This window comes from Humulus lupulus, chromosome 1 (assembly GCF_963169125.1).
Source record: "Humulus lupulus chromosome 1, drHumLupu1.1, whole genome shotgun sequence".
NCBI classification, from domain to species: Eukaryota; Viridiplantae; Streptophyta; class Magnoliopsida; order Rosales; family Cannabaceae; genus Humulus; species Humulus lupulus.
In genome coordinates this window covers 158,776,154-158,920,332 of record NC_084793.1, presented here as the reverse complement: position 1 = coordinate 158,920,332, position 144,179 = coordinate 158,776,154, and the positions used below count along the sequence as shown (strand labels likewise).

Below are 144,179 nucleotides of genomic sequence, written 5' to 3'. Positions count from 1 at the left end.
AAGGGCTGTGTTACAATAAATACTATGGCCCACACAAATTCTATGAGGCCCATTACAGAAAGTCACACACTGACTTTATGGGGAACATATCTGTGACTGTCAGGATGTGGCGCACGTTTGCCCATGTCAGGCGGCGTTGTGGGAAATGTCGATTGTCGAGTGTATGAAATTGACACCACTAATCGAGGTTCATTAAAAGATGTCAGACGATCGCCTGGTGGCCTGCAATTGCAGTGACTGACATTTAATGTCTGAGGATTGAAATCATAGACATAGGGGACGAATGAGGGAAGAGAGCTCCTCTGGACGTGGCCTCACTTGGAAAGGTCCCACCCTTGAAGACGAACCTCAGAGGGTGACCTCACTCGAAGACATTCACTGCTTATCAGCTGGTCCATTAGGTGGCTTGACCTGGAGGAGCCCTCGACCGAAAAAAGGCCTTGAGACATGACCTACCTCAGAGATGTCCATGACTCGTCCGATCTAGGCTCCCCAAAGTGGTTGCATTCTGTGTATCTCATGACTTACCTCATTACTAGCCACTACTAACTGCCATGTGTCCAGAAGTGAAAACACGAACAACAGATATGTTTTTCGTGAGTGTAACCTACTAGTTCAGGTTTCTCGACTTAACCCATGAGTGTCGTCGATTAGATATATCAAACATGGTATACATCTAAAAAATCTATCGCTAAGAGGTCTACCTTTTAAAATCCTAGCCAAAACACCTTCCAACAAGAAGGAGGAAAGCAAAGTCGTCTCGAGGCCCTCACTAGAACAAACGTTTTTCAACCAATAGTAGAGATTGTAGGTTATAGTGCCTTATAACCTTCTCCCACTTACTTTTTTAGAAATAAAAAATTTTCTATTCAAATATCTCATAATTTAATTTCTAAGTGATTATTACCAAATTTTAACAAATAAATCTAAATCACATATGCAATCCAAATTTTTAACTCTTAAAATTATAAGATTACCAAATTTAAAATAATTAATAACAACTACTAATTAATTCTAAACTATGTTGTTCCGAAATATTAAACTCAATAATAACCCTAAAACATATTAAGGTAATCTAGACAAGCTTTTACTGTGATATTACCTAATTTAGCTATTTAAATCTAATTCACATTATTTGTGTCCATTTATAGAAGGAAATGAACTATACTACTTTTCTATCCTAGGAGACATGTTAATTATAAAAATTAACATTCATACATAGCATGTCATTTTAATGATGCAATGAGTGGGCGGTTCCTATTGTATATGGCATGTGAATTAATCATATCAACATGTTGCCAATCATACAATATAATTAAACATTACTAGGATATTGATCGGGTTCTCTTTGTTAAACGAAATTACAAAAAATACACCAAGGCATTCCATGGGCTTCAAAGCTTTTTGTAATCTCCATGGATTTCGTCCTTTGTTGTGGGCCTTCCGGGATTGCACACTCAAACCCTAATCATAGGTTCTAAATGAGATGACCTAATTTCCAAAATTATGATTTTATCAAAAGTTTGTAAACTTTTGTTATTAAAGCGATAATTTCATAAATTATTAATTAATAACTAATGGAAGGTGGTTACCATTTATTTTATAATAATTTTATAAATTATTAATTAATAACTAATAGTTTCCTAAACTATTATCAAATTTTTGGGAAAAATAAATAGGTTTTTAAACTATTATTATAATTACAATTATTGGGATTATAATTACTCAAATTATATTTAATTAATAATTAATTAGTTTCTATAAACTAAATTTTGACTCCAATTAAGGTGTTCAAAAATTTCCATTTGTCTAGATGGAAATAAATTATTAATCTTTTTAGTGATTTCTTAAAACAATATTTGATTTCATTAAATCATATATTTTTTCATTAAGAAATGAAAACTAATAATCTTGTTTTACTAATTTTATAGTCAAATGTTCCCAGTAATAAAATTAAGAAAAATGAGCAATTCATTTTTAAATTTTTTTTTAATTAAGACATTAAATGTTTTGTTTCCCAAAATTATCAATTAATAATTTAATTGGTAATAAAATAATTAATTAAAAATTTTAATTAATATAGTTAAATTTTCAAAATGTGAATTTAATGAATTAATTCAAATTTTAATTTGGTAACTATCACCAACATCCCTATTTTTAAGGAGGAGAATATTCTCTTTTGTTTCTTAAACAAAAAATATTGGGTCATTCAACTAACAACTTAATACATATGATAATATCAAATATTAAAAATATATATTTAAATTAAATTAATTGATCTTATTAATTAAATAATATAAACTCCTTCACTGTTATACACGGCAACAGCTTTTTTTAAAAAAAAATTAATTGATTAATTAAATGATCAATACAATATTAATCAAATTTCATCACTTGTGATGTTTGTTGCATATTTAACAGCCACGGCATATTCCTGTGAATTTATATATATATATATATAATGATTCATGACACGTGTTTATATATTCAAAATAAACACAGATTAGACTTATGACACATAATTACAAATATAGCTCTAATACCAATTGTTAGTTTTTGATCATGTGATTGACAGTGCAGCAGAAGAATACGATAACATTTAATTGCGATGATAAAATTGTTAAATCATAAGAACGAATCATTCTAGGAACCATAACTACAATAAGATCTTTCTCATGTGATATGAATTTGAATAAAAAAAATACAAATATTTTTTTGTAGATGTAGAACACATGTAGATCAAATAACATCTTAGCTCCTAACCCACCATGTTCCATACTATGGCTCGCACAAAGAAAGTGAGACAGATGGATGTCTATGTTATTTGGTAGGATATACAATAATACATTTTTGATTCTCAACATATGATAGAATGTTCTTCTCACAATACAGAGAAAAAAAAGTTCTCTATTTGTCTCTCTTGGCAAAATATAACATGAAAATGCATCTGAAGTCTCTTTTTCTCATGATGTTATATTATATTAATATAACAATCAAAAGAAGACCTTGCCCTAATCACATTGGGCCTATGCATGGGCCACAGTCCACTTGGACTATGGTTGGCACCAACTACATAACTTTGGGTCCTATGGTATTTTATCTCTATAAAATACTATTTGTTGGACTTTTATCATATTATTTTATGCAGTATAAATTTATATCACATTATTATTAATATAATTTTATTTTCAATAATATTTTAAATATTATTTTACAAATAATATTAATTTGTGAGATAAAAAATAATACTTTATTATTTTTAATTATTTCCTTTTAATACAAAAATCTCACCTCTGTGTTATCGAGCTATTACAGAGACAGTATGGACCCTTAGTTCTAAGCTCGAATAATTTAATTAATTTCACTAACTCTTAGTTCCATTAATTTATTTATCAACTTTGAATTATTCCACTAGAAATTCATTGTTCAACTCTCAAAACTACAGTCTTATATTATTAGAAGTTATAACTATGAATGTGTCCATTGATTTAGTATTTTGCATTAGTTATGTCCCTTTGCTAGTTGTTCATAATTAGAGCTAGGTCTTAATGTTCATTAGCCTATCTAATTATATTTTTATCAATTAGTTCCATTGATCCTCTAATGAACATTATTCTATAAATTTATTTATAGAATGAAATTTTTGTTCTCTAACAGAAATTGAGCATTATATGTCAAGCCCTGAATCAACACTAAAAGAAACAACTAATCTGATTTCATTTAAGTAAGGAGCAGATTCCATATTTGTGAAGCATGTTCCCAGCCACTTGCAGTTCTATGACTCCAATATATCAGGAATTCAGTTGTTGGAATATTGAACCTTAACCGATAAGTCAAAAGTCATAAAAGCACAAATAGAAGTTCATTACTCAATTCAGGATTGAGGTCAAGTCTCAAATGACCATCGATTGATGAATGTTGAACTTCTATATATTAACGGAGATTATCAAAAGTCATTTTCTTTCATCTTGTCCCAGTCCAATGCAATCTATATTGTATACAGTACCTCTATCTTTTCGTGTTGCTACACTTAATAGTCTGGATTAACTGTTTTGTCTTATACATAAGATAGATCGTACTCATAATCTTTATCAAATAAAGCTCCCATTTTATTTAGCGATTATGGATCATTTTTATATTATTATCTTGAATTAAATTTTAATGCCATGGATAACCAAGACCGTTACACTGTGTGTCGGAAATATTGCATGACTTGCTAATCAAGTCATTTGAAAAATATGTGATCCTAAAGTCATAATCAAGTTAGGGTTAAAAGATTTTGGCCATAAACGGACAATTTTTATTAAAATAATGTTTAGTACATGGGATCCCAAAAACAGGGTTTAAAGGGAAAATTTATAAACTTCCAAAAGTCATATACAAGCAAAGGCCACTTTAATGAAAAAATACGCATTTTAGGTTTTCTGTTCGTGTACAATCCCTCGACCATGGCGAACGAGTAGCTGACAATGTACACCTCGCCCCCAGAGCTCTCCAACTCATGGTTGACCCATCTTACCCCTTCCTTTACCTGCACCACATAGCACCCGTGATCCAAGGCCCAACAAGAAAACCATAATAGCATAGCAAACATATAATCAGTAAGGATAGTCAATGAATCACAAGTCAACCATCCAGATATTCTACTAGTCATAGACATCAGATTAACAATAGAAAACATATTTATATTCAATAGTTTATCACAATCATCATACAATATTCAAGGTCAATGCACTTAGGCCGCACCCTCTGTTTAACCCACCGACTCTGGCTCACTTAGGTTGAGTCCAATATTTATCTAGCTGACCCTAGCTCACAGTGGCCAAGCCGCGTCCTGTGCGCAAATTATCAGCCCCGACTGTCATAGGTCATTTATTTCATGCTCACATGGCATTATCACATTCATACAACATATGTAATCAAACACAAGGAATCTCAATCCCAACACAACCACACAAGGGTGCAGTTTTCTACCTTTAATTCCGAACGAAGAAAATGAAATGGCTCCGAGCACGATCCTCAGCCCCGAGCCTTGCCGATAAACCTATTCATAGTGTCCAATGGGTAATTAATAACTTCCAATCCAAATAAATACTTAGGAGACAAAAACTAGCCTCCAGGACCTTAATTTCTACTAAATCGAGTAGTAGAAATTGTCCTAACCGCCTAGGTTTGAATCTCCAAGCCTTACCAATTCTAGAAATAATTCTAAGGCTAAAATCCCCAGGCAGGTCGCGACTTGCCCCCAACTCAGAGTGCAAGGTCACAAGCCAAAGGGGAGGCGGGTCGCGACTTAGTCGCTTCTAGAAATAATTCTAAGGCTAAAATCCCCCGGCGGGTCGCGACTTGCCCCCAAGTCAGAGAGCAAGGTCACAAGCTGATACGAACCACACCAACATTGTGATGAAACCCGACACCAAATATGGAACGGCCACCAAGAACATACGAGATTGGAATGGAACCGCGACCCAATGCTTAGCCAAGCACGAACCTTGGTATGAGGAAGACGCCACAAACGGGGATGGAAACCGTTTGATAAGTCAGGATGAACGCCACAAGGAATCTCCTTCATAAGTTCAAAAGTTTCTTCAAGAACTCAAGAAGAAATAAACTCACAATTTCATTCAACATAATCTGATTTTTTCCAAATGTTTTCAAGGCATTATATAGCCGATACGTATGAAAGAAGGGGATGAGTGGAAAACTGCTTTAAAAACTAAACATGGATTGTATGAGTGGTTAGTCATGCCTTTTGGACTAACTAATGCACCTAGCACTTTCATGCGCTTAATGAATCATGTATTGCGTGCTTTCATTGGAAAATTTGTGGTTGTGTATTTTGATGATATTCTTATTTATAGTAAGAATTTGCATGACCATGTTTTGCATTTGCATTCTGTTTTGGATGTTCTTAGGAAACAGAGTTTATATGCTAACCTCAGTAAGTGTACTTTCTGCACCGATAAGCTTGTTTTCCTAGGCTTTGTTGTAAGTGCTACAGGTATTCAGGTGGATGAAGAAAAGATCAAAGCCATCCAAGAGTGGCCGACCCCTACAACTATAGGTAATGTTAGAAGTTTTCATGGACTTGCTAGCTTCTACAGGAGGTTTGTGAAAAAATTTAGCACCATCGCCGCACCACTTACAGAAGTTATCAAAAAGAATGTGATATTTAAATGGGGTGAAGCTCAAGAGGAGGCATTTCAGCTACTGAAATACAAGCTTACTCATGCTCCTTTACTTGCTTTGCCTAACTTTTCTAACACTTTTGAAGTTGAATGTGATGCTTCTAGAATAGGTGTTGGCGCTGTTCTTATGCAGGATGGGAGACCGCTTGCATACTTTAGCGAAAAGCTAAGTGGGGCTGCCCTCAATTACCCCACCTATGACAAAGAATTGTATGCACTAGTGCGTGCTTTAGAAACATGGCAGCACTATTTGTGGCCAAAGGAGTTTGTGATTCGCATAGATCATGAATCCTTGAAACATTTGAAAGGCCAACACAAGCTCAACAAGAGACATGCAAGATGGGTTGAGTTCATTGAGACATTTCCTTATGTCATTTGCTATAAACAAGGTAAGGAGAATGTGGTTGCTGATGCCCTTTCTCGCAGGTATGCCCTAATCTCTACTCTTGATGCTAAATTTCTTGGGTTTGAACACATAAAGGAGTTGTATTCTGCTGACCATGATTTTGGGGAAACTTATGCTGTTTGTGAAAAGTCTGCTGACGGAAAATTTTATAGGCATGAGGGTTTCTTGTTTAGGGAGCATAGGTTGTGTGTACCTAATTGTTCTGTGAGAGATTTGCTAGTTAGAGAGTCCCACGGGGGAGGGTTGATGGTACATTTTGGAGTTGCTAAGACCCTAGCTATGTTGCAAGAGCACTTCTTTTGGCCCCACATGAAACGAGATGTTGAGCGAATTTGTGGTAGGTGTGTCACTTGTAGGCAAGCTAAATCAAGAGTTCAGCCAAATGGCCTTTACACACCCCTACCTATCCCTAGTTCACCATGGGTTGACATTTCAATGGATTTTGTGTTGGGTTTACCTAGAAGTAAGCGTGGGAGGGATTCAATCTTTGTGGTTGTAGACAGATTTTCTAAGATGGCTCATTTTATTCCTTGTCATAAAACTGATGATGCCTCTAACGTTGCAGATTTGTTCTTTAGGGAGATTGTGAGATTACATGGTATGCCTAGAACAATTGTATCAGATAGGGATGCCAAGTTCTTAAGCTATTTTTGGAAAACATTGTGGGGAAAACTTGGGACAAAACTATTATTTTCTACTACTTGTCACCCTCAAACCGATGGTCAAACAGAAGTAGTTAATAGGACCCTATCCACCTTGTTGAGGGCTATCATAAGTAAAAATATTAAGACTTGGGAAGATTGTTTGCCACATGTTGAGTTTGCTTATAATCGTTCAATGCATTCTGCTACTAAATTTTCACCATTTGAAATTGTTTATGGTTTTAATCCTCTAACTCCTTTGGATTTATCACCTTTACCTGTTTCTGAGCATTTGAATTTAGATGGCGAGAAGAAGGCAGAATTTGTGAAGAAAATCCATGAGAGGGCGCGACTCAACATAGAGAGAAGGACTGAACAATACATTAAGCAAGCTAACAAGGGTCGTCATAAGCAGGTTTTTGAGCCCGGTGATTGGGTATGGTTACACATGAGGAAAGAGCGATTCCCAACACAAAGGCGTTCAAAATTGCTACCTCGAGGAGATGGTCCATTTCAAGTACTTGAAAGGATCAATGACAATGCCTACAGACTCGATTTACCAGGTGAGTATAATGTTAGTGCTACTTTTAATGTTTCTGATTTGAGTCCTTTTGATGCAGGTGACGATTTGAGGTCAAATCCTTCTAAAGAGGGGGGGAATGATGAGGACACCAAGACCCAAGTATCAAGTCAAGTTCCAGTTGGTCCAGTGATGAGGGCACGAGCCAAGAGATTCAAGGAAGAACTTAACAGCCTAGTCCACAAAGTCCTAAAACAAGAGGAGACCGTGGTCAACATTGAAGGAGAACAAAGACTTGTCTTACTCATCAAAGTTGACTGAGTTTAGGAGCTTAATGAGTCTTTTTATTTTTAATCACGTTTTTTAGTCTTTGTTTATTTTGTGATAAGTCAAACATTTGACTTGTGTGAGTCCAATAGTCCTTTTGTCTTTAATTTTCGGTTTTCATGAGGAAGACAAAAGGCTTGTCTTTAATTTCGGTTTTCATTAGGAAGACAAAGGGGCTGTCCTTAATTTTTCGATTTCATTAGGAAGACCAAGGGTCTTGTTTTCATGTAATTTTCGTCCTTATAAGGACTGCCAAAACAATGTGAAAAAGGCAGATTATGTTGAATGAAATTGTGAGTTTATTTCTTCTTGAGTTCTTGAAGAAACTTTTGAACTTATCAAGGAGATTCCTTGTGGCGTTCATCCTGACTTGTCAAACGGATTCCATCCCCGTTTGTGGCGTCTTCCTCATACCATGGTTCGTGCTTGGCTAAGCATTGGGTCGCGGTTCCATTCCAATCTCGTATGTTCTTGGTGGCTGTTCCATATTTGGTGTCGGGTTTCATCACAATGTTGGTGTGGTTCGTATCAAGGTTAGCATAACTCTGTTTCCTAAGAACATCCAAAACAGAATGCAAATGCAAAACATGGTCATGTAAATTCTTACTATAAATAAGAATATCATCAAAATACACAACCACAAATTTTCCAATGAAAGCACGCAATACATGATTCATTAAGCCCATGAAAGTGCTAGGTGCATTAGTTAGTCCAAAAGGCATGACTAACCACTCATACAATCCATGTTTAGTTTTAAAAGCAGTTTTCCACTCATCCCCTTCTTTCATACGTATCTAATGATACCCACTTTTAAGATCAATTTTGGAAAACACACAAGAACCATGCAATTCATCTAACATGTCATCTAAACGAGGAATGGGATGTCGATATTTTACCGTTATATTGTTGATGGCTCGACAGTCAACACACATCCTCCATGTTCCATCCTTCTTGGGAACTAGAATCACTGGAACAGCACAAGGGCTCATGCTTTCTCTCACATGCCCTTTCTCCATCAATTCTTCAATTTGCCTTTGCAATTCCTTTGTTTCATCAGGATTACTTCTGTAGGCTGGTCGGTTTGGGATGGAAGCACCTGGAACAAAATCAATTTGATGTTCTATTCCTCGAACAGGTGGCAAACCATGTGGTACTTTCTCAGGAAACACATCCTCAAATTCCTGCAAAATAGACACAACAACACTTGGCAGCGAAGAATCAAGTTGGTTAGTATTTAAAAGAGCCTCCTTATACATGAGTAAAATCATGGGCTGTTTTGTACACAATGCTCTCTTAACCTCGCTTTTTTTTTGCATAAAAATTATTTTGTTTTCTCTCACTTGATTCCACACTTTTCTCTCTTTGTCTCTCTTTTTCCTCACTCTCATTCATCTTTTCACTCTCTTTTTGCTCACTCATTTTCTTTTTGTCACTCAATTTTTGCAACCTCACTTGATCTTCATACACTTGCTTTGGTGTCAAAGGCGCTAGAGTGATTGTTCGTTGACGGAATGTGAATGAATACTTGTTGGTGAAGCCGTCATGCTGCACCCGCCGATCAAATTGCCAAGGCCTTCCTAGAAGGAGGTGTCCTGCTTGCATGGGAACCACATCACACAACACCTCATCTTCATACTTGCCAATTCGAAATGAGACTAGCACCTGTTTTGTAACCCTCACTTCACCACTATCATTCAACCATTGCAATTTGTATGGACAAGGATGCCTAAGCGTTGTAAGCCCCAGCTTGGCAACCATGGAAGCACTAGCAACATTAGTACAACTACCTCCATCAATAATGACACTACATACCTTGTCTCTCACATGACAACGAGTGTGAAAGATGTGATACGAACCACGCCAACAAGTGTGACGAAACCCGACACCAAATATGGAACAGCCACCAAGAACACACGAGATTGGAATGGAACCGCGACCCAATGCTTAGCCAAGCACGAACCTTGGTATGAGGAAGACGCCACAAACGGGGATGGAATCCGTTTGATAAGTCAAGATGAACGCCACAAGGAATCTCCTTGATAAGTTCAAAAGTTTCTTCAAGAACTCAAGAAGAAATAAACTCACAATTTCATTCAACATAATCTGATTTTTTCCAAATGTTTTCAAGGCATTATATAGCCGAAAATTACATCAAGACAAGCCCCTTTGTCTTCCTAAAAACCGAAAATTAAAGACAACCTTTTGTCTTCCTAATGAAAACCAAAATTAAAGACAAGCCTTTTGTCTTCCTAATAAAAACCGAAAAATAAAGAAAAAGGACTCTTGGACTCACACAAGTCAAGTGTTTGACTTTTCACAAAAAAAACAAAGACTAAATAAAAATATAAGATGACAAAATACAATAAGACTCATCAAGCTCCTATACTGAGGCTTTTGGCTCGCGCCCTCGTCACCAGGCCAACTGGAACTAGACTTGGATCTTTAGTCTTGGTGTCCTCATCAAGATGTTCTCTCGCTGCACCTCTTCTTCCTCTTCTTTTGCTTGCAAATTCAGGACTCGCCTTGTGACTAGTGCAAGCATCTCACCAGATTCTGGCCCATACTCATTGTCAGAAGCATCTTCCAATGGTGGCATGTCAGCAAGATCATCTTCATCTTCAGAATCTATCTCTCCACTTTCTCGAATCACCATGACTCTCTTGTTTGGACACTGGCTAGCTATGTGTCCTCGCCCCTGACATTTGAAACACCTTATCTCAATAGAATGAGACTTAGTAGGAGTTGTTTTACCTTGAGGTGGTGTGGCTGTGGTGGCTGGTTTTGGTGTAGATGATGAAGTGGGTTGGTCTTCTTTCTTTGGATAGTTCGACCTCCAAGGTGTTGTATTTGGATTGTGTGGGCTCGGTCTTGACCTTGAACTTGAACTACCCTTCTTGAGCTGCCTCTCAACTTTGATTGCCATATGAACCAAATCCTCCAATTCCACATAATGGTGTAGCTCGATTGGGTCAGCAATCTCTCGGTTCAACCCATTCAAAAATCTTGCCATGGTTGCCTCCTGATCCTCTTCAACATTGGCTCTAATCATAGCCATCTCCATCTCCTTGTAATACTTATCAACACTTCTGTAGCCCTGACGAAGACCCTGCAACTTAAGGTAGAGATCTCGATAATAATGAGGTGGTACAAACCGTCGCCTCATCACCCTCTTCATGGCCTCCCATGTGTCAATAGGGCGATCTCCACTCCGCCTCCTGTTGATGCACAACTGATCCCACCAAACAATAGCATAATCAGTAAACTCAATGGCAGCAACTTTTACCTTCTTCATGTCGGAGTAGTTGTGATAATCATAAACTAGCTCCATCTTCTTCTCCCACTCAAGGTATGCTTCAGGATCACTCTTCCCCTGAAATGCTGGGATTCTCATTTTGATATTCCCCAAATAATTATCTACCTGGTTCCTATCTTCTCTATTCCCACCATACCTCCTGTGGTTACCCGTCGACATCCTATCAAACTCATCATCAGAAACTACCCCTTCTAAATCCCCTTCATTCTCATCCTCCCTTTGGTGTACCCTACCCCTCCTTGGTCTCCGTTGTGCCCCCTCTTCTACCCTATCCAACCGCTCATGTATTTGCTCACACTCCTCCCTCAACATCCTCCTCATCTCCCCCATTAAAGCTTCAATTTGTAGATTTGGAACTGTAGGTGGTGGAGCGTCATTGCCTGCATTTCTTTCTGTATTTTGTGACATGATGGAGAATCTGCAAAACAATGAGGTTAGACAATTATAGAAAGGACCTCACTGCACTCCCTCACGTGTTTCACTCAAAGAAAATGGTCACTCAAGTACACTCGTGTTTGCACTCAATGATGGCTTTTACCCTCAAATAAGCTCACACCTCTGCCTTTTTCCACTCTATTTTCTTCTTTAAGCTCTTTGAAAACTAATGAAACGGTGATATGGAGGTTCAAGCAGCCAATTCTACCAAACAAATCAAATGAAAACCGATGAAAAAGTGGCGAAAAATGGTGATTTTTGGAACACTTGTGTGGGGTTTTGGCAAAAGGGCCTCTAGACTATGGGGAACAAGAGTAGAACAAAAAATTTTAAGAAGGGTTTCCAGAATTTTTTTTTTTTTTTTAAAAGGTTCAGATCCCTTTGAATTTTTCTTCTTCTTTCTTTTCTGTCTTTTCTTTCCTCTGGATCCTCAAACGCAAGTACAAGACACAAGAAAAAAAAAATCAGACTTGGATTCAAAAACAAAACAACTTGGATTTCACAAAAGAGCAAGAGAATTTCAATGCAAATTCGGATTTTCACAATGAAAAACAAGAGGAACTCACTGTCAATTCAGATTTCACAATAAAACAATAGAAACTCGATGCCAAATCAGATTTCACAATAAGAACAATAGAAGTCAATTCCAATTTCAGATTTCACAACAAGAACAAGAGAAACCCAAGGTAAAATTCGGATTTCAAAAGCAAAGCAAGAGAAACTCAATGAAAATTCGGATTTCACAATCAGAACTAGAGAAAACCAATGCAAATTCAGATTCCACAATTAGAACAAGATAAAACTCAAAGCCCTAATTCACGTGAAGAACCCTAATTCTTGATTTCAGAAATGAAAAGAAAACAAAATAGGGGATTACAAAGGACCCTAATTCACGATTACAAAGGAATTGAAACTTTGTGTAGACTAGTTTCGGATTTCAAGGGATTTCACAAAGAAATAATGGAAACTTTGGAAATAAGGAAATGATTGAACAAGGAAACAATTGAAATAAGGAAATTAACTATAGTAGTTTCGGATTTCACAAGAAAAGAAAAAAAAAACAAGGACAAAGAACTCAAAAACACGACTAGATGATGATTTTTTTTCTAATATAGAAACACGAATTGAAAGAAAAACACAAAGTAAAGGATAGGCCAAACCGGATGATCCTAATCTCTGATACCAACTGATACGAACCACACCAACATTGTGATGAAACCCGACACCAAATATGGAACAGCCACCAAGAACATACGAGATTGGAATGGAACCGCGACCCAATGCTTAGCCAAGCACGAACCTTGGTATGAGGAAGACGCCACAAACGGGGATGGAATCCGTTTGATAAGTCAGGATGAACGCCACAAGGAATCTCCTTGATAAGTTCAAAAGTTTCTTCAAGAACTCAAGAAGAAATAAACTCACAATTTCATTCAACATAATCTGATTTTTCACATTGTTTTGGCAGTCCTTATAAGGACGAAAATTACATGAAAACAAGACCCTTGGTCTTCCTAATGAAAGCACCAAAAACAAGACCTTTCGGCTCACACAACTCTTCAGCTCACAAAACAAGACCTTTTGGCTCACACTACTCTTCAGCTCACACAAGTCAAGTGTTTGACTTTTACAAAATAAAGAAAGACCAAATAACAACAATAACGTAAATAAATTAAAATGACAAATACAATAAGACTCATGAAGCTCCTAAACTCAGTCAACTTTGATGAGTAAGACAAGTCTTTGTTCTCCTTCAATGTTGACCACGGTCTCCTCTTGTTTTAGGACTTTGTGGACTAGGCTGTTAAGTTCTTCCTTGAATCTCTTGGCTCGTGCCCTCGTCACTGGACCAACTGGAACTTGACTTGATACTTGGGTCTTGGTGTCCTCATCACAAGCCAAAGGGGAGGCGAGTCGCGACTTAGTCGCGCCCCCCTCCCCCCAAGTAAGAGAGCTATCCCAGGCCAAAATGGTCACACGCGCCACGACACCCAAGGGCTGGGTCGCGGCATGCCCCCTTCGAACCTAGAAAATCGGGGTTTTCTCCTTCTTCTTCCCAGCCAAGAACCACAAGGCTTTAACCCATAATTTTTACCTAAACAAACCTCACCAACCACAATCAAACTAGCTATGAATTCAAGACTTTAATCCACATATTTAAACCATGAAATTCCTAACAATTACTAAGGCTAGTACCCCAATTCATACATAAGAGTCACAACAATTCACACTGAAGTTTTCTACCCCAATTAATTAGTCATGTCATAACTAACCAAGCACCCAAATTCTATCTAAATCCAACCAGAACTCAAAGATGTAGGTTCAGAATTCTACCTCAATTATGACTGACTTCCTCACAAGTTTAACCTTCAAAAACCTGAGCTTAAGTCTCAGCGAACCCCATGGTTCCAGAGCTTTAATTCCCCGAAACTCCTTCAAAGATTCCAGCTTAAGACTTCAACTCCTTCAAGAGTGAGAGAGCGAATTCGTATGAGAGAGAGAAATGAGGGCGTGAGATGCTTGTATACCCCCTTTTGCCTTAGTCCAAATTTCTGAGTATATCCCTTGATAACTAAAAAGACTATTTTACCCTTCTAGGTTTACTAATCCTCTAGTGTCCCTAGAGGTGAAATGGTCATTTTCCCCCAGTTCCCACTAACTCCTCAAATGTTCCTAATGTTTACCCATTAATCTCGTCATCAAATTAATTACCAATTACTTACTCAATATCTATTAATTCCCAAGATATCCTCTAAATTCCCAAAAAATAACCCCAGGCTCCCCCCGTGCCGGGTATTAATCTCCGCTGTGACTATTTCGCCAATCCTCTCACTAGGACTGTCTCGAGCCATATGCTGCAAATATATATCCACATAATAATATGGTCTCAAAAATTTATCACACATAATTACATTTATGCCCTTAACGAGCCAAAATTACAAACATGCCCTTATAAGCTAAACAATGCTCGCATGCATATTTAATACTCATAAACATGCATGTCACATATCCATATAATCATGCATGCCACATAATCATGCATTTAATCATTTAATCACATATATACCAATTATGCCCTCCCGTCATGCTAATCAAGGCCCGTAAGCCTTATTAGTGATTTTGGGTCGTTACAACAATCCCCTCCTACTGAGAATTTTGTCCTTGAAATTTACATGAATAATTCGGGATACTGATCCCGCATCGCTGACTCAAGCTCCCAGTCGCTTCCTCGACCTTGCTATTCCTCCATAACATTTTAACTAGAGGAATCGTCTTATTCCCTAAAACCTTGTTTTCCCCGTCTAAGACCTGAACTCGTCACTCCTCATAAGATTAGTATGTTTGTAGTTCCAAGTCCTCATACTTCAACACATGAGTTGTATCTGAGATGTACTTCTAGAGCATAGAAACGTGGAATACGCATGAACTCCTGACAACGACAGTGGCAGAGCTAATCTGTAAGCCACCAGCCCAATCCTCTCCAGGATCTCGAAAAGGTTCAATGAATCTAGAGCTCAACATGCCCTTCTTCCCAAATCGTCTCATCCCTCGTAGTGGTAAGACTCGCAGAAACACGTGGTCCCCCACCTAGAACTCCACGTCCCTACGCTCAGGATCAGCGTAGCTTTTCTGTCTGCTCAGCGAAGCGAGCATTCGAGCTCGGATCGTCTCGATAGCCTCATTAGTCTTCTGAACCATATCTGGTCCCAAATACTTCCTCTCACCCATCTCATCCCAATGGATGGGGGATCTACACCTCCTCCCATATAACACATCATATGGAGCTACCCCAATCGTTGATTGGTAACTATTGTTGTACGAAAACTCAATCAACGGGAGATACTTACTCCAAGACCTCTCGAAGTCTATCACACATGCTCTGAGCATGTCCTCCAGCACTTGAATCTTCCTCTCATACTGTCCATCAGTCTGAGGATGAAAGGTCATACTAAACTTCAACTGAGTCCCATAGCCTTCTGCAATCCACCCCAAAACATGGAGGTAAAGATAGGATCTCGGTCTGATACTATAGACTTGGGAACCTCATGGAGACGTACAATCTGTAACAACCCGGATTTTCAAGACTCGATAATGCAGAAAATATAAACATTTTCATTTAACAAAATGTCTCAAAAACCCGTTTTTAAAAAAACTTTTTAAAAGTCGTATGGCCATACTTAACATTTAATACAAACATAATTTATGTGGTACAATGATCCTAGTTTATGAAAATAACACAACATTTTCCAAAAACAAAACAGCTTCCCAAAAGGTCGGCCCACATGTACATTAGCAAGGTAGACTCCAGTGCTCACTGCTCTGCCTTGCCCTTGTAAGTACCTATAACAGGAAACAATTAGGTAAGCGAAAACACTTAGTAAGTTCAACTTTAAATCAAAAGCATGCAGAGAAGACAGGTGGTCACTGACCAAGTTACTATCCACAAATAAAATAGCTCACAAAAATTTGGGTTCCGGATCCATCCGGACCCTATGCAAGCAATTTCAAGAACGCAAAAGTGTTATGGCAAACTTGTGGTCATGCCTAATAACTAATGACAAACTATTTCATATAAACAGATAAATCTTTGCACTCAGAAAAATCCCAAAGCAAGCAGATATAATATATAACAACTATTTCATATAAACAAATAAATCCCTGCACTCAGAAGATCCTAGAGCAAATAGATATAATATATCACAACTATTATTTGAGACCAATGCTTGGCAATTTCCAACAATTCGGGCGTACCACGCCCTCCAGCGTAAATGCTAATCTGTAAGAGAGAAATGACTCTCAACACTATGATCTAGGAAATTAATATCCTCATCAAGGGTAACTATCGAGTTACCTAGGGCATCGCTACTTATCCAAGAGTAAATCCCTCACAAGGGAAACCATCAAGTCACCTAGGGCATTGCTACTATTCAAGAGGGTAATCGAAGTTACACGGGTTTACAGAGACTTCAATGTTAATTAGTAGTGCTGGTGAGCAGTTGCCCCTAGGGTGTTCAACCTCAATCAAACATGGCAACCCCTAGTATCTCTAGGCACTCTCACTGAATGGCCAATATTCACGGCTACTATCCGGGAATAACTTATCAGAGCACTTTCTCGGTTCTAACCGTTCACTGATTAAGTAAGAATGAAGGCCCCTAGGTCCCATTCATTTTGTCGTCCCTAGGTTTAAACTTGCAATCCTCACCTCTTGGCCACTCGTTGCGGTAATAAATCAGACTCAATAAAATCAAGCAGTGTGATAGGGATTAGCCGTCTAGTGAAACACGAGTGGACTTGAGTGACAATTTTTGAGTCAAAACACGTGAGGGAGTGTGGTGAGGTCTTTTTTCTATAACTGTTCTAACCTTATTTTTTGCAGATTTTTAATCATGTCACAAAATACAGAAAGAAATGCAGGCAATGACACTCCACCACCTACAGTTCCAAATCTACAAATTGAAGCTTTAATGGGGGAGATGAGGAGGATGTTGAGGGAGGAGTGTGAACAAATACATGAGAGGTTGGATAGGGTAGAAGAGGGAACACAACGGAGGCCACGGAGGAATAGGGTGTACCAAAGGGAGGATGAGAATGAAGGGGATTTGGAAGGGGTAGTTTCTGATGAAGAGTTTGATAGGATGTCGGCAGGTAACCATAGGAGGTATGGTCGGGATAGAGAAGCTAGGAACCAGGTAGATAATTATTTAGGAAATATCAAGATGAGAATTCCAGCATTTCAGGGGAAGAGCAATCCTGAAGCATACCTTGAGTGGGAGAAGAAGATGGAGTTGGTTGTTGATTGTCACAACTACTCTGACATGAAGAAGGTAAAACTAGCTGCCATTGAATTTACTGATTATGCTGTTGTTTGGTGGGATCAGTTGTGCATCAACAGGAGGCGAAATGGAGATCGTGCCATTGACACTTGGGAGGCTATGAAGAGGGTGATGAGGCGACGGTTTGTACCACCTCATTATTATCGAGATCTATACCTTAAGTTGCAAAGTCTTCGTCAGGGATACAAAAGTGTTGATGAGTATTACAAAGAGATGGAGATGGCTATGATTAGAGCCAATGTTGAAGAGGATCGGGAGGCAACCATGGCAGGGTTTTTGAATGGGTTGAATCGAGAGATTGCTAATCCAATTGAGCTACACCATTATTTGGAATTGGAGGATTTGGTGCATATGGCAATCAAAGTTGAGAGGCAGCTCAAGAAGGGTAGTACAAGTTCAAGGCCAAGACCGAGCCCACACAATACAAGTACAACACCTTGGAGGACGAACTATCCAAAGAAAGAAGACCAACCTACTTCATCCTTTACACCAAAACCAGCCACAACAGCCACGATCCCTCAAGGTAAAACAGCCCCTACTTCGTCCCGTTCTAGTGAGATAAAGTGTTTCAAATGTCAGGGGCGAGGACACATAGCTAGCCAATGTCCAAACAAGAGAGTTATGGTGATTCGAGAAAGTGGCGAGCTCGATTCTGAAGATGAAGATGATCTTGCTGACATGCCACCATTGGAAGATGCTTCTATCGATGATGAAGAGTATGGGCCAGAATCTGGTGAAATGCTTGCACTAGTCACAAGACCTTAAACTTGCAAGCAAAAGAAGAGGAAGAAGAGGTGCAGCGAGAGAACATCTTTCACACTCGTTGTCATGTGAAAGACAAGGTATGCAGTGTTATTATTGATGGTGGTAGTTGCACTAATGTTGCTAGTTCTTCCATGGTTGAAAAGCTAGGGCTCCCAACACTTAAACATCCTTGTCCATACAAGTTGCAGTGGTTGAATGATAGTGGTGAAGTGAGGGTTACAAAACAGGTGCTGGTATCATTTCAAATTGGCAAGTACAAGGATGAGGTATTGTGCGATGTGGTTCCCATGCAAGCTGGACACCTCCTTCTAGGAAGGCCTTGGCTATTTGATCGGCGAGTCCAGCATGATGGCTTCACCAACAAGTACTCATTCACGTTCCATCAACGAACAATCACTCTAGCTCCATTGACGCCAAAGCAAGTATATGAAGACCAAGTGAGGTTGCAAAAATTGAGTGATAAAAAAAATTGAGTGAGCAAAAGAAGGAGAGTGAAAAGATGAATGAGAGTGAGAAAAAAGAGAGACAAAGAGAGAAAAGGGTCGAATCAAGTGAGAGAGAAAAGAAAGAGAAGAGTTCGATCAATGAGGGAAAATTAGAGAGAAAACAAAATAATTTTTATGCAAAAAAAAGTGAGGTTAAGGAGGCTCTTTTAAACACTAACCAACTTGATGCTAACAAGGGTCGTCACAAGCAGGTTTTTGACCCCGGTGATTGGGTATGGGTACACATGAGGAAAGAGCGATTCCCAGCACAAAGACGTTCCAAATTGCTACCTCGAGGAGATGGTCCATTTCAAGTGCTAGAAAGGATCGATGACAATGCCTACAGACTCGATTTACCAGGTGAGTATACTGTTAGTGCTACTTTTAATGTTTCTGATTTGAGGACAAATCCTTCTCAAGAGGGGGGGGGGGGGGGGGGGGGGATGATGAGGACACCAAGACTAAAGATCCAAGTCTAGTTCCAGTTGGTCTGGTGACGAGGGCGCGAGCCAAAAGCCTCAGTTTAGGAGCTTGATGAGTCTTATTGTATTTTGTCATCTTTTTATTTTTTTTATTTAGTCTTTGTTTATTTTGTGAAAAGTCAAACACTTGACTTGTGTGAGTCCAAGAGTCCTTTTGTCTTTAATTTTCGGTTTTCATTAGGAAGACAAAAAGGCTTCTCTTTAATTTTCGGTTTTCATTAGGAAGACAAAGGGCTTGTCTTTAATTTTCGGTTTTCTTTAGGAAGACAAAGGGCTGTCTTGATGTAATTTTTGCCTATATTAGGCCTTTGTAAACGTTTGGGAATGGCAGATTTTGATGAAATGAAAATTGAGAGGTTTTCTTCTTGAGTTCTTGAAGAGACTAATCGAACTTATCAAGGGTATTCCTTGTGGCGTTCAATCCGACTTATCAAACGGATTCCCATTCCTGTTTGTGGCATCTTCCTCATACCAAGGTTCGTGCTTGGCTAAGCATTGGGTCGCGGTTCTTCATTCCAATTTCGTGTGTTCTTGGTAGCTGCCATATTTGGTGTCGGGTTTCACCACAATCGTTGGTGTGGTTCGTATCAAACTGGAATCTGGGGAATTCCTGGGGAATACGCTGTAGGTACTGTCAGGGCACATTGTAAGTACTTTCACGTCAGACGACGCAGTGGGAGTGCAAATTGTCTAGTCGTGCACTCAACAACACTGTTGACGGATCGCCCATAAAGGTTGTCAGACGATCCTCTGGCTCTGTAAACCCGCATTTCCTGACACATTGCACCTTATCTTAGGTCCGAGAACCAGATCCTTGGACCTGGGAGATGACTGGGGGACGAGAGCTGTAATGACCCACTAATCTAGACTATTTGGACCATTAACAAAACTATACATAAATCCTACATTTTTACGAAAATACCATAATTTATTGAGTAACTTGCAAAATAAGAGTTATTTACAAATCAACAGAATACTAAGAAGGATTTTGGGATCCCATTGTTTTTAAAACAAAACATAATTTAAAATAAAAGACATTACATAATAATGCGGAAAATACATATAAAAACCATCAAAAACATAAAAGGAGACTACATCCTCGAATCGAATAACGCTCGGCCCCTTGACTCCATTCATCATCGATACACATTCTCCAAGCGTCACGAATCTTTCCGCCTCTAAACTTATTTTCCTGCACATAAACAGAAAGGAGTGAGCCTAATGCCCAGCAAGGAAAATCTAACACAAAATCATATACATAAATTCATAAGAAAACATAAAGACTTAACATAACACATATAACATGCACTTATTATAATGGCCATTATTACTTGGGGTCCCATAGACTAAACAAGCATATGCCCATGGGATTAGTGGGGTCCTACTAGCTAAGTAGGTCATATGCCCATAACCCATTTGGGGTCTTGTTAGTTATATGGGTCATATGCCCAAGCCTACAAACATACACATATACATATCATAACACTTTTAATAACATAAAACATATAGATAACATAAGCACATAACATATAGATTCTAGCCTATTTTCCTTACCAAAGTTACCGGGATTATGGACTGAGTTGGGACTTTTGGAACACTCCTAAAACCATAAGAAAGAGTGAGTCTAAGAAAGGAGATGAAATGAAAGAGATGGAAAGACTAAACCATAAAAAAAACATACTTACCGACTTATATGCTTAAGAGCTTGGATTCCCTAACCAAAATAAGAATAAGGTTAGGGGACTGAGTAGAAGGTTTTGAGAAAGGAAATAACATAAAATACAGAAAGGAACTATAGTTTTGGGTTTACCTCAAAGATTGCAAGATCAATCTAACCTCCACCGAAATACTATAGAACTCACTTCCCAAAGTGTTTGATAAGCTTATGATGTTTAAGCTTATAGTTTTTCCCTAAACCAAGTGTTTACACTCTCACACTCACTTAACACTAGCAGCTTCTGAACTTAGAGCAAATGATGAATAATGGCTGGGTACTAGGTCCTATTTATAGAGTTTGGGAATGAAAATATCTTGATTTTACTTGAATAAAAATAATGGCTTTTTAGGTGAAAATCATTTGAATAATCGTTCAGCAGAGGCTGAAGACTCGTTCAGAAGATGCTGGACTGTTGAAGGAGTTTGAATGGCTGAAGGGAAAAGAATTCAAATGTATTTGAAAACATGCTGGTGGAGGCGATATATCGCCCCCTATAGGCGATATATCGCCTGGACCTTTGTTCCCGAGGCGACCGTGCATCGATTCGTGTTTTCCGTATCTACGTGCTGCGATATATCGCCCCCTATAGCTGCGATATATCGGCTTACGCTGAATATTTAAACACGAATTTACACATTTTTAGCTGAGTTTGAATGGAGTAAACAGCCTTGACTAAGCCCTCAACGTGCTCAAAGCTGCTGACTGACCCTATACATTCAAACTTTTACCCTTATTTAATTTAATCCTCAAAAATACTTAATCCTTAATTACCATTCAAAACATGTGCTTAAAATCCTATTGGTTGATGTCTAAACCTTATAATATAATAATATAATCCTTAATATCAGACACATTAATCAAACCTTAGGTTATACTTAATATTCTTAAACTATAGGTTAAACTTAGAAAATCTATAAGTACTACTATGAGTGTCCAAATAATTCCCGGTCTAAACCAAAAATCCATAGTAACAAAGATAATGCTATAAATACTATCATACTACTATCTATCTTAGCTAAGTAAAGTTCTTGGACTCTACAAGAGCCCTCGTGTAGCGTCCTAAACTTTCTAATAAGGCTTAGAGCCTTGATTAGCGTGCCCAGAGGGCAATAATTGATTTAATTATGCTATTATGTGAATTAAATGATTATGTGATTAAAAATGCATGCGTTAGGTGAATTAAATATGCATGTGGATCCCATGTAGTTATTAGGGGAATATTTGTAAATTTAGCCCTTTGAGGGCATAAATGTGATATATGTGTGTATTGTGATTGAGACCTTGAGGGTGTGGTGATATATTTGTGATGCACGATCCGAGACGGTACTAGGGAGCGGTTTAGTTAAATGGTTACAATGGGGTCGAATACCCGGCTCAGGAGGAGCCTAGGGGTATTTTGGGAATATAGTATGTGTTCGGGAATTACGGGGTAACAGGTAGTAATTTAGCAATTATTTGGACATGTTGAGATTAAATGAGGATTTATAGGAACACTCGAGGAATTAGCGGGATGTGGCAATTGACGGAATCGCTCTTGGTGGCACTAAAGAATTAGGATAGACTTCAGGGCATTTTAGGAATTTTTGGACTTAGATAGTTGGTATTAGGCTTAGCCTACAAACTCTAGAATCACTTAGAAGGAAAAAAAAAAAAACTCTCTTTCCCTCAGGCTTCCCTCTCTCCCTCCTTTTGATACTTGGTGGCTTGATGAATTTTTGGGGACCTTAGCCTAAGAAAATTGAAGGATTGGACCTGTGGTGCTTGAGGATTAGCTCAAGTTGAACTCATCTCAGAGGTAAGCTCCTAAACTTAATCTTTCTGTTGAATTCTGCCATGGATGGGAAGCTTGCATGAGAGTTGAATTTTTGGTTTGATTTTGAGTGTTTGATGAGGTTAATGAATTGTTTTTAAAATGGTTATGATGCCTAGGCTGTATGGATAGGGAATATGGGTTTAATTATGGGTTTAGTTGATGTTTGGGGTATGAATTATTGATTTAGGCTCAGGGAAAACAAAAGAAAAATGGTGGATTTCTGGGTTTCAGAGGCCTGAGCCGCGGCCTTGTTCTTCAGGAGCCGCGGCCCGCATGTTTGAAAAGTTCAATTCCTTTGACCAAAAATTTTAGTACCTAAACCATAAGTTAATCTTAATTTGAAAAGTTTAATTCCTTTGACCAAAATTTTTAGTACCTAAACCATAAGTTAATCTTAATTACACTTTTGAGTCCAAATGACTCGCTTAACGAGTTAAGCGCCGTTTTAAATACATAGTGTAACGATCCTGGATTAGTAGGGCGTTACAACTTGGTATCAGAGCTGCCAAGGCTTTATGGTTCCTGAAGACATGCTGAATATGTACGCTTGCTGCTAGAGACAAGCTCAACTCATGATTCAGTAACTAATGAGTTGTGCATGTGTTTAACTGTCTAAATGACATATATATGCCTTATCTGCATGCTAAAATAAGAAGCATGAAATATACTGATAGGTCCTGGCCCTTGACTACTATGTGAATATGAAAAGACATGCTTATTAGCATTGTTGTTGCATGTGGAAGCTATTGAAATGCTTATTAGCATTATCATTGCATGTGTATGCTTAATTGTTTGGTTTTTGACCGTGGAATGGTTTCTAGACACCATTGTCATTGCCTGATAAGCCGAGTTGTTAATTGCATATATACTTGGGGAGTTATGCCTCTAAGGCGATCCATGCGACTAGCCGATGCTGATATCGAGGCTAGAGATGATAATCAGGGACATAACCCTTCACCCACTCCTCAGAACTGGTAGCAAATGTTTGTTGATCTGTAAGCAAGACTTCTGAGGTAGGAAGAAGAGATTAGACAGTTGAGACAATAGATTTCGCCAGGGAAGCTACCCCACCCGCGCCACAAGTTGTTGTACCAGTTCTGGGACAGCCAGAGGTTGAGAATAGATGGGAACCATTGTATGAACGGTTCATGAAATAACACCCTCCAACCTTTGAGGGAGACCCAAATCCGTTTAGGGCTGAGCAGTGGAAGAGCATGATTACCTCCATCCTCAATTTTTATGAGGGTGGCAAGTAATGATTGTTAGGATTAATGCCCTAAAAGCATGTAAAGATATTTTATTGATTTAAATAAAAGTAAAATTTGATTATATTTGAATGTTATAATTATTTTTTGAATTAATTATATAATAATATCAAGAAAATTTCGTATTCATTCATGAGAAAATGATCTTGTATTAGTACGAGAGAATTAAGATCATATATAATGAATAAAATAATTAGTAACATATTAAAGTAAGGAATCCTTAATGAACAGTTACTAGTGCGGTTTACTAAGCATACGGGATGCAAGTGATCTAGATTCAAATTACTGATGTGGATAGACATCTTAGTAGATCTATTGTACATAGTAGAGATTATATATGACAGGACCGATGAGAATTAATTATCTTTATAAACTTGTTGTTTGACATAAACATTTAATTCTTATCATAATAGATGATCATTTGTAGATCAGTCTAAATCCTGATTATTCATGAACTATTGCTTGTGTTTATTGGATCTTTTGATTCACTCGTTAAGGTAGTGTAATTAGGCTAATGAGTTTTGTTCTGGAGATTCAATATTATGAATGGTTGGGAACATGATTTACAATAATGGAATCTGTACTTTCCTAACAGATCGAATATTGGTTCCCTTAAGGGTTAATTCTGGAATTAAATAGTTATTGAGCTCAACTCTATAATTTGATTATATATTAATTATTCACTAGTGAATTAATGGTACTTAAGGATCAAGAGGTAATTTGTAAGACCCAAAATCACTAATATGGCTTAAGGGCCTTGGTTAGTGTGCCGAGAGGGCATAATTGGTTTATGTGTGAATTTATTAAATTAACGTGTGATTATATGGCTATGTGAATGTAAATGCGGCTGTATGTTATATTTGTGAGAACCACATTATTATGTGGGTAAGCCTGCAGCGTGCGACTCGAGGCGATCCTAGGGAGCTAGTTAGCGGGAAAGTCACAACGGGGCTTAATGTTTGACTTGGGGCAAGTCAAGGAGTAATTCAGGTATTAGATGATTATTTGGGTTATCGGGTTATGGAAATAAATATATAGAGATATATTTGAGGTTAGGAAGCCTTGGCGGGAATATTGGGGAATTTTACCATTTTGCCCTCGGGGACGTTTTCGGTACCCCGAGCCTCGGGATTGATTTAATTAGACTAAGTAAGCAGAAAGCAGTAGAACAAAAGACACAAACCGACCCTTGAACACCTGCTCTCTTTTGTCTCTTAAGAAGGCTATAGAAACCTAAGGTGAATCAGCTGGAATTCTGTGTTTTGAGCTGAGTTTGTGAGGGATTAGTCTAGCTCTAGCTAAGGGACACTCAATCAGGACCAAGGTAAGAAATGAATTTCATTCTTGAGCACTAGAATTCTGAGTTTTGGCTGAGTATTAAAGGTGTTTATGGTTTTGATGTTTAAGGGCTGAATTGAAGCAGAGAAGCTTGGGTTTAAGCTCAGAAGTTGTTGAGGCAGTGGTTCATCAAGAAAGGTAAGCTTCAATTCGTAATTTAGAGTCTATAATCTGAGTTTGCATGACTGGTTCTTGAGTTGCTGGGTTTCGGAAATCAAAGTGGAGTTTTGATGAGTTTTTAAGCTGGATTTCTGTTGGATTATGCTGCTAGAATCATGTTAAAAGTCTTGTGATCAATGGGTTTTGGAATTAGGATGGTTTGGAATAAGGTTAGGATATTAGGAATAGTGGTTTTTCTGGGCACGAAGGGTTGGGCCGCGGCTCTGTTCTAGAGCGATGCGGCCCTGCGAAGCAAGGAAGAGCCAAGGAGGCTCTGCAGTGGGGAAGCGCCGCGGCGCCTCAGGGCAGGGCTGCGGTGCATGTCTGTCTTCAGAGAGACTTAGCCTCTATTTCAGGGGCAGGCCACGGCTAAGTTTCAAGGGCTGCAGCCCTTGAGGGCATCTTTGATCTTTTGGAGGTTTTAAGAGCGGGAACCTAACCTAGGGTGCTCGGGATCGATTCCACCACCGTGCTTAGTAGAATTTGATGTCCCGGAAGCTAGAACTCCACCCGGAAATATTAACGTGATTATTAATGGTACTCCCTATCTTGGTTGTGACTAGGTATTAAGCTAGGGCTCGGGAGGCGAATCATGCTCGAGAGGCGTCGCTCGTAATCAGTGAACTTGGAAACTAAAGGTAAGAAAACTGCACCCGGTTGTGGAATTATAATGGGACTAAGGGTTCCCTATTTTGTATGCTTTGTAAAGGATGGTATTATGCCATGTAAATGGTAAACCAACGGCCTAAGAGTGCCGAAGTTTACACTAGCGCATAGGGCGCGGCTCGGCCACTTGTAGCTGAGGACAACTTGTTATGCACTGAGCTCGGTTTAAGCAGGTCGGAGCCAGTGGGGTAAACAGAGGGTGCATCCTAAGTGTCGACCCTGACTATTATATGATTTGTTTGTTATTATTGTTTGGTGAGTTGTTATGTTGTATAGCTGGGTAATGATTAGCTAACTCTCTGGTTGAATCTCCATGCTTTGTGAATATTGTGGTATGTTAAGTGTATGAATGTGCTTTAAGGGTTACCCAAATATTACTGTGGCTTGTTATGTAATGAGATATGTTTTTTTCCTGTGCCTTGGCTCATGGGTACTACGTGGTGCAGGTCAAGGCAAGGGCAAGCTTGATCAGCCCTGATTTGGAGACAGGGACAGGAATACCGTAAACTTCTGTTTTGCCTTTAGAAAGGCTAGTGGTTGTCTGTACACTGGAAATTTTGTAAATAGACTTTTAAACGCTATTTCTTTTGGGATCCCATATGTAAATATTTAATTAAATGGTAAGTATCTTTTGAGACCAAAACCTGTTAACCCTAGCACTCTAATGACTTTAGAATTCACGTTTTTAACTGTTTGACTTGATTAGCAAGTTCTGCACCTTTATAAACACACAGTGTAGCGGTCTTGGATATCCAGGGCATTACAACTTGGTATCAGAGCGTCCTAGGTTTAAGGGTTCCTGAAGACCGGCTGGACATGTACATTTGCTGCTAGAGACAAGCTCGATTCAAGGTTTGGTAATGTGTATATGTGCATATATGCTTGTATGTCTGGAATGAATTATGAATGTTGTTATTTATTGGATTAATAGGAAGCATGAGATACTGATAGGGCCTGGCCCTTGACTGCTGTATGCAAAATATTAAGGCATGCTTATTAGCATCGTTGTGCATGTAAATGAATATTTGGATGATTAACTGCATATTGTGTATGGGTGAATGCTTTTATCTTAGTTGTTGTATGGTAATGTTGGGGCATGCTTATCAGCAGCCGGTGCATGTGGATGAATGTCTATATTCTGAATGTTTGTGATTGGTTATGTTCCTTTGATGGATTTTGGAGAAGCTCTTACCCTGTCATCATGGTCTGATTGCAGATTGACCTGGATAGCTATGCGTCCAAGAAAATCTATACGGCTAGTCGGCACTAGGTCTGGGACCGGGGGTGATGACCAGGGCCAGATTCCTTCGTCAGTCCCTGAGAACTGGCAGCAACTTATGGCGGATATGCAAGCGCGATTACAGAGTCAAGATGAACAGATTTTCTTGTTGCGACAGCAGGCCCCATCAGGGAGTGCTGTCGCTATTGTACCACCTGCAGTGGTAACATTAGTATAGCCAGGGGAGGTTAGGAATAGGTGGGAGCCGTTATATGAGCGGTTCAGGAAGCTGCAATCCCCAATCTTTGAGGGAGGACCTGATCCATTGAAGGCCGAGCAATGGCTGACTATGATTACTACTATCCTGGATTTCATGAGGATAGAGGGACATGACAGAGTGGCCTGTGCCACGTATATGGTGAAAGAGGATGCTCGCATTTGGTGGGAAGTGGCCTCACAGACCAGGGATGTCACTGCATTGAGTTGGGAAGGATTTAAATATTTGTTTAGTCAGAAGTATTATAATGTTGCCATCAGGGCAGCAAAGGTTAATGAGTTCGTAGGATTGGTTCAGGGCAGCATGACAATTACAGAATATGCCTTGAAGTTTGACAGACTCCCGAAAGTTATTGGAGCTTTATATTATAGGTCTATGGTCCCCAGATCATCTCTGTCCTACACTGTCAAGGGTAAGGATGTGAAAATAAAGATTTGTAGAGAGAATGACTTGATTGCAAATGAATTAATTTTCCAGGGCAATGAAATAATTATGTTGTAACGTCCCGTGTTTTGAACACACATTAGTAGCCGTTTGGAGCCGGTGAAGAATTATGTGGAATATTATTTTGATAAATGATATTATATGAATTTGTGATGATTAGTGAATTGTTATAGCCGCTGTGATTATCCGGTAAATGATCTAACTTTATGCAAAGAAATATTGATCTCGGACCAAGGAGTAAACCCTAATGGGAGAAAAATCTCGGATTAAATAAAATAGGAAATACTATGACATAAAATATTAATTTTGTCTAGCAACTGGGACTTTATAGTTGAGCCAGTAAGTTTAAGAAAAATTTATTGAGGTTTGAATTCCAATCAACCAGGCTTAAGAATGAGAATTTCTTGCTCGGGCCTCTAAGGGCATTTTGGTCAATTTGATAAAATTACCAAAATTAAGTGATATCTGACAAATTTTATTTTTGGATCACATTTAATTTAATTAATTAAACTTGGAGATATTTAAAAACTATAGGGTAAATGTTTACCCAAAAACGGACTACCTGATGATGTGGCAGGATTGGTTTACACGTGGGATGCATGTGGCAGTTTCAAGTGAGTATAGTGTGTTAGACCCTCGACCAGAAGATCATTGGCTCATCAGGTGTCATAATTATGGGCGACCAACCTGATCGCATATACTCATTTATTTCCTTCAGAATTGCAATCTTGTAATTACATATTAATTGTAATTTTTATTATTATTTAGATACGCATGTATTAAGTGTAATTAAGGCCCATTGGCCCATGAAGAACTCCTTGAGCCTATAAATAAGAATCAAATGGCTCAAGAGAGGGGACTCTTTGACTTTCAAACTTTTGGCTTGAGAACGCTTGAGCTGAGAGTTTCTAAGAGAGAAAAAGAATGTTGTTATCCATCACAATTGTATTTACCTGAGAGCTAGTGAAACTCGTGAACCCTAGTTCATTGATCACTGTTCTTGGAATACTACATCAATAAGAACACTAAGTGGACATAGGTTATTACCATTTTATTGGGGCCAACCACTATAAATTGTTTGTGTCGTTTATCTTTTCGTCTGGATTTCTTCTGATTTTCATTTTATTTTATATCATTTATCTAACTCCGTGTCGTCGACCAATTCGAGGGTCAACATTTTGGTGCTTTCATTGAGAGACGAATGTAAGACTTCCAATAAGATCAAATGGCGAAAACATCCAGAATGACGGGACAAACTTCTGGTGCCGCATCAACCCAGCCTCCTCCACAAAATGTGGCTGAAGATGAGCCACAGTTGGAATTTAAAGAGGAGGAAATGGATTCCGAGACCTTGAGGACAACACTGATTGTGTTGTAGGAGGAGTTAGCCAATCTGAGGGCTAATCATGAGAATGTGGTTGAGACGATGGCATTACAACATAGGGAAATTGATCGTCAACGTTGAATGAGCGGCAGGCTGACATGGACCGCCGACAAATAGATGCCACTGCCGCCCTGGAAGCAACCATTCAGTTGGCTCGGGGACAACCTGCGCCAACTTCTCAACTGGATCAGCCACCAAGTGTACCACCACAACAAGGCCCAAACCCAAGTCATCCACCTCAACCGGCAAGCCCTCTAAGGTCGGAGCAACCTCCTGCTGCTCAACAGGATATTCCATTTCAAGATCTTGAGCAGCAACCACCTTCTCATGCTGGTCAAGGTAATCCCCAGCATCAAAGGCAAAATAGGGCCGGGTAGCCTCCTCGAAGCCCTAGACGCCAAACTACTGAGGAACTGAATCCACCGAGCAAGGGACAACGTCCTTCTGCTAACAGAAGGCATGCTGAGTCAAGCTCTGCGGTCAAGGGCCCCCCCACGACATAATAATGCCCTGGGACCCACCGACCAACACAGGCCTCCCCCTGACGCTCGAAAGGTACCAGCAAGAGGAGGAAATAGTGCGATCAGTAGGTCGCACCATAGCCGATCACATTTTAGAGATGGTCATGATTACAATGAATCTGATTCCGGCAGAGGAAACTCTGGTCGAGGGCAAGGAGAGAAAGGTGGAGAAATGAACCCCCCATCAAGAGAAAATAGGCCTGCGAGCCAGAACGCTGGGGCAACCTAGACAACCTAACGTCTTTGATCGATTGGGCGCTAGCGAGCAAAGGCGTAGAGATGATGACTTGAGGGATGTGCTCAACGATAGGCGAGAAAGGCACGATGAGTACGCTCCTCTAGCACCGGTCGCTCCAGCGAAACCAGACGCAGTACAGGCCCAGATCGATGCGCTGAATCAGGTCATCCAGCAGTTAGTGGGAGCCGAACATCCCACATCGAGTATGATCGGAGAAGAGGCACTCCATTTATACAAAGAATAGCAATGGCAGAAACCCCAAGCAAATTTAAGATGCAAGTATTGCCCAACTTCGATGGATATGGGGACCCAGTATCTCATGTGAATAAATTCGAGATACACATGGACATACAGAAGGTGTCAGATGATGCTTGCTGCAGAATCTTTCTGGCCACCTTATCCAATACTGCTCAGGAATGGTTTTTCAAATTCCCTCCTTGATGAGGACACCAAGACCCAAGTATCAAGTCAAGTTCCAGTTGGTCCAGTGACGAGGGCACGAGCCAAGAGATTCAAGGAAGAACTTAACAGCCTAGTCCACAAAGTCCTAAAACAAGAGGAGACCGTGGTCAACATTGAAGGAGAACAAAGACTTGTCTTACTCATCAAAGTTGACTGAGTTTAGGAGCTTAATGAGTCTTTTTATTTTTAGTCACGTTTTTTAGTCTTTGTTTAATTTGTGATAAGTCAAACATTTGACTTGTGTGAGTCCAATAGTCCTTTTGTCTTTAATTTTCGGTTTTCATGAGGAAGACAAAAGGCTTGTCTTTAATTTCGGTTTTCATTAGGAAGACAAAGGGGCTGTCCTTAATTTTTCGGTTTCATTAGGAAGACCAAGGGTCTTGTTTTCATGTAATTTTCGTCCTTATAAGGACTGCCAAAACAATGTGAAAAAAGCAGATTATGTTGAATGAAATTGTGAGTTTATTTCTTCTTGAGTTCTTGAAGAAACTTTTGAACTTATCAAGGAGATTCCTTGTGGCGTTCATCCTGACTTATCAAACGGATTCCATCCCCGTTTGTGGCGTCTTCCTCATACCAAGGTTCGTGCTTGGCTAAGCATTGGGTCGCGGTTCCATTCCAATCTCGTGTGTTCTTGGTGGCTGTTCCATATTTGGTGTCGGGTTTCGTCACACTTGTTGGCGTGGTTCGTATCAGTTGGTATCAGAGCTTAGGATCATCCGGTTTGGCCTATCCTTTTTTTTTTTTTCATTTGTGTTTGCTATTCTATTCGTATTTCAATTTTAGGATTTCTGAAATAAAAAAAAAAAAAAATCTATCTGTTCGTGTTCTTGATTTTCTTAGTCTTTGTTCTTGTTTTCCTTCTAAAAATCCGAAACCATTATAGTTAATCTCTTTATTCCAGATTATTTCTTTGTTCAAATCGTGTTCTTAATATTCTTGTTCCAATTGTTTGTTGTGAAATCAGAAACTATTCTAGAGCTTGTTGAAATCGTGAATTAGGGCTTTGAGTTTTTTTTTTCTCTTGTTCTAATTGTAGAATCTGAATTTTCATTGAGTTTCTAGTGCTGTTTTGTTTTGAAATCCGAATTTTGCCTTGGGTTTCTCTTGTTCTTGTTGTGAAATCCGAAATTGGTATTGATAATTCCCTTGTTTCAATTGTGTCCCTGGTTTCAATTGGTTCCTTTATTTGTTGTGGAATCCGAGACTGTTATAGTGCCACCAATTATTTTGGTTTTGATCTTATTGTTTGAATCACAGATTGGATTTTGGGAATATTGGTTTCTGTAATTGGGATTGGGTTTTCTCTTTTCTTTTTGTGAAATCTGAATCTGCATTGTTTCTCTTTTCTTTTTGAGTCTCCATTGTTTCTCTTGTGAAAACCGATTCATTTTTGCTTTCAAATTCGTTCCTTGCATCTACATTTGAGAAATCAAAGAAAAGAAGAAAGAAAGAAAAGAAAGAAGAAGAAAACCAAGAGGATCCGAATTTAAAAAAAAAAAAAAAAAAAAAGTCTGGAAACCTCTCTTAAAAATTTTTGTTCTATTCTTGTTCCTTATGGTCTAGAGGCCTTTTGGCCAAAACCCCACACAAGTGTTCAAAAAAATCCTCATTTTTTCGTCATTTTCACCAGTTTTCGTCGGTGTTCGTTTGGTTGTTTGGTTGGATTTGCTACTTGAATACTCCATATTACCGTTTCATTAGTTTTCAAAGAGCTTAAAGAAGGAAATAGAGTGGAAAAAGGCAGAGGTGTGAGCTTATTTGAGGGTAAAAGCCATCATTGAGTGCAAACAGAGTGTACTTGAGTGACCATTTTCTTTGAGTGAAACACGTGAGGGAGTGCAGAGAGGTCCTTTCTATAATTGTCTAACCTTATTGTTTTGCAGATTCTCTATCATGTCACAAAATCCAGAGAAAGATGCAAGCAATGATAATCCGCCACCTGAGGTTCCGAATCTACAAATGCAAGCATTAATCGAGGAGATGCGAAGGATGATGAGGGCGGAGTGTGAGCAGATACATGAGAGGTTGGATAGAGTAGAAGAGGGAACACAACGGAGGCCACGGAGGAATAGGATGTACCAAAGGGAGGATGAGAATGAAGGGGATTTGGAAGGGTTAGTTTCTGATGATGAGTTTGATAGGATGTCGACGGATAACCATAGGAGGTATGGTCGGGATAGAGAAGCTAGGAACCAGGTAGATAATTATTTAGGAAATATAAAGATGAGAATTCCAGCATTTCAGGGGAAGAGCGATCCTGAGGCATACCTTGAGTGGGAAAAGAAGATGGAGTTAGTTTTTGATTGTCACAACTACTCCGACATGAAGAAGGTAAAACTAGCTGCCATTGAGTTTACTGATTATGCTATTGTTTGGTGGGATCAGTTGTGCATCAACAAAAGGCGGAGTGGAGATCGTCCTATTGACACATGGGAGGCAATGAAGAGGGTGATGAGGCGACGGTTTGTACCACCTCATTATTATCGAGATCTATACCTTAAGTTGCAGGGCCTTCGTCAAGGTTCCAAGAGTGTTGATGAGTATTACAAGGAGATGGAGATGGCTATGATTAGAGCCAATGTTGAAGAGGATCGGGAGGCAACCATGGCAAGGTTTTTGAATGGGTTGAACCGAGAGATTGCTGACCCAATCGAGCTACACCATTATGTGGAATTGGAGGATTTGGTTCATATGGCAATCAAAGTGGAGAGGCAGCTCAAGAAGGGTAGTTCAAGTTCGAGGTCAAGACCGAGCCCACACAATCCAAGTACAACACCTTGGAGGTCGAACTATCCAAAGAAAGAAGACCAACCCACTTCATCATCTACACCAAAACCAGCCACCACAGCCACACCACCTCAAGGTAAAACAATTCCTACTAAGTCTCATTCTAGTGAGATAAGGTGTTTCAAATGTCAGGGGTGAGGACACATAGCTAGCCAGTGTCCAAACAAGAGAGTCATGGTGATTCGAGAAAGTGGAGAGATAGATTCTGAAGATGAAGATGATCTTGCTGACATGCCACCTTTGGAAGATGCTTCTGACAATGAGTATGGACCAGAATCTGGTGAGATGCTTGCACTAGTCACAAGGCGAGCCCTGAATTTGCAAGCAAAAGAAGAGGAAGAAGAGGTGCAGCGAGAGAACATCTTTCACACTCGTTGTCATGTGAGAGACAAGGTATGTAGTGTCATTATTGATGGAGGTAGTTGTACTAATGTTGCAAGTGCTTCCATGGTTGCCAAGCTGGGGCTTACAGCGCTTAGGCATCCTTGTCCATACAAATTGCAATGGCTGAATGATAGTGGTGAAGTGAGGGTTACAAAACAGGTGCTAGTCTCATTTCGAATTGGCAAGTATGAAGATGAGGTGTTGTGTGATGTGGTTCCCATGCAAGCTGGACACCTCCTTCTAGGAAGGCCTTGGCAATTTGATCGGCGGGTGCAGCATGACGGCTTCACCAACAAGTATTCATTCACATTCCGTCAACGAACAATCACTCTAGCGCCTTTGACACCAAAGCAAGTGTATGAAGATCAAGTGAGGTTGCAAAAATTGAGTGACAAAAAGAAAATGAGTGAGCACAAAGAGAGTGAAAAGATGAATGAGAGTAAGGCAAAAGAGAGACAAAGAGAGAAAAGTGTGGAATCAAGTGAGAGAAAACAAAATAATTTTTATGCAAAAAAAGTGAGGTTAAGAGAGCATTGTGTACAAAACAGCCCATGATTTTACTCATGTATAAGGAGGCTCTTTTAAATACTAACCAACTTGATTCTTCACTGCCAAGTGTTGTTGTGTCTATTTTGCAGGAATTTGAGGATGTGTTTCCTGAGAAAGTACCACATGGATTGCCACCTGTTCGAGGAATAGAACATCTAATTGATTTTGTTCCAGGTGCTTCCATCCCAAACCGACCAGCCTACAGAAGTAATCCTGATGAAACAAAGGAATTGCAAAGGCAAATTGAAGAATTGATGGAGAAAGGGCATGTGAGAGAAAGCATGAGCCCTTGTGCTGTTCCAGTGATTCTAGTTCCCAAGAAGGATGGAACATGGAGGATGTGTGTTGACTGTCGAGCCATCAACAATATAACGGTAAAATATCGACATCACATTCCTCGTTTAGATGACATGTTAGATGAATTGCATGGTTCTTGTGTGTTTTCCAAAATTGATCTTAAAAGTGGGTATCATCAGATACGTATGAAAGAAGGGGATGAGTGGAAAACTGCTTTTAAAACTAAACATGGATTGTATGAGTGGTTAGTCATGCCTTTTGGACTAACTAATGCACCTAGCACTTTCATGCGCTTAATGAATCATGTATTGCGTGCTTTCATTGGAAAATTTGTGGTTGTGTATTTTGATGATATTCTTATTTATAGTAAGAATTTGCATGACCATGTTTTGCATTTGCATTCTGTTTTGGATGTTCTTAGGAAACAGAGCTTATATGCTAACCTCAGTAAGTGTACTTTCTGCACCGATAAGCTTGTTTTCCTAGGCTTTGTTGTAAGTCCTACAGGTATTCAGGTGGATGAAGAAAAGATCAAAGCCATCCAAGAGTGGCCGACCCCTACAACTATAGGTAATGTTAGAAGTTTTCATGGACTTGCTAGCTTCTACAGGAGGTTTGTGAAAAATTTTAGCACCATCGCCGCACCACTTGCAGAAGTTATCAAAAAGAATGTGATATTTAAATGGGGCGAAGCTCAAGAGGAGGCATTTCAGCTACTGAAATACAAGCTTACTCATGCTCCTTTACTTGCTTTGCCTAACTTTTCTAACACTTTTGAAGTTGAATGTGATGCTTCTGGAATAGGTATTGGCGCTGTTCTTATGCAGGATGGGAGACCACTTGCATACTTTAGCGAAAAGCTAAGTGGGGCTGCCCTCAATTACCCCACCTATGACAAAGAATTGTATGCACTAGTGCGTGCTTTAGAAACATGGCAGCACTATTTGTGGCCAAAGGAGTTTGTGATTCGCACAGATCATGAATCCTTGAAACATTTGAAAGGCCAACACAAGCTCAACAAGAGACATGCAAGATGGGTTGAGTTCATTGAGACATTTCCTTATGTCATTCGCTATAAACAAGGTAAGGAGAATGTGGTTGCTGATGCCCTTTCTCGCAGGTATGCCCTAATCTCCACTCTTGATGCTAAATTACTTGGGTTTGAACACATAAAGGAGCTGTATTCTGCTGACCATGATTTTGGGGAAATTTATGGTGTTTGTGAAAAATCTGCTGAAGGAAAATTTTATAGGCATGAGGGTTTCTTGTTTAGGGAGCATAGGTTGTGTGTACCTAATTGTTCTTTGAGAGATTTGCTAGTTAGAGAGTCCCACGGGGGAGGGTTGATGGGACATTTTGGAGTTGCTAAGACCCTAGCTATGTTGCAAGAGCACTTCTTTTGGCCCCACATGAAACGAGATGTTGAGCGAATTTGTGGTAGGTGTGTCACTTGTAGGCAAGCTAAATCAAGAGTTCAGCCAAATGGCCTTTACACACCCCTACCTATCCCTAGTTCACCATGGGTTGACATTTCAATGGATTTTGTGTTGGGGTTACCTAGAAGTAAGCGTGGGAGGGATTCAATCTTTGTGGTTGTAGACAGATTCTCTAAGATGGCTCATTTTATTCCTTGTCATAAAACTGATGATGCTTCTAACGTTGCAGATTTGTTCTTTAGGGAGATTGTGAGATTACATGGTATGCCTAGAACAATTGTATCAGATAGGGATGCCAAGTTCTTAAGCTATTTTTGGAAAACATTGTGGGGAAAACTTGGGACAAAACTATTATTTTCTACTACTTGTCACCCTCAAACCGATGGTCAAACAGAAGTAGTTAATAGGACCCTATCCACCTTGTTGAGGGCTATCATAAGTAAAAATATTAAGACTTGGGAAGATTGTTTGCCACATGTTGAGTTTGCTTATAATCGTTCAATGCATTCTGCTACTAAATTTTCACCATTTGAAATTGTTTATGGTTTTAATCCTCTAACTCCTTTGGATTTATCACCTTTACCTGTTTCTGAGCATTTGAATTTAGATGGCGAGAAGAAGGCAGAATTTGTGAAGAAAATCCATGAGAGGGCGCGACTCAACATAGAGAGAAGGACTGAACAATACATTAAGCAAGCTAACAAGGGTCGTCATAAGCAGGTTTTTGAGCCCGGTGATTGGGTATGGTTACACATGAGGAAAGAGCGATTCCCAACACAAAGGCGTTCAAAATTGCTACCTCGAGGAGATGGTCCATTTCAAGTACTTGAAAGGATCAATGACAATGCCTACAGACTCGATTTACCAGGTGAGTATAATGTTAGTGCTACTTTTAATGTTTCTGATTTGAGTCCTTTTGATGCAGGTGACGATTTGAGGTCAAATCCTTCTAAAGAGGGGGGGAATGATGAGGACACCAAGACCCAAGTATCAAGTCAAGTTCCAGTTGGTCCAGTGACGAGGGCACGAGCCAAGAGATTCAAGGAAGAACTTAACAGCCTAGTCCACAAAGTCCTAAAACAAGAGGAGACCGTGGTCAACATTGAAGGAGAACAAAGACTTGTCTTACTCATCAAAGTTGACTGAGTTTAGGAGCTTAATGAGTCTTTTTATTTTTAGTCACGTTTTTTAGTCTTTGTTTAATTTGTGATAAGTCAAACATTTGACTTGTGTGAGTCCAATAGTCCTTTTGTCTTTAATTTTCGGTTTTCATGAGGAAGACAAAAAGGCTTGTCGGTTTTCATTAGGAAGACAAAGGGGCTGTCCTTAATTTTTCGGTTTCATTAGGAAGACCAAGGGTCTTGTTTTCATGTAATTTTCGTCCTTATAAGGACTGCCAAAACAATGTGAAAAAAGCAGATTATGTTGAATGAAATTGTGAGTTTATTTCTTCTTGAGTTCTTGAAGAAACTTTTGAACTTATCAAGGAGATTCCTTGTGGCGTTCATCCTGACTTATCAAACGGATTCCATCCCCGTTTGTGGCGTCTTCCTCATACCAAGGTTCGTGCTTGGCTAAGCATTGGGTCGCGGTTCCATTCCAATCTCGTGTGTTCTTGGTGGCTGTTCCATATTTGGTGTCGGGTTTCGTCACACTTGTTGGCGTGGTTCGTATCACTCCTGCTAGCATAGTGTCATGGGAGATGTTTGTGAAGGAGTTCTACGCTAGTCGAGTACATCCGACAGAAGCCAACCAACTGGTTGAGATATGCCAGAAGGACGGAGAATCTTTAAAGGAATATGTCTAACATTTTATGCAAGCCGCAGCTAGAGCTAAGATAGTTGGCGATGAGGGGAAATGATGGCTCTTACTACTGGAATGCAGCGCCATTCACCCCTCTGGAACAGTTTAAGGAAGAATGGGGTGAAGAGTACCCAAGAATTTCTAGATCCAGCAGACCGGTACATCAAGCTCGAAGAGGCGATTGTTAACGAAGGGAAGTCGCCTGTAGGAGACAATGGGCCAAAGGAAGATCCCGCCAAAGCCGCCAATGGGTTAGATAAACCCAATGGCAAAGGCAAAAACAACTAGAAAAATGGTGGAAAAAGGGCAAACAACGAGCCGACAATGTCTGAAAATAAGCGCCCTAAGAGTAACAGGTACGAGCTGAGGTTCACCAATTACACGACCCTAGTCGAAAGTAGAGTGGAGGTGTACCAGGTGACCAACACCACTGTCCCTTACAAGGGACCAGCTCCGATAAGGAAAGATATCTCCAAAAGAGATACAACCAAGTTTTGTCGTTTTCACAACGACTATGGTCATGACACCAATGAGTGCAACCAGCTTAAAGATGAAATTAATTCCTTATCAGACAAGGACACCTGAGAAGATATGTACGAGCCACTAGAGGTTCTCAGTGAAAGGCTCAAGGAGGCAATGAGCAGGCACCTGTACGCCAACGCTCGCCCCCTTTACAGCCAGCTCCTATGGCAGGTACATTGTTGACCATCTGTGGCGGCCCACACTTAGCAGGTGATAGTGGGAAGGAAAGGGAGAGATATGCCCGAACCTTATGCCACGACCAGGATATTAAAATGCGAAATGTGGAAGAGCGAACTTCCAAAAAGGCTCGAACAGAAGAAGAAGAAACGATAACCTTCTCTGAGCTTGACGCGCAACATGTCCAATTTCCCCATTCGGACCCTCTGGTCGTGGATGTCCAAATCGCCAATATGATGGTTAAGTGAGTGTTAGTGGACACAGGGAGCTCAGTAAACATTATGTACAAGTCTTCACTGGAAAGAATGAAGTTGTCAGTGAAGGATCTGGAGCCATGCAACCAAATCATTTATGGTTTTTCTGGCGAAGGGCTCGTACCAACAGGATCAATCAGGCTTTCGGTCACAGCAGGAACTGCACCTGCGAACAGGACATTACTCACTACTTTTATAGTAGTTGATTGTCCTTCTGCGTATAATGCTGTGATTGGAAGGCCTATTTTAGTCGACCTGCGAATTGTAACCTCAGTCTGGCACCTAGCCATGAAGTTTCCAACTGACGCAGGGGTAGGATGCATGTTAGGAAACCTGCGAGAAGTGAGGGAATGCTACAATTCCTCGATTACCAAGGCGAAAAGGGGTGGATCGAGGGAAGGAGCCGAGAAAGGGTTGTTATTGACCAATGAAGTACAAACCCAATTAGGTAAGCAGGTCACCAAATAGGGTGTTGCCCAAAGTGAGGATAGGGATTTAGATCCTCGCTTTGGGGATTTTGACGAAGATGTAGGAGTAGTCGAGGACCTCGAGGAGGTCAAGCTCGATGAGGCAGATCTGACCAGGGTTGTGAAAGTAAGTAAAAACTTAGAGACAACAACAAAACAAAAACTGGTGGAATTTTTGAAGAAGAACTATGAGGTCTTTGCCTGGTCGCATAAAGATATGGTTGGGATTGACCCAGCAGTTATCAGCCATGTCTTGAACATAGATAAAAGTTTCCCACCAGTACAACAGACATGGAGGCTGCTCGACAAAGATAGATCGAAAGCATTAAAAGAAGAAGTCGAGAAGCTAAAGGAGAATGAATTCATCAGGGTAGCGTTTTATCCTTCGTGGGTTTCTAATCCCGTACTGGTTCCCAAGCCAAATGGAAAATGGAGAACATGCATGGATTTCACAAACCTTAATAAAGCCTGCCCAAATGAGTGTTTCCCACTCCCAAGGATTGACCAGCTGGTCGATGCCACTTCAGATCACGGCATCCTATCATTCATGGATGCATACTCTGGGTACAATCAGATCAGTATGCACCCACCTGATGAGGATCACACTATCTTTTGGATCGATACAGGGCTTTACTATTACAAAGTAATGCCTTTCAGTTTGAAAAACGCTGGTGTGACTTACCAGTGATTAGTCAATCACATGTTCAAAGAGCTGATCAGTGTAAACATGGAAGTATATGTTGATGACATCCTGGTTAAGTCGAAGAAGGCAGAAGAACACATCGGAGACCTGCAAGAGTGCTTCAATGTCTTAAATAAGTATCAGATGAAGCTGAATCCTCTTAAGTGTTCCTTCGGAGTTGGATCAGGGAAATTCTGAGGATTTATAGTGAACTCATGAGGTATCGAAGCTAATCCTGAAAAGATCAAGGCCCTGGTCGAGATGAAGTCACCAACAAAGATAAAAGATGTTCAAAGTTTAACCAGGAGGATAGCCGCTTTAAGTAGATTTATCTCCAAATCTACGGACAAGTGTGTCCCATTTTTTAATCTACGGACAAGTGTGTCCAATAAGAAATTCGAGTGGACGGAGGTGTGCGAGCAGGCTTTCCAGGCTCTAAAATCTCATGTCACAGCCACCAATTTTATCCAAGCCGGTTGAAAAGGAAACTTTGTTCATCTATTTGGCGGTCACAGAATATGCTGCTAGTGCTGTCCTGGTAAGAGAGGAGGAACATGTGCAAAAAGCTGTGTATTATATAAGCAAAAGGCTAATAGGAGCAGAACTACGATATTTTCCCATTGAGAAATTAGCCTATTGCTTGATCTTAGCCTCCAGAAAGCTGCGACCATACTTCCAAGCTCACCCTATCGCAGTACTCACTGACCAGCCACTACGGCAAGTCCTGCAGAAATCGGAAGCAGCTGGTCGATTATTGAAATGGGCAGTTGAACTTGGACAGTTCGATATTTCTTACTTGCCACGAGCAACAGTGAAGGGACAAGCTCTAACAAACTTTGTCGTAGAGCTCACTGGGCTCTTGGACATCGAGCCGATAGAAGAGCCTGAACCCCAAAGCCAAACTCCTTCTTGGAAGTTGTTCATAGATGGCTCTTCCAACGAGCACAACGCTGGAGCAGGTGTGATTTTAGTCATGCCTGAAGGACATCGATTCCACTGCGCAATCAAATTTGACTTCACAGCATCCAATAACAAAGCGGGATACGAAGCTTTGCTCGCAGGATTAAGATTAGCCAAAGATATGAACATAAAGTCACTTGAAATCTATAGTGACTCCCAGTTAGTGGTTAATCAAATTACTGGAGAATATCAAGCCTGGGGTCTGAAGATGGTTGCTTATTTGAACAAGGCAAATGGCTTATTGGTACAATTCAAAAATTATACTCTTCAGCAAGTACCTCGTGACCAGAACTCAAACACTGATGCTTTTGCCAAGTTAGCAAGCGCAAAGGATGCTGACACCTTGAATATAGTGCCTGTTGAACGTTTATCCACACCAAGCATCCAAACAGAAGAAACCTCCCTGGTAATCCAAACAACAGACACATGGATGGCACCTTTCATTGAATACTTAGAACATGAGTATTGTCGTCGGACAGAAACAAAGCTAGAGCCCTCCAAAGGTAATCGGCTCGGTTCATCCTGGTCAACAGAGTGTTATACAGAAGAGGGTACTCAAAGCCACTCCTAAGGTGTGTTTCAAAAGAAAAGGCCAAAGAGTTAATGCGAGAAGTCCATGAAGGTTTCTGTGGGGATCATGCTGGAGGGCAGAGTTTATCCAAAAAGATCCTAAGGCAAGGATACTTCTTGCCAATGATGAATGAAGACTCTGTGGATTTTGTTTGAAAATGCGACAAGTGCCAAAGATTCTCCAAGATACCACGAGCAGCCCCTAATGAGCTAAAATAGATGCAAGGCTCGTGGCCATTCGTAGTGTGGGGGATAGATTTGATCGGGTCTTTGCCCACGGGAAAAGGCAGCGTCAAGTATGCCGTGGTTGCTGTTGACTACTTCACAAAGTGGGCCGAAGTTGAACCACTTGCAACAATAACGACCAAGAAGGTTCTGGATTTTGTGGTCAAGAACATTGTGTGTCGCTATGGGTTGCCAAGGAAGATTGTCTCAGATAATGGCACACAGTTTGACACCGATCTGTTCACAGATTTTTGTGACAGGCATGAGATTATAAAGAGTTTTTCTTCAGTAGCTCATCCACATGCAAACAGACAGGTTGAAGCTGTCAACAAGACACTGAAGGATACCTTGAAGAAAATGCTTGAAGAAGCGAAGGGGGCATGGCCAGAACAATTACCTGAAGTCTTTTGGTCGTATAGAACATCCCATCGAATAGCAACAAGCCATACTCCATTTTATTTAGCTTATGGATATGAAGCCATGTTGTGTGTTGAGTTAGATCCACCATCACACAGAAGGGTGACATACGATCAGAGTGTTAATAGTCAGTTATTGATGGAATCTCTAGATTTAATCGATGAAAGGCACGAGCAAGCTCAACTTCGAGTAACAGCTTATCAGCAAAAGGTCGCTCGGTATTTCAACTCTAAAGTGCGCAAAAAAAAGTTTAATGTGGGAGATTTTGTGTTTAGAAGAGTATTTCTTAATACCCGCGATCAAGCTGCTGGAGTGCTTGGACCTAATTGGGAAGGTCCTTACCAAATCAAAGAAGTCCTTCAACCAGGCACTTATAAACTTGCTCGCTTAAATGGAGATCTCATTCCTCGCTATTGGAATGGAGAACACTTGCACAAGTATTATCAATAAACAATTCTTTTAAAAGAATTGGCTTGTATTAATTTTACTTTTTACAAGTTTATGAACAAGGGTTAGTCAGTCATATGACTGATCGCTTATAAGTGTAAGATCAAATTTTTTATCACTCGTACAAACAAGATTGTCCATTTATTACGAGGAATAAAAGGAATTGTGTGCAGCCAGTTATTCTTTGATGAGGACACCAAGACTAAAGATCCAAGTCTAGTTCCAGTTGGTCTGGTGACGAGGGCGCGAGCCAAAAGACTCAGTTTAGGAGCTTGATGAGTCTTTTGCGTTTTGTCATCTTGTATTTTTTATTTAGTCTTTGTTTTTTTTTTGTGAAAAGTCAAACACTTGACTTGTGTGAGTCCAAGAGTCCTTTTTGTCTTTAATTTTCGGTTTTTATTAGGAAGACAAAGGGTTGTCTTTAAATTTCGGTTTTCATTAGGAAGACAAAGGGTTGTCTTTATTTTTCGGTTTCATTAGGAAGACAAAAAGGCTTGTCTTTAATATTTCGGTTTTTAGGAAGACAAAGGGGCTTGTATTGATGTAATTTTCGGCTATATAAGGCCTTGAAAACATTTGGAAAAATCAGATTATGTTGAATGAAATTGTGAGTTTATTTCTTCTTGAGTTCTTGAAGAAACTTTTGAACTTATCAAGGAGATTCCTTGTGGCATTCATCCTGACTTATCAAACGGATTCCATCCCCGTTTGTGGCGTCTTCCTCATACCAAGGTTCGTGCTTGGCTAAGCATTGGGTCGCGGTTCCATTCCAATCTCGTGTGTTCTTGGTGGCTGTTCCATATTTGGTGTCGGGTTTCATCACAGTGTTGGTGTGGTTCGTATGTATTTACTATAATTATTTGCTCATTACGTGTGTTGTTTTGGTGTAGTTTTATAAGTATTTATTACGAGCAGTAATGTTCGAACATGTCTTGGTCAAGGCAAGTGACTGAGGACCTTCAACTCCTCAATCACTTGGGGGGCATATAAGGTACTAAGTAAGCAAAGCATATCAATAGGTATATGTAAACACACGAGCAAAATAAGGGAAAGCATGCTACAATATTTAGAGTATTTTTCAAAATTTTGTTTAAATTTTGTTAAATAAAAACAAAGTGCTCTGCTAAGTTCGGTCATGCGAACATATGTTATAATAAATTGCAAATATTATAATATCAAAAGTAAATTGTTTTACACCGTGAGCAGTTGCTGCTTGGATGTAATTGCCAATTAAAAGGAAAAGTTGCCCATGCAGCAAAAAAATAAATTGTCTTGACATCACGAACTGAGGATCGTGTGTCCCAAGTTATAAATTAAAATAAAAAACAAGATAAATTATGGAGCAGCCGGAGGATCTTGTGGGATCTGCTGGTCGATAGAGGCCCCAACTTCCTCGTCTACGCCGTCGATACCCGTAGCCAAAGAGATTTCAGGGGATGCTTGAGCTTTCTTCTCCTCTTCAAGGCGAGCAATGCACCTGGATAGTTCAAACTGCTTCATATGCTCTGGTAGATAGTCGAAGTTCACCTCGCGGTTGTTTTTCCAGAATATATAAAAGCATTTAAAAGTGGCCCCCTTGAACCTCTCCAAGTCTCGGGTGTTAGTCTGCTCGAGCAATTTGACTCGCTCCTCCAGTTTTTCATTTTCTTTTATGCTAATTGCCAGCTCTTCTTGAAGCTTAGAGGCCTCCCTAAAACTAATTAATGAAGCCTCCTTATACTTCTCTCTGGACTCAGTGACTCTGGCCAGGGCATTCTTATGTTGTTTCAGCTCTTCGGCTTGCTTGTTATTCTTCTCTAGCAGTTCAACATTCTTCTCCTCGGCCGCCTTGAGCTACTCAGTGTGTTTAGCCTTGGCCATTTTGAGCTGCTCGACGTATTTAGCCCCAGCAATTTTGAGCTGCTCGCCAAGCCTCTCCTCAAACTTAGCAGCCAATGCCTCCGAGTGGCGCCAACCAGTGCTCATGGTTAGAACTCCTATGATTAGAAAAAAGATAAAGCTGTAAGTGGAAATAAAAGGACAAGGTAAACAAATAAAGCACAACAAAAATGACAACTTACGCTGAGCACTTCGTTTAGCGCGCGGCTAAAGATCTAGTCAAATTCTAGGGTGATACGAACCACACCAACGATTGTGGTGAAACCCGACACCAAATATGGCAGCCACCAAGAACACACGAAATGGGAATGAAGAACCGCGACCCAATGCTTAGCCAAGCACGAACCTTGGTATGAGGAAGACGCCACAAATGGGGATGGGAATCCGTTTGATAAGTCGGATTGAACGCCGCAAGGAATACCCTTGATAAGTTCGAATAGTCTCTTCAAGAACTCAAGAAGAAAACCTCTCAATTTTCATTTCATCAAAAATCTGCCATTCCCAAACGTTTACAAAGGCCTAATATAGGCGAAAATTACATCAAGACAGCCCTTTGTCTTCCTAAAGAAAACCGAAAAATTAAAGACAAAAGGACTCTTGGACTCACACAAGTCAAGTGTTTGACTTTTCACAAAATAAACAAAGACTAAATAAAAAATACAAAATGACAAAATACAACAAGACTCGTCAAGCTCCTAAACTGAGTCTTTTGGCTCGCGCCCTCGTCACCAGACCAACTGGAACTAGACTTGGATCTTTAGTCTTGGTGTCCTCATCATTCCCCCCCTCTTGAGAAGGATTTGTCCTCAAATCTTCACCTGCATCAAAAGGACTCAAATCAGAAACATTAAAAGTAGCACTAACAGTATACTCACCTGGTAAATCGAGTCTGTAGGCATTGTCATTGATCCTTTCTAGCACTTGAAATGGACCATCTCCTCGAGGTAGCAATTTGGAACGTCTTTGTGCTGGGAATCGCTCTTTCCTCATGTGTACCCATACCCAATCACCGGGGTCAAAAACCTGCTTGTGACGACCATTGTTAGCATCAAGTTGGTTAGTGTGACAACCCTTCTTGCCTATCGATGATGAGGAGTTTGGGGCAGAATCTGGTGAGATGCTTGCACTAGTCACACGACGAGCCTTAAATTTGCAAGCAAAAGAAGAGGAAGAAGAGGTGCAGCGGGAGAACATCTTTCACACTCGTTGTCATGTGAAGGACAAGGTATGTAGTGTGATTATTGATGGAGGTAGTTGTACTAACGTTGCTAGCTCTTCCATGGTTGAGAAGCTGGGGCTCCCAACGCTTAAACATCCTTGTCCATACAAGTTGCAGTGGTTGAATGATAGTGGTGAAGTGAGGGTTACAAAACAGGTGCTGGTATCATTTCGAATTGGCAAGTATGAGGATGAGGTATTGTGCAATGTGGTTCCCATGCAAGCTGGACACCTCCTTCTAGGAAGGCCTTGGCTATTTGATCGGCGAGTCCAGCATGATGGCTTCACCAACAAGCACTCATTCACGTTCCGTCAACGAACAATCACTCTAGCTCCATTGACGCCAAAACAAGTATATGAAGACCAAGTGAGGTTGCAAAAATTGAGTGATAAAAAAAAATTGAGTGAGCAAAAGAAGGAGAGTGAAAAGATGAATGAGAGTGAGAAAAAAGAGAGACAGAGAGAAAAGGGTCGAATCAAGTGAGAGGGAAAAGAAAGAGAAGAGTTCGATCAATGAGGGAAAATTAGAGAGAAAACAAAATAATTTTTATGCAAAAAAAAGTGAGGTTAAGGAGGCTTTTTTAAACACTAACCAACTTGATGCTAACAAAGGTCGTCACAAGCAGGTTTTTGACCCCGGTGATTGGGTATGGGTACACATGAGGAAAGAGCGATTCCCAGCACAAAGACGTTCCAAATTGCTACCTCGAGGAGATGGTCCATTTCAAGTGCTAGAAAGGATCAATGACAAAGCCTACAGACTCGATTTACCAGGAGAGTATACTGTTAGTGCTACTTTTAATGTTTCTGATTTGAGTCCTTTTGATGCAGGTGAAGATTTGAGGACAAATCCTTCTCAAGAGGGGGGGGAATGATGAGGACACCAAGACTAAAGATCCAAGTCTAGTTCTAGTTGGTCTGGTGACGAGGGCGCAAGCCAAAAGACTCAGTTTAGGAGCTTGATGAGTCTTATTGTATTTTGTCATCTTGTATTTTTTATTTAGTCTTTGTTTTTTTTGTGAAAAGTCAAACACTTGACTTGTATGAGTCCAAGAGTCCTTTTGTCTTTAATTTTCGGTTTTCATTAGGAAGACAAAGGGTTGTCTTTAAATTTCGGTTTTCATTAGGAAGACAAAGGGTTGTCTTTAATTTTCGGTTTTCATTAGGAAGACAAAGGGTTGTCTTTAATTTTCGGTTTTCTTTAGGAAGACAAAGGGCTGTCTTGATGTAATTTTTGCCTATATTAGGCCTTTGTAAACGTTTGGGAATGGCAGATTTTGATGAAATGAAAATTGAGAGGTTTTCTTCTTGAGTTCTTGAAGAGACTATTCGAACTTATCAAGGGTATTCCTTGTGGCGTTCAATCCGACTTATCAAACAGATTCCCATCCCCGTTTGTGGCGTCTTCCTCATACCAAGGTTCGTTCTTGGCTAAGCATTGGGTCGCGGTTCTTCATTCCCATTTCGTGTGTTCTTGGTGGCTGCCATATTTGGTGTCGGGTTTCACCACAATTGTTGGTGTGGTTCGTATCATATCGCCTGGGCCAATATGCCCGAGGCAATCGTGCGATGCTTTTTTTTTCTGTGCTGCGATATATCGCCCCTATAGCTGCGATATATCGGCATACGCTGAATATTTAAACACGAAATTACACATTTTTAGCTTAATTTGAATTGAGTAAACAGCCTTGACTAAGCCCTCTAACGTTTTCAAAGCTGCTGACTGACCCTAGGATATTCAAATTTTAACCTTAATAAATTTAATCCTCAAAATACTTAATCATTATTAAATATACACATGACATGTGCTATTATCTTATTGGGTCTTATCTAAACCTTATAATATAATAAATATTACCCTCAATATCAGTCATATTAATCAAACCTTAGGTTAAAATTAATATTCCGAGACTATAGGTTAAACTTAGAAAATCTACAAGTGTTACTATGAGTGTCCAAATAAATCCCGGTCTGAACCAAAAATCCACAGTCATAACAATAATACTACTATTACTATTATACTACTATCTAACTAGCTAAGTAAAGTTCTTTGGACTCTACACTTACCCCACACAAACTAAACCCTAATCATTGTTCTTCTACACTTCTAATCATTTTCTCAAAAATTTCTTTTCTCTCAAGAAAAACACTCTCTTCCATTCCCTCTCCAAAAAATCGAAACCCTAAAGCCTCTACCCCTCCATTGCTGCTATTATTTCTCTCCTTAAGCTAAGCACACTCATCCCCCATTGAAGAAGGGAGAAGCTCAAGGGAATATTGGTGTTGAGTAAGTTTCGAAACCTCCTTCACATTTTCTTCTCTTTTCCTATTCAAACCCGCAAAACCTAAGGTTTATTATGTATGCATGTGATATAATAGCCATGCATGACATTGATCTTGTGTTCTAGGGTTCAAGAGAATCTTGTACGAGTAGGATCTCAAGGATTTATCGCTTTGGTGATCAAGTAAAAGCAATGTAAGAGATCTTGGTAGTTTGCATGTTTTATCCCTCATCTAATTCTTTCTACCCTAACTCTCTCTTAAAAATCTTCATGTGGAACTTTGGGTCTCGGTTTGAGAGTGTAGAGCACAAGGAGGAGTTTGAGAAGCTAAGGAAAACACATCTCCAAGCTAGAACTATCAATGGTAGAAATTTACGTTTGTTCTTGAGTTTTGTGATTTATGTTGGTAGAGCTGGTTGTATAGGTTGTTTTAATGATTTTTGGAGTGTATTTTATGCTTTGGGTTGAGATTGTGTGATTTGATGATTTTCATGCATGCATGTGGCAAGGATTATGCTAGAAATGCTTATTGTTGTTAGGTTGTGTGAAAATGCACGCTGCCAAAATTTCGTGGTCTGGCTTCCAATGGGTCAGATCGCACTCTACTGCCTATGTTGCAAAAAATATTTGTGTAGTTGCAAAGTTCCATGTGAGTACATGATGATAGGCTTTGGAAAATCGTAAAAAAGTATTTTTAAACCTAAAATCTGCACTTTTTGGCATTTTGATGTAAATTTGGAAAATTTCTGGGTATCATGCACTGCCAGACTGTTTTGACTTTTGAACGGGTTTTTCTAATCTAAAAGCTATAAAATTTGGTAGGGAGTTAGTTTAAACATGTATAATGGTTACTGTAAAATTTTAGAGGAAAATGTGTTATGGTATAAGAGATATGATTTTTCAAAATTATCCTTAAAATCTGGAAACAAAACTTTTGGGCAGCAAGCACTGCCCAGATTGCTTTAAACATTTTGATCAGTTTTATTATTTTAAAAATTATGTAATTTTGAAAGAAACTAATATAGACATGTATAAATATCTCTGTAAAATTTAAGAAAGAATTGGTTTATGGTGTAAGAGAAATAAATTTTCAAAGCTACTTTAAAATCTAGAAATACTTTTGGGCAACAGCCACTGCCTAGATTGCTTTAAATATTTGAATGGGTTTTACCATCCCAAAAATTATGAAATTTTGAATAGAATTAGATAAGATGAGTATAAGGACTCGTGTAAAATTTTAGAGAAAACTGTATCACGATTTAAGAGAAATAATTTTTATAATTTTTCCTAAAAACTGAAAGGTAGTAATTTCGAACCTTAACTAAAAGTGATTTTTGGGAGGTTAGTTCTCCTAACCTAAAACAAGTTTTGACGTGAGACTTTCTCCTAGTTCTTGTCCTTATGACACAGAATACGGGAATGATAGTTTAAGGGTTTTGGTTAAAAAACTCAATTTAGGGCAAAAGCTTAAAAACAGGACTTTATCACTTTAAAACATATAATGACATTAATGTTTTGGAAATGAAAGGAAATAATTATTTGCAAAGATAACTAAGGATTTGGAGATTTAACCAATCCCAAATCAGCTTGAGTTAATTTAAAAGTTGATTTATACCATTTTATAAGTTAAGGGTCCAATTGCCATTCTTTTCAAAAATAGCATAAAATGAGATCCTAGGTTATGGATAAAAATGGTAAAAATGGGACTTTGAGTTTTGTAGAACCTTTAAGAGAAATGGGTTACGTTGTCTTTTATTATTTGTAAACGATCAAAAAATGGTATTTTGGTAAATGATAAAAAAGCGGTAAACTTTCGTAAGAGATCGAAAATTTGGTATTTTTCTAAAGTTAAGAGTTGTTTAAAACTCATTTTTCTAAAACCAAAATATGAGTATCCAATAAGAGAGTTCTTTAGTTAAAGAATATTAAAATGCACAACACAGAGAGTGTGTTGTGGTGAGGCCGATTTTCTCATGATACCGTAAAGACTAAAATGAAATTCAGCCTTATACACTGTAAGGTACATAAGAGGCTATAGTATAAAGTCTCTAAGAGAACTTTATTGCATGTAGCTATCGTAGAATATTAGCTATAAGAGTATGCCATAGTTTAATCCGAGTACACTGTATTAATTACAGTAACCGTGAAAGGGAAAACGAATAACAGTGTTAAAGATCCAGCTGGGGACTAAGGAACCCAAGTAAGTTCGCATTTCTCTTTCTTGGCTACAACATGAATATATTAGTGTGTGATTGTAGTAGCAGATTACACTAGTTTTGTTTGGGTCATTAAGACCAGGGTATGCTTAATGCTTACTCTTGCAATGCTTTTGCATTATGTGGCTAAATGGTAAGTAGGTTTGGGTTGGAGCCAAAAACACTAGCGTAATATAGTCCGGGTTGGAGCCTAGACATAAATGCGGGAACCGGGTTGAGGCCCGTATCCCTTGCAGATAATTTAATTGCTTAGTCATGATGTGTGTTAAATATATCTTGAATATTATGAGAATCTTATGAGTGTAGGATATTACGATATGAGTGATATATTGTATGTTCTGAGAATTTTATGAGTGCAGGTTATTGTGTTATGTGTGAACTTGGTTGTTGGAAACAACCAAAGTTATTATTTGAATATGGTTATGTATATTGTATGTTATGAGAATTTCTAAGTGCAGGCTTGTAACGCCCTGGATAGCCGAGACCGCTACACTGTGTACTTATAAAGTGTAGGACTTGCTAATCAAGTCATTTAGTTAAAAACGTGTCACCTAAACCATTAATGTGCTAGAGTTAAAAGGGTTTGGTCTCGAAAAGGTACATTTCATAAAATTAAACATTTTACACATGGGATCCCAAAAAGGAACAGCGTTAAAAAGTCAGTTTACAAAATTTCCAAAGTTTAAACAATCGTTAGCCACTCTAAGGCAAAACAAATGTTTCTGGTTCTCCTGTTCCTGTCTCACTCTCCACCGTAGCGGCTGAGCAGCTGTTCATGTACATTCTGCTCTCAGAGCTCTCCAAATCAGGGATGATCAAGCTTGCCCTTGCCTTTACCTGCACCACGTAGCACCTGTGAGCCAAGGCCCAGCAAGAAAACATATCATATTACATAACAAGCAATAATAATATTTGGATAACCCTTTAAGCATGTTCATATGCTTAACATACCACAATATTCACAAAGCATGGAGATTCAACCAAAGAGTCAGCTAATCATCACCCAACTATTCAGCATAACAATCCACGAAACAATAATAGCAAACAAATCATATAATAGTCAGGGTCGACACTTAAGGTCATACCCTCTGTTTACCCCACTGACTTCGGCCCGCTTAAACCAAGCTCAGTACATAACAAGCTGTCCTCAGCTACCAGTGGCCGAGCCGCACCCTATGCGCTAGTGTAAACTTCAGCACTCTTAGGTCGTTTGTTTACTGTTTACATGGCATAATACCATCCTTTTCAAAGCATAAAAAATAGGGAACCCTTAGTCCCATTATAATTCCACAACCGGGTGCAGTTTTCTTACATTTAATTTCCAAGTTCACTGATTACGAGTGACGCCTCTCGAGCACGATCCGTTTCCCGAGCCCTAGCTTAATACCTAGTCACAACCAAGACAGGGAGTACCATTAATAATCGCATTAATATTTCCAGATGGAGTTCTAGCTTCCGGGACATCGAATTCCACCAAACACGGTGGTGGAATCGATCCCGAGCACCCTAGGTTACGTTCCCGCTCTTAAAACCTCCAAAAGATCAAAGATGCCCTTAAGGGCTGTGGCCCACCCCTGAAATAGAGGATAAGCCTCTCTGAAGACAGACTTGCACCGCGGCCCTGCCCTGTGGCGCCGCGGCGCTTCCCCACTGCAGAGCCTCCTTGGCTCTTCCTTGCTTCGCATGGCCGCGACACTCTAAACAGAGCCACGACCCAACCCTTCGTGCCCAGAAAAACCACCATTTCTAGCCTCCTAACCTTGCTAAAAACCACCCAAAGCACCCTAATTCCAAAACCCATTGATCACAAGACTCCCAACATGGTTCCAGCAACTAAATCCAACAGAAACCTAGTTTAAAAACTCATTAAAATCCCATTTTGATTTCTGAAACCCAGTAGCTCAAGTACTCTAAAACTAGTCATGCAAACTCAGATTTTAGACTCTAAATTACGAATTGAAGCTTACCTTCTTTGATGAACCAGTTCCTTAACAATTTCTGAGCTAAAACCCAAGCTTTTCAGCTTCAATTCAGCCCTTAAACATCAAAACCATAAACACTTTTAATACTCAGCCAAAACTCAGAATTCTAGTGCTCAAGAATGAAATTCAGTTCTTACCTTGGTCCTGATTGAGTGTTCCTTAGTTAGAACTAAGCTAATCCCTCACAAACTCAGCTCAAAACACAGAATTCCAGCTGATTCTCCTTAGATTTCTATAACCTTCTTGAGAGAGAAAAGAGAAGAGAGGAGAAGAGAACGTTAAAGGTTCGGTTTGGGTTTTTGTTCTACTGGTTTCTATTTTACTTAGTCTAACCTTGATTAATTAAGTTAATCTCGAGGCTCGGGGTACCGAAAACGTCCCCGAGGGCAAAATGGTAAAATTCCCCAATATTCCCGCCTAGGCTTCCTAACCTCAAATATATCTCCATATATTTATTTCCATAACCCGATAACCCATATAATCATCTAATACCCGAATTACCCCTTGACTTGCCCCAAGTCAAACATTAAGCCCCGTTGTGACTTCCCGCTAACTAGGATCGCCTCGAGTCGCACACTGTAGACTTACCCACATAATAATGTGGTTCTCATAGATATAACATATAACCACATTTACATTCACATAGCCATATAACATGTTTATCATATAATCACATGTTAATTTAATAAATTCACACATAAACCAATTATGCCCTCCCGGCACACTAACCAAGGCCCTTAAGCCATATTAGTGATTTTGGGTCGTTACAAGGCTATTGTGTCATGTGTGAACTTGGTTGTTGGAAACAACAAAAGTTATTATTCAGATAGGGTTATCTATATTGAATGTTTTGGGAATTTTTTGAGCACATGTTATTTATGTTATGTAACAAATCGGTTGTTGAGTGCAACCAAAATGTTGATATCTGTTATATTTATTACTTGAAAAATTGTATGGTAGGGTTGGAACTTATTCCATACCCTATTGATTGGTATTATATCTACCTTAGGATGACTCGTTGCTGGGTCTTAGTATACTTGTGTGTAAGGCTATTCTTACTAAGCGTTTTCGCTTACCTAGTTGTTTCATGTTGTAGGTAAGTGCAAAAGCAAAGTGGAACAGTGAGCGCCGGAGTCTACTTGGGGATATTTACATGTGGCCTGACCTGGGGAGGTTTTTGATGGAACACCATTTTGAAATGAAAAAGTTGGGAGCTTGTTATTTCCTATATGATATTTGTTTTGCTATAACTCTGTGGAAGAGTAGTTGTAATTCTGTTTGCTAAACTAAAAGTGTGTGCACACAACCTCTTTAAAAGTTTTTTTTATATGGATTTTCGGTACAATGATTTAAAGTAAAAGTTTAGATTTTCGCATGTTTTGGTCTTTTTTGAGGGTCGTTACATATGTGATAGTTATGGGCAATTGATTAATTATGAATTAATTAATTATTTAACTATATAGTTTTTATTTTAAAAAACTATATGTTAAAATAAACATTAATCATGTTTGGATTAATATAAAGAGAGATTAATAATTGTCTTATTATAATAAGATATTTATTTACTTATTAAAATTGATATTTTAATATAAAGTTAATTTTGAATTAACTGATATTTATTTTGGGATAAATATATTGTCTTAAATATTAAATAAAAAAACAAATGAGAAAATAATGAAAAACCCTAATGTGGCTGATGAGGACACCAAGACTAAAGATCTAAGTCTAGTTCCAGTTGGTCTGGTGACGAGGGCGCGAGCCAAAAATACTCAGTTTAGGAGCTTGATGAGTCTTATTGTATTTTGTCATCTTGTATTTTTTATTTAGTCTTTGTTTATTTTTGTGAAAAGTCAAACACTTGACTTGTGTGAGTCCAAGAGTCCTTTTGTCCTTAATATTCGGTTTTCATTAGGAAGACAAAAGGCTTGTCTTTAATATTTCGGTTTTTAGGAAGACAAATGGGCTTGTATTGATGTAATTTTCGGCTATATAAGGCCTTGAAAACATTTGGAAAAAATCAGATTTGGATGAAATGAAAATTTGTGAGTTTTCTTCTTGAGTTCTTGAAGAGACTATCCGAACTTATCAAGGGTATCCCTTGTGGCGTTCAATCCGACTTATCAAACGGATTCCCATCCCCGTTTGTGGCGTCTTCCTCATACCAAGGTTCGTGCTTTGCTAAGCATAGGGTCGCGGTTTACCATTCCAAATTTCGTGTGTTCTTGGTGGCTGCCATATTTGGTGTCGGGTTTCATCACAGTGTTGGTGTGGTTCGTATCAGTTGGTATCAGAGCTTAGGATCATCCGGTTTGGCCTATCCTTTTTTTTTTCATTTGTGTTTTCTATTTAATTCGTTTTTCAATTCTGAAATCAAAAAAAAAAAAAAAAAAAAAAAAAATTATTCATCATCTAGTCGTGTTTGAGTTCTTTGTCCTTGTTTATTTTTTTTCTTGTGAAATCCGAAACTACTATAGTTAATTTCCCTATTTCAATTGTTTCCTTGTTCAATCATTCCCTTATTTCCAAAGTTTCCATTATTTTTTTTTTTTGTGAAACCCTTGAAATCCGAAACTAGTCTACACAAAGTTTCAATTCCTTTGTAATCGTGAATTAGGGTCCTTTGTAATCCCCTATTTTGTTTTCTTTTCATTTCTGAAATCATGAATTAGGGTTCTTAACGTGAATTAGGGCTTTGATATCTTGTTCTACGTGTGGAATCTGACTTTGCATTGGTTTTCTCTTGTTCTTATTGTAAAATCTGAAATTGGGTTTGAGATTTCTCTTGTTCTTATTGTGAAATCTGAATTGGGATTGAGTTTTCTCTTGTTCTTATGGTGAAATCTGAGTTGGGATTGAGTTTCTCTTATTCTTATGGTTAAATCCGAATGTGGGTTGAGTTTTCTCTTTTCTTTTTTTGTGAAATCCGAATCTGCATTGAGTCTCTATTGTTTCTCTTGTGAAATCTGATTTGTTTTGTTTTCGAATCGTCCTTGCATTTGAGAAATCAAAGAAAAAAAGAAAAGAAAGAAGAAGAAAACCAAGAGGATCCGAATTCTAAAAAAAAAAAAAAAAAAAAAAAAAAAAAAAGAGTCTGGAAACCTGTCTTAAAATTTTTTTGTTCTATTCTTGTTCCCCCATGGTCTAGAGGCCTTTTTGCCAAAACCCCACACAAGTGTTCCAAAAATCATCATTTTTCATCAGTTTTTCTATGTTCGTTTGGTTTGTTCTAGTTTGATTTGCTACTTGAATCCTCCATGATATTGTGGATTAGTTTTGAAAGAACTTAAAGAAGAATACGAGTGGAAAAAGGCAGAGGTGTGAGCCTATTAGAGGGTAAAAGCCATTGAAATTGAGTGAAACACGAGGGGATTTGAGTGAAAATATTGTTCGAGCGAAACACGTGAGGGAGTGTGGTGAGGTCTTTTCTCCATATTATTCTAACCTTATTTTGCAGATTTCCATCATGGCACAAAATCCAGAGAAAGATGCAAGCAATGATATTCCGCCACCTGAGGTTCCGAATCTACAAATGCAAGCATTAATTAGGGAGATGCGAAGGATGATGAGGGCGGAGTGTGAGCAGATACATGAGAGGTTGGATAGGGTAGAAGAGGGAACGCAATGGAGGGCACGGAGGAACAGGGTGCAACAACGGGCTGTTGAGGGTGAAAGAGAGTTTGATGGGGGCGATTTAGAGGAAGAATATGATAGGATGTCAGAAGGTAACCATAGGAGGTATGGCCGAGATAGAGAAGCTAGGAACTGGGTAGACAATAATTTGGGAAATATCAAGATGAGAATCCCCGCCTTTCAAGGCAAGAGTGATCCTGAGGCATACCTTGAGTGGGAGAAGAAAATGGAGTTGGTTTTCGATTGTCACAACTACTCTGACATGAAGAAGGTAAAACTAGCTGTCATTGAATTTACTGATTATGCTATTGTTTGGTGGGATCAGTTGTGCATCAATAGGAGGCGAAATGGAGATCGTTCCATTGACACTTGGGAGGCTATGAAGAGGGTGATGAGGCGACGGTTTGTACCATCTCATTATTATCGAGATCTATACCTTAAGTTGCAGGGTCTTCGTCAAGGTTCCAAGAGTGTTGATGAGTATTACAAGGAGATGGAGATGGCTATGATTAGAGCCAATGTGGAAGAGGACCGAGAGGCAACCATGGCAAGGTTTTTGAATGGCTTGAACCGAGAGATTGCTAATCCAATTGAGCTACACCATTATGTGGAATTGGAAGATTTGGTGCATATGGCAATCAAAGTTGAGAGGCAGCTCAAGAGGGGTAGTACAAGTGCAACACCTTGGCGGTCGAACTATCCAAAGAAGGAAGAAGACCAACCTACTTCATCCTTTACACCAAAACCAGCCACGACCCCTCAAGGTAAAACAGCCCCTACTTCGTCCCATTCTAGTGAGATAAAATGTTTCAAATGTCAGGGGCGAGGACACATAGCTAGCCAATGTCCAAACAAGCGAGTTATGGTAATTCGGGATAATGGGGAGATAGATTCCGAAGAGGAAGATGATCTTGATGACATGCCACCATTGGAGGACGCTTCTATGGGTGATGAGGAGTTTGGGGCAGAATCTGGTGAGATGCTTGCACTAGTCACACGACGAGCCTTAAATTTGCAAGCAAAAGAAGAGGAAGAAGAGGTGCAGCGGGAGAACATCTTTCACACTCGTTGTCATGTGAAAGGCAAGGTATGTAGTGTGATTATTGATGGAGGTAGTTGTACTAACGTTGCTAGTTCTTCCATGGTTGACAAGCTAGGGCTCCCAACGCTTAAACATCCTTGTCCATACAAGTTGCAGTGGTTGAATGATAGTGGTGAAGTGAGGGTTACAAAACAGGTGCTGATATCATTTCGAATTGGCAAGTATGAGGATGAGGTATTGTGCGATGTGGTTCCCATGCAAGCTGGACACCTCCTTCTAGGAAGGCCTTGGCTATTTGATCAGCGAGTCCAGCATGATGGCTTCACCAACAAGTACTCATTCACGTTCCATCAACGAACAATCACTCTAGCTCCATTGACGCCAAAGCAAGTATATGAAGACCAAGTGAGGTTGCAAAAATTGAGTGATAAAAAAAAATTGAGTGAGCAAAAGAAGGAGAGTGAAAAGATGAATGAGAGTGAGAAAAAAGAGAGACAAAGAGAGAAAAGGGTCGAATCAAGTGAGAGAGAAAAGAAAGAGAAGAGTTCGATCAATGAGGGAAAATTAGAGAGAAAACAAAATAATTTTTATGCAAAAAAAAGTGAGGTTAAGGAGGCTCTTTTAAACACTAACCAACTTGATGCTAACAAGGGTCGTCACAAGCAGGTTTTTGACCCCGGTGATTGGGTATGTGTACACATGAGGAAAGAGCGATTCCCATCACAAAGACGTTCCAAATTGCTACCTCGAGGAGATGGTCCGTTTCAAGTGCTAGAAAGGATCAATGACAATGCCTACAGACTCGATTTACCAGGTGAGTATACTGATAGTGCTACTTTTAATGTTTCTGATTTGAGTCCTTTTGATGCAGGTGAAGATTTGAGGACAAATCCTTCTCAAGAGGGGGGGAATGATGAGGACACCAAGACTAAAGATCTAAGTCTAGTTCCAATTGGTCTGGTGACGAGGGTGCAAGCCAAAAATACTCAGTTTAGGAGCTTGATGAGTCTTATTGTATTTTGTCATCTTGTATTTTTTATTTAGTCTTTGTTTATTTTTGTGAAAAGTCAAACACTTGACTTGTGTGAGTCCAAGAGTCCTTTTGTCCTTAATATTCGGTTTTCATTAGGAAGACAAAAGGCTTGTCTTTAATATTTCGGTTTTTAGGAAGACAAATGGGCTTGTATTGATGTAATTTTCGGCTATATAAGGCCTTGACAACATTTGGAAAAAATCAGATTTGGATGAAATGAAAATTTGTGAGTTTTCTTCTTGAGTTCTTGAAGAGACTATCCGAACTTATCAAGGGTATCCCTTGTGGCGTTCAATCTGACTTATCAAACGGATTCCCATCCCCGTTTGTGGCGTCTTCCTCATACCAAGGTTCGTGCTTTGCTAAGCATAGGGTCGCGGTTTACCATTCCAAATTTCGTGTGTTTTCAAGGCCTTATATAGCCGAAAATTACATCAATACAAGCCCATTTGTCTTCCTAAAAACCGAAATATTAAAGACAAGCCTTTTGTCTTCCTAATGAAAACCGAATATTAAGGACAAAAGGACTCTTGGACTCACACAAGTCAAGTGTTTGACTTTTCACAAAAATAAACAAAGACTAAATAAAAAATACAAGATGACAAAATACAATAAGACTCATCAAGCTCCTAAACTGAGTATTTTTTGGCTCGCGCCCTCGTCACCAGACCAACTGGAACTAGACTTAGATCTTTAGTCTTGGTGTCCTCATCAGTGGCTCACGCCACTCACTGTATTGCGTAGTGAGTGGCGCCACACAAGGATATTTCTTATCCCTAAGATTTGAATTTCAAATAATTTGTTTATTCAATTATATATATTTAATTATTCTTTTTAAATATGCTTTAAATTAAATAGGTTATAACTGATCAGTTTTATTTTAAATAAAATAAAGATTAATTAAATTAGTTAATTATCTTTACAAACCTAAAAAGAAGCGATACTTTTCAAGTGAGTTGTTTACCGAAATTTTGATTATCAGACTCTCTCTAAAAAAAATGATAGTTTTTCTAAACCTAAAAAACAATTTGAAACCCATCTCTCTCAATAAAACCTCTCTAGATCTCATGTGTTGAGTACATATGGAGAGTTCTAAATAAACCTTTTGAATCCTACGTGCCCACATACATTCTTGTGTGTTTGAGGATTGGTCTGGAAGATCAAGGTGTGAGCTTTTAGAATAAGGATAGGAAGATCGTTTATTTATATAAAAAGATTCGTGGACTCTTGTTAGGCTACAAGAGGTAATCTCTAATCTATTTGTGTTTGATTTAATATATCTATATATGTATGATCCTGACTAGTATTAATAATTTTTTAAAAGACCCATTCCGCGGTATAACTTTGATTTGCACTTTTAATACCAATAATGATAGTGTGGCTTGTGCCACTTACATGCTATTGGATGATGCCCAAATTTGGTGAGAGGTGGTATCCTAGACTCGAGATGTAGTTACGATGGGCTAGGAGGAGTTCAAGGAACTATTTAATGAGAAATTCTACAACGATGCAGTTATAACTGCGAAGGTGGATGAGTTTACCAGTTTGGTTTAGGGCAACATGACAGTGGCAGAATATGCCCTAAAGTTCAATAGGTTGGGCAAGTTCGCCTTTGACTTGGTGCCAACCGACCAATAATGACGGGGTGGCTTGTGCCACTTACATGTTACCGGATGATGCCCAAATTTGGTGAGAGGTGGTATCTTAGACTCGAGATGTAGTTACAATGGGCTAGGAGGAGTTCAAGGAACTATTTAATGAGAAGTTCTACAACGACGCAGTTAGAATTGTGAAGGTGGATAAGTTTACCAGTTTGGTTCAGGGTAACATGACAGTGGCAGAATATGCCCTGAAGTTCGATAGGTTGGCCAAGTTCGCCTCTGACTTGGTGCATACCGATGTGACCAGAAAGGAACACTTTGTTCGGGGGCTGAACGCCATGATAGCCTGAGACGTTAGGATTAACTATGTGCATAGAGTTACTACTTATGCTCAGGTGGTAGATAAGACCCTTACTGCTTAGGGCAAGGAGGAAAAGATTTGGAGAAAGGACGCCACCAGGCGCGATGCTCGGAGGGCGGTACCTCCATCTACTGGATATGGTAGGGGCAGAGGCCCTAGTGACTAGAAGAGATTGGTCATAGATATATCGGGTACCCCTAGTTCAGAAAAGAGGTTTCGAGGTACATAAAGTGGCCGTCAGGGTGGAAGTGAGATCTGGAGGAGTTATTTAGAGTGTGCTAGGTGCCAGAGATGCCATTTGGGAGAATGTCATGCTAAGGCATATTTTTTGTGTGTGGTGGTTGGACATCTCAAGAAGGATTGCCCGCGATCAAAGAAGGAGGAACCAAAGAGGGGTGGCAACTTGGTTCTAGCTCGAGTATTCACCTTGACGTAGTCAGAGGCTGAGGCTAGTCCCGCAGTAGTGACATAGTTAAATCCATACGCATACTCTTGTCCATAGCTGCTTGCATGGATTATGAGATATGGCAAATGGATGTTAAGACAACTTTTCTCAATGGCTATCTTGACGAAACAATTTATATGTCTCAACTAGAAGGGTTATAGTAAAAGGTCTGCAAATTGCAAGCTTCTTAGGTCCATTTATAGACTCAAACAAGCTTCAAGATCTCAGAATCCGAGATTTGATGACACAATAAAAACGTATGGTTTTGAACAAAACATTGATGAGCCTTGTGTCTACAAACAAATCAAAGATGGCATCGTGGTATTCCTAGTTCTTTATGTTGATGACATCCTATTGATTGATAATGACTTGGGAACATAGACAAAAGTAAAGAAATGGCTAGCTGAGAAATTCCAAATGAAAGATTTGGAAGATGCAAATTGGGCTTCTCTGATGAAACCATTGGTGAGAACCTGTCGATTTCTATCTTTAAGGCCTCCGCCAGAGTCGGGTCAATTTGTTGGGATCAGTGCCCTTTAAAGCATATGTTTTGAACAATGTTTTATGAAATAAATAATTGAAATGAAAATTTTCATATAATATTGTTTTATTATTATTAGAATAATATTATATGAATATCAAAAAATTCTCAAATTCGTTATTGTGACTACAATCTTGTATTGGTACGAGATGATTAAGATTGTAGGGAACGAATTTAAACATTTCGCAGTAAAAAGAAGTTATGTGGAATCTTTGGATTAAATACTTTAAGTATGGTTCAATAGTATTATGAATAAGATCTGAACTACTAATCTAGTAGGACATCTTAGTGGAGGTACTTTGTATAAAGTGGTTATACATGAACATGACTCGATATGTTATTAATACTTAATAATATTGTTTACTTTATAAGTATTAATTAAACATATCAATAAGATGATCATATACAAATTTATCTTATTCTTGAAGTTATTATGAATTCATGTTTATGTCATACGAGTTCTTTGATTCACTCGTTATGGTTTGTTAGAATGATTGGGCTGAAAACTATTGTTTTGGGAACTTATTGATGTAAATGGTTGGGGACATAATATATATATATATATATATGGAATCTATACATTTCCGAGAGGGGATGAATAATGGTTCTCTTAAGGGTTGGCTTTTGGAACTGAAAGGTTATTGAGCTCAAATTCATAAATCGTTTATAAATTAACCTTCACTAGTAAAGTTAATGGTACTTAAGGAAACAAGATATAATTATTGAGCTTAAATGAAAATTAATTCATACTTTAATTATGAACCAATAATAGAGGAATGAATTGTATGTAGTGATTAAATTGATGAACACTTTTATGATTTAAAAGTACTCAATAAATAAATGTATATAATTATAAGAGTGCAATCTCATATTTTTAGTGGAATAATATTGAGATTAATAAATTAAGGTTATCATCTTATAGAGTTTTAATTAATAATCTAAATTTATTGGAGCTTGAAATTATAGGTCCATAGGTCTCCTAGATGACTATATCAATACTATTCAAGGTAAGAGCTGAAATTGGAAAAAATCAGGAAAATTGCATATTTAGAAGAAATTTGTTCTTTAGGGTCAAATATGTAATTGTGACAAATTAATTAATTATATTTTTTAAAATTATTTTTTAATTAAAATGGAATTTTCGAAATAGCATTTAAATAATTAAGATAATTAAGTTTGAAATAATTAGCTTTATTTATTTAAATAAAGTGAAAAAGATATTTATAATAATTCAAACTGATTTGAATTTGAAATGATACTTATTCTTTAATTAATCTAATAAATAAGTTATTAGTTTTAGATATTTTTTTAATAAATAATAATTAAAAGAAAATGGTTGGAAGACATCCCTAAAATCAGGGAGTTGTTACACGCCAACTACAGGGCATGCACCGTAGTTGGTGTGTAACAGGTCCAAGAATGGGTCTTGGATAAAAGAATGGGTCTTTTATTTATTTAATTGTTTAATAATTGATTTATAATTTGAATTTTGAATTTTCGAATTTCAAAAATTTAATTAATTCTTTTATAAATTTATCAGATGGAAATAGTTTTGAAAAAAATATAAGACTTTTGACAGAAAGAAAATAGATCGTATTATTTTCTCTATCCTTGAAAACTGTCTCAAACCTAATATTCTAAGATCTCATGTGTTGAGAATATCTTGTGAATCATAAATTTTTCTCTGTCATTAATCTATGTACCCACACATGTCTTAAGGTGTAGAGATACATCTTGGAAGATCTTGGTGTGAGTATTTTGAAGAACTACTTTGGATTTGATGTTCGTTGGAGATACAAAAATATATCGAGGATTCTTGGTAGTTCTTCAACTAGTAAATCCTCATCTTTTATTTCTCTATGATTAATGTATCGCATGTTAGTGGATCTGATTATTTAAAGTTTGTTTAAATAAAAAATTTGGAAATCTCTGGGCCCAACCCCCCGTGCTTTCCGTTGCGCACATGGTAAACCAGTTACCAACAATTAGTACCAGAGCAGTCATTAATCTTTTGCATGCATTAATTATTGTGTGGGTATAATATGCATTCTTATATTATTGTAATATGTGATGAATGGATGGATATTTATTTTGGTGAATGTATGTTCTTAAGAGTTGTTAATTATATGGTGTTTTGGGTTTAGGAATTGTTCTTATTTTTCTAGATCTACCAAATTATAAGTCATATGGGGCATAGGATTTTCTGTAATTTTACTTTCTGCCTTCTCGACACTTGCACACCAGACGCACCAGGCGCCCCTGCGTGCCTACTTCCCAGACGCATCAGGTGCACCCACACGCCCCTGCCGTGTCAAGTAGCGCCCCTGCAGGTCTGGCTATCCGAGCCTTATCTCGCTTGGCTCCTGCGCCCCTACACTCTTGCTCTAGCTCCCTTGCACACCTGGCTCCCTGAGCCTTGTTGCGCCCTATGTCAAGCGCCCATGGGTCCTGGCTCCCGCTATAACGCCCTAGTTACCCCAGAATAGTTACAGTGATCGGTGAACTGGAAATTTGACTCGCTACCCGAGTCCTTTGGTTAAAAACGTGCTTCTAAGTGTTATTAACATGTTAAGGTGGAAAACCAATCAAAAGGAAATGATATATTTTGTTAAATACATAAATCTGTTCATGGGCCCATAAAAACTTTTATAAGTTATTTACAACACAAAATGGTCATTGTTGTTTCAAAATTTACAAACCTGCCGACCTAAGCAGCAAAAATAGGGTAAACCCCTAGTTCCTCTGAGAACTCCTTGGCCGTGTGGTCAAGCGGCCGCATATGTACACATCACCACCTAAGCTCTCCACTCAAGGCTGAGTGAGCTTTTCTTTTCCTTTACCTGCACCACATAGCACCCATGAGCCAAGGCCCAGCAAAAAAACACAATATAGCATGATATAATATCATTAATGATCATAATAATCATTCTGGACTTTCAGTCCAAAACAGGTAAGTGACAGTCGCAAAAGTCACCAAGATGGGAACAACGCCCTTTAGCCATGTGACGATAGGGTCACCGGGGTTTAACAGATAAGTGAACTTTTCACTAGCTTAAACAGGATAGGTGCATGGTGACTAGTCACCAACATAACCTTCCTCATGACCATAGAGTAATAACCCTGGAACATTGTTACCTAGCCATGTGACAAACGGTCACCTGGGCCTTAGGCCATGGCTCTGAGTAACTAGCTTAGACTAGTCAAGCGCTTATAAGTTTCGTCGACCTTGGGGTCAGTCCAGCATTAATGCCTTAGAGCCATTCAATGTTGATATCGATTAGATCTAATCTTTATTCGGCCCTGCGTACAGGACGCTTATGCCGTTTCTGACTCTTAGGTCAGTAATACGCGACCAGTGCCGTCCCTGACTATTCAGTGCCATACACAAGTAAAAAACATCCCCTAGCATTTAATATGCAGTCCATGTCCACATTTATCAACCAACATGCCTTAGCAACAATCATGCATGTCATATACACAGGGTGCAGTTTTCTTACCTCAGGTTCAAGCGAGAAGTATAATAAGAACGACTCCTGAGAACGATCAACCTTTTGGTTCCTTAGCGGTTACCTAATCACAACCAATTATAACCTCCATTATGAAAATCAACATTGAAAGGATCTTAACCTATACCCCACTCTCGGGACCTCGAAAGATGCCAACACGGTGAGTAGATTCGACCCTGGGCCTTAAGGATTAAAATCCCGTGCCAAAAACACTTAAAAACACTCAAAACGGGTTTCTGAAGGAACAGAGCAGCACTACAGCGTTGCTCCCTAGCGCCCCAGCGCTATTCTCAGAACCCCCAAAATGCCCAAAAGAATCCTGTGTAGCGCTATAGCGCCCTAGGGTGGGCGCTGTAGCGCTACCCCCAGATAGAAACTCCCCTAAAACTTCCTTCTTCGACTCCTTCGATTCCAACCTGCTTCCAATGCTTCCAAATCCCATTTTTGGTGCCAAATGAACCCAAAAACCATCCTAACATACCCCAAACATCACAACCATAAGAACCCTAGCCAAAACTCCCAACAATACCAAGTATTCGACCTAGAAATCACAACTGCAAATCAGAACTAAAATAGGGCAAACCAGGGAATTCAATGGCTAGAAACATACCTCAAACTCAGATTATGATGCTCTTCAAGGGTGGAACACACTCCCAAACTCCCAGGGCTTACTTCCCAAGCTTGAATCCTCAAGAATGGATCAAAAATCACAAAGAGAGCTGAAGGAAAGATAGGTACGATAAGGCTCTTGAACTTACTCTGTTCTTCCTCTTCTTTCACAGCCTAATATGGCTTATATCAATCCTAGGGGTGAAAATACCAAAATACCCCTAGGTCAATTAAAGGTTTCTAAAGGCTCCCAAGGGTAAAATTGGTATTTTCCACTTATTTAGTTAATCATAATTAACGCTCTCCAATTCCCCGCTATTCTCGATAATCTCAAACACCAATAATTTATATCTTGTTACCCTTTAATTCCCGATAACGCTCTAATCATTAAAATCACCCGAGACTCATCCCGAGCCCCGAACTTAAACCTGTTATGACTAGACCGCTAATTAATATTCCATGATCGTCTCATGCCGAATAGCTCGAACAAACCCACATTATAATGTGGTCTCAACAATATATCACCGACATGTATACAAATATACAATTATGCCCTCAACGGGCCAAATTACTAAAATATCATAATAATCAAATGTGGACCCACATGCATGCATTTAACATCATATTATAATATAATTCTCATAAACATGCATATTATCAATTAATGGCATAATTAAACAAGTATGGCCTTCCTGACCTACTAATCCCGCCATTAAATCGCATTAGGGATTCCGGGGCATTACAACTATCCCCTCCTTACACAAATTTTGTCCTCAAAATTTACCTGAATAGCTCGGGATAATGACTTTGCATATCAGACTCTAGCTCTCAGGTCGCTTCCTCGACCTTGTTGTTCCTCCACAATACCTTAACTAAAGGAATCATCTTATTCCTTAGGACCTTGTCTTTTCTATCAAGTATCTGAACTGGCTGCTCCTTAAAGGAGAGATCTGGTTCAAGCTCCAGATCTTCATAGCTCAAAATATGATTCACATCAGATACATACCTCCGAAGAGCTGAAACATGAAATACATTATGCACGGCTGACAATGCCGAAGGCAAAGCCAATCTATAAGCCACTTGACCAACCCTCTCCAGGATCTCAAATGGACCTACAAATCTAGGGCTCAGCTTGCCTTTCTTCCCAAACCTTCTCACTCCTTTCCATGGTGAGACTCTAAGGAATACATAGTCTCCCACTTGGAACTCCACGTTCCTACGCTTGGGATCTACATAGCTCTTCTGCCTACTATGAGAAGCGAGCATCCGAGCTCTAATCTTTTCAATGGCCTCACTAGTCCTCTGAACTGCCTCAGGACCCAAGTATCTCCTTTCACCTGTCTCATCCCAATGAATGGGAGACCTACACTTCCTACCATACAGCATCTCATAAGGTGCAACTCCAATGGTAGACTGATAACTGTTGTTGTAGGAGAACTCTATCAAAGGTAGATACTTACTCCAAGATCAACCAAAGTCCAGCACACATACCCGCAGCATGTCTTCCAATATCTGGATCGTCCTCTCAAATTTCCCATCTGTCTGAGGATGATAAGCAATGCTGAACTTCAATTGTGTCCCCATGGCCTTCTGCAAACTCCCCCAGAACTTGGAAGTAAAAGTAGGGTCCCGATCTGACACGATCGACCTAGGTGCTCCATGGAGGCACACGATCTCTCTCACATAAAGATCTGCATACTAGTCAACTGTACAAGTAGTCCTCACTGGCAAGAAGTGAGCTGACTTGGTGTAGTAATCCACTATCACCCAAATAGAATCATGCTGACCAACAGTCCTGGGTAAGCCCACCACGAAATCCATCGTGATGTCCTCCCACTTCCACTCCGGGATATCCAGAGGCTGCAAAACCCTGTCGGCCTCTGATGCTCAGCCTTGACCTGCTGACATGTCAAGCACTTAGCCACATACTCTACTACATCTCTCTTCATCCCTGGCCACCAATACAACGATCTCACGTCTTGATACATCTTCGTGGTGCCTATATGCAAAGAGTAAGGTGTAGTATGAGATTCATCCAGAATCTCTTGCCTCAAAGCAGTGTGTAACGGAACACATATCTGCCCCTTGTATCTCAACAACCCTAACTCAGACAATGTATAATCTTTGGATGCTCCAGCCAGAACATTCTCTCTGATCTTGATCAGTTGTGGATCACTCAGCTGACCCTCCTTAATTCTCTCCAACAGTGTAGACTGTAGCGTAATATTAGCCAACTGTCCCACCAGCAACTCTATACCAGCTCTGGTCATATCATCAGCTAACTCTCTGGCTATCAGCCTCATACCATGAATTTGTCTCGGACCCTTCCGGCTTAAAGCATCAGCTACCACGTTAGCCTTTCCAAGATGATACAAAATCTCACAATCATAATCTTTTACTAACTCTAGCCAATGGCTTTGCCTCATATTTTAGGCTCTTATGGTCTGTGTAGATCTCACACTTCTCTCCATAAAGATAATGCTTCCATATCTTTAAAGCAAAGAACACAGCCGCCAACTCTAAATCATGAGTGGGATATCTCTTTTCATACTCCTTCAACTGACGAGAAGCATAAGCAATTACTTTCTCTGACTGCATCAAAACAAAACCCAAACCCTGATGAGAAGCATCACAGTAAATCACAAACTTCTCCTGATTTGTTGGAAGGCTCAGAATCGTAGCTGTAATCAACCTCTGCTTCAGCTCCTGGAAGTTGTTCTCACACTTATCTGACCACACAAATCTCTGGCTCTTGCGTGTCAGTTCAGTCAATGCACTATCTATCTTTGAGAACCCTTCCACGAAACGCCTATAGTAACCTGCCAATCCAAGGAAACTTCTAACCTCAGAAGCATTCTCTGGCCTTGGCCAATCTTTGACCGCTTCAATCTTTGCTGGATCTACCTTAATCCCCTCCTTACTGATAATATGGCCAAGAAAGGATACCTAAGATAACTAGAACTCACATTTCTTGAACTTGGCAAACAGTCTGTGTTCCCTCAGTCTCTGTAGAACCAACCTCAGATGCTGCTCATGCTCTGACTCAGACTGAGAATATACCAGAATATCATCGATGAAGACGATCATAAACTGGTCCAGATAATCCTTGAACACTTTGTTCATCAGATCCATAAACGCAGCAGGGGCATTAGTCAATCCAAATGACATGACTAAGAACTCATAATGCCCATACCTGGTATGAAAAGCAGTCTTCTGTATGTCTACCTCCTTGACCCTCAACTGATGATAACCAGAATGAATGTCGATCTTTGAGAATACCTTTTTACCTTGCAACTGATCAAACAGATCATCTATCCTTGGCAAAGGATACTTGTTCTTAATTTTCAACTTATTCAGTTCTTTGTAATCAATACACATCCTCATAGAACCATCCTTCTTTTTTACAAACAAAACTGGCGCACCCCAAGGTGAGAAACTAGGTCTAATAAAACCCAAATCCAACAGTTCTTGCAACTACACTTTTAACTCTTTCAACTCAGCTGGGGCCATTGTGTAAGGCGCTCTAGACACTGGCTCCGTCCTTGGTGCCAGTTCTATCACGAACTCAATTTCTCTGTGTGGTGGCAACCCTGGCAAATCTTCTGGAAGCACATCCAGAAATTCACAAACAAGTCTGGTATCTTATGGTCTCACTAGCACGACCTGGGTGGTTCCCCAATTATCTCTCCTCCTTGTCTATTTGACTTCCCAGCTGGATTGAAAACTGGTTGTAAAATGCCTCACCATCAAAAGCTACAAAGGACACTCCACTCCAACTGCTTAGGGTAATTCATTCCATGAGGATTAGGAAAGGCAAGAAGGGGTTTAGCAAGATAGCATTCATTTCAAGAGATAGAGTTTCAAATGTGGAATCCTGCTTCCACCTCTCGGGAATAGATCATTCTTGATTTGAAAAGAAGGATGATGACTCATCGGAATCCTAGAGCATTCATGTAGCATGGATTTCTTCTGCGGAGAAGCTGTAGAGGATGGGCAGCGGAAAAGACCTAAGCCTAAAGAGGAAAGGGGCAGGAACGAAGCCACTCGAACGAATGTGAGAGAAGCGAAAGGAGACCCTTGAGAAATGAACAGATTTTTTTCTCTTATTCTTGTCAAAACCCGAGGAAGAAGTTTTGAATAGGGGCCGAAGTGAGTGCAGTAGACGTTTGAAAGACCATATTGATGAGGACACCAAGACTAAAGATCCAAGTCTAGTTCCAGTTGGTCTGGTGACGAGGGAGCGAGCCAAAAGACTCAGTTTAGGAGCTTGATGAGTCTTATTGTATTTTGTCATCTTGTATTTTTTTATTTAGTCTTTGTTTTTTTTGTGAAAAGTCAAACACTTGACTTGTGTGAGTCCAAGAGTCCTTTTGTCTTTAAATTTCGGTTTTCATTAGGAAGACAAAGGGTTGTCTTTAAATTTCGGTTTTCATTAGGAAGACAAAGGGTTGTCTTTAATTTTCGGTTTTCTTTAGGAAGACAAAGGGGTGTCTTGATGTAATTTTCGCCTATATTAGGCCTTTGTAAATGTTTGGGAAAATCAGATTTTGATGAAATGAAAATTGAGAGGTTTTCTTCTTGAGTTCTTGAAGAGACTATTTGAACTTATCAAGGGTATTCCTTGTGGCGTTCAATCCGACTTATCAAACGGATTCCCATCCCCGTTTGTGGCGTCTTCCTCATACCAAGGTTCGTGCTTGGCTAAGCATTGGGTCGCGGTTCTTCATTCCCATTTCTTGTGTTCTTGGTGGCTGCCATATTTGGTGTCGGGTTTCACCACAATCGTTGGTGTGGTTCATATCAGTTGGTATCAGAGCTTAAGATCATCCGGTTTGCCCTATCCTTTCCTTTGTGTTTTTCTATTCAATTCGTGTTCTTATATTAGGGTTTCTGAAAAAATTAAAAAAAAAAAATCAATTCGTGTTCCTATATTCAATTCATGTTCATCTAGTTGTTGTTTTTTTTTTCTATTCTAGAGCTTGTTAATTTCCTTGTTTCAATTGTTTCCTTGTTTCCCTTATTTGTTGTGAAATCCGAAACTATGCTAGAGCTTGTTGATTTATGAATTTCCTTGTTTCCTTGTTTCACTTTTCATTAACCAAATAAATAATCTGTTTTCTTTGTTTCAATTTCCCCTAATTTGTTTTCTTTTTGTTTCTGAATTCGTGAATTAGGGTTCTTATTGTAAAAACCAAATTTTCATTGTTTCCTTGTTCAATCATTTCCTTATTTCCAAAGTTTCCATTATTTCTTTGTGAAATCCCTTGAAATCCAAAACTAGTCTACACAAAGTTTCAATTCCTTTGTTTTTCTTTTCGATTCTTTGTTCAATTGGTGCGTTTGAATTAACGTGAATTAGGGCTTTGAGTTCTCTTGTTCTTATTGTGAAATCCGAAATTGGGATTGAGTTCTCTTGCTCTTGTTGTGAAATATCTGAATTTTGCATGAGTTACTCTTGTTCTATTGAGCAATCCGAGTTGTATTGTTTTCAAATCATTGTAGTTCCACCAATTCTGATTCTTCTTGTGATTTGTACCTGCATTTGAGGATCAAGAGGAAAGAAAAGACAGAAAAGAAAGAAGAAGAAAAAAAAATCAAGAGGATCCGATCTAAAAAAAAATAAATTTTGTTCTAATCTTGTTCCTTATGGTCTAGAGGCCTTTTGGCCAAAACCCCACACAAGTGATCCAAAAATCATCAGTTTTTCTATGTGTCGTTTGGTTTGTTCTGGTTTGATTTGCTACTTGAATCCTCCATGATATTGTGTGATTAGTTTTGAAAGAACTTAAAGAAGAATACGAGTGGAAAAAGGCAGAGGTGTGAGCTTATTTGAGGGTAAAAGCCATCAAAGTTGAGTGAAACACGAGTGGACTTGAGTGACAATTTTTGAGTGAAAACACGTGAGGAAGTGTGGTGAGGTCTTTTCTCCATATTATTCTAACCCTATTTTGCAGATTTCCATCATGGCACAAAATCCAGAGAAAAATGCAAGCAATGATATTCCGCCACCTGAGGTTCCGAATCTACAAATGCAAGCATTAATTGGGGAGATGCGAAGGATGATGAGGGCAGAGTGTGAGCAGATACATGAGAGGTTGGATAGGGTAGAAGAAGGAACGCAATGGAGGGCACGGAGGAATAGGGTGCAACAACGGGATGTTGAGGGTGAAAGAGAGTATGATGGGGGCGATTTAGAGGAAGAATATGATAGGATGTCAAAGGGTAACCATAGGAGGTATGGCCGAGATAGGGAAGCTAGGAACTGGGTAGACAATAATTTGGGAAATATCAAGATGAGAATCCCCGCCTTTCAAGGCAAGAGTGATCTTGAGGCATACCTTGAGTGGGAAAAGAAGATGGAGTTGGTTTTCGATTGTCACAACTACTCTGACATGAAGAAGGTAAAACTAGCTGTCATTGAATTTACTGATTATGCTATTGTTTGGTGGGATCAGTTGTGCATCAACAGGAGGCGAAATGGAGATCGTGCCATTGACACTTGGGAGGCTATGAAGAGGGTGATGAGGCGACGGTTTGTACCATCTCATTATTATCGAGATCTATACCTTAAGTTGCAGGGTCTTCGTCAAGGTTCCAAGAGTGTTGATGAGTATTACAAAGAGATGGAGATGGCTATGATTAGAGCCAATGTGGAAGAGGATCGGGAGGCGACAATGGCAAGGTTTTTGAATGGGTTGAACCGAGAGATTGCTAATCCGATTGAGCTACACCATTATGTGGAATTAGAATATTTGGTGCATATGGCAATCAAAGTTGAGAGGCAGCTCAAGAGGAATAGTACAAGTTCAAATCCGAGACAAATCCCACAAAATTCGAGTGCAACACCTTGGCGGTCGAACTATCCAAAGAAGGAAGAAAACCCTTTCACGTCCAAGCCTAAAACCGAGCCAAAACCAGCCACCACAACCACAGCCTCTCAAGGTAAAACAGCCCCTACTTCATCCCATTCTAGTGAGATAAAGTGTTTCAAATGTCAAGGGCGAGAAAACATAGCTAGCCAATGTCCAAACAAGAGAGTTATGGTGATTCGAGAAAATGGCGAGGTAGATTCTGAAGATGAAGATGATCTTGCTGACATGCCACCATTGGAAGATGCTTCTATAGATGATGAAGAGTATGGGCCAGAATCTGGTGAGATGCTTGCACTAGTCACACGACGAGCCTTAAATTTCCAAGCAAAAGAAGAGGAAGAAGAGGTTCAGCGAGAGAACATCTTTCACACTCGTTGTCATGTGAAAGGCAAGGTATGTAGTGTGATTATTGATGGAGGTAGTTGCACTAACGTTGCTAGTTCTTCCATGGTTGAGAAGCTGGGGCTCCCAACGCTTAAACATCCTCATCCATACAAGTTGCAGTGGTTGAATGATAGTGGTGAAGTGAGGGTTACAAAACAGGTGCTGGTATCATTTCGAATTGGCAAGTATGAGGATGAGGTATTGTGCGATGTGGTTCCAATGCAAGCTGGACACCTTCTTCTAGGAAGGCTTTGGCTATTTGATCGCCGAGTCCAGTAGGATGGCTTCACCAACAAGTACTCATTCACGTTCCGTCAACGAACAATCACTCTAGCTCCATTGACGCCAAAGCAAGTATATGAAGACCAAGTGAGGTTGCAAAAATTGAGTGAGCAAAAGAAGGAGAGTGAAAAGATGAATGAGAGTGAGAAAAAAGAGAGACAAAGAGAGAAAAGGGTCGAATCAAGTGAGAGAGAAAAGAAAGAGAAGAGTTCGATCAATGAGGGAAAATTAGAGAGAAAACAAAATAATTTTTATGCAAAAAAAAGTGAGGTTAAGGAGGCTCTTTTAAACACTAACCAACTTGATGCTAACAAGGGTCATCACAAGCAGGTTTTTTGCTACCTCGAGGAGATGGTCCATTTCAAGTGCTAGAAAGGATCAATGACAAAGCTTACAGACTCGATTTACTAGGTGAGTATACTGTTAGTGCTACATTTAATGTTTCTGATTTGAGTCCTTTTGATGCAGGTGAAGATTTGAGGACAAATCCTTCTCAAGAGGGGGGGAATGATGAGGACACCAAGACTAAAGATCCAAGTCTAATTCCAGTTGGTCTGGTGACGAGGGAGCGAGCCAAAAGACTCAGTTTAGGAGCTTGATGAGTCTTATTGTATTTTGTCATCTTGTATTTTTTTATTTAGTCTTTGTTTTTTTTTGTGAAAAGTCAAACACTTGACTTGTGTGAGTCCAAGAGTCCTTTTGTCTTTAATTTTCGGTTTTCATTAGGAAGACAAAGGGTTGTCTTTAAATTTCGGTTTTCATTAGGAAGACAAAGGGTTGTCTTTAAATTTCGGTTTTCATTAGGAAGACAAAGGGTTGTCTTTAATTTTCGGTTTTCTTTAGGAAGACAAAGGGGTGTCTTGATGTAATTTTCGCCTATATTAGGCCTTTGTAAATGTTTGGGAAAATCAGATTTTGATGAAATGAAAATTGAGAGGTTTTCTTCTTGAGTTCTTGAAGAGACTATTCGAACTTATTAAGGGGTATTCCTTGTCGCGTTCAATCCGACTTATCAAACGGATTCCCATCCCCGTTTGTGGCGTCTTCCTCATACCAAGGTTCGTGCTTGGCTAAGCATTGGGCCGCAGTTCTTCATTCCCATTTCGTGTGTTCTTGGTCGCTGCCATATTTGGTGTCGGGTTTCACCACAATCGTTGGTGTGGTTCGTATCACATATGGAACTAAAATGCATGTATAATGACTCACTTGTGTTTTGGGTCATTCGCGTCTAATAAGACATAATGAAGAAGTACCGTAGGCTTTTATGTCGGGTCGGGTTTTCATCTAGTATTAAAGTTCAAACAAACTCATCTCTTTCAAGCACAAACCACACTGGCCAAGAACCCAATGCAACCTCCTTGCAAGAGATCCCTAGCCCTCAACACAGAAATCATAGGAATGCGAGGTCCATGCACAGTACCAACAAACACAAAAGGATCCTCACCTTCATGCTCAAAGGTGACCATCTTCCTTCTACAATAAATGGTTGCCCCATACTTTGCCAACCAATCCATACCCAATACCAATCCCGAGCCCCGAACTTAAACCTATTATGACTAGACCGCTAATTAATATTCCATGATCGTCTCATGCCGAATAGCTCGAACAAACCCACATTATAATGTGGTCTCAACAATATATCACCTACATACATACAAATATACAATTATGCCCTCAACGGGCCAAATTACTAAAATATCATAATAATCAAATGTGGACCCACATGCATGCATTTAACATCATATTATAATATAATTCTCATAAACATGCATATTATTAAATAATGGCATAATTAAACAAGTATGTCCCTGATGAGGACACCAAGACCCAAGTATCAAGTCAAGTTCCAGTTGGTCCAGTGACGAGGGCACGAGCCAAGAGATTCAAGGAAGAACTTAACTGCCTAGTCCACAAAGTCCTAAAACAAGAGGAGACCGTGGTCAACATTGAAGGAGAACAAAGACTTGTCTTACTCATCAAAGTTGACTGAGTTTAGGAGCTTCATGAGTCTTATTGTATTTGTCATTTTTATTTATTTACGTTATTGTTGTTATTTGGTCTTTCTTTATTTTGTAAAAGTCAAACACTTGACTTGTGTGAGCTGAAGAGTTGTGTGAGCCGAAAGGTCTTGTTTATGGTGCTTTCATTAGGAAGACCAAGGGTCTTGTTTTCATGTAATTTTCGTCCTTATAAGGACTGCCAAAACAATGTGAAAGGGCAGATTATGTTGAATGAAATTGTGAGTTTATTTCTTCTTGAGTTCTTGAAGAAACTTTTGAACTTATCAAGGAGATTCCTTGTGGCGTTCATCCTGACTTATCAAACGGATTCCATCCCCGTTTGTGGCGTCTTCCTCATACCAAGGTTCGTGCTTGGCTAAGCATTGGGTCGCGGTTTCATTCCAATCTCGTATGTTCTTGGTGGCTGTTCCATATTTGGTGTCGGGTTTCATCACAATGTTTGTGTGGTTCGTATCAGGCCCTCCCGGCCTACTAATCCCGCCATTAAACTGCATTAGGGATTCTGGGGCATTACACCCGCGCCCCTGCGCCTTGCCTCCTGCATGCCAGTCGCATCCTTGCCACGCCTTGCCTTTGCGGCTTGGTCACTGGTGGCTCTTTGAGCCGCCCCACTAAGCCAAGCCCTAATTACAAACTCAAAATTCACTTGGCTCCTAACCCGAGCCCTAGAGTGATTATTGGTTTCCTTGAATTTGTGGGCTTGGCCCAAATTGCTAAGTGGAATTTTGAACTTCTAATTAAATTTTGAATTAAGTTGCCCAAGTTCAAATTGGACCTAAATTACCTATTGGGATTTTATTAGTTAAGTTCAATATTTTAAAAGATTGATTAAAATTATTGAAGTCATTTATAATTCAAAATGGGCTAGATAACATAAAAATAATAGAAGGCCCAAAAGATGGAGATAGAGAATCTACATGATGCCTTGATTTTATTTTTATTTATTTTGTAAATTATTGCAAGTGTTGTAATTTTTCTAGGAATACCCAAAACACTCGGCTCGCATTTATTTACTAATTTAATATTTTTATTTTATTTATTTAAATGTTTGAATGTATTAAAAGTGTTTAATAACATTGTCATGCATTATAACATGTCATTCATATTACCCACACAGTATTTCTAATTCAAGCATACATCTCATATCGAGTAGAATCATGTTTGAATTAGGAATATCCTCTTTGATTATGTGGATTAAATGAATCATATAATTAATCTAGAACAAAGTGGTAACTTGATTTTAAGTGTTAATTTCAAGACCTATTTGATAATTAGTTTTATTAGATGGGCAAATGACATTCTTAATAATTAGAGCATTTATTGACTAGATAGTTTAAGGGCCTATTTAGTAAGATGATTAAATGTTGTTTAATGATTTAAATGCTTAATGAGATTAGTAATTATTAGAATATCATTTGGTAAATTAATTTAATTAATTAAAAAGCATAGGATGTTTTGAGAAACATACATATTCTAAAATAGTGAGTGGGAGAATGGGTAATAACAATAACCCATTTGGTCTCCATTATTAGTTAACACTGATGTTTCATGGAATGGGCCTCGAGGCGCCTTTGTTTGCGTCCCCCTAAGAAAGGTTTCTGATTGTGTTATTATTCAAGGTTAACTTCTATATAGAATTAAATTGATGATGTATTTCAAGTTTGTCTGACCCTAAGGCACACTCTTGAGTTAAGTCATTAATCTAAAATAATGGGTTACACTCACAAAGCTTAACTATGCTTTCGAGCGGACTAGTTAATCTTGACCAAATTAGCGGTTGTTCATAAGTCAAAAGAGAAAATAGTTGATTTTAAGTTTTCACTTATGAATTTGAGAAGTGTCTCAAAATTAATTTAAGATTAGTCTGACCTACCATAAGGCTGGTCCATTAATTTTTATATTAATTTATCGTGGAATCAGTAATAATAGTTTTTATGTGTGTATTTAAATTTGTTGCATTCATGCATCATATTTACTATTCCAAAATTTTTTGATATTCATAATATATGCTCAATTCTTTTTGTGATATTATTTATTTATTTTTTAGCAATCATGTCTGATTATCTTTCTCGACAAATTGACTATACTCTAGAAATTGTTGATCTTGATCCCAAAAGAATTCATATTTGGCACGTCTGTATGTTGTACTTTCTAAGCGAAATTGAGATTTCTTATATTGTATGTCAACCACCGCTTGTAGAACCACCTATAGATTACACCTATAATATGCATGAAAAATATACCAATTGGTTAAAGGATAATCAGATATGGCAGTTTTTGTAATGACCCAAATTTACCAATAAGGCTTAAGGGCCTTGATTAGTGCACCGGGAGGGCATAATTGGATTATATGTGACTTAATGATTAAACGCATGATATATGATTATTTGAATAACTGTGATGCATGACTATGTGTATTAGTATGCATGTAGGCCCTGATTAGGTTAGAAGGACATAATTGTAATTCTTGCCCGTTGAGGGCATAACTGTATATATTTATGATAAATTGTCGAGACCACATTATTATGTGGATATATTTGTAATTTGTGACTCGAGACAATCCTAGAGAGAAGTTTAGCGAAAAAGTCACGGCGGGGATTTATAACTGGCTCGGGGCGAGCCTGGAGGTATTTCTGGGAATTTGGAGAGTATATTGGGGTAAAATTTGACATTGAGGAATATAATTGGTGATTAGTTAGGTGTCAGGAAGTAAGTGGTAAATAATAGAAACACGCGAGGAATTAGCGGGAATTTGGTGAAATGACCAAAATGCCCCTAGGTGGATTAAAAGGCTTAGGAAATTATGGGAGAGTATTGTGGTCATTTGGCTTAAAAAGGATAGGTATTATTAAGGTTTTATACTTGTGGAATTTATAGAAGGGGCTAGAATTCTGAAGAAAGAAAAGAAGGAAAAGGAGAAATAGGAAATCTATTTTTCTCTCTCTCGGTTTAGGCTTTTCTCCATCAGTTCTTGAGGTCTTTTGGGGCAGAAACTCCGGGAGAGTCAGAGTAGAAGCTTGAGGTTAAGGTCCTTGGTCTAGCCTAAATAATTGGCAAGGTTTTGGCAAGGGCAATCCATTTATTTGAGGTAAGGTTCAGGGTAGTTTTCAGTTTCTAGTATTGATGTTGAGCTAGTTTTTCCTAAGCAAAATTCTGTGGGAATTCTAGGGAGTTGAGGCTGAAGATTTGAGGAGGAGAAGGCTAAGTAAGAGTGGGACACAACCTAGGCTAAGCTCATCCATCAGAGGTAAGGAACTCAAGCTTAAGCTTTGGGATTTCTGTGGTTTCATTGAGTTTCTAAGTTTTGGGTCCAGCCATGGTGAATTCTATGTTTAGGGATGCATGTGATTGGGTTATGTGTATTTGGGATGCTTGGGATGAGTGGAGGATGTTGATAATCTTGTTTTTAAGTTTGGTTGAAGTTTGGAAAAGTTTTGGTAAGGTTTGGCTCGGGAAAATCGAAGGAGGAAAAAAAATGCAGGGGTGCTGTTCTGTGACTAGCGCTACATCGCTAGCCTTTGGGCGCTGTAGCGCTAGGCCAAGTGTTCTAAGGTGTTTTTGGTTCTGTTTGTAGCGTTGTAGCACCCTCCAAAGAGCACTGTAGCGCTACCCTATTTCTAGAAAAGCGTTTTTGGGTTATTTTCAAGGATTTTTGCCCGGGGGTTCGGGGTTTGATTCCACCACCCCGTTTGGTGGAATTAGAGGGCTCGGGATTGGTTCTGAGGCTAGGTTTTGGACTTGAGGTTTGGTGATGATCTTGATCTATGGTTGTGACTAGGTGTGCGCTAGGGCTCAAGAGGGATCGAACTTGAGGATCAAATCGAACAAAGCTAGCAAATCCAAAGGTAAGAAAACTGCACCCGGTTATGAGTTTGTGATGGGACTAAGTGCTCCCGTTAACTGTATAATGTCATAGATGGTATTATGCCATGGGACATGTGATATACGGCCTAAGGGTACCGTAAATTATATTTGTGCACAGGGCGCGGCTCGGCCACTGGTAGCCGAGGATAGCTTAATATTCACTGAGCTTGGTTTAAGCGGGCCGGAGTCAGTGGGATAAATAGAGGGTGCGGCCTAAGGGCGTTAACCCTAGTTATCATATGTGGGTTGGTTATTGATATGAATTGATATACTTGGTATGATGAATACTTGATTATCATGAATGCTTAAACTGATTGAGTACATGCTTATGCGGTATGAGATATCTGATTGTCTGTTGATTGATTGTGCTTTGTTATTGTGTTTTCTTGCTGGGCCTTGGCTCACGGGTGCTACGTGGTGCAGGTAAAGGCAAAGGCAAGTTGGACCAATCCTGAGAAGGAGGGCTGCGAGGCTGAATGTTCATGGTCAGCTGTTGGCCGCCACGGCCGAGGAGTGGAACAGGATGGGATGTGCTTAACTGTCTGTTTTACCTTAGTATGGCTAATCATTTTATCTAGATCTCGAATCTTTTGTAAACAGTCTTTAACTTATTACTTTTGGGATTCCATGTAAATAGAAAATGATTATTTTCAAGGAATGCAGCTTTTGAGACCAAAATCTTTTAACCCTAGTTCAACTATAGTTTCAGTAACATGTTTTGAACTAAATGACTTGATTAGAAAGTCTTGCACCTTTATAAACAGTTAGTGTAACGGTCTTGGCTATCCAGGGTGTTACAATTTTGTTTACTAAAAAGTCTGCCAAAAGAGTACAAAGACAAGTATGAATACATCAAGACATCGTATGAGTTGTGGCATATGATTCATAAAGATGTTGGATCTCCAGATATTATGGAGTTAGTGAAAAAGGACACAAAAGGTAAATTCGCTTTTACACTAATGTGATTGATGTTTAATTAACATTATGAATGTTATAATGCATGATTCTAAAATTAATTTTCTGTTCCTTGCAGAAAATGATGACTCTTCCTCCAAAAGTGTCAACTTCTAAAGAGAAGGCATTGGCATCAAAGAACAAGCGAAAGGCCCATCATTAGTTTTATTTGGAATTTTAATTTTTTTTATGAACAATTTAAAATTCAAGCTTGTGTTTTTTTAGAAATTTTAGATTTCTATTTAAAACGATAATACTAATGTCTTAGAGATTTTTAGCTTATGATTAGTAATGTGATTATTAATTGTGAACTTTATTATTTCTATGTTGCATGGACAAGGTTTCGATATTTCTTTTAATAATAATTTTATTATTATCTCAAGATTTGGTATTGAAATATGTCATGCAAAATCCAATGATGGGTTGTATAAACTTAAGGCAAGAGAGCAATCTATATACAACTCTGAAATGTTTAAAGTTGCAAACCCAATATCTATTAAACGTCTAAAAACTTATTCTGATAGTGAAACATATCTATGGCATTTGAGATTGGGGCATATTGGTTTGGGTAGAATTAATAGACTAGCAAAGGAGGGACCTTTAAGAGATGTAATTGTTCGTTCTCTTCCAGTCTATGAATCCTGTCTGGAAGGCAAGATGACCAAAAGACCTTTCTCTGCAAAGGGTTCAAGAGTCATAGAACCACTCCAACTCGTACACATTGATGTGTGTGGACCACTTAATGTGCAAGCTAGAAGAGGATTTGAATGTTTCGTCACCTTCATTGACGATTATTCTAGATATGGTTACCTATATTTGATGCAAAAGAAATCTGAAACTCTTGGAAAGTTTAAAGAATTCCAAGTTGAAGCGAAAAGCAATTAGGTAAATCACTAAAAGTTCTTCGATCTGATCGAGGAGGAGAGTACCTAGATTGTGAATTCGAGGACCACCTGTGTGAGCATGGAATTCAATCCCAACTCACTGCACCAGGAATGCCATAGCAGAATGGTGTTTCTGAAAGAAGGAATAGAACATTATTAGACATGGTTAGATCTATGATGAGTTACTCATCATTGCCACTATCATTCTGGGGCTATGCTATTCAATGTGCAATGTACATATTGAATGTCGTTCCTTCCTAGTCTATCAAAAAGACATCATTGGAATTATGGAATGGTACTAAACCTAGTTTACACCATTTTTGTATTTGGGGGTGTCCAACACACGTGATGAAAGGAAAGACTGGAAAACTGGAATCTCACACTGAACTGTGCATGTTTGTGGGATATTCCAAAGAGACTAGAGGTGGTATATTTTATAGTCCTAAAGAAAACAAAAATTTTGTATTGACAAATGCTACATTTTTTGAATATGACTATATTAACAATCACAAATCTCGCAGTAAAGTTGTACTGGATGATATAGTCTCAGATCAAGTAATAAGATCACCAAATGTTTCCAATGAACAACGAAAAGAGGAAACCACAAGTTCTTGTCAGAACAATAGAGAGCTTCTTCGTAGTGGGAGAGTTGCTAGGCAGACACTAAGAAAGATGATCCATTGATATACAGAGATGTAATGGAAGATTTTGACAAAGAAAAATGGCAAGATGCCATGAACTTGGAAATGGAATCAATGCATTCAATTTCGTCTGGACTCTTGAAGATCTTCCTGAAAATGTTAAACCTATTGGTTACAAATGGATATTCAAGAGAAAAAGAGGAGCAGATAGGAAAGTAGAAACTTTCAAAGCTAGGCTTGTAGCCAAGAGTTACACTCAGAGAGAAGGAGTAAATTATGAAGAAACTTTTCCTCCTGTAGCCATGCTTAAATCCATCTGCATACTCTTGTCCATAGTTGCTTGCATGGATTATGAGATATGGAAAATGGATGTTAAGACAACTTTTCTGAATGGCTATCTTGACGAAACCATTTATATGTCTTAACCATAAGGGTTCATAGTAAAAGGTCAAAAGCAAAAAGTTTGCAAGCTTCTTAGGTCCATTTATGGACTCAAACAAGCTTCGAGATCTTGGAATCTGAGATTTGATGACACAATCAAAACGTATGGTTTTGAACGAAACATTGATGAGCCTTGTGTCAAAAAACAAATCAAAGATGGCATTGTGGTATTCCTGGTTCTTTGCATTGATGACATCATGCTGATTGGGAATGATGTGGGAACATTGACAAAAGTAAAGAAATGGCTAGCCGAGCAATTCCAAATGAAAGATTTGGGAGATGCAAACTATGTTCTAGGCATAATGATCATTCAGGATTGTCAAAACAAAGTTTTGGCTCTGTTTCAAACTACTTATATAGATAAGGTACTGGAGAGATTCGGTATGTGAAATTCCAAGAAGGGTGATATGCCAACCCATCATGGAATTATCTTTTCTAAAGAGCAGTGTCCTAAAACACCTCAAGAAGAAGAGGATATGAGACAGTATCCCTATGCCTCTGCAGTAGGTAGTCTAATGTATGCCATGTTGTACAAGACCTGACATTTGTTATGCAGTAGGGATAGTCAGTCGTTACCAATCCAATCCTAGATTGAGTCATTGGATTGCAGTAAAGAATATTCTCAAGTATCTTCAGAAAACTAGAGAATATATGCTTGTAAATTCAGGCGGTGACCTTAACCCCACTGGATACACTGATTCTGGTTTTCAATCAGACAGAGAAAGTCAGAAATTGACTTCTGGATCAGTCTTCACACTTGGTGGAGGAGCTGTGGTCTGGCATAGTATTAAACAAACCAGTATCGCAGATTCTACCATGGAAGTCGAGTACATAGTGGCTTGTGAAGCAGCTAAGGAGACTATGTGGCTAAAGAAGTTCTATTATGATTTGGAAATTGTTCCAGTTATGAATAAGCCACTTGTCCTATACTGTGACAACAATGGAGCAGTAGCTAACTCGAAGGAACCTAGAAGTCGCAAGAGGGGAAAGCATATTGGAAGGAAATATCACTTGATCAGGGATATTGTTCACAGAGGAGATATAGCATTTATGAAGATAGCTTCGGAACATAACCTTGCCGATCCTTTTACTAAGACTTTGTCTACCATGTCTCTTAAAGATCATGTTGGCAATATGGGTTTGAGGGAGATGCCTCATTTTCTTTAGGGCAAGTGGGAGATTGGTTGGGTTAGTGTCCTTTAAAGCATATGTTTTTAACAATATTTTATGAAATAAATAATTGAAATGAATTTTTGCATATATTGTTTGTTTATTATTATTATTAGAATAATATAATATGAATATCAGAAAATTCCCAAATTCGTTATTATGACTACAATCTTGTATTGGTATGAGAGGATTAAGATTGTAGGGAACGAATTTAAACATTTCGCAGTAAAACAAAGTTATGTGGAATCTTTGGATTAAATACTGTAAGTACGGTTCACTAGTATTATGAATACATGTAATCTAGATCCAGATTACTGATGTAGTAGGACATCTTAGTGGAGGTACTTTGTATAAAGTGGTTATACATGAACATGATACGATATGATATTAATACTTAATAATAATGTTTACTTGATAAGTATTAATTAAATATATCAATAAGAATATCATATACAAATTGACCTAATCCTAAAGTTATTATGAACTCATGTTTGTGTTATATGAGTTCTTTGATTTACTCGTTATGGTTTGTCAGAATGATCAAGCTAAAACTTTTGTTTTGGGAAGTCATTGATGTAAATGGTTGGGGACATAATATACAGATATGGAATCTATACCTTTCTGAGAGGGATTGAATAATGGTTCTCTTAAAGGGTTGGCATTTGGAACTGAAAGGTTATTGAGCTCAAATTCATAAATCAGTTTATGAATTAACCTTCACTAGTAAAGTTAATGGTACTTAAGGAAACAAGATATAATTAAAGATGTTAAACGGTAATTAATTCCTACTTTAATTATGAATCATTAATAGAGGAATGAATTATATGTAGTGATTAAATCGATGGACACTTTTATGATTTAAAAGTACTCAATAAATAAATATCTATAATTACAAGAGTGCAATCTCATATTTTTAGTGGAATAATATTGAGATTGATAAATTAAGGTTATTATATTAAAGAGTTTTAATTAATAATCTAAATTTATTGGAGCTTGAAAATATAGGTTCATAGGTCCCCGAGATGGCTCTATCAACACTATTAAAGGTTAAAAGATGAAATTGGGAAATATCAAGAAAATGGCATATTTGAAAGAAATTTGTTCTTCATGGTCAAATATGTAGTTGAGACAAATTAATTAATTTATTAATTTTTGAAATTAATTAATTACATTTTCGAAAATTATTTTTTAATTAAAATGGCATTTTAAAAAATAACACTTAAATAATTAAGATAATTATTTGTTTTTATTTATTTAAATAAAGTGAAAATGATATTTATGATAATTCAAATTGGTGAATTTGAAATGATATTTATTCTTTGATTAATCTGATAAATAAGTTATCAGGTTTAGATATTTTTGAATAAATAATAATTAAAAAAATGGTTGGAACACATCCCTGAAATTAGGGATGTGTTACGCCAACTACAGTGCATGCACTATGGTTGGCGTGTAACAGAGTCCAAGAATGGGTCTTGGATATTTATTTTATTTTATTAATTGTTTTATAATTTATTTATAATTTGAATTTTGAATTTTTGAATTTTGAATTTCAAAATTTTAATTTATTATTTATAAATTTATCAGAAGGAAATAGTTTTGAAAAAAAAATATAAGACTTTTGATAGAAAGAAAATAGATCCTATTATTTTCTCTATCCCTAAAAATTTTCTCAGACCTAATATTCCAAGATCTCATCTGTTGAGAATATCTTGTGAATCAGAAAATTTTCCCTACCAATCTCTATGTGCCCACACATGTCTTGAGGTGTAGAGATACATCTTGGAAGATCTTGGTCTGAGTATTTTGAAGAACTGCTTTGGATTGGATGTTTGTTGGAGATACAAAAAGATAGCGAGGATTTTTTATAGTTCTGCAACTGGTAAATCCTCATCTTTTATTTCTCTATGATTAATGTATTGTATGTTAATAATGGATCCGATTATTTAAAGTTTGTTTAAATAAATTTTTTTGAAATCTCTGGGCCCAACACCCTGTGTTTTCTGTTGCGCACATGATAAACCAGTTACCAACACAATTTTCCTCCACTTCTATTGTATTGGGGCTACGTTAGGATCAACATTCAAGGTGTGGTATATAATGTTTGGGTCAATGCCCGTCATGTCGAAGTGCGACCACTCGAAGACATCCTAGTTCTCCTTGAGGAAACTCACCAGGGCTTCTCAAACGTCTGCCTTGAGATTTTTTTCCAACCTTAGTTTTCCTGTCAGGACTGGAAGCATCAAGCGTGACCTCCTCGGTCTCCAACATGGACTCGATAGCCCTTTCTTCCTGAACTCTGGGGTCAAACTCATTGGACTCCCTTTCCTCTCAAACAGCTTGGACCTCCCTCTCCTCGGGAGGAGGTGTAACGCCCTGGATAACCAAGATCGTTACACTGTGTGTTAATAAAGATGAAAGACTTGCTAATCAAGTCATTTAGTTGAAAATGTGTCGCTAAACCATTACTGAACTAGGGTTAAAAGATTTTGGTCATAAAAGATAAATTTTCATTTAAATAAGTGTTTGTTACACGAGATCCCAAAAACATAAACAAGGTTAAAGAACAGTTTACAAAATCCTAAAGGATATATACAACCACAAGCCACTCTGATGGAAAAATAGGCATTTTAGGTTATCTTGTCCCTGTATCACCCCTCGTTCGTGGCGGCCGTGCAGCCAACTATGTACATTCCACCCCCAGAGCTCTCCAATTCAGGGTTGGTCCAGCTTACCCTTGCCTTTACCTGCACCACGTAGCACCCGTGAGCCAAGGCCCAGCAAGAAAGCCATATCATAGAGCATAATCAATAATCAATAACCAAATAATTTGCAAATCATCAATCAGATACTCAACAGACCATATTGTTCACATAATCAGTGATATCAGACATCAAACCAATAATCAATCATCCAGGTAATAACACATGCCATACTCATCAGATTAAGAAAAAATACATATCATACAATATCCAGGGTCGACGCCCTTAGACCGCACCCTCTGTTTATCCCACTGACTCAGGCTCGCTTAGGCCGAGCTCAGTGATTATATAATTAACCTCAGCTACCAGAGGCTGAGCCTCGTCCTTGTGCGCCAATATTAATTCCAACACTCTTAGGCCATTTATTTCATACTCACATGGCATAATACCATCATACAGTATTGCATACAAGTGTAGGGAACCCTTAGTCCCAACTTATCCACATGAAAGGGTGCAATTTTCTTACCTTTGATTATGAACAGAGAAGATGAATTGATTCCGAGCACGGTCCCTAGCCTCCAGCCTTGGCGACAAACCTAGTCATAAGAGTCATTGATATCTATCAACTTCCAATTAGAAATAAAATACTTAGGTAGCAAAACTAACCTCTGGGACCTCAATTTCTACTAAACTAGGCAGTAGAAATTGTCACAAGCCCATAGATTCGAACCCCTAAGCCTTAACAACACTAAGAGCACTTCCAAGCTCAAAACCCCCAGGCGGGTCGCGACTTGGCTCAGCAAGTCGCGACTTGCCCCAAGTCAGAGAGCAAGCTCTAACACCAAAGGGGAGGCAGGTCGCGACTTGGCCAAGCAAGTCACGGCGCTCTCCTTTAGACAGAGAGCATGCAAGGCTAGAAGGGCCACAAGCGCCGCGCCGCCCCCAGGCTGGGTCGCGGCACGCCCTGCGAACCCAGGAAGAACTTGGGTTTCCTCCTCCTTTTCCCAGCCAAGAACATTCAAGCTTTGCCCAGAAATTTACCCCTCAATTCACACTAAACCAGCCACGAATTTAAACCCATAATCACCCATATTTTTATCTATAATTCTCAGCAACAAAAACAAAAACCAATACCTTAATTCAGCCACAAGAATCACAGTACTAACTACTGGAATTTCCTACTCAAACCAACAGCCAAAATTCATCATTCAATCCATACCTAAAAGCTCAAATTCAACCTAACCTACTCAGCAACAAAACCCAAAAATATCAAAGCCAGATTCTTACCTCATTTTTCCAGCTCAATTCCTTCAAGTCCCAGCTCAATTCTTCCTCAAATTCCTCCAAGTTTCCCCCAGCCTAAGCTTAGCTTCAAGCTTCAACAATGAAGAGTGAGAGAGAGAGTGTAAACGTGAGGTTGAGGGAGAGAGAGAGACCTCAATTCTGTTTTTCTTTCTTCCTTTCTTTCTTTTACATTCCACAACCTTCTTCCTTAATCTAACTTAGAAGTTTGATCATATTCTTAACTTAGAAATGACCATAATGCCCTCCCAAATAAAACTAACATAAAACTTATTCTAGGGGTAGTATGGTCATTTCTTCCTAATTCCCACTAATTCCTCAAGTGTTCCTAATATTTACCACTCAAATCCTGTCATCAAATTAATCACCAATTATGTACCCAATGTCTAATAATCTCCAATATATCCTCTAAATTCTGAAAATACCCCAGACTCCCCCGAGCCGAGTATAAATCCCTGCCGTGACTATTTTTCCAAACCGCTCACTAAGACCGTCTTGAGCCATAAGCTGTGAATATATCCACATAATAATGTGGTCTCAACAATTTATCACAAATAATCACATTTATGCCCTCAACGGGCCAAAATTACAGATATGACCCTATAATCTAAATAGGGCCTATATGCATACTAATACTCGTACTCATGCATCTCATATATCCATATAATCATATAAGCATGCTTATCACATAATCATGCATTAAACCATATAAATCACACATAAACCAATTATGCCCTCCCGGCACACTAATCAAGGCCCTTAAGCCTTATTGTAATTTTGGGTCGTTACAGGAGGCTTCTCGGGGGCCGCTACCACCTCAATCACCATCACTGGATGCTTGAGAGACACATTGTAGCACTGGCGGGCCTCCTTTTGTTCTCCGCAGACCGTGCCTATTCCCGCCTCAGTGGGGAACTTCATGCACAAGTGGCGTATTGTGGTGACAGCTCCAAACTCTACCAAAGATGGACGTCCCAAAATGGCATTATAAGCAGAGGAGTAGTCTATGACCACAAACGTGCAGTACTTGAAGGACTGGCATGGTACTCCTCCAAGTGTCACATGCAGCTTGACTTGCCCCATTAGAATGGGAACTTCCCCCGAGAACCCATAGATGGTGGAGGTGCAAGGGGACAAGTCACTAGATGTCAGCCTAATCTTCTCGAAGGCTGACTTGAACAAGATGTTCACAAAACTCCCATTATCCACTAGGATCTGAGCCACCATCTTATTCAAGAATTCGCTCTCGACCACCAGAAGATTGTGGTGGGGAAAATGCACCCTCCGAGCATCATCCTTGAAGAATGTGATGACTTGATCCTTCATTTGGGGCATTTATGTTGGCGGTTGGTCTAGTGCCAACACTTCATTGTCGTGGTTTAGGGCCTGCGCATAGTGATTTTGTGAGCCCCTTGATGTGCCCCCCAGGTGGGGTCCTCCAGAGATAGTCCCTACTCTCCCGTTCACCGGGGGAGGTCCATGAGCTATCTACTGTTGCGAGGTCACGGGCACCTGGCCAGGGGCTGAGGAACCACCTGCTGAGGAGGAAACCTACAGGCGGAGCCTGGGCTGTGCAAGCGCCAACCCTAGCATATTGGTGGAGGTGCCCAAGTTTGGTGAGACTTTCAATCTCATCTCTAAGTTGCCTGCACTCATTGGTATGGTGCCCCACATCACTGTGGAACTAGAAAAACTTAGTGGAATCTCTTTTCTCCCTATCCCTCCGCATAGGTTGCAGTTTTTGGCGGTGGACCTGCTGCTCAGTGGCCAGGAAAATATTCTCCCGAGTATCCACCAGGTCCGTGTACTCGGAGTATTGTGTAGTGTACTTCTCGCCGGGAGCCACTCCAGTTTTCTTGGGCTTCTTGCCCTTGCCCTTTCCCCCACGTTTGCTTTTGCTGGGGGTCTCGCTGGATGTCACGGACTAGGCCAGAGTTGTAGTTCCAACACTGAATGCAGGCTGAAAAGCACTGTATCAAGTAGGAGCTACTCTATAGCCTGTCGGGGTGGCACTAAAACCAGCATTTTGCATGGTGTTGAAGTCAGCTGGCTGCATAACAGGGTCGAACTGTGGAGCGCTCATAACACTCGTTTGGGCTGTAGTTTACGGCGAGTACTGGGTTCCAGGAGTCACAGCGTTTGGGAACAATGTAGCGGGGAAAGGGACTGGTCCTCTGAATTCTCCAATATGGGCATCCTCCCAGTTGATGTACTCTTGGGCTTGACGTATGAAGTCGTCGAGCCTAAGGCATCCTCTTCGTTGGAGGTCATCCCATAGTGGGGAACCTGCTCGGATGCCAGCTGGTAGGGCTATCAGATGTTGCCATCATCAACCCTCTTGGTCCTGGTTGCTTCTTCCTTACAACATTTGATGTAGGCTTTAAGGGTCTTAAGCGGTCCCTACTTTATGGTGGCCAAAGCATTGACCTCAAAATTCACCTTCCGCGCAGCTATGAATTGTCTTCAAAAGGAGGAAGAGGAGAGTTGGTGCCAGGAGTGAATGGATCCTGGTTTGTGTTTCTTAAACCATTCATTTTCTATTCGTGTCAAGGACAATGGGAAGAGGTGGCACTTGGCTTCCTCGGAGACACGGTGGGCCGATATCAATCTATTAAACTTTGAGAGATGGTCGGTGGGATCCATACCTCCAATGTATGAATCAATGTTTGGCATTTTGAAGCCTCGAGGTAGTGGGGCTTCCACAATGTGGGGAGCCTTGTGCTCCCCATCTTCATCCTCTGAGTCGAAGTCATGACCTTATCTCTGGGCCATCTTCAGCATTATCCTTTTCAAACTCTCTGATTCTACGCGGAGAGGGTCGCGATTTTGATTGGCACTCTGTGTCAGATGTTCTCTCCTCTGAGCAATAAGGTCATCTCAAAGGTCTGGTTGTTGTTGTCTCCCAGGATTGTCCTCGGGAGCTGGCCAGCCCCTACGGGTGTTCAGGTCATCTCGTATGTCAGGTTGTGCTTAGTGGCGACCACCGTCCTTGGGGTATCCTACTTTTGTTTCCCCTTCAGAGTCATCATATTTGTTATTGACCGACTGAGACACTGATTCTTTGTCCTCAATTGGTGGAGACATTTCTCCTGCTAGCCCATTGGCCAAGGTTTATGTGAGACTGGCGAGGTGCCAGCGGGACACCACCTCTAGGCCTAAGGCAATGTGTCACAACGTGCCTAGACGAAATGCCCTGGGCTCTGTAGACGCTAGTGGCCTGGCGGTGTCCTTAGGCTCCACGCCCTTGGCCATCGTTGGCTTGTTTTGGGGCCTGAATGGGGACAAAATCCCGACGAGTTCTCTTCCGCCCTTGCGCGGGATCTTCATTGACTTTTCCTTTACCACAATCCTGTGGTGTGGGCGGGGCTCCTACTCCAGCTGGGTGCGCAAGTGGCATGCCAGCTGTCAGAGCTTGCACCTTGTCAGTGGGGTGCTCGGAAGGCACACCCACTGGCCCATCAGGCAGCGCTCCAAGTAGGTGCACAGGTGGCACGCCAGTTGTTTGCCTAAGTGGTATCTCGCCATGGGGATCCACTCGCAGCCCTTGGGCTGCCAGAGTAGCCCTCATGGCGTTAACCTTCTCCTATAAGTCTACGGTATTGTTCTCCTGGGCATCAATTTATTATTGTTGGGTGGCAACTTGGTCTTTGAGAGTTACCACCTCTGGTGGTTCCTCTGCGTCCATGGGCTGAGGATAATCATCCTCATAAAACCCAGCATCTTCGTCGTCGTAGTCAAAATTTTTGTCATAATCCTCATGGGCCACCTCCGGGAACTCTGGCGGAGGTGGTCAGCTGGATTCTCCTCCCCCAACTTTGGTGGGAGGAGCAACATCGTCTGGAGCGTTTCTTCTAGTGGTCACCATTGTTGATTCTTCAAGCTCCCAATGAAAGCACCAAAATGTTAATTGTCTTTTTCGCTATCAACTTAATAAATAGAACTTTAAAGAAATGCAATAAAGAACATGAGATTTTTATGTTGTTCAAATTATAAAACAACCCTAGTCCACAAGGCTTTTTGTATTAGGATTTGTGAAGCTTTGGAGTTCAGGCAGCGTTTATGCAATGCTTTGAAAACAAAAGTTGTAAACCATTTTACAATGGTGCCCTAGACTTATTTATAGAGGCTAGGGGCAACTAACTCTCTTAATGAGGAGTTAATACAAGAATATTCCCCCATAACTGGGATTAAATGCCTAATTAAGATACACTTCTGAGATAAAGGTGGCGGTGGGCCCATACAAATCGCACGAGGCCCAATTCGTAGGTTGCAGCCCACTCTTTTATGGGGAACATGCCTGTAACGCCCTGGATAACCAAGATCGTTATACTGTGTATTTTAAAATAGTGCAAGACTTGCTAATCAAGTTATTTGAACAATAATGTGTTCCTAAAGTCAACTATCAGGTTAGGTTTAAAAGATTTTGATTATAAACAGATAATTTTTATTAAAACAGATGTTTGTTACATGGTATCCCAAAACCAGGGTATAAGTGATAATTTACAACCCTCAAAAGTTTAATACAATCAAAAGCCACTCTAATGGAAAAATACAAGTTTTAGAACTCTGTCCTCGTACTTTCCCTCGGCCGTGGCGGACGAGCAGCTAATTATGTACACCTCGCCCCCAGATGTAATGCCCCGAATGCTCCGACGTGTTTGATGGCGGGAATAGTAGGCCAGGAGGGCCATACTTGTTTAATTATGCCATTAAATGAATATATGCATGTTTATGTGAATTATATTATGATATGATGTTAAATGCATGCATGTGAGTCCACATTTTAATTACAGGGGTGTGATGGTAATTTAGCCCGTTGAGGGTATAATTGTATATTTGTACGCATGTCGGTGGTATGCTGTTGAGACCACATTATAATGTGGGTTTGTTCGAGCTATTCGGCATGAGACGATCTTGGAATATTGATTAGCGGTCTAGTCACAACAGGTTTAAGTTCGGGGCTTAGGATGAGTCTCGGGGAGATTTTAATGATTAGAGTGTTACCGGGAATTAAAGGATAACAGGATATGAATTATTGGTGTTTGAGATTATCGAGAATAGCGGGAATTGGAGAGCGTTAATTATGATTAACGAGATAGGTGGAAAATACCAATTTTTCCCTTGGGAGCCTATAGAAACCTTAAATTGACCTAGGGGTATAATGGTCATTTCACCCCTAGGATAGATATAAACCATTTTAGGCTGTGAAAGATGAGAAAAACAGAGTAGGTTCTTGAAGCTTTCCCGTATCTTCTTTCTTCAGTTTTTCTTTGGGATTTTTGAACCATTCTTGAGGATTAAAGCTTGGGAAGTAAGCCTTGGGAGTTTGGGAGTGTGTTCCTCCATTGAAGAGCATCATAAGCTGAGCTTTGGGTAAGTTTCTAACCATTGAAATCCCTGGTTTGCCCTGTTTTAGTTCTATTTTACAGTTGTGATTTCTAGGTTGAATACTTGGCTTTGTTGGGAGTTTTGGCTAGGGTTCTTATGGTTGTGATGTTTGGGGTGTGTTAGGATGGTTTTTGGGTTCATTTGGCATCAAAAATGGGATTTGGAAGTGTTGACGCGGTTCTTCGGCAACAGATAATTAAGAGAAGAAGAGAAAGAGATTAGTACTTAAAAGTAGAACCGTCGCAGATATGAAATCTTTGTGGAAAGAACTAGGTGACCCTAAACACGTTTTTAAGTGGTTCGAAGGTTAAAATCCTTCTACTCCACTAGTCAATATTATTGATCTTTTCTGGGTAATTGGTTTACAAAATATATAGTTCTTACAAGACTATTTTTTCCAACCTCTATCAACTCTCAGGGTCTCCATATTTATAGGAGAAGGCACCTGGAAATTGGTAGGGAGGTCATCCCGTGATCTTACCATTTGTCATATCAAGCCTGTGATATTCATCATTAATTCCTAAACCTGACACACAAGTGTGGTCTAATCAGTATGGAAGGAGATAATGGGCCGCACGGCCCAACCCGTCCGTGGGTGTCTGAATACGCACGTTCCTGCTGCGTGTCCGAGAAGTCAGGGGGATATCGGACACGTGATGGCAGGATTATGCACGTTTATCTTGCGTGTTGACTTCCCATAGGGTCAGAGCTTCCTGAGAAGCTCGCTACCGGAGCAATCCATAACCCGAGCTGATCCGTCAGTGGTCGCCGGATGTTGTTCCCAGCTCCTGGTGCAACAAGAGGGAGCTGGAAACAGGACCCCCTCGAGCTAGAAAGGGCCCGTCCTGAAAATAGAGCCTCTGGCCTGTGGGAGCCTCGGGCTAAATCATGTTTAGTCTGAGGCTCGTCCTGCTAAACAGCCCGTGGGAAAACCAGGGCGTACATCTGCCCCCCAAGCTCCTGCTCGTGGTCCATGACGTCAGATATGGGAGACCACAGTAGGGGATTTTAGACTTCTCCCACAACCCTTCGCATTCCATGCTTTTCGCATGTGTCTGATACGTGGAACGCCGTGGGTGGCGACGGTACACTCTACGAGAACCGCATTAAATGGCCTAGCCTACGGTCTAGCCGTCGTTTCACATTTCGAGTGGAGGGTCTCCCAAGGGCCTTTTACACGTGATCCTTCCCGTGTATAAAAAGGGGTGGTCATCCCACGCACGGGCCACCTTACCATTCAAAACCTCTCAACTTTCCTTGTTTTCTCTGACCTTCCGAAGAACAAAACCCTCATTTCCATTGCTCTCATCTTCTTCGTTCACGAAGCTTAAGCGCACGAGTTCCTTCAAAACTTCGGAGACCACTGCGCCAACGAAGCTCCTACCAGCGCAGCAATCTCACTCACCATCTAACCATATACTGTAAGTCTCCTGTCCTTGTTTATTTTTGAAAGCATGCCACTGTAGCTTAGGCAAAAATGTTACTGTAGCCACATGCAGAGGTTTTCTGGGTCGCGCGGATATGGAGGGTGACGGCCCTTCTTAGATTAGGGCACACTTGCCATGGGACATCATGATACGAACCACACCAACATTGTGATGAAACCCGACACCAAATATGGAACAGCCACCAAGAACATACGAGATTGGAATGGAACCGCGACCCAATGCTTAGCCAAGCACGAACCTTGGTATAAGGAAGACGCCACAAACGGGGATGGAATCCGTTTGATAAGTCAGGATGAACGCCACAAGGAATCTCCTTGATAAGTTCAAAAGTTTCTTCAAGAACTCAAGAAGAAATAAACTCACAATTTCATTCAACATAATCTGCCCTTTCACATTGTTTTGGCAGTCCTTATAAGGACGAAAATTACATGAAAACAAGACCCTTGGTCTTCCTAATGAAAACTGAAATTAAAGACAAGCCTTTTGTCTTCCTAATGAAAACCGAAAATTTAAGACAAAAGGACTATTGGACTCACACAAGTCAAATGTTTGACTTATCACAAAAATAAACAAAGACTAAATAAAAAACGTGATTAAAAATAAAAAGACTCATTACAGGAAGCTAAATATTGATCAAGCTCCTAAACTGGTGTCCTCATCACATCATCTTAGAATATGGTTTCCATGGTTCTTTCTTAGGAACGATTTCTGGGTAGGACCCTTAGGAATTTTGGGTGCAAAAGCGGTTTTGCCACGCCTTGCTTGTTGAAACTTTCCCCCCAAGGCGATTTTTTACCCTGAGTTCTCTGACACACGAATTCCGAGTAATCTGGGATCTGTTGGAGGCGCAGGCGCGTGTTCCTTGGAAAACGTGGCACCACTCTCCACGGGCTGGGCTTACCCCAGCTCGTGTACTTAATACTTGCTTCACTTTCCTGCTTGGGTCGCCTTTTCTAAAGTGTTTTCTTTTGTTCGATAGGCGACCAGATGGCTCCAAAGAGAAATCTGCCACAGAAGAATGTGGGAAGTTCGGCCTCCCAGCAGGATAAAGGAAAGGCGGTGGTGACAAGCTCGCCAATTCCTCACTTTGGGCCGGCGGTGGAGAAGCAAGCCGAGGTGGCTCCTGACGCGTTTTTCGAGGCGGAGAGAATCGTCTCGAAGATAACCAGCCAGGCAAAGATCACCAAAATCTTCCTTAACCACAACATTCCTCTGGGGAAGACCTCCGTGATCGCCCGACCTTCTGCGGATGGGGAGAGGAGCTGCACGCCGCTCGACGAGTCGTTCGCGGCCTGGAGCGGGGAACACTTCAAGGCAGGGGCCTTCCTCCCCCTGGATCAGTACTTTGCTGATTTTCTGAACTATGTGGGGTTGGCCCCATTTCAGCTCCCCCCCAATTCATACCGTCTGCTGGCGGGACTGAGGTATTTGTTCCAAAAGCATGAGTGGGAGGTCCCCACTCCTGCTGATATTCTATATTTCTTTTGCCTCAAAGCCAGCCCGGACCAGCAGGGGCGAGGCGACGGGTTCTATTACTTAACCCGCTTCCCTAACACAGCAGCAGTGATCGAGCTGCCGAGCCATCCAAACGACTTCAAAGACCAGTTTTTTATGTCAACTGGGTTCCGAAACTGCGATCATCACTATTTCAACCGCCCTCGTAAGTAATCCTTGATTTAGCTCGCCTTTTAACGGTTATCTTATTTTAGCTCGTCCCTTATTCCAATTCTGATTTCAACCAACCTTGCAGCCATCTACTCGAGGACCGAAAAGTCTGTGACCCTCGGGGGTCAATACGATACACTGGCGAACTTGCCCCCCAGTGAGAAAGACTACCGCGTGCTCGTGACGGACGAGACGATGGTATTCTGCAAGCTGATTTTCCCAAATCAGACTTTGAATTTGAAAAGGCCCCGGGGGCCTCCCCCAGCTCGCGACAACAGGCCGATCGTCGCGGAGGAGGTCGCAGATGACAAAGGCGAGGAAGAAGGTGAGGAAGTTCCTCTGGTGAGGAACAGGAAGAGGAGCTTGGAGGTCGCCCAGGGGATGAGCGAGGAGAGGGCCCAATCCGGAGCAGCCGCGGGTCCTTCCGGTCAAGGTAACTCTTACTTATTTAAGAACGTAGATAGGGCCACTGCAGACCCCCGGCTGGTTAGGTTCAACCCTAGGCAGCTCGTCCATCGTCACCCAAGGAATCCGGACCTGGACACGCTCCTGCTCCACTGCGTTGACCAGCTCGTGCTGGACAACCAAGAGAGTCAGCCTAAGGGTACCGTAGTAGTAGATAATACCCTAGCCTTTAGGTCGGCCATTTTTGAGGAGTACGGGACCAATTTACGCACGTGGCCTGCGCTCCAGAGGGGCATCTATGCTCCGGGGATTAGGCAGTACGTAGAAGAGTCCAGCCCCGATTCAGAACCGGACCTAGAACCTTCGCCAATTCGCGAGATAATCGTCCTAGGCTCTTCCAGCTCGGGGGGTAGGGCTCCCTTAGTATTTGCTTTCTTATTGCCTTTGGACCTTTTGTCTTTATTTCAGTATGATTGCTAATAACCGTGTTTTTTTCTCTTGGCAGAAGAGATGTCTCAGCCCGGGAATAGTCTGCGGGGCGTCGTGTTCGGTGGGAATCCCCCAGCGGGGCCGAGGTTAAAGAGGCTTCGCGAGTCCAAGAGCTCGGCCGGGGCCTCCACCAAATCCCCAGCTACGGAGAAGGAGAAAGCCCCGCCATCCCAGGTCGCGGGGGCGAACCTCCCTGTCGCCAGGACAGGACTCATGCACCCGCCACCCCAACGATCTCCACTGGCCGCCCAGGACGGGGTAATAGAGGTCGGGAATCTGGCCGCGGCAGCCCCGGACGTGCGTATCCTGGTCGACCCCCGGGCTCTGGAGAAGATGCCCGAAGCATTCCGGGGTACGGTGTATGAGTCGGCTAGCTACGCCGTCAGCCACTATTACAATATCAGAGAGAAGGAGCTCCGGGCCATCGAAACAACGAGCCCGGTCCGAGTTATAGAGTCTGCTATGGACATGACTTTAACGGTAAAGTGCCCCCTTCTTTTAAGGCTTTGACACTCACCCGCCGCCTTTTTCCTTCCAGTTTGCTAATTTATCATTCTTTTCTTGCAGGGCATGGCTGCCGCCTATAGAGGCATCGTTAGGACCAAGGCCCAGCTCGAGGGTTTGGAAGCAGATCGCCAGACCGCCCTCCAGGAGTCTCAGGAGGCGAGAGATGCTCTGGCGGCCTCTAAAGCCGAGCTAGAGAAGATCCGCTCGGAGAACCAAGAGCTTAAACGCTCCCTGGCCGCATCCGAGCTAGAGAAGCTTCGCTCCGAGAACCTAGAGCTTAAAAACTCCCTGGCCGCATCGCGGACAGATCTTGAGGTGGCGAAGGCCGAAGTCCAGGCCTCCCAAGCCGCCCTGAAAGACGAGCGGGTCGTGTCGGAGCAGTCCTTACAGGACCTGTTCTATCAATGCTGGTCCCACAATCCGGACGCGGACTTCTCCTTCATGCCGCCGGACCTCTGGGCATTCTTGTTGCCGCGGCTTCAAGCCCGCCTGAATAAGGAGGCTCCTCCATCGGAGACTGGAGAGGCCTCTGCCGCGGCGGAACAGGGCGAGACCGCGACCTCCAAAGGGCCAGCTGATGGGGCTTAGGATGCTCCTCGTTTACGTACTTTAACCACTTTTTTATTGTAATTCTCTTTTTTGGGTGGGGCGTTTCCGCCTCGAGACAATTTGCTCAACCAGTTTTATATATATATTTGTATGCATTGGGTCACAATTTATCTTTTTATTTTTATGACTTAGTTCAAGTTAACATTATCCGTGTCCCGGGCTCTCTAAAGAAGATCCGCGTTCAACAAATTTTAGTTAACTTTTAAGTTTTATGACCTGGATAAGACCAGGAACTTATTTTGAAAAAACTCAGATCGCGTCAACTTTTATCCGTATCCCGGGCTCTTTGAAGAAGAACCACGGTCAACAAATTTTAGCTAACTTCTAAGTTTTCCGACCTGGTTAAGACCAGGAACTTATTTTGAAAAAACTCAGATCGCGTCAACTTTTATCCGTATCCCGGGCTCTTTTAAAGAAGAACCACGGTCAACAAATTTTTGTTAACTTATAAGTTTTATGACCCGGTTAAGACCAGGAACTTATTTTGAAAAAACTCAGATCGCGTCAACTTTTATTCGTATCCCGGGCTCTTTTAAAGAAGAACCACGGTCAACAAATTTTTGTTAACTTCTAAGTTTTATGACCCGGTTAAGACCAGGAACTTATTTTGAAAAAACTCAGATCGCGTCAACTTTTATCCGTATCCCGGGCTCTTTTAAAGAAGAACCACGGTCAACAAATTTTTGTTAACTTCTAAGTTTTATGACCCGGTTAAGACCAGGATAGGACTTAGTTTGTGATGACTCTTATCCGTAGATAAAAATTAACACCTAAGTCGTTAAGGAGACCTGGATATATCCAGGTACCATATGCCCCCCAAGTAACTGGGAAAGGGCCTTTCGTTGTTACTTTAAAATTACACTTGCAAATAACGAGAAACATTTGATTTTTATTTATACATGGAAGGTGACCTTCTAGGTCTTACAAATGTTCATTGATAATATTTCTTTAGGTGGATTGCATTCCAAGTCCGCGGGACCACCCCTCCACCAAGTCGAGCTAATTTATAAGTTCCCTCTTTGATGACTTCGATGACCTGGTATGGTCCTTCCCAGCTTGGTCCCAAAACCCCCTCTTTGGGATCTTTCCCGGCCAGGAAAACTCTCCTCAAGACTAGATCGCCAACGCTAAAGGCACGTCTTTTGACCTTAGTGTTGAAGTAGCGAGTGATTTTCTGTTGATAATGGGCGAGCTGGAGTTGTGAATCCTCTCGCCTTTCATCCATTAAGTCTAAGGAGTGGCATAGGAGCTCGTGGTTCTTGTCTTGTTCGTAGGACCGGACCCTGTGCGACAGGACCTTCACCTCCACGGGGAGGACTGCTTCACTTCCAAAGGTTAGGGAGAAGGGAGTGTGACCCGTGGGAGTCCGATGTGAGGTCCTATAGGCCCACAGAACTTGGGGGAGCTGTTCTGGCCAGATCCCCTTTGCCTCATCTAGCCTCTTCTTGAGGCTTGCCTTCAGAGTTTTATTGACAGCTTCGACCTGGCCGTTCGCCTGGGGATAGGCCACGGACGAGAAGCTTTTCACAATTCCGTGCCTTTCGCAAAATTCGGTGAACAGGTCGCTGTCAAATTGAGTGCCATTGTCGGAGACGATCTTTTTGGGTAGGCCAAATCGACAAACGATGCTTTTAACCACGAAGTCTAGCACCTTTTTCGATGTTATTGTCGCCAACGGCTCTGCTTCGGCCCACTTGGTGAAGTAGTCAATGGCTACCACGGCGTAACGGACCCCGCCTTTTCCGGTGGGCAGGGCGCCTATTAGATCTATGCCCCAAATAGCGAAGGGCCAGGGAGATGAGATCATTTTTAGCTCGGTCGGGGGAGCTCGTGCAACCGCGGCGAACCGCTGACATTTGTCGCACTTTTTTACATATGAGATCGAGTCTTTGGACAGAGTCGGCCAGTAAAAACCCTGCCGAAGGATCTTCAAGGCCAGGCTTTGCCCCCCAGTGTGATCTCCGCAGAATCCGTCATGAACTTCTTGCAGGATGGCCTTCGCTTCACTTGGAAGAACGCACCGGAGGAGAGGTAATGAATGCCCACGTCGGTACAACACCCCCTCGACTAGCGTATATCTCGGAGCTTGATAAAGGACTCGTCGTACGTCGTTGCGCCCTTCGGGTAACTTGCCCTCGACGAGGTACTCAACAATGGGAGTCATCCAGGTCGGCCTGATGTCAATCATCCCAATATCTGCTCGATCTCCGTCTATGCTTGGTTTGTCCAAGAACTCAACTGGCACCAACCCCAGGGTTTCTGCCTCTCCCGAGGTGGCGAGCTTGGCGAGAGCATCTGCATTGGCGTTCTGCTCCCGAGGTATCTGTTCGATCGACCCTTGCCCAAACGTAGACAGTTCGGATTTTACCTTAGCCAAATAGGAGGCCATCTTGGGACCCCGCGCCTGATACTCGCCTAGGACCTGATTCACCACGAGCTAGGAGTCGCTAAAGCACTGGACAGAGCTTGCCTTTAGCTCGCTGGCTATCCTAAGTCCAGCTAACAATGCCTCGTACTCTGCCTCGTTGTTGGACGCCTTGAACCCGAACCTCAGCGCCGAATGGAATCTATGCCCCTCTGGGGATATCAGAATGATTCCGGCCCCGGAGCCGTTCTCGTTAGATGAGCCATCAACGAAGATCCTCCACGATGAACCTGAGGAGGTGAGCTGATCTGAGTCTTCCGATGGGATCTCATGGAATCCCGCGCATTCTGCCACGAAGTCGGCCAAGGCTTGACTTTTTATGGTAGTTCGGGGAGTATAGAAAATCTCGAACTGACTGAGTTCGACCGCCCACTTTAGCAAGCGTCCCGAGGCTTCAGGCTTTTGCAAAACCTGCCTTAGAGGCTGATCGGTCATGACGTGTACAGAGTGGGACTGGAAGTATGGCCTGAGTTTTCGCGAGGCCGTGACTAGGCAGAACGCCAGTTTTTCCATCAACGGGTACCTTGACTCAGCTCCGAGGAGTCTCTTGCTGATGTAATAAACCGGTTTCTGAGCCTGGTCCTCTTCTCGCACCAAAACGGCACTAGCTGCGTCCTCAGTGACGGCCATGTAGAGGAAAAGAGGTTCTCCTACCTTGGGTTTTGATAGCACAAGTGGCTCAGCTAGGTGCGTTTTTAGGTCGAGGAATGCGCCTTCGCATTCTACTGTCCATTCGAACTTCTTGTTTCCGCGGAGCAGGTTGTAGAAGGGCAGGCACTTGTCGGTCGATTTGGAAATGAACCGGTTCAGTGCTGCCACCCTTCCTGTGAGGCCTTGGACATCTTTCCGCGACCTGGGGGATGGAAGCTCGAGCAGTGACCTGATCTTGTCGGGATTTGCCTCGATTCCTCGGGTATTGACTATGAAACCCAAGAATTTCCCCGATGCAACACCGAAAGTGCATTTCTGAGGATTGAGCCTCATGCCATATTCTCGCAGTATGTTAAAACATTCTTCCAGGTCGGCAACGTGGTTGCTGGCAGTCTTTGACTTGACAAGCATATCATCGACATACACTTCCATGTTTTTCCCGTTCTGATCCGCGAACATTCTATTTACCAGCCTTTGGTAGGTAGCCCCGGCATTCTTAAGACTGAACGGCATGACCTTATAGCAATAGACATTAGTCGGGGTCATAAAGCTGGTATGATCTTGGTCTGCTGGATTCATCGCGATCTGATTGTAGCCCGAGTACGCGTCCATGAAGGACATGAGCTCGTGCCCCGCCGTGGCATCCACCAGTTGATCGATCCTCGGCAACGGAAAGCAATCCTTGGGGCAGGCTTTATTCAGGTCGGAAAAGTCGATACAGGTCCGCCACTTCCCATTGGGCTTTGGAACTAACACGGGATTGGCAACCCAAATGGGAAATCTGGCTTCGCGGATAAAGCCACATTTTTTGAGCCGGGCCACTTCTTCTTCAAGGGCTTCGGCTCGGGTTGTCCCTAAACGCCTCTGCTTTTGAGACTTTGCAGGGACGCTTTTGTCTAGGTGGAGCGTGTGCATGATTACGCTCGGACTGATCCCTATCATGTCCTCGTGCGACCATGCGAATACGTCCAGGTTCTTTTTCAGAAACGCAGTCAGTTCCGCCTTTCTTCTATCGCAGAGGTTCTTTCCGAGCTTAACCGTCCGTGACGGGTTTTGTTCATCGATGCCTACCTCCTCGAGATCTTCAATAGCTTGGAGCTCGGACCTGTCCTCGCCTACTCGGGGGTCAATGTCCTCGCTTAAGGCGAGCTTTTCGTCTTTGGAAACCCGAGGTTTTTCAATCTCAGGGGCCGCCTTGGGTCCCTGCGATTCCTCTTCATCCTGAATGGCCATCGTCACCTGCCCGGGTTTAGATTTTCCCTTCATGGAAATGCTGTAGCATTCCCTGGCAGCGAGCTGATCGCCCTTGATAGTGCAGACCCCTGTTGAAGTAGGGAACTTCATGGCGAGGTGCCGGACGGACGTGATAGCTTCGAAAGCAACGAGCGTTGGTCGGCCCAAAATTGCATTGTAGGCAGCGGAGCAGTCAATGACTACGAATTCGAGCAGTTTGGACACTGTTCGGGACTCGTCGCCTAGGGTGATCACCAGCTCAATCGTTCCTATCGCTGCTGACCCTTCTCCTGAAAAACCATATAGCATCATCGAGGTTTCCTTCAGCTCGGAGACGGTCAGACCCATTTTTTCTAAGGTGGAACGGAATAGGAGATTCACCGAGCTCCCATTGTCCACTAATACCCTCCTTACTCTCCGGTTGGCGAGCTGGACTGCTACGACCAAGGGATCGTTATGAGGGAATTGGACATGGCCCGCGTCTTCCTCTGTGAAAGTGACTGGTTGTTTCTCTAATCTTTGTTGTTTTGATTGACGCTGTTCCGGGACGAACTCCCCTCCATTGTGGGCCTTCAACTCATTTATGTACCTCTTCTGGGCGCCTCTGCTCGTGCCAGCCATGTGTGGCCCTCCAGAGATGGTGGAAATCTCTCCCTCGACCACGGGGGGAGGGACGTCCTGATCTACTCGAGGTCCAGGTTGACTGGCTGGGATCTCCAGAGCAGGTCGACCTGTCGGGACCCTGTTTCGCGAGTATTGCGCCAACGGACCTGCTCGGATGAGAGTCTCGATTTCATCTTTGAGGTGCCTGCAATCGTCGGTATTGTGCCCGACGTCGTTATGAAAACGGCAGAATTTGGAAGCGTCTCTCTTTCCCTTAGGGTGCTTTATTGGCTCCGGTCTTTTCCAGGGGACTCGCGTAGCGTTGGCCAGGAAAATATTCTCTCTGGTTTGGGTGAGCTCGGTATACGTTGTGAACACGGGCTTGAATTTATCCACGGACTTATTCTTCTTTTGACCGTGCTGGACGTTTTCACCATTCCCTTTTCTTTTGCCGCCACCGGGCTGGTTACTCTGCGTGACGTCGGGAGTCGCTACTACGATCTCTGTTCCCGTCCCAGCGGGCTTCTCGAGGACCTGGCTGGTCCCCGCGGCTGAAGCTTCAGCTTCTTCCAAGTTTATCCATTCTTGGGCTCTGTTAAGGAATTCACTAACTGAGCTGACCCCCCTCCTTTGAATATCCTTCCACTGATCTCCGCCTACTAGGATCCCGGTCCTCATAGCCATGAGTTTGGAGCTGTCGTCGGCGTCTCTGGCTCGAGCAGCGACATTTGCAAATCTGCTCAAGTAGGCTTTTAGCGTTTCTCCAGGTTGCTATCTCACGTTAGCTAGGGAGTCGGCCTGGACCCTGGCGGCCTGAGAGGCGCGGAATGCCCTCTTGAAGTCAGCCGAAAAGGTCTTCCAGGAGCTGATTGACTGCCTTTTACTTTGTTTGAACCACTGCCTGGCAGGTCCAGTTAGGGTGGAAGGAAAGACCAAGCAATGAAGCTCTGGCCCGATGTTATGAGCCATCATTAGGGTGTTGAACATCCCTAAGTGATCAGATGGGTCTCCATCCCCGTTGAACTTTGACAAGTGAAGCATACGAAAGCCAGAAGGGTATCCCGTTGCTGCTATGTTGGGGGCGAAGAGCTCCATCTCATCCCCTGAATCATATTCGTCTTTTTCTTTCTCCGACAGGAGCTTCTTCATCAGCTCCTCCATTTGAGTTAAGCGCTCTAGGGTTTTGTCCTGAGATCCTGGGTTATTCCGGGGCTGTTCAACAGCTCCGGACCCGTTGTACATATTAGGCGGGTTATTGCCCCTCCTATCTGGAGATAGGTCATTTGGGGCATTCCCGCCATTACGTACTGCGGATTGGACCCCAACTGAGCGGGCCTGGCTACCATCCCTAACTCGATCCTCTCTGTGAGAGTTGAGGCGATCTCGAAGGTCGCCTCCATGGGAATTATGGTGACTTTGTGCTGAACTTAGTCGCTGTCGCAGGTCTCCTCCCGAAAGATCACTCCGTGCACTACCGGTCCAGTGACTCCTGCTGGACAGGCTCGATGTGCGTCTTTGGCGGCTCCGACCTGATCCTTCCCCCGGCACCCTGCTGCGCCGGGAAGGCCCGGCCGATGGCGGGTCTCTCCTACTATTTCCGTAGGTCGGGATGTCTCGGACGGTCTGAGGAGACGGATATCTGATGGGAGAAGGAGGATGCCTGACAGGAGAGGCGATCCTAGTGCCGTCCGGACGGACTAAATTTGGTGGGGGCCTCTCGGCCCTGCCAGCTTGATGGTTTCGCGCTGGGCGATCTGGACGAGGAACTGGACGTTCTTCGGGGACGGGCTGACGTCTCCGGATCCCCTCGGCCCTCCTTTGGGAATTTCCCCGATCTCTTCTGGGCGTCCTCGAGGAAGGCTGAGAGCTAGGGGTTGATGTCCTAACCGAACGGCTATACTGCTGCTGTTCGGTCTGAGGCATTTCCCTGAAGTTCGCCTCTTGATGGTGTGATGAAGGGGTGGAGTTGGCTGCAGGGAGTCTACCCGAACGGCTATGCCTGGATCGATTACTCCGGCGAGACTTAGGAGCCTCGCCTTGCCTCTCTCCAACGTTACCGTTGGTTGTGAGAGGGGGTAGTCGACTCAGAATATCCTGGATTTGCTGACCAGCTGCTGCTAGCTGGCTCCTCAGCTGAGCATTCTCCATCTCCACCGCAGTATAATAACATGGATTCGGATTAGGCGGCCGGGGCGCCGAACTACCAGTGTCGTCTCGGCCGGCCGGCTGCTTTCCTGGCCTTTGCTGGACTTCAGGAACTTGCTCCTCGGGGAGGGCAACATGGCGGGCCTCCTGCCCATCATGTTGTTCTGTCTCGTTGCCATGTTTGGATCGAGTGGTCACCATAGTTGTATGTTTGTGGTAGTACTAATTGGACTTGCTCTCAATGAAAGCACCAAACTGTTGACGCGGTTCTTCGGCAACAGATAATTAAGAGAAGAAGAGAAAGAGATTAGTACTTAAAAGTAGAACCGTCGCAGATATGAAATCTTTGTGGAAAGAACTAGGTGACCCTAAACACGTTTTTAAGTGGTTCGAAGGTTAAAATCCTTCTACTCCACTAGTCAATATTATTGATCTTTTCTGGGTAATTGGTTTACAAAATATATAATTCTTACAAGACTATTTTTTCCAACCTCTATCAACTCCCAGGGTCTCCATATTTATAGGAGAAGGCACCTGGAAATTGGTAGGGAGGTCATCCCGTGATCTTACCATTTGTCATATCAAGCCTGTGATATTCATCATTAATTCCTAAACCTGACACACAAGTGTGGTCTAATCAGTATGGAAGGAGATAATGGGCCGCACGGCCCAACCCGTCCGTGGGTGTCTGAATACGCACGTTCCTGCTGCGTGTCCGAGAAGTCAGGGGGATATCGGACACGTGATGGCAGGATTATGCACGTTTATCTTGCGTGTTGACTTCCCATAGGGTCAGAGCTTCCTGAGAAGCTCGCTACCGGAGCAATCCATAACCCGAGCTGATCCGTCAGTGGTCGCCGGATGTTGTTCCCAGCTCCTGGTGCAACAAGAGGGAGCTGGAAACAGGACCCCCTCGAGCTAGAAAGGGCCCGTCCTGAAAATAGAGCCTCTGGCCTGTGGGAGCCTCGGGCTAAATCATGTTTAGTCCGAGGCTCGTCCTGCTAAACAGCCCGTGGGAAAACCAGGGCGTACAGGAAGCATTGGAAACAGGTTAGAATCAAAGGAGATGAAGAAGGAGGTTTCAGGGGGTTCCTGGTCTGGAGGTAGCGCTATAGCGCCCACCTTAGGGCGCTACAGCGCTACTCAGGGGGCATTTGGGCGTGTAGGGGGTTCTGAGAATAGCGCTACTCTGTTCCTTCAAAGTCCCGCTTTGAGTGTTTTTAAGGGTTTTTGACTTGGGGTTTCAATCCTTAAGGCCCAGGATCGAATCTACTCACCGTGTGGGCATGTTTCGAGGTCCCGAGAGTGGTGCTTAGGTTAAGACCCTTTCATTGTTTAATTCCATTAATGGAGGTTATAATTGGTTGTGATTAGGTAACCGCTAAGGAATCAAAGGTCGATCGTTCTCAGGAGTCGTTCTTATTATTATTTCTCGCTCAAACCAGAGGTAAGAAAACTGCACCCCATATGTGACATGCATGATTATTCTTGAGGCATGTTGATTGTGTAAATGTGGACATGGATTGATTATCGAATGCTTAGAAAATCTTGCTCACTTGTGTCACTGACTCATTAGTCAAAATTGGCAAAGGTGTCGGTATCAACTGTGAAGCTGTGACTCATTAGTCAGGTTCGGCAGTGGTTGTACTGGTCACACGGTGCTGACTCATCAGTCAGGACGGCCTTAGCGTGTTCAACGCGAGCCAATAAAGATTAGATCTAATCGACAACTGCATTGGATGACTCAAAGAGCATTAATGCCGGACCAACCTCAAGTTCGATGAATATTATAAACGCTTGTGTGGCTTACCCATCAGTCACTCATCTATTAAGTTAGAGACTTACCTATCAGTCTCTCATCTGTTTAAGGCTAGTGGCTTACCTAGCAGCCACTCTTCTGTTTAAATTAGCGACTTGCTTGTCAATCACTCAGTATGGTTTTCTAGAACCTCAAGTGATATTCACTCATCTGATTAAGAGCTATAAGCTCTGTGTGATTATAATGATAACCATTTGATAATGTTTATATACAATACTGTGTTTTCTTGTTGGGCTTTGGCTCATGGGTGCTATGTGGTGCAGGTAAAGGGAAAGAAAAGCTCACCCAGCCTCGAGTGGAGAGCTTAGGTGGTGATGTGTACATATGCGGCCGCTTGACCACCACGGCCAAGGAGTTCTCAGAGGAACTAGGGGGTTTACCCTATTTTTGCCGCTTAGGTCGGCGGGTTTGTAATTTTGAAACAGTAATGACCTTTTTGAGTTGTAAATAACTTGTAAATGTTCTTGTGGGCCCATGAATAGTTTTATGTATTAAATAAAGCATATCATTTCCTTTTGTTGGTTTTTCACCTTAGCTTGTTAATAGCACTTAGAACACGTTTTTAACCAAAGGACTCGGGTAACGAGTTAAATTTCCGGTTCACCGATCACCATAATAGTTCTGGGGTAACCAGGGCGTTACACCAGAGCTCTCCAACTAATGGTTGGTCCAGTTTTCCTTTGCCTTTACCTGCACCACATAGCACCCGTGAGCCAAGGCCCATCAAGAAAATCATAAACAGCAAGCGCATATAACAACAGTAATATTCAGTCAGTCTTAACTCAACCAGCTCAGTTATTTAACAGAATTCAAGCATATAACTAAACAATAGTAAACACATCATCTCAAAAACATATCGTAACCAATTACACAAATGCTCAAGGTTGACTGATGAGGACACCAAGACCCAAGTATCAAGTCAAGTTCCAGTTGGTCCAGTGACGAGGGCACGAGCCAAGAGATTCAAGGAAGAACTTAACAGCCTAGTCCACAAAGTCCTAAAACAAGAGGAGACCGTGGTCAACATTGAAGGAGAACAAAGACTTGTCTTACTCATCAAAGTTGACTGAGTTTAGGAGCTTAATGAGTCTTTTTATTTTAGTCACGTTTTTTAGTCTTTGTTTATTTTGTGATAAGTCAAACATTTGACTTGTGTGAGTCCAATAGTCCTTTTGTCTTTATTTTTCGGTTTTCATGAGGAAGACAAAAGCTTGTCTTTAATTTCGGTTTTCATTAGGAAGACAAAGGGGCTGTCCTTAATTTTTCGGTTTCATTAGGAAGACCAAGGGTCTTCTTTTCATGTAATTTTCGTCCTTATAAGGACTGCCAAAACATTCGGAAAAAATCAGATTATGTTGAATGAAATTGTGAGTTTATTTCTTCTTGAGTTCTTGAAGAAACTTTTGAACTTATCAAGGAGATTCCTTGTGGCGTTCATCCTGACTTATCAAACGGATTCCATCCCCGTTTGTGGCGTCTTTCTCATACCAAGGTTCGTGCTTGGCTAAGCATTGGGTCGCGGTTCCATTCCAATCTCGTGTGTTCTTGGTGGCTGTTCCATATTTGGTGTCGGGTTTCGTCACACTTGTTGGCGTGGTTCGTATCAGTTGGTATCAGAGCTTAGGATCATCCGGTTTGGCCTATCCTTTTTTTTTCATTTGTGTTCTATTCGTATTTCAATTTTAGGGTTTCTGAAATCAAAAAAAAAAAAATCTATCTATTCGTGTTCTTGATTTTCTTAGTCTTTGTTCTTGTTTTCCTTCTAAAAATCTGAAACCATTATAGTTAATCTCTTTATTCCAGATTGTTTCTTTGTTCAAATCGTGTTCTTAATATCCTTGTTCCAATTGTTTGTTGTGAAATCAGAAACTATTCTAGAGCTTGTTGAAATTGTGAATTAGGGCTTTGAGTTTTTCTCTTGTTCTAATTGTAGAATCTGAATTTTCATTGAGTTTCTAGTGCTGTTTTGTTTTGAAATCCGAATTTTGCCTTGGGTTTCTTGTTCTTGTTGTGAAATCCGAAATTGGTATTGATAATTCCCTTGTTTCAATTGTGTCCCTGGTTTCAATTGGTTCCTTTATTTGTTGTGGAATCCGAGACTGTTATAGTGCCACCAATTATTTTGGTTTTGATCTTATTGTTTGAATCACAGATTGGATTTTGGGAATATTGGTTTCTGTAATTGGGATTGAGTTTTCTCTTGTTCTTGTAGTGAAATCTGAATTGAGATTGGGTTTTATCTTGTTCTTATGGTGAAATCTGAGTTGGGATTGAGTTTCACTTATTCTTATTGTTAAATCCGAAAGTGGGTTGGGTTTTCTCTTTTCTTTTTGTGAAATCTGAATCTGCATTGTTTCTCTTTTCTTTTTGAGTCTCCATTGTTTCTCTTGTGAAAACCGATTCATTTTTTTGCTTTCAAATTTGTTCCTTGCATCTGCATTTGAGAAATCAAAGAAAAGAAAAGAAGAAAGAAAGAAAGAAGAAGAAAACCAAGAGGATCCGAACTCTTAAAAAAAAAAAAAAAAAAAAAAAAAAGTCTGGAAACCTCTCTTAAAAATTTTTGTTCTATTCTTGTTCCTTATGGTCTAGAGGCCTTTTGGCCAAAACCCCACACAAGTGTTCCAAAAATCCTCATTTTTTTCGTCATTTTCACCAGTTTTCGTCGGTGTTCGTTTGGTTGTTTGGTTGGATTTGCTGCTTGAATACTCCATATTACCGTTTCATTAGTTTTCAAAGAGCTTAAAGAAGGAAATAGAGTGGAAAAAGGCAGAGGTGTGAGCTTATTTGAGGGTAAAAGCCATCATTGAGTGCAAACACGAGTGTACTTGAGTGACCATTTTTCTTTGAGTGAAACACGTGAGGGAGTGCAGCGAGGTCCTTTCTATAATTGTCTAACCTTATTGTTTTGCAGATTCTCTATCATGTCACAAAATCCAGAGAAAGATGCAAGCAATGATAATCCGCCACCTGAGGTTCCGAATCTACAAATGCAAGCATTAATCGGGGAGATGCGAAGGATGATGAGGGCGGAGTGTGAGCAGATACATGAGAGGTTGGATAGGGTAGAAGAGGGAACGCAACGGAGGCCACGGAGGAATAGGATGTACCAAAGGGAGGATGAGAATGAAGGGGATTTGGAAGGGTTAGTTTCTGATGATGAGTTTGATAGGATGTCGACGGGTAACCATAGGAGGTATGGTCGGGATAGAGAAGCTAGGAACCAGGTAGATGATTATTTAGGAAATATAAAGATGAGAATTCCAGCATTTCAGGGGAAGAGCGATCCTGAGGCATACCTTGAGTGGGAAAAGAAGATGGAGTTAGTTTTTGATTGTCACAACTACTCCGACATGAAGAAGGTAAAACTAGCTGCCATTGAGTTTACTGATTATGCTATTGTTTGGTGGGATCAGTTGTGCATCAACAGGAGGCGGAGTGGAGATCGTCCTATTGACACATGGGAGGCAATGAAGAGGGTGATGAGGCGACGGTTTGTACCACCTCATTATTATCGAGATCTATACCTTAAGTTGCAGGGCCTTCGTCAAGGTTCCAAGAGTGTTGATGAGTATTACAAGGAGATGGAGATGGCTATGATTAGAGCCAATGTTGAAGAGGATCGGGAGGCAACCATGGCAAGGTTTTTGAATGGGTTGAACCGAGAGATTGCTGACCCAATCGGGCTACACCAAAATCTGGTGAAGATGATGAAGATGATCTTGCTGACATGCCACCTTTGGAAGATGCTTCTGACAATGAGTATGGACCAGAATCTGGTGAGATGCTTGCACTAGTCACAAGGCGAGTCCTGAATTTGCAAGCAAAAGAAGAGGAAGAAGAGGTGCAGCGAGAGAACATCTTTCACACTCGTTGTCATGTGAGAGACAAGGTATGTAGTGTCATTATTGATGGAGGTAGTTGTACTAATGTTGCTAGTGCTTCCATGGTTGCCAAGCTGGGGCTTACAACGCTTAGGCATCCTTGTCCATACAAATTGCAATGGCTGAATGATAGTGGTGAAGTGAGGGTTACAAAACAGGTGCTAGTCTCATTTCGAATTGGCAAGTATGAAGATGAGGTGTTGTGTGATGTGGTTCTCATGCAAGCTGGACACCTCCTTCTAGGAAGGCCTTGGCAATTTGATCGGCGGGTGCAGCATGACGGCTTCACCAACAAGTATTCATTCACATTCCGTCAACGAACAATCACTCTAGCGCCTTTGACACCAAAGCAAGTGTATGAAGATCAAGTGAGGTTGCAAAAATTGAGTGACAAAAAGAAAATGAGTGAGCAAAAAGAGAGTGAAAAGATGAATGAGAGTGAGGAAAAAGAGAGACAAAGAGAGAAAAGTGTGGAATCAAGTGAGAGAAAACAAAATAATTTTTATGCAAAAAAAAGTGAGGTTAAGAGAGCTTTGTGTACAAAACAGCCCATGATTTTACTCATGTATAAGGAGGCTCTTTTAAATACTAACCAACTTGATTCTTCGCTGCCAAGTGTTGTTGTGTCTATTTTGCAGGAATTTGAGGATGTGTTTCCTGAGAAAGTACCACATGGATTGCCACCTGTTCGAGGAATAGAACATCAAATTGATTTTGTTCCAGGTGCTTCCATCCCAAACCGACCAGCCTACAGAAGTAATCCTGATGAAACAAAGGAATTGCAAAGGCAAATTGAAGAATTGATGGAGAAAGGGCATGTGAGAGAAAGCATGAGCCCTTGTGCTGTTCCAGTGATTCTAGTTCCCAAGAAGGATGGAACATGGAGGATGTGTGTTGATTGTCGAGCCATCAACAATATAACGGTAAAATATCGACATCCCATTCCTCGTTTAGATGACATGTTAGATGAATTGCATGGTTCTTGTGTGTTTTCCAAAATTGATCTTAAAAGTGGGTATCATCAGATACGTATGAAAGAAGGGGATGAGTGGAAAACTGCTTTTAAAACTAAACATGGATTGTATGAGTAGTTAGTCATGCCTTTTGGACTAACTAATGCACCTAGCACTTTCATGCGCTTAATGAATCATGTATTGCGTGCTTTCATTGGAAAATTTGTGGTTGTGTATTTTGATGATATTCTTATTTATAGTAAGAATTTGCATGACCATGTTTTGCATTTGCATTCTGTTTTGGATGTTCTTAGGAAACAGAGTTTATATGCTAACCTCAGTAAGTGTACTTTCTGCACCGATAAGCTTGTTTTCCTAGGCTTTGTTGTAAGTGCTACAGGTATTCAGGTGGATGAAGAAAAGATCAAAGCCATCCAAGAGTGGCCGACCCCTACAACTATAGGTAATGTTAGAAGTTTTCATGGACTTGCTAGCTTCTACAGGAGGTTTGTGAAAAATTTTAGCACCATCGCCGCACCACTTACAGAAGTTATAAAAAAGAATGTGATATTTAAATGGGGTGAAGCTCAAGAGGAGGCATTTCAGCTACTGAAATACAAGCTTACTCATGCTCCTTTACTTGCTTTGCCTAACTTTTCTAACACTTTTGAAGTTGAATGTGATGCTTCTGGAATAGGTATTGGTGCTGTTCTTATGCAGGATGGGAGACCGCTTGCATACTTTAGCGAAAAGCTAAGTGGGGCTGCCCTCAATTACCCCACCTATGACAAAGAATTGTATGCACTAGTGCGTGCTTTAGAAACATGGCAGCACTATTTGTGGCCAAAGGAGTTTGTAATTCGCACAGATCATGAATCCTTGAAACATTTGAAAGGCCAACACAAGCTCAACAAGAGACATGCAAGATGGGTTGAGTTCATTGAGACATTTCCTTATGTCATTCGCTATAAACAAGGTAAGGAGAATGTGGTTGCTGATGCCCTTTCTCGCAGGTATGCCCTAATCTCCACTCTTGATGCTAAATTACTTGGGTTTGAACACATAAAGGAGCTGTATTCTGCTGACCATGATTTTGGGGAAACTTATGCTGTTTGTGAAAAGTTTGCTGAAGGAAAATTTTATAGGCATGAGGGTTTCTTGTTTAGGGAGCATAGGTTGTGTGTACCTAATTGTTCTTTGAGAGATTTGCTAGTTAGAGAGTCCCACGGGGGAGGGTTGATGGGACATTTTGGAGTTGCTAAGACCCTAGCTATGTTGCAAGAGCACTTCTTTTGGCCCCACATGAAACGAGATGTTGAGCGAATTTGTGGTAGGTGTGTCACTTGTAGGCAAGCTAAATCAAGAGTTCAGCCAAATGGCCTTTACACACCCCTACCTATCCCTAGTTCACCATGGGTTGACATTTCAATGGATTTTGTGTTGGGTTTACCTAGAAGTAAGCGTGGGAGGGATTCAATCTTTGTGGTTGTAGACAGATTTTCTAAGATGGCTCATTTTATTCCTTGTCATAAAACTGATGATGCCTCTAACGTTGCAGATTTGTTCTTTAGGGAGATTGTGAGATTACATGGTATGCCTAGAACAATTGTATCAGATAGGGATGCCAAGTTCTTAAGCTATTTTTGGAAAACATTGTGGGGAAAACTTGGGACAAAACTATTATTTTCTACTACTTGTCACCCTCAAACCGATGGTCAAACAGAAGTAGTTAATAGGACCCTATCCACCTTGTTGAGGGCTATCATAAGTAAAAATATTAAGACTTGGGAAGATTGTTTGCCACATGTTGAGTTTGCTTATAATCGTTCAATGCATTCTGCTACTAAATTTTCACCATTTGAAATTGTTTATGGTTTTAATCCTCTAACTCCTTTGGATTTATCACCTTTACCTGTTTCTGAGCATTTGAATTTAGATGGCGAGAAGAAGGCAGAATTTGTGAAGAAAATCCATGAGAGGGCGCGACTCAACATAGAGAGAAGGACTGAACAATACATTAAGCAAGCTAACAAGGGTCGTCATAAGCAAGTTTTTGAGCCCGGTGATTGGGTATGGTTACACATGAGGAAAGAGCGATTCCCAACACAAAGGCGTTCAAAATTGCTACCTCGAGGAGATGGTCCATTTCAAGTACTTGAAAGGATCAATGACAATGCCTACAGACTCGATTTACCAGGTGAGTATAATGTTAGTGCTACTTTTAATGTTTCTGATTTGAGTCCTTTTGATGCAGGTGACGATTTGAGGTCAAATCCTTCTAAAGAGGGGGGGAATGATGAGGACACCAAGACCCAAGTATCAAGTCAAGTTCCAGTTGGTCCAGTGACGAGGGCACGAGCCAAGAGATTCAAGGAAGAACTTAACAGCCTAGTCCACAAAGTCCTAAAACAAGAGGAGACCGTGGTCAACATTGAAGGAGAACAAAGACTTGTCTTACTCATCAAAGTTGACTGAGTTTAGGAGCTTAATGAGTCTTTTTATTTTAGTCACGTTTTTTAGTCTTTGTTTATTTTGTGATAAGTCAAACATTTGACTTGTGTGAGTCCAATAGTCCTTTTGTCTTTATTTTTCGGTTTTCATGAGGAAGACAAAAGCTTGTCTTTAATTTCGGTTTTCATTAGGAAGACAAAGGGGCTGTCCTTAATTTTTCGGTTTCATTAGGAAGACCAAGGGTCTTCTTTTCATGTAATTTTCGTCCTTATAAGGACTGCCAAAACATTCGGAAAAAATCAGATTATGTTGAATGAAATTGTGAGTTTATTTCTTCTTGAGTTCTTGAAGAAACTTTTGAACTTATCAAGGAGATTCCTTGTGGCGTTCATCCTGACTTATCAAACGGATTCCATCCCCGTTTGTGGCGTCTTTCTCATACCAAGGTTCGTGCTTGGCTAAGCATTGGGTCGCGGTTCCATTCCAATCTCGTGTGTTCTTGGTGGCTGTTCCATATTTGGTGTCGGGTTTCGTCACACTTGTTGGCGTGGTTCGTATCATTGACACACTTAGGTCGAGCCCTCAGTTTATCCAGCTGATCCCGGCTCGCTTAGGCTGAGCTACGTTCAGTACGCTTATCATCAGCCCCTGCACCCTTAAGTCGTTCATTCTCAAATAACATAACAATCGTACAATTACATAGTACATGTATCCAATTATTGGGAACCTCAGTCCCGTGCACAAGCACAAGGGTGCAGTCTTCTTACCTCGAATCCCGAGCGAAGAATAAAGAACAGTCCTGAGCACGATCCTCAGTCCCGAACCTTGGCAATAAACCTAGTCACAGTGTCAATGGGTAATCATCAATTTCTAATCCAAATAAATACTTAGGAAACAATAGCTAGCCTCTGGAACCTCGATTTCTACTAAGTCGGGCAGTAAAAATCGTCCCGAGCGTCTAGGTTTGAATTTCCGAGCCTCCCCTGATGAGGACACCAAGACTAAAGATCCAAGTCTAGTTCCAGTTGGCCTGGTGACGAGGGCGCGAGCCAAAAGCCTCAGTTTAGGAGCTTGATGAGTCTTATTGTATTTTGTCATCTTATATTTTTATTTAGTCTTTGTTTATTTTTTGTAAAAGTCAAACACTTGACTTGTGTGAGCTGAAGAGTTGTGTGAGCCGAAAGGTCTTGTTTTGTGAGCTGAAGAGTTGTGTGAGCCGAAAGGTCTTGTTTATGGTGCTTTCATTAGGAAGACCAAGGGTCTTGTTTTCATGTAATTTTTGTCCTTATAAGGACTGCCAAAACAATGTGAAAAGGCAGATTATGTTGAATGAAAATTTGTGAGTTTTCTTCTTGAGTTCTTGAAGAGACTATCCGAACTTATCAAGGGTATCCCTTGTGGCGTTCAATCTGACTTATCAAACGGATTCCCATCCCCGTTTGTGGCGTCTTCCTCATACCAAGGTTCGTGCTTTGCTAAGCATTGGGTCACTGTTCTTCATTCCATTTCGTGTGCTCTTGGTGGCTGTGCCATATTTGGTGTCGGGTTTCACCACAATCGTTGGTGTGGTTCGTATCAGTTGGTATCAGAGCTTAGGATCATCCGGTTTGGCCTATCTTTTCTTCTTTTTTTTTTCATTTGTGTTTCTGTTCGTATTTCAATATTAGGTCTTTTCTGAAGAAAAAAAAAATATCATCATCATCTAGTCATATTCTTGAGTTCTTTGTCCTTGATCTTCTTGTGAAATCCGAATCTGTTTTCTTTTTATTTCCAATTCAAAAATCTGAATCTGTTTGTTGTCAAATTCAATTGTTCCAATTTTAGGGTTTCTGAAATCAAAAAAAAAATCTATCTATTCGTGTTCTTGATTTTCTTAGTCTTTGTTCTTGTTTTCCTTCTAAAAATCCAAAACCATTATAGTTAATCTCTTTATTCCAAATTGTTTCTTTGTTCAAATCGTGTTCTTATTTCCTTGTTTATATTAGTTCTTTGTGAAATCCCATGAAATCCGAAACTAATCAACTGAAATTGTTATTGAGTTTGTGAAAATCTTTGTTTCCTTTGTGAAAATCTGAGATTGTTTTTGAGTCAATTGTTTACTTTGTGATAGTGCCACGGATTGATTGGTCCTTTTCTATTTTGGGGTTGTTATTTTTGGGAATATTTGTTCTCTGTTATTGGGAGTGTACCACCAATTGTTATAGTGCCACTGATTGAAATTTTGTTTCCCTTTATTTGGGAGAAATTCGAGATTGTTATAGTGTTACAAGTCTATTTGGGTTTTTTGAAATTGGGATTGAGTTCTCTTTTCTTATTGTGAAATCCGAAATTGGGATTGGGGTCTCTTGTTCTTGTTGTGAAATATCTAATTGTTCTTGTTCTTGTTGTGCAATCCGAGTTGTATTGTTTTCGAATTGTTGTAGTTCCACCAATTCTGATTCTTCTTGTGTCTTGTATCTGCATTTGAGAAAATATATATATATATATATATAGAAAGAAAGAAGAAGAAAACCAAGAGGATCCGAACTCTTAAAAAAAAAAAAAAAAGTCTGGAAACCTCTCTTAAAAATTTTTGTTCTATTCTTGTTCCTTATGGTCTAGAGGCCTTTTGGCCAAAACCCCACACAAGTGTTCCAAAAATCCTCATTTTTTTGTCATTTTCACCAGTTTTCGTCGGTGTTCGTTTGGTTTGTTTGGTTAGATTTGCTGCTTGAACCTCCATATCACCGTTTCATTAGTTTTCAAAGAGCTTAAAGAAGAAAATAGAGTGGAAAAAGGCAGAGGTGTGAGCTTATTTGAGGGTAAAAGCCATCATTGAGTGCAAACACGAGTGTACTTGAGTGACCATTTTCTTTGAGTGAAACACGTGAGGGAGTGCAGTGAGGTCCTTTCTATAATTGTCTAACCTTATTGTTTTGCAGATTCTCCATCATGTCACAAAATCCAGAAAGAAATACAGGCGATAACAATCCACCACCTACAGTTCCAAATCTACAACTTCAAGCTATTATGGGGGAGATGAGGAGAATGTTGAGGGAGGAGTGTGAGCAAATACATGAGCGGTTGGATAGGGTAGAAGAGGGGGCACAACAGAGACCAAGGAGGGGTAGGGTACACCAAAGGGAGGATGAGAATGAAGGGGATTTAGAAGGGGTAGTTTCTGATGATGAGTTTGATAGGATGTCGACGGGTAACCATAGGAGGTATGGTGGGAATAGAGAAGATAGGAACCAGGTAGATAATTATATGGGGAATATCAAAATGAGAATCCCAGCTTTTCAGGGGAAGAGTGATCCTGAAGCATACCTTGAGTGGGAGAAGAAGATGGAGCTAGTTTTTGATTGTCACAACTACTCCGACATGAAGAAGGTAAAACTTGCTGCCATTGAGTTTACTGATTATGCTATTGTTTGGTGGGATCAGTTGTGCATCAACAGGAGGCGGAGTGGAGATCGCCCTATTGACACATGGGAGGCCATGAAGAGGGTGATGAGGCGACGGTTTGTACCACCTCATTATTATCGAGATCTGTACCTTAAGTTGCAGGGTCTTCGTCAGGGCTACAGAAGTGTTGATGAGTATTACAAGGAGATGGAGATGGCTATGATTAGAGCCAATGTTGAAGAGGATCGGGAGGCAACCATGGCAAGGATTTTGAATGGGTTGAACCGAGAGATTGCTGACCCAATCGAGCTACACCATTATGTGGAATTGGAGGATTTGGTTCATATGGCAATCAAAGTTGAGAGGCAGCTCAAGAAGGGTAGTTCAAGTTCGAGGTCAAGACCGAGCCCACACAATCCAAGTACAACACCTTGGAGGTCGAACTATCCAAAGAAAGAAGACCAACCCACTTCATCATCTACACCAAAACCAGCCACCACAGCCACACCGCCTCAAGGTAAAACAACTCCTACTAAGTCTCATTCTAGTGAGATAAGGTGTTTCAAATGTCAGGGGCGAGGACACATAGCTAGCCAGTGTCCAAACAAGAGAGTCATGGTGATTCGAGAAAGTGGAGAGATAGATTCCGAAGAAGAAGATGCTCTTGATGACATGCCACCATTGGAGGAAGCTTCTATGGGTAGTGAGGAGTTTGGGGTAGAATCTGGTGAGATGCTTGCACTAGTCACACGACGAGCCTTGAATTTGCAAGCAAAAGAAGAGGAAGAAGAGGTGCAGCGAGAGAACATCTTTCACACTCGTTGTCATGTGAAAGACAAGGTATGTAGTGTGATTATTGATGGAGGTAGTTGTGCTAACGTTGCTAGTTCTTCCATGGTTGAGAAGCTGGGGCTCCCAACGCTTAAACATCCTTGTCCATACAAGTTGCAGTGGTTGAATGATAGTGGTGAAGTGAGGGTTACAAAACAGGTGCTAGTCTCATTTCGAATTGGCAAGTATGAAGATGAGGTGTTGTGTGATGTGGTTCCCATGCAAGCTGGACACCTCCTTCTAGGAAGGCCTTGGCAATTTGATCGGCGGGTGCAGCATGACGGCTTCACCAACAAGTATTCATTCACATTCCGTCAACGAACAATCACTCTAGCTCCATTGACGCCAAAGCAAGTATATGAAGACCAAGTGAGGTTGCAAAAATTGAGTGATAAAAAAATATTGAGTGAGCAAAAGAAGGAGAGTGAGAAAAAAGAGAGACAAAGAGAGAAAAGGGTTGAATCAAGTGAGCGAGAAAAGAAAGAGAAGAGTTCGATCAATGAGGGAAAATTAGAGAGAAAACAAAATAATTTTTATGCAAAAAAAAGTGAGGTGAAGGAGGCTCTTTTAAACACTAACCAACTTGATGCTAACAAGGGTCGTCACAAGCAGGTTTTTGACCCCGGTGATTGGGTATGGGTACACATGAGGAAAGAGCGATTCCCAGCACAAAGACGTTCCAAATTGCTACCTCGAGGAGATGGTCCATTTCAAGTGCTAGAAAGGATCAATGACAATGCCTACAGATTCGATTTACCAGGTGAGTATACTGTTAGTGCTACTTTTAATGTTTCTGATTTGAGTCCTTTTGATGCAGGTGAAGATTTGAGGACAAATCCTTCTCAAGAGGGGGGGAATGATGAGGACACCAAGACTAAAGATCCAAGTCTAGTTCCAGTTGGTCTGGTGACGAGGGCGCGAGCCAAAAGACTCAGTTTAGGAGCTTGATGAGTCTTATTGTATTTTGTCATCTTGTGTTTTTTATTTAGTCTTTGTTTATTTTGTGAAAAGTCAAACACTTGACTTGTGTGAGCTGAAGAGTTGTGTGAGCCGAAAGGTCTTGTTTTGTGAGCTGAAGAGTTGTGTGAGCCGAAAGGTCTTGTTTATGGTGCTTTCATTAGGAAGACCAAGGGTCTTGTTTTCATGTAATTTTTGTCCTTATAAGGACTGCCAAAACAATGTGAAAAGGCAGATTATGTTGAATGAAATTGTGAGTTTATTTCTTCTTGAGTTCTTGAAGAAACTTTTGAACTTATCAAGGAGATTCCTTGTGGCGTTCATCCTGACTTATCAAACGGATTCCATCCCCGTTTGTGGCGTCTTCCTTATACCAAGGTTCGTGCTTGGCTAAGCATTGGGTCGCGGTTCCATTCCAATCTCGTATGTTCTTGGTAGCTGTTCCATATTTGGTGTCGGGTTTCGTCACACTTGTTGGCGTGGTTCGTATCATCCCCGAACCTTAAAGCCCATTTTCCTTTAATTCCCCATTTAGGGTCGCAACCCACCCCTTGGACAGAGGCTCAATCCTCCTGATGGGGGACACGGGCAGCGACCTGCTCTCCTCCGAGTCGCGACGCGCCTAGCGTACAGAGGCTCCAAACCTCCAAAATTCATGCGGGTCACGACGCCTGAAGAACAAGGCTGTGACCCGAGCCCTGAAACCCAGAAAAACCACATTTTCTCAACGTTTCTTCACGAGCCTAACCTTAAATTTCTATCTCAAACTAGCAGCCAAACTCAAATTCAAGCCCAGAATTCCTATCCTTATACCCCAACCATCACAACCAACCTATAACCATTTTCTTGCACCATCAAACACTCAAATCCAGCTACCAACCTAAAACTCATGCAAATTCTAAGTTTAATATAATCTCAAACAGATTTAAGCAATTGAATTGAAATTTACCTCAGTTTATGGCTTGAATTTCTCCAGTTGTCCTCTGCCCACTTTCAGCCTTAACTCTTTAATTTAACCCAGCCCAAACTCAGCTCTAATCCAACTTAAACCAAGTCTCTTCCTTCAACAAACTCAAAGTCTTAACACAAGAGAGAGAGAGAGATAGTGAACATGAGTGAGAGGGTGAGAGAGAGTGCTGAGAAATTCCACTACCTTCTGGCTGCCCCTTAGACACTTACGGAGTATATAGCTTAATTAGAAAAGACCAAACCCTTATCACTAACCCAGCTCTTAAATTACCCCTAAGGGTAGAATGGTCATTTTCCCCTGGTTCCCGCTAATTCCTCAAGTGTTCCTACTAATAACCAATTAACCCCGTCACATCTAATTAATTACCATATACTTACTCGTTACTCAATAAATCCCAAAATATTCTCTAAATTCTCAAAAATACTCCCGGCTCCCCCGAGGTGGGCATTTAAACCCCGTCGTGACTATTTCGCTAATTCGCTCACTAGGACCGTCTAGAGCCATATACTACAAATATATCCACATAATAATGTGGTCTCAACCATATATCACATAAAATTACATTTATGCCCTTAATGAGCCAAAATTAAAAATATGCCCTTATGAACACTAAAGGGCCCACATGCATATTTAATACTAAAAAACATGCATATAACATACTCACATAGTAATATTACTCATGCATGCCACATAGTCACACATTTAATCATTTAAATCACACATATATCCAATTATGCCCTTCCGGTACGCTAATCAAGGCACTAAGCCCTATTAGCAAGTTTGGGTCGTTACAATGCCTCTGATATGGTCAGAATGCAGGCGCAAGTCTCCCATGTCAGACGGTGCCTTGGGATATACCAATTGTCGAGTGTACAACCTCGACAGCACTACTCGAATCATGAAAAGTTGTTAGGTGGTCGCTTGTGGTCCAAAGTCGCTGGGACTGACATCTAGCACTCCCTCCAGTCCCTAGGAGCAACTCCTAAGCCTGGAGGACTAACTGATCAAGGAGATGGGAGGACCATAACGAATGTTCTCAGGACGTGGCCTAACTTGAAGACATCCACGCTTGGGAGCAAATAATAATGCGTTGGGACGAACTACACTCCGAGGAGCTCTAGGTGAGCTCTACGAGACTTCATTAGCGTCTGAGGAGCATAATCACTTCTCTAATGACTGCCACATGTCCAATGATGAAATCATAGACAACAATATTAATATAAATTCAAATATTATAAAATATCATTATTATAATAATATTTAATATAAGACTACATATTTAATAATTATATTAATATTGATTCAAATTTAAATTCAAATGTTATAAAAATATCATTATTATAATAATATATAATACAAAATATTTAATAATTATATTAATTGTAACGCCTTGGTTACCCCAGAATAGTTACGGCGAACGGTGAACCGGAAATTTGACTCGCTACCCGAGTCTTTTGGTTAAAAACATGCATCTAAGTGTTATTAACAGGCTAAAGTGGAAAACCAATCAAAAGGAAAGGATATATTTTATTTAATACATAAAATTGTTCATGGGCCCATCAAAAACATTTACAAGTTATTTACAACTCAAAATGGTCATTACTATTTCAAATTTACAAACCCGCCGACCTAAGCGGCAAAAGTAGGGTAAACCCCCTAGTTCCTCTGAGAATTCCTTGGCCGTGGTGGTCAAGCGGCCGCATATGTACACATCACCACCTAAGCTCTCCACTCAAGGCTGGGTGAGCAATTCTTTTCCCTTTACCTGCACCACATAGCACCCATGAGCCAAGGCCCAGCAAGAAAACACAATATAGCATGATATAATATCAACAATGATCATAATAATCATTCACGACTTTCAGTCCAAAATAGAGGAATGACAATTGAAAAAGTCACTAAGGTGGGTACAGCTCCCTTTAGCCATGTGATGATAGGGTCACTGGGGCTTAACAGATAAGTGAACCTTTCACTAGCTTAAACAGGTTAGGTGCATGATGACTAGTCACCAACATAACCTACCTCATGACCATAGAGTCATAACCATGGAACACTGTTCCCTAGCCATGTGACAAGCAGTCACCTAGGCCTTAGGCCCTGGTTCTCAGTCACTAGTCCTAGACTAGCCAAGCGCTTATAAGTTTCATCGACCTTAGGGTGGGTCCAGCATTAATGCCTTAGAGTCACTCAACGCTGATATTGATTAGATCTAATCTTCATTCGGCCCTGCGTTCAGGACGCTTATGCCGTTTCTGACTCTTAGGTCAGTGATACGCGACCAGTGCCGTCCCCGACTAGTCAATGCCATACACAAGTAAACAACATCCACAAGCATTTAATATGCAATCAATGTCCACATTTATCAACCAACATGCCTCAACAACAATCACGCATGTCATATACACAGGGTGCAATTTTCTTACCTCAGGTTCGAGCGAGAAATATAATAAGAAAGACTCCTGAGAACGATCAACCTTTTGATTCCTTAGCGGTTACCTAATCACAACCAATTATAACCTCCATTAATGAAAATCAACATTGAAATGGTCTTAACCTAAACCCCACTCTCGAGACCTCGAAACATGCTCACACAGTGAGTAGATTCGATTCCGGGCCTTAAGGATAAAAACCTCGAGCCAAAAACCCTTAAAAACACTCAAAACAGGATTCTGGAGGAACAGAGTAGCGCTACAGCGCTGCTCCCTAGTGCCCAAGCGCTATACTCAAAACCCCCAAACCGCCCACAAAAATCCTGTGTAGCGCTATAGCGCCCTCTCATGGGCGCTGTAGCGCTACCCCCAGACTGATGTTCCCCCGAAACCTCCTTCTTCGACTCCTTCAATTCTAACCTGATTCCAATGCTTCCAAACCTCATTTTTGGTGCCAAATGAACCCAAAAACCATCCTCACATACCCCAAGCATCACAACAACAAGAACCCTAGAAAAAACTCCCAACAAAACCAAGTATCCAACCTAGAAATCTCAACTGAAAACCAGAACTAAAACAGAGCAAAGCAGGGATTTTAATGGCTAGAAACTTACCTCAAGCTCAGATTATGATGCTCTTCAATGGTGGAACACACTCCCAAACTCCCAAGGCTTACTTCCTAAGCTTGAATCCTCAAAAATGGCTCAAAAATCCCAAAGAAAACTGAAGGAGAAAAGGTACGGGAGAAGCTTCAAATGATACTCTATTTTCCTCTTCTTTCTACAGCCTTAATGGCTTATATCTATCCTAGGGGTGAAAAGACCAAAATACCCCTAGGTCAATTAAGGGTTTCTAAAGGCTCCCAAGGGCAAAATTGACATTTCCCACTTATCTCGTTAATCATAATTAATGCTCTCCAATTCCCGCTATTCTCGATAATCTCAAACACCAATAATTCATATCCCGTTACCCTTTAATTCCCGGCAATGCCTAATCATTAAAACCACCCCAAGACTCATCCCAAGCCCTGAACTTAAACCTGTTATGACTAGACCGCTAATTAATATTCCAAGAACATCTCATGCCGAATAGCTCGAACAAACCCACATTATAATGTGGTCTCAACAATATGTCACCGACATGCATACAATTATACAATTATGCCCTCAGCAGGCCAAATTACCAAAACACCCCTGTTATCAAATGTGGACCCACATGCATGCATTTAACATCATATTATAATATAATTCACATATACATGCATATTATAAGATAATGTCATAATTAAACAGTTATGGCCCTCCCGGCCTACTAATCCAGCCATTAAACCGCATTAGGGATTTCGGGGCATTACAACTATCCCCTCCTTACAGAAATTTTGTCCTCGAAATTTACCTGAACAGCTGAGGATACTGGCTCCGCATATCTGACTCCAGCTCCCAGGTCACCCCTCGACCTTGTTGTTCCTCCACAATACCTTAACCAAAGGTATCATCTTATTCCTGAGGACCTTATCCTTTCTGTCAAGAATCTGGACTGGCTGCTCCTCAAAGGAGAGATCTGCCTCAAGCTCCAGATCTTCATAGCTCAAAATATGATTCACATCAGATACATACCTCCGAAGAGCTGAAACATGAAACACATTATGCACAGCTGACAACACTGGAGGCAAAGCCAATCTGTAAGCCACTTGACCAATCCTCTCCAGGATCTCAAATGGACCTACAAATCTAGGGCTCAGCTTGCTCTTCTTCCCAAACCTTCTCACCCTTTTCCATGGTGAGACTCTAAGGAAAACATAGTCTCCCACTTGGAATTCCACATTCCTACGCTTGGGATCTGCATAACTTTTCTGCCTACTCTGAGAAGCAAGCATCCAAGCTCTAATCTTCTCAATGGCCTCACTGGTCCTCTGAACTGCTTCAGGACCTAAGTATCTCCTTTCACCTGTCTCATCCCAATGAATGGGAGATCTACACTTCCTACCATACAGCATCTCATAAGGTGCAACTCCAATGGTAGACTGATAACTGTTATTGTAGGAGAACTTTATCAAAGGTAGATACTTACTCCAAGATCTACCAAAGTCCAGCACACATGCCCGCAGCATGTCTTCTAATATCTGGATCGTCCTCTCAGATTGCCCATCTGTCTGAGGATGATAAGCAATACTGAACTTCAACTGTGTCCCCATGGCCTTCTGCAAACTCCCCCAGAACTTGGAAGTAAAAGTAAGGTCCCGATCTGACACGATCGACCTCGGTGCTCCATGGAGGCGCACGATCTCTCTCACATAGAGATCTGCATACTGATCAACTGTATAAGTAGTCCTCACTGGCAAGAAGTGATCTGACTTGGTGTAGCGATCCACTATCACTCAAATAGAATCATGCTGACCAACAGTCCTGGGTAAGTCCACCACAAAATCCATCGTGATGTCCTCCCACTTCCACTCTGGGATATCCAGAGGCTGCAATAACCCTGCTAGCCTCTGATGCTCAGCCTTGTCCTGCTGACATGTCAAGCACTTAGCCACATACTCTACTACATCCCTCTTCATCCCTGGCCACCAATACAACGATCTCACATCCTGATACATCTTCGTGGTGCCTGGATGCATAGAGTAAGGTGTAGTATGAGATTCATCCAGAATCTCTCGCCTCAAAGCAGTGCTAACGGAACACATATTCGCCCCTTGTATCTCAACAAGCCTAACTCAGACACTGTATAATCTCTGGATGCTCCAGCCAAAACATCCTCTCTAATCTTGATCAGCTGTGGATCACTCAACTGACCCTCCTTAATTCTCTCCAACAGTGTAGACTGTAGCGTAATATTAGCCAACTGGCCCACCAGCAACTCTATACCAGCTCTGCTAATTCTCTGGCTATCAGCCTCATACCATAAATCTGTCCTGGACCCTTCCAGCTTACCACGTTGGCTTTTCCTGGATGATACAGAATCTCACAATCATAATCTTTTACCAACGCCTTTGTCTCATATTCAAATCTTTCTGAGTGAAGAAGTATTTCAGGCTCTTGTGGTCTGTATAGATCCCACACTTCTCTCCATAAAGATAATGCCTCCATATCTTTAAAGCAAAGACCACAGCCGCCAACTCTAAATCATGAGTGGGATATCTCTTTTCATACTTCTTCAACTGACGAGAAGAATAAGCAATTACCTTCTCTGACTGCATCAGAACACAGCCCAAACCCTGATGAGAAGCATCGCAATAAATCACAAACTTCTCCTGATCTGTCAGAAGACTCAGAATCGGAGCTGTAATCAATCTCTGCTTCAGTTCCTGGAAGTTGTTCTCACATTTATCTGACCACACAAATTTCTAGTTCTTGCGTGTCAGCTCAGTCAATGTAGTAGCAATCTTTGAGAACCCTTCCACGAATCGCCTATAATAACCTGCCAATCCAAGGAAACTCCTAACCTCAGAAGCATTCTTTGGCCTTGGCCAATCTCTGACCACCTCAATCTTTGCTGGATCTACCTTAATCCCCTCCTTACTGACAATGTGCCCAAGAAAGGATACCTGAGATAACCAGAACTCACATTTCTTGAACTTTGCGAACAATCTGTGTTCCCTCAGTCTCTGTAGAACCAACCTCAGATGCTGCTCATGCTCTGACTCAGACTAAAAATATACCAGAATATCATCGATGAAGACGATCACAAACTGGTCCAGATAATCCTTGAACACTCTGTTCATCAGATCCATAAACGCAGCAGGGGCATTAGTCAATCCAAATGACATGACTAAGAACTCATAATGCCCATACCTGGTACGAAATGCAGTCTTCGGTATGTCTCCCTCCTTGACCCTCAACTAATGATAACCAGAACGAAGGTCGATCTTTGAGAATACCTTTTTACCTTGCAACTGATCAAACAGATCATCTATCCTTGGCAAAGGATACTTGTTCTTAATTGTCAACTTATTCAGTTCTTTGTAATCAATACACATCCTCAGAGAATCGTCCTTCTTTTTTACAAACAAAACTGGCGCACCCCAAGGTGAGAAACTAGGTCTGATAAAACCCAAATCCAGCAGTTCTTGCAACTGCACTTTTAACTCTTTCAACTCAGCTGGGGCCATTGTGTAAGGCACTCTAGACACTGGCTCCGTCCTTGGTGCCAGTTCTATCACGAACTCAATTTCTCTGTGTGGTGGCAACCCTGGCAAATCTTCTGGAAACACATCCAGAAATTCACAAACAAGTCTGGTATCTTCTGGTCTCACTGGCACGACCTGGGTGGTATCAACCACACTGGCCAAGAACCCAATGCAACCTCCTTGCAAGAGAGATCCCTAGCCCTCAACACAGAAATCATAGGAATGCGAGGTCCATGCACAGTACCAACAAACACAAAAGGATCCTCACCTTCAAGCTCAAAGGTGACCATCTTCCTTCTACAATCAATGGTTGCCCCATACTTTGCCAACCAATCCATACCCAATATCATATCGAAGTCAGTCATAACCAACTCTATCAAACCCACTGATAACTCTCTGTCCTCCACTGTCACTAGCAACTGACTTATCTCCTGGATACCACTAACTCTCCAGTGGGCAACAAAGTTCCAAACCCCACAGCATAAAAATCACAGGGTCTACACAATCTATTAATAATACTACTAGCAACAAAAGAATGTGTAGCACCAGAATCAATCAAAACATTATAAGGGGTTCTGGCACTAAGAAGCTGACCTGTAACAACTGAGCGAGAAGCCTCAGCTTCTGCTTGTGTCAATGCGAACACTCGAGCTGGGGTCGAGCTGTCCGCTTTCCTAGGTTCCTCTTTTTTGATCTTAGGGCAATCCTTTTTAAGATGACCCACTGCTCCACATGAGAAGCAGGCCCTTGCCCTACACTCTCCCAAATGATGCCTCTTGCATCTAGGGCATTTAGGAAAAGACTTCCAGGATTCATTATCACCTGGATGACCCATTGAAACACCACGGGGCCGCCTATCAGGACCTGGAACTGGGAAGGTGTCAAGAACCTTCCTGTTCTGCTCACTGGGGCTGATGAGGACACCAAGACTAAAGATCCAAGTCTAGTTCCAGTTGGTCTGGTGACGAGGGCGCGAGCCAAAAGACTCAGTTTAGGAGCTTGATGAGTCTTATTGTATTTTGTCATCTTGTGTTTTTTATTTAGTCTTTGTTTATTTTGTGAAAAGTCAAACATTTGACTTGTGTGATTCCAATAGTCCTTTTGTCTTTAATTTCGGTTTTCATTAGGAAGACAAAAGGCTTGTTTTTAATTTCGGTTTTCATTAGGAAGACAAAGGGTTGTCTTTAATTTTCGGTTTTCTTTAGGAAGACAAAGGGCTGTCGTGATGTAATTTTTCGCCTGTATTAGGCCTTGAAAACATTTGGAAAAATCAGATTATTATGAAATGAAAATTGAGAGGTTTTCTTCTTGAGTTCTTGAAGAGACTATTCGAACTTATCAAGGGTATTCCTTGTGGCGTTCAATCTGACTTATCAAACGGATTCCCATCACCGTTTGTGGCGTCTTCCTTATACCAAGGTTCGTGCTTGGCTAAGCATTGGGTCGCGGTTCTTCATTCCAATTCCGTGTGTTCTTGGTGGCTGCCATATTTGGTGTCGGGTTTCACCACAATCGTTGGTGTGGTTCGTATCAGTTGGTATCAGAGCTTAGGATCATCCGGTTTGGCCTATCCTTTTTCATTTGTGTTTTCTATTCAATTCGTTTTTTTTTCAATTCTGAAATAAAAAAAAAAAAAAATTATTCATCATCTAGTCGTGTTTTGAGTTCTTTGTCCTTGTTTTTTTTTGTTTTCTTGTGAAATCCGAAACTACTATTGTTAATTTCCCTATTTCAATTGTTTCCTTGTTCAATTGTTTCCCTTATTTCCAAAGTTTCCATTATTTTTTTTTGTGAAATCCCTTGAAATCCGAAACTAGTCTACACAAAGTTTCAATTCCTTTGTAATCGTGAATTAGGGTCCTTTGTAATCCCCTATTTTGTTTTCTTTTCGTTTCTGAAATCATGAATTAGGGTTCTTAATGTGAATTAGGGCTTTGAGTTTTATCTTGTTCTAATTGTGGAATCTGAATTTGCATTGATTTTCTCTAGTTCTTATTGTGAAATCCGAATTTTCATTGAGTTTCTCTTGCTTTGCTTTTGAAATCCGAATTTTACCTTAGGTTTCTCTTGTTCTTATTGTGAAATCTGAATTGGGGTTGAGTTTCTCTTGTTCTTATTGTGCAATCCGAATTGGCATTGAGTTTTTTCTCTTGTTCTTATTGTACAATCCGAATTTGTTTTATTGTGAAATCTGATTTGGCATCGAGTTTCTCTTGTTTTATTGTGAAATCTGAATTGACAGTGAGTTTCTCTAGTTTTTCATTGTGAAAATCCGAATTTGCATTGAGAATCTCTTGCTCTTTTGTGAAATCCGAGTTGTTTTGTTTTCGAATCCAAGTCTGATTTTTTTCTTGTGTCTTGTACCTGCGTTTGAGGATCAAGAGGAAAGAGAAGACAGAAAAGAAAGAAGAAGAAAAATTCAAAGGGATCCGAACCCAAAAAAAAAATATGGAAACCCCTCTTAAAAATTTTGTTCTATTCTTGTTCCCTATGGTCTAGAGGCCTTTTTGCCAAAACCCCACACAAGTGATCCAAAAATCATCATTTTTCATCAGTTTTTCTATGTTCGTTTGGTTTGTTGATACGAACCACGCCAACAAGTGTGACGAAACCCGACACCAAATATGGAACAGCCACCAAGAACACACGAGATTGGAATGGAACCGCGACCCAATGCTTAGCCAAGCACGAACCTTGGTATGAGGAAGACGCCACAAACGGGGATGGAATCCGTTTGATAAGTCAGGATGAACGCCACAAGGAATCTCCTTGATAAGTTCAAAAGTTTCTTCAAGAACTCAAGAAGAAATAAACTCACAATTTCATTCAACCACGCAATTTCACAATTTCATTCAACTGATACGAACCACGCCAACAAGTGTGACGAAACCCGACACCAAATATGGAACAGCCACCAAGAACACACGAGATTGGAATGGAACCGCGACCCAATGCTTAGCCAAGCACGAACCTTGGTATGAGGAAGACGCCACAAACGGGGATGGAATCCGTTTGATAAGTCAGGATGAACGCCACAAGGAATCTCCTTGATAAGTTCAAAAGTTTCTTCAAGAACTCAAGAAGAAATAAACTCACAATTTCATTCAACATAATCTGTTTTCTTTATTTCAATTTTCCCTAATTGGTTTTCTTTTTGTTTCTGAATTCGTGAATTAGGGTTCTTATTGTAAAAACCGAAAATTAAAGACAAAAAGGACTCTTGGACTCACACAAGTCAAGTGTTTGACTTTTCACAAAAAAAAACAAAGACTAAATAAAAAATACAAGATGACAAAACGCAAGTCTAGTTCCAGTTGGTCTGGTGACGAGGGCGCGAGCCAAAAGACTCAGTTTAGGAGCTTGATGAGTCTTTTGCGTTTTGTCATCTTGTATTTTTTATTTAGTCTTTTTTTTTTTTGTGAAAAGTCAAACACTTGACTTGTGTGAGTCCAAGAGTCCTTTTTGTCTTTAATTTTCGGTTTTTACAATAAGAACCCTAATTCACGAATTCAGAAACAAAAAGAAAACCAATTAGGGAAAATTGAAACAAAGAAAACAAATTATTTGGTTAATGAAAATTGGAATAAGGAAACAAGGAAATTCATAAATCAACAAGCTCTAGCATAGTTTCGGATTTCACAACAAATAAGGGAAACAAGGAAATTAACAAGCACTAGAATAGACAAAACAAGACATCACACGAATTGATTATAGGAACACGAATTGATTTTTTTTTTTTTTTTTTGTAAGTTTTTTTTCAGAAATCCTAATATAAGAACACGAATTGAATAGAAAAAAAAACACAAAGTAAAGGATAGGCCAAACCGGATGATCCTAATCTCTGATACCAACTGATACGAACCACGCCAACAAGTGTGACGAAACCCGACACCAAATATGGAACAGCCACCAAGAACACACGAGATTGGAATGGAACCGCGACCCAATGCTTAGCCAAGCACGAACCTTGGTATGAGGAAGACGCCACAAACGGGGATGGAATCCGTTTGATAAGTCAGGATGAACGCCACAAGGAATCTCCTTGATAAGTTCAAAAGTTTCTTCAAGAACTCAAGAAGAAATAAACTCACAATTTCATTCAACATAATCTGCATTTTTCCAAATGTTTTCAAGGCCTTATATAGCCGAAAATTACATCAATACAAGCCCCTTTGTCTTCCTAAAAACTGAAATATTAAAGACAAGCCTTTTGTCTTCCTAATGAAACCGAAAAATAAAGACAACCCTTTGTCTTCCTAATGAAAACTGAAATTTAAAGACAACCCTTTGTCTTCCTAATAAAAACCGAAAATTAAAGACAAAAAGGACTCTTGGACTCACACAAGTCAAGTGTTTGACTTTTCACAAAAAAAAACAAAGACTAAATAAAAAATACAAGATGACAAAACGCAAAAGACTCATCAAGCTCCTAAACTGAGTCTTTTGGCTCGCGCCCTCGTCACCAGACCAACTGGAACTAGACTTGGATCTTTAGTCTTGGTGTCCTCATCATTTTTTCTGGTTTGATTTGCTACTTGAATCCTCCATGATATTGTGTGATTAGTTTTGAAAGAACTTAAAGAAGAATACGAGTGGAAAAAGGCAGAGGTGTGAGCCTATTTGAGGGTAAAAGCCATTGAAATTGAGTGAAACATGAGGGGATTTGAGTGAAATATATTGTTCGAGCGAAACACGTGAGGGAGTGTGGTGAGGTCTTTTCTCCATATTATTCTAACCTTATTTTGCAGATTTCCATCATGGCACAAAATCCAGAGAAAAATGCAAGCAATGATATTCCACCACTTGAAGTTCCGAATCTACAAATGCAAGCACTAATTGGGGAGATGCGAAGGATGATGAGGGCGGAGTGTGAGCAAATACATGAGAGGTTGGATAGGGTAGAAGAGGGAACGCAATGGAGGGCACGGAGGAACAGGGTGCAACAACGGGATGTTGAGGGTGAAGGAGAGTTTGATGGGGGCGATTTAGAGGAAGAATATGATAGGTTGTCAGAGGGTAACCATAGGAGGTATGGTCGGGATAGGGAAGCTAGGAACTGGGTAGACAATAATTTGGGAAATATCAAGATGAGAATCCCCATCTTTCAAGGCAAGAGTGATCCTGAGGCATACCTTGAGTGGGAAAAGAAGATGGAGTTGGTTTTCGATTGTCACAACTACTCTGACATGAAGAAGGTAAAACTAGCTGTCATTGAATTTACTGATTATGCTATTGTTTGGTGGGATCAGTTGTGCATCAACAGGAGGCGAAATGGAGATCGTGCCATTGACACTTGGGAGGCTATGAAGAGGGTGATGAGGCGACGGTTTGTACCATCTCATTATTATCGAGATCTATACCTTAAGTTGCAGGGTCTTCGTCAAGGTTCCAAGAGTGTTGATGAGTATTACAAGGAGATGGAGATGGCTATGATTAGAGCCAATGTGGAAGAGGATCGGGAGGCAACAATGGCAAGGTTTTTGAATGGGTTGAACCAAGAGATTGCTAATCCAATTGAGCTACACCATTATGTGGAATTGGAGGATTTGGTTCATATGGCAATCAAAGTTGAGAGGCAGCTCAAGAAGGGTAGTACAAGTTCGAGGCCAAGACCGAGCCCACACAATCCAAGTACAACACCTTGGAGGTCAAACTATCCAAAGAAAGAAGACCAACCCACTTCATCATTTGCACCAAAACCAGCCACCACAGCCACACCACCTCAAGGTAAAACAACTCCTACTAAGTCCCATTCTAGTGAGATAAAATGTTTCAAATGTCAGAGGCGAGGACACATAGCTAGCCAATGTCCAAACAAGCAAGTTATGGTCATTCGGGATAATGGGGAGATAGATTCCGAAGAGGAAGATGATCTTGATGACATGCCACCATTGGAGGACGCTTCTATGGGTGGTGAGGAGTTTGGGGCAGAATCTGGTGAGATGCTTGCAATAGTCACACGACGAGCCTTGAATTTGCAAGCAAAAGAAGAGGAAGAAGAGGTGCAGCGGGAGAACATCTTTCACACTCGTTGTCATGTGAAAGACAAGGTATGCAGTGTTATTATTGATGGTGGTAGTTGCACTAACGTTGCTAGTTCTTCCATGGCTGAAAAGCTGGGGCTCCCAACGCTTAAACATCCTTGTCCATACAAGTTGCAGTGGTTGAATGATAGTGGTGAAGTGAGGGTTACAAAACAGGTGCTGGTATCATTTCGAATTGGCAAGTATGAGGATGAGGTATTGTGCAATGTGGTTCCCATGCAAGCTGGACACCTCCTTCTAGGAAGGCCTTGGCTATTTGATCGGCGAGTCCAGCATGATGGCTTCACCAACAAGTACTCATTCACGTTCCGTCAACGAACAATCACTCTAGCTCCATTGACGCCAAAGCAAGTATATGAAGACCAAGTGAGGTTGCAAAAATTGAGTGATAAAAAAATATTGAGTGAGCAAAAGAATGAGAGTGAAAAGATGAATGAGAGTGAGAAAAAAGAGAGACAAAGAGAGAAAAGGGTCGAATCAAGTGAGAGAGAAAAGAAAGAGAAGAGTTCGATCAATGAGGGAAGATTAGAGAGAAAACAAAATCATTTTTATGAAAAAAAAAGTGAGGTTAAGGAGGCTCTTTTAAACACTAACCAACTTGTTGCTAACAAGGGTCGTCACAAGCAGGTTTTTGACCCCGGTGATTGGGTATGGGTACACATGAGGAAAGAGCGATTCCCAGCATAAAGACGTTCCAAATTGCTACCTCGAGGAGATGGTCCGTTTCAAGTGCTAGAAAGGATCAATGACAATGCCTACAGATTCGATTTACCAGGTGAGTATACTGTTAGTGCTACTTTTAATGTTTCTGATTTGAGTCCTTTTGATGCAGGTGAAGATTTGAGGACAAATCCTTCTCAAGAGGGGGGGAATGATGAGGACACCAAGACTAAAGATCCAAGTCTAGTTCCAATTGGTCTGGTGACGAGGGCGCGAGCCAAAAGACTCAGTTTAGGAGCTTGATGAGTCTTATTGTATTTTGTCATCTTGTGTTTTTTATTTAGTCTTTGTTTATTTTGTGAAAAGTCAAACATTTGACTTGTGTGATTCCAATAGTCCTTTTGTCTTTAATTTCGGTTTTCATTAGGAAGACAAAAGGCTTGTTTTTAATTTCGGTTTTCATTAGGAAGACAAAGGGTTGTCTTTAATTTTCGGTTTTCTTTAGGAAGACAAAGGGCTGTCGTGATGTAATTTTTCGCCTATATTAGGCCTTGAAAACATTTGGAAAAATCAGATTATTATGAAATGAAAATTGAGAGGTTTTCTTCTTGAGTTCTTGAAGAGACTATTCGAACTTATCAAGGGTATTCCTTGTGGCGTTCAATCTGACTTATAAAACGGATTCCCATCACCGTTTGCGGCGTCTTCCTTATACCAAGGTTCGTGCTTGGCTAAGCATTGGGTCGCAGTTCTTCATTCCAATTCCGTGTGTTCTTGGTGGCTGCCATATTTGGTGTCGGGTTTCACCACAATCGTTGGTGTGGTTCGTATCAGGGGCCTATACCCCTACTAGAACCCACAAATGGAGAACATGTCCTCCTGAAATCCCTCCTTGCTGCACTATCTCACCAGATCTTGTTCTCTGCACTCTCAACTGTGAGTGCCTTCTCAACCACCTATGCATAGGTAGTAACCCCAGCCACAGTGGTGATACGGACATCACGGGCTAATCTGGGATGTAGCCCCTGAAGAAATCTCTCTCTTCTGGTCCCATCAGTGGGTACCAACTCCATGGCAAATTTTGCCAAACGATCAAACTTTAAGGCATACCCAGTGACTGACAAATTTCCCTGAAGTAGCCTAATGAATTCCTCAACTTTAGCTGCCCTGATGGCATCATTATAATATTTCTCGTTGAACAGAGTTTGAAACTCTTCCCAACTCAGGGAATTTACATTCTCGGTCTGGGTAATAACCTCCCACCAAATCTGGGCATCCTCCCGAAACATATAAGTGGCACAGGCCACCCTCTCATTACCAGTTACCCTCATGAAATCAAGGACAGTGATAATCATACTCATCCATTGTTCTGCCTTGGCAAGATCTGCACTGCCCTCAAATACTGGAGGTTGCTGCTTCCTGAACCTTTCATAAAGAGGCTACCATTTATTTCCAACCTCAGGCAGCTACCCAGCTACTGGCACCAACACAGGAGGTGCCTCTGATACATTGGCCAATGCAGGCGCTTGCTGTTGTCTCAAGAGACGAAGCTCTTCCCCCTGTCTCAACATTGTTGCCTGCAGATCACTAACTATCTGCTGCCAGTTTACAGGAGCTGACTGTGGAATCTGTGACTGGTCATTCTCCTGACCCTGACTATTATTATTATTCTGGCCTTGATCACTCTGGCTAGCTCACGTATCTGTCTGCCCTGGATTCATTCTTATTGCTGATACCTTGCTGAGACAATGATCAATACAGCCAGTCAGGTAGTAATAACTAAACCTCTTGCCGCCTTACGGTCCAAGAACAAGTAGACAATTATCATATTCCACAGTCATACAATTATACAAGCAGATACATGTTTATAGCATTTAGCACTTAGCATGTATCATATAATAATTCACAATCAACAATACTAATAAGTATGTTCCAGCAATCTCAGTACTAATTAGCACACATTTGCTGAGGATATAATATTTCAGGGCACAGGTTTAACATGGTGTCTCATGCATACAGGTAAAGCATATATACTATATTTAAGCAGCTACACTTATAACTACATAAATATTTACCAAACCATGACCCAAATTTGCTAATAAGGCTTAGGGCCTTGATTAGTGTGCCTGGAGGGCAATAAGTGAATTATTGATATAATATGTGAACTTATGTGAATGTGTGATAGAAATGCATGTTTAGGTGAATTAAATATGCATGTGGGCCCCGTCTGGTTATTAGGGGCATGTTTGTAATTTTAGCCCGTTGAGGGCATAAATGCAATATATGTGTGATATTTGTAATATATCTGTGTAGCACGATCCGAGACAATCCTAAGGAGTCGTTAGCCAGAAAGTCACAACGGGGTTGAGAATCTGACTCGGGGCGAGTCGAGGGGTACTTCGGATATTAGATATTTTATGGGGTTATCGGGTTATGGAAATAAATATTTGGAGATATATTTGAGGTTAGAATGTCTAGGAGGGAATATTGGGGAAATTTACCATTGTTCCCTCGGGGACGTTTTGGTACCCCAAGCCTTGAGGTAACCATAAAGTCTACGTTAAATAAAACAAAACCTAGGAAGTCTTCAGAAAAATCAGAAACCGACTCTTTCTTTCCCTCTCTCTTGAAGTTGCCTTCTCTTCTCTTTCTCCATTTTCTCTAAGGCATATCAAAGGAAAATCTTGGTGAAAGCTCTGAATTTAAGCTAAGAGTTGGGGAATCAAAGAAAGGAGCAAGGTTAAAGACAGCCAAGGGTCGAATTATTCTTGAGGTAAGGATTTAAGCTTGAGTTTTATCTAAGTTTTTCTCTGTTTTATTGAAGTTGGAGGAGTTAGAGCTTAGGCAATTGAGTTTGAGTTTTGGCAGGATTTTGATTGGTTTCTCTAAGGTTATGTGCTGCTTATATAGTGTATTAGTATGAGTGTGGGACTCAATTATGCTTTTGGGATGTGTTTAGAATGATTCCAGGGGTGTTAGCTCGAAAAGTTTGCATGGGAATTCTGGGTTTTGGGCCCGCGCCGCGGCTCTGTTCTTCAGCGCCGCAGCCTTCTTGCGTTTTGAGGCTAGTGGCCTTCGAGGGAATTTCCTAGGCGCCACGGCACAAGGTTTGGGCGCTGCGGCGCTTAAGGGAGGCTAAGCCGCGACCCAAATGTGGATTTTTGGAAAAATGAGGGTTTTTAGCTTGGGAACTTGAACGTTAAGGCTCAGGAAGTTTCCTACTACCCGGTTCGGTAGAAACCAAGGTCCCGGAGGGTAGAATTATGACTCGAAACTACTTAGTGGATTAGAACGTGAAGGTTGATTATGGTTCATGTGTTGTGACTAGGATTTCTTCCAGGCTCGGGTTAGAGGACTGTGCTCGTGATCGCGGTGCTTGGGAAGCTCGGGACACAGGTAAGAAAACCATTGTTCCCATAGAGCTTGTATGCAGGGCAGGGCCCTATGTGTTTGTGTTACAGGGCATAGCCCTTTGGTTAAATTTGTTCATGTTTAGTATGTGCTTTATTATGCTATGTATGCATATGTGTAAATGTTCGGTGAGAGCCAGGAACGGCGCAGGCCGAGGTTGGCAAGGCCGGGAACGGCAAGGGGTCGAGAACGGCGTAAAGCACGTGGAGTGCAAGGTCGAGTGCGGCAAGGGGCCGGGAGCAGCGTTTAGCATGCGGAGTGCAAGTTGCCAGGGCGAGACCCTAAAGGATACCTGGGATATCCTCACGATATGGACCGCGAACCCAGGGCCTGGTAATGCGCCTGGGACGGCATGGCCGTATGTGTATAGCCTATTGATGGCTTGTTTATATGCTAAGTGTTTGATATGCATGTGTTATCTGCTTGTGAGGGTTTTCTTGCTGGGCTTCGGCTCACGGGTGCTCTGTGGTGCAGGTAAGGGCAAGGGGAAGGTTGACCAACCATGAGTATGGAGAGTGTGAAGCGACGCGTACATGTTTGGCCTACCTGGTTGCCACAGCCAGGGGTATTTTGGGAGATGTTTGTACTGAAACTAGGTTTTGTCGTTTAGCCGACTCTGAGTATATTTTTGAGTTGTGAATATTTCTAAACAGTATTTTGGGATCCCAAATGTTAAATGTTTTATGATTTTCAGTAAATATAATTATTTCCAAAGTTTATGACTCTGATTATAGTTTTTTCAAACGTTTGCCTTAAAACCTCAATTAGCGAGTTGAATGCACGTTTTAAACTCACTTAGTAACGGCTCTAAGGAAGTAGGGTGTTACAACTTGGTATCAGAGCGAGCCAAGGTTTATTGTTTCTGGAGATTGACCGAACATGTATGCTCACTGTCAGTGACAAGATCAACTCAGGGTTGGTTGGTAATAATTTACTTAAATGCTTGAATATGTGTTTAAATGCCCTGTTTGCCTACTTATTTCTTTTAGAGCATGATGAATGAATTAACATATGCATGATGCTAGGGCATGGACCGTTGTATGATATATGCTATCTGTGTGTTATGTGGATTGTTGTTTGTGGATGGCTAATGTGATTGGGAGGTGGTTTTGGATGTTGTTATCATGTCTGATAAGCGGCGTCGTTGATTACAGGCATATTTGTTGAGATGCCTCGTCAATCATCTAGACTCTGCGGTAGTAGGGCCGAGGATGACAACCAGGGTCAGGACCCTCCACCTGCCCCACAGAATTGGCAATAGATGTTTGCCAAAATGGAAGCAAGATTGCAACAAACAGAAGAAGAACTCCGACAGTTGAGATAGCAGGCCCCTCCACAAGTCACTAGGTTGCCAGTTCAGCAAGTTGTGGCGCCAGTGCCGATTCAACCTGTGATGGAGAACAGGTGGGAACCTCTGTATGAAAGGTTCAGGAAGCAACATCCCCCCACCTTCGAGGGTGGACTAGACCCACTGCGGGCAAAGTAGTGGATGAAATTGGTTTCCTCTATCCTGGATTTCATGAGAGTTGAGGGGAATGAGAGAGTTGCCTGTGCCAGTTACATGTTTAGAGAGGATGCACGCATCTGGTAGGATGTAGTGGTTCAGAGAAGGAATGTGGCAGTCATGACCTGGGAAGAATTCAAGAACATCTTCAACGAGAAATATTATAGTGTGGCAGTCCAAGCTGAAAAGGCTGACGAGTTCATCAACCTAACTCAGAATCGGTTGATCGTGACTGAGTATAGTTTGAGGTTTGACCGGTTGGCAAAGTTTGCACCAGATTTAGTGCCGACAAATGCAGCAAGGAGAGATAGGTTTGTACGGGGATTGAACGTTCTGATTGCCTATGATGTGAACATTACTTTGGATCCAGAGACTACTACTTATGCTCAGGTTGTGGACAAGGCCCTTACAGCTGAGGGGGCCGAGGATCAGATTTGGAGAGAGAATTCTGTTAGGCGTGATGCTAGGAGGTCAGTGCCACCTTTTATTTGATCCAGTCGGGGTAGTGGCCCCAGTGAGCAGAAGAGAAAGGCCCTAGATTCATTTGTTCTGCCCAGTTTGGATAGAAGGGCATGGGGTGCTTTTAGCGGCCGTCAGGGCGAAGGGAACAATTGGAGGAGCTTTCCAATGTGTCCTCGGTGCAGACGATGACACCAGGGTGAGTGCAGGACTGCCCACAAGCCAGGAAAGAAGAGCCGAAGCAGAGAGGAGCCAAAGCAGAGCGACACTCTCACTCCTACCAGATGGTTGAGTACGTTGCCAGATGTTTGACCTGTCAGCAGGTGAAAGCTGAGCATCAGCGACCAGCAGGGTTGCTTCAGCCATTGGGTATTCCTGAATGGAAATGGGAGGACATTACTATGGATTTTGTAGGAGGTTTACCCAGGACAGTAGGACTTCATGACTCGGTGTGGGTGATAGTGGATAGATACACCAAGTCAGCGCATTTCCTTCCAGTGAGGTCGATGTATACTGTGGATCAGTATGTTGAGCTGTATGTGAGGGAGATTGTACGTCTCCATGGGGTTCCTAAGTCTATAATGTCAGACCGGGATCCTATCTTCACTTCCAAGTTTTGGGGTAGTTTACAGAAAGTTTTGGGAACTCAGTTGAAGTTCAGTACAGCCTTTCATCCTCAGACTGATGGACAGTCTGAGAGGATGATCCAGGTATTGGAGGATATGCTCAGAGCATGTGTGATTGATTTTGAGGGTTCATGGAGTAAGTACCTTCCGTTGATTGAATTCTCGTATAACAATAGTTATCAGTCAATGATTGGAGTAGCTCCTTATGAGATGCTATATGGGAGGAAGTGTAGATCACCCATTCATTGGGATGAGATGGGTGAGAGGAGATATTTGGGGCCGGATATGGTACAGAAGACAAGTGAGGCCATAGAGAAGATCCGGGCTAGGATGCTCGCGTCTCAGAGTAGGCAGAAGAGCTACGCTGATCTTAAGAGTAGGGACGTGGAGTTTCAGGTTAGGGATCACGTCTTTCTTCGAGTTTCACCTTTGCGAGGGGTAAGGAGGTTTGGTAAGAAGGGCAAGCTAAGCCCTAGATTCATTGGACCATTTGAGATCCTGGAAAGGATTGGTCAGGTGGCTTACAGGTTAGCTTTGCCGCCATCGTTGTCTGGAGTTCATGATGTGTTCCATGTCTCCATGCTCCGGAAGTATGTTTCAGATGTGACTCATGTGCTGAGGCACGAGGATCTGGAGTTACAGACAGATTTGGCTTATGAAGAGCAACCAGTTCAGATCTTGGATCGAAAAGATAAGGTGTTGCGAAATAAGACGATTCCTCTGGTTAAAGTGCTGTGGAGGAATAGTAAGGTCGAGGAGGCGATCTGGGAGCTTGAGACAGCTATGCGGGATCAGTATCCGGAGTTGTTCAGGTAAATTTCGAGGAAGAAATTCTCATTAGGAGGGGATAGTTGTAACGACCCAAATTCACTAATAAGGCTTAAGGGCCTTGATTAGTGTGCCTGGAGGGCATAATGGGAATTATGTGTGGTTTTAATGATTAAGATGCATGATTATGATTTTAAGCATGTTATATGACTATGTGTATTATGTTATGTGATGATTATGCTATGTGATTTGTACCACGTGGGTGTGGTGATATCAATGTGATGCACGTGCCGAGACGGTCCTAGAAAGCTAGATAATGGTAACCGGTGATTTGGTAACCTGTGTAACTGTTAGTAACCATAGAGAGTAACAGGTTTTTTTGGAGAAGTGGTAGAATTGTAAAGCTAGTGAAAGGACAAGTATGCCCTTGAGGTTTAGTTAGGAAGGGATATTAGTGGAGGGCTAAGGTAGTCTTTTGGCAGTGGTATAGATGGTTTTGGCTGAGGGAAAAGGATGTATACGATTCTTTTATGCTAAGTATAACTGAAATTAAGACTTGGAAGGCTAGAAAGATCAAGAAGGAAAGGGAGAATCAAGAACCTAGAAGGCAAAGTGGAAGAGGAGTTGAGATGTGTTCTTTGAGGCTAGTAAAGGGCTTAAGGGTGTGGAAGCAAGCACATATCAAGGTTTATACTGAGGTAAGGATTTGGTCCCTGTTTTGTTAAGTTCTGAATTGATTTTGGAAGGAATTGAAAGATAGCCATGGCTTGTCTTGCATGAAAAACTCAGCTGGTTTGTCAAGGGGAATTCAATTTAAAGCTTGGATTGGAGGAAGCTCAAGTTGAATTTCTGATTGAGGTAAGGGTATTAAACATGTTTGCAATCTCGTAGCTGTTATGATTTAAGGATTTAGAGGTCTGGTTTGTACTTCTCTCAAGTTTTGGTTTAAGTGTTTGAATCTGAAACTTAAGTGTGAATTCTGTGAATGGTTGTATAACTAAGCTAGATTATGATGTTTATAGGTTGTTGAATGGTTATTTGGGGTTTTGAGTTGGTTTTGGGGCTTAGGTATAAGTTTGGGGTGCTTTGGAGTGATTTGGGTTCGGGAAAACGCAGGGGAAAAACCCAGAATTCTGGGCTCACGAAGGAGCGTCGCGGCGCTGTTCTAGCGTGCCGTGGCGCAAGGCTGTTTCTGGGCGGTGTGTGCTCTCTGACTTGCTAGGCGTCGCGGCCCTATAGGGCAGCGCCGTGGCACTAGGCCAATTTCAGGACATGGGAATTTGCAATTTTGAGCCTTTGCTCCGGGGGTTCGGGGGATGCCTTCAGTGCATTGTTTTAGGGATTTGGGGGTTCCGAGAGTGTGGGATTGGTTCCGGTAAATAGTTTTGGATTGATTAGTAACAAGGGAAGTTTCATTTGTGTTGTGATTAGGTCTTTGGAGAGGCTCGGGGTAGAGGACCGTGCTCGCGGCTTCGAGGCATCGGGAACTAGTAAATTGAAAGGTAAGAAAACTGCACCCAGTTTTATGATTGTGATGGGACTAAGTGCTCCCGAAAGTTATATCGTGTCAATGTTGGTATCACGCCATGGGACATGTAAAAGCGGTCTAGGAGTACCGTACATGATTTTAGCGCACAGGGCGCGAGTTGGCCACTGGGAGCCAAGAACAATGGGATAACGGAGGGAGCAGCTTGAGGGCGCTAGCCCTGGTTATCGTTTGTGAATTGTGTGTGTTATGAACTTAAATGCCTAGTATGTGGAATACTTGATTATACTGACTGATGACATATCTGAGTATATGTGATGCCATGTGAGATGTTGACTTGTCTGTTAATTGTTCATGCTCTGTTGTTGTTGTGTTTTCTTGCTAGGCCTTGGCTCACGGGTGCTACGTGGTGCAGGTAAAGGCAAGGGCAAGCTGGACCAAGCCTGAGGTGGAGAGCTCCGAGGTGAAATGTACATTGCCAGCTGTTCGATCACCATGGTCGAGGAGTGAGTCAGGACAGGGATCACCTAACCGCTTGTTTTGCCTTAGTATGGTCGGTTATTGTACATAAACCTTGTGTCTTTTGTAAATGGTCCTTGAACTTATTATGTTTTTATGGGATCCCATGTAACAGATGATACTTTTTAATGAAAATGTGGCTTTTGAGACCAAAACGCTTTTAACCCTAGTTCCTTTATAGTTTCAATAACACGATTTTATTTAAACGACTTGATTAGCAAGTCTGGCATTTTATAAACACACACAGTGTAACGGTCTTGGTTATCCAGGGCGTTACAGATCGTGACTATTTTTTTTCTTTATCTTAATTAAGTAACAGATTACTTTCACATTTTCATATATGATTTTTTATAATTAAATGTTCCCATCAAGAAAACTGGTTGTCCATTCATGTTTTCATATCAATTTTTTTAGAATTGAATGTTCCCATCAAGGTAACTAGAGACCAATTCACGTTTTCATATCTATTTTTTTTTTCAAATTTGGATGTTCCTATTACAGTTACTGGTTACTCATTCAAGTTTTTACATTTAATTGTGTTTTTTTTTTCCATATTTGGATGTTATTACTAGGGTAACCAGTTACCCATTCACGTTTTTATTAGATTTTTTTTTCTTCATATTTGAATGTTCCCATCAGGGTAACTGGTTACTCATTCACGTTTTCATATCTTTTTTTTTCTTTTCAAATTTGAATGTTCCTATCAGGGTTACTGGTTACCCATTGACAAGTATGGAATTTGTCTATTTTTAATTCATTATTCTTCTATGATTATGCACTTGATTATTTGTTTATATATGTTTAATAAGTTTACTTTATTGTTTTTAGGACTTTCAAGACATTTGAGTGAAAAATAATGAATTTGGGATGTTTTACAAGCAATGGTTAAGCTCGGAATCACAAGTCTGAAACTTCACACTTGACTTTTATAATTTTACATTGCTCTTTAGAAAATCATTCAAGAAATACAAGTTTTATATCTTTTTCTTAGCTTTCCATAGATTTTTGAATCGTCCAATTCTGAGATATATCGAGGAAGTTGTGGTTAAAATATTGTCAGTTGCTCCAGTTGAAGAAACACGAAAAAATGAAGAAAAATGCATGCGTGCTGAAAATGGTCACTGGCCGCGACCAGCCTTATTCCAGGCTGCGGCCTGGGGGACAGAACGTAGTGGTTGTGGTCGGAGCCTGGTTTTTTGGATAATACATATTCCAGTGGCCATGGCCGACGATCGATTTTTCCTTAATTTTTTAATTTTAATTGTATTTTTGAAAAGGATATTAAAGGGATTAGGGTTAACTATATAATAATTATGGATTGTGAATTTTAGAGGCTAGAGCAGCAGAGGATAAGAAAAGACATCATCATCTACATTCTTCAATCTAGTTTTTCTTTCTTCTCAAAACTCATTTATTTTCATTGAATATTTATGTTTGTGAATATGACCGTGTGATTATGGAATAGTTTTCTTTGTAGTTGAGGGTTATTTCAAAACCCTAGACATGGGATCTTGAATGCATTGATGAATTTTATTCCTTTTATTCCCTTATATTAAATTGCTTTTATTTTTCTATTTGAATGCTATGATTCTTGTAAAATCTTGTTTAGATAGGCACTAATTAGGGGTTTTCATTGTTCTACTATCGTCTTAGGATTGTTATTCACCTAATAGTTTCCGATTCTAAGCAGAGTGATAAATTACAATTAAGTATTGTGATATATATTTTAATTGTGATGAAGAATAGATCTAGGTTAAATGAATTGCATGCTTAATGAATTTGTTGCCTAGATTATCTTATTTTCATTGAATGTAATGCTTTTCTTGGGTTAAATATATCGTGCTTAATGGATTTATTGCTTGGTAAAAAGGATTAATTAAGAGTGCTTAGTTTTAATTAATTATAACATGGAAACTGAGATAATTGACTACTTAAGTGTTATCTGCGGGGTTAATAGTTTAATTGAAAATAGGAAAAATTATTCGTTATTTTTGATAGATTGATTGTCGAAGGTGGAGAATAATTCTTAAATATTTCTTTAAAATCGTATTATCCATTGTTATTTGGTTATTACTTTATTTTATGTTATTAAATCTTGAAACAAAATCCCCTATTTAATTATTGTCTTTATATTGAATAATAGTCATTGTGAGTTCGACCCTTACTACCACTTTACTAATAATTTAGTGAGTAATAAATAATAAACATAATTAAATTTGGTACGACATACGACACGCATCACACATTCAAGTTTTCATATCTATATTTTTTCTTCTAGATTTGGATGTTCCCACTTGGGTAACCAGTTACCCATTTACGTTCTAATATCATTTTTTTTCCTCCAAATTTGATTGTTCTCATCGGGGTAACTAGTTGCCCATTCACGTTTTCATATGTATTTTTTTCTTTCAAATTTGAATGTTCCTATCAAGATTACTTTAAAAATAAAATGCTGAAAAAATTGATTTGAATTTTTCTACATATAGTAGAAAAAATACTAAAAAAAGTACAATAATAAATGATAATAAATAATAAAATAGTAAAATAAGTATGTAATATTAAAATATATGTGAATAAAAAGAAAATA

The 144,179-nt window shown here is 40.8% G+C and overlaps 1 protein-coding gene across 1 annotated transcript; it reads left to right on the top strand.

Moving 5' to 3' along the window:
* Positions 1 to 69,184: 69,184 nt before the first annotated feature.
* Positions 69,185 to 113,151, top strand: LOC133823833 (uncharacterized; the record flags this gene model as incomplete). The annotated part of the gene is made up of 6 exons (XM_062256680.1): positions 69,185 to 69,280; positions 71,448 to 72,752; positions 110,650 to 110,902; positions 111,344 to 111,977; positions 112,110 to 112,878; positions 113,023 to 113,151. Coding segments are annotated over exons 1-6 (3,186 nt in total), but the record flags the coding sequence as incomplete, so codon positions are not given.
* Positions 113,152 to 144,179: the final 31,028 nt, after the last annotated feature.